The sequence below is a fragment of the Podarcis pityusensis genome, assembly GCF_964106645.2.
Source record: "Podarcis pityusensis genome assembly, chromosome: 11".
Taxonomy (NCBI): Eukaryota; Metazoa; Chordata; class Lepidosauria; order Squamata; family Lacertidae; genus Podarcis; species Podarcis pityusensis.
Window position 1 is genome coordinate 26,906,787 of NC_138036.1, and position 144,179 is coordinate 27,050,965.

At 42.4% G+C, this 144,179-nt stretch overlaps 1 protein-coding gene and 2 long non-coding RNA genes across 6 annotated transcripts; 2 read left to right on the plus strand and 1 right to left on the minus strand.

The window, feature by feature from the left end:
* The first annotated feature begins 37,237 nt into the window (after positions 1 to 37,237).
* PIK3R1 (phosphoinositide-3-kinase regulatory subunit 1) lies at positions 37,238 to 99,679 on the plus strand. Of its 4 annotated transcripts, XM_080973799.1 has the most exons (16): positions 37,238 to 37,417; positions 47,225 to 47,961; positions 74,956 to 75,048; positions 76,734 to 76,808; positions 78,703 to 78,834; positions 79,769 to 79,970; positions 80,320 to 80,399; positions 87,711 to 87,813; positions 88,364 to 88,462; positions 88,555 to 88,735; positions 89,988 to 90,113; positions 91,673 to 91,815; positions 91,929 to 92,105; positions 92,211 to 92,279; positions 93,926 to 94,096; positions 95,225 to 99,679. In XM_080973799.1, exons 2-16 carry the CDS (start codon positions 47,628 to 47,630, stop codon positions 95,412 to 95,414), a joined length of 2,175 nt encoding a protein of 724 aa, XP_080829925.1. In that variant the 5' UTR covers positions 37,238 to 37,417; positions 47,225 to 47,627; the 3' UTR covers positions 95,415 to 99,679. The 4 variants fall into 4 exon arrangements, with proteins under 4 accessions (XP_080829925.1, XP_080829926.1, XP_080829928.1 ...); XM_080973800.1 differs by lacking the exons at positions 37,238 to 37,417; positions 47,225 to 47,961 and adding an exon at positions 70,377 to 70,651; XM_080973802.1 differs by lacking the exons at positions 37,238 to 37,417; positions 47,225 to 47,961; positions 74,956 to 75,048; ... (2 more) ...; positions 79,769 to 79,970; positions 80,320 to 80,399 and adding an exon at positions 83,978 to 84,125.
* Positions 77,132 to 78,696, minus strand: LOC308458935. The gene is made up of 2 exons (XR_013977783.1): positions 78,016 to 78,696; positions 77,132 to 77,434 (listed from the first exon to the last, which is right to left on the minus strand). It is a non-coding gene; the product is annotated as an uncharacterized lncRNA (long non-coding RNA).
* A 6,452-nt stretch (positions 99,680 to 106,131) lies between the features above and the next one.
* LOC308458355 lies at positions 106,132 to 117,622 on the plus strand. Its single transcript, XR_013977265.1, has 3 exons — positions 106,132 to 106,271; positions 108,906 to 108,965; positions 117,100 to 117,622. It is a non-coding gene; the product is annotated as an uncharacterized lncRNA (long non-coding RNA).
* The last annotated feature ends 26,557 nt before the right edge of the window (positions 117,623 to 144,179 follow it).

Sequence of the window (144,179 nt, forward strand, 5' to 3'; positions counted from 1 at the left end):
CATTCTGGCCAGGGCTGATGGTAGTTGAAGTCCAGCAACATCTGAAGGGCCATAGGTATGCCATCCCTAATGTCAACCATCATCAGGTGTGTCCTCAGATGTGCATAAGATGTGAATGAACAATTATGGGTACAGGTGGCAGCAGTTTCATAACCATGGTGCAAGATGGAATGGAGAACAGGCTCCTGCATTTTTTCATTATGCTACAGAAGGCAAGCTGTAGCTGCTGAAATTTTCAGTTAAAGATGCATAAGACCTCTTTATCATAAGTCCTACCCTATCATGATGCTATAGCAATGGACACCATGTCTGCACACATTATATGAGCCAGTATGTGAGGACATTTGTCAAGCACTAACCAGAATTTTAAGCTTTTTACTTACAAGGAGGAAATGCTGAATTCTCTCAATGAAATGCTTAGCTTTGACTGATCCATGACACCGAAAGGTAGCCCATTAATCAGATGCTTGTCTGACTCTTCTTTCTTTCTTATTGCCATTTGTCCATCACCTCAGAGCCCAAGTTCCCTAGGCAACAACCTGTGCTTAACATCCTGCAGCAATTAGGTTTAGAACAAAAACAAAAACGTACATGGAATAATAGCAATGATATGAAAATATGCTGGAGAGGTAGAAACTTGAGACAGTGGCATTGCTGGACTTCCTTGTGGTGCTACTAGTTCTATATAAAAGAAGGACCTTTTTATTTTCTAAGTATAATTTTCTCAACTTGTGCTGGATAAAGCTAACCAACACTGCAAGAGATTAGCTGGCTGCTAATCCCATCTGCGCTCCAATTGCTCATGCCTTTGGAATGCACTGAAAACCTATGCTACATATAGGCTAACATCCTATTATTATTTTTTAAAAAGAAAGGTAATCCCTAGTCTGCCTCTAACAATAACCAAGGCTGCATTTCTGTAATAATTAATTCATTTCCCTGTCACTATGGGTCACTGTCTGGAAAAGGGGAGGCCAAAAATAGACAGTTGTTTCACCACATATCATATCTACTACATACAAGAAAGTGGAGGAGATACTGGGAAACTCTTACGAATTTATTTTATGAAGAGCTGTGGACCCAAGAGCCCTCTAGTCCAGTGTCCCATTTTTAATAGTGGCTAGTCAGGTATTTCCGAGGAGCCTATAGCAGGACAAGAAGACTGGAGCGCCCTTTTCCTCCTCTTCCTGAGACACACCTTGGAGGTTAATTAGGTCATCGTACAAAATACCTATTGACAGCCTTATCTTCCATAGTGGAAAGGCTCAGTGGTAGACCATCTGCTTTGCATACGGAAGGTTCCAAGTTCAACCCTTGGCATCTCTAGATAGGGGTGGCAGGGGCCCCCTGTTTTAAACTCTGGAGAGGCCACAATCCAGCCACACAAAAATATTTGAGGTGCAAAGCATGGCCAGTGAGCTGTGTGGCCTGGCAGAGTTTTGAGGGCCAGACAGGTCTCTACCCGGAAGGCCATATCCAGCCCCTGGACCCTGAGGTTCCCCATCCTTGCAGTATAGGGTAAAGCACCTATTACATTACAGTAAACCTGAAGGAGCGTCTCCACCCCCATCGTTCTGCCCGGACACTGAAGTCCAGTGCCAAGGGCCTTCTGGCGGTTCCCTCACTGCGAGAAGCCAAGTTACAGGGAACCAGGCAGAGGGCCTTCTTGGTAGGGGCACCCGTCCTATGGAACACCCTCCTACCAGATGTCAAAGGAAAAAACAACTACCAGACTTTTAGGAGACATCTGAAGGTAGCCCTGTTTAGGGAAGCTTTAAATATCTGAAGGACTATTGTATTTTAATATTTTGTTGGAAGCAGCCCAGAGTGGCTGGGGAAACCCAGCCAGATGGGCGGGGTATAAATTTATTATTATTATTATTATTATTATTATTATTATTATTATGGGTCCATCTAAGAGCACTGATATGGTAACCAGCTGCCTACAAGTAACAGCCCCATGTACCACACAGGAATAATCAAAAAGTCACAAATATCTGCAGCAACCTGTTGAGTTGTTTGTTTCTGTGACAAGGCTCATTTTTGTTTCTGTGTGGCATGTCAAATCCTGCGGGGTGCTGATTACAAACTGCTTAGTGTACTTTGATCTGCTAAATGAATTAATAACTCGGGCAACAGCCACAACATAGACATACAGCCATATGTACACTTGTATGTCATGTGTTTTGTTTTGATTGTGTTTTTTAAAAAAATTGGCACAAATCAAATATAACAAACAAAATGACAAACAAAAAAATACAGAAAGAAGCATTATGCTGCTTTTGAAGAGCATTAAGCTACATAATTGAAGCTATCGAGATAGCCAAATTGCATGTTGTATCATAGAGAGGGAGCCCTGTGTAACCAGATTAGTTTTGGATGTGCTAAAGTCCTATCAGAAATGGAGGCAGTGAGAGATTTTACTTTCTTGGGCTCCATGATCACTGCAGATGGTGACAGCAGTCGTGAAATTAAAAGACGCCTGCTTCTTTGGAGAAAAGCAATGACAAACCTAGACAGCATCTTAAAAAGTAGATACATCACCTTGCCGACAAAGGTCTGTATAGTTAAAGCTATGGTTTTCCCAGCAGTGATGTATGGAAGTGAGAGCTGGACAATAAAGAAGGCTGATTGCCGAAGAATTGATGCTTTTGAATTATGGGGCTGGAGGAGACTCTTGAGAGTCCCATGGACTGCAAGAAGATCAAACCTATCCATTCTTAAGGAAATCAGTCCTGAGCGCTCACTGGAAGGACAGATCCTGAAGCTGAGACTCCAATACTTTGGCCACCTCATGAGAAGAGAAGACTCCCTGGAAAAGACCCTGATGTTGGGAAAGATGGAGGGCACAAGGAGAAGGGGACGACAGAGGACGAGATGGTTGGACAGTGTTCTCGAAGCTACCAGCACGAGTTTGACCAAACTGCGGGAGGCAGTGGAAGACAGAAGTGCTTGGCGTGCTCTGGTCCATGGGGGTCACGAAGAGTCAGACACAACTAAACGACTAAACAACAACAACAACAAAAGTCCTATCAGACAGCATACAATTTTTCAGGTTCTTCCAAACCTATGGAAACACACAGTTAATAGGTTTTTAGTTTTTTCCCCAGCAATTGCTAGGGTCCTTTGTATCAAAGGGAGAGCTGCAAGTGCTGCAAAGTTTGGGAGCTACAGAAATCCTGTCTGCTGCTAACATCCAAGTTAAGAGATCCTTGGAACTGAAATTTTTCATTTGATCATCCCAGGAAAACTGTGAGGAGCTTGGAATGGGATATTTAAATGTTTTGGTCATCTCTTGACATACCGTGGAACATCAGGTGTTAAAGAATAATGCACTGGCTTGCTGTCATTTGATGGTGACTTTTGTGTGGGAGTCTTATCTCTCAGCAATGTTAAGAAAGGCTTTCCAATAGTGTTGACTCAAGGAGGAAGCCCGCGGATACGGTGCTGCACAGACAAAGGTTAATTGACAGAGCTTAGAGTCAGCTGAGACTTATTAGTCTCCAACAATCCCAGCCCAGAGCAGTAAAGCAGAACGAGAGACAGGTGCTGCAACAGGATCAGTGGCCAAGCTAATTCTCAGAGGATAAGTGGGTGGTGGACAGCAGACAGCTTTCCTTTTAATATGCTCTGCTTAATACTCCTTGCTCTGGTATGAGGAAGAGCAATAAATCGGAACGAGACCCGAAACAGAGCATGGTCTGACTAAAGGCAGTGGGTGCCACAATCTTGCTGATGCCCTTGCATGCACTCCAATCTTTGAGTTGCTCATCCAGGGTTCAGCTTCCTTGGAATGAAGGTCAATGGAGACTGTAATGCCTTTAGGATATATGGCTTTATTTTACACATATATACCGGTACAACCTGAGCAAAGGATGGAGGGGCTCACAGCATCAACACTCCAAAAGATTTTGCTTCCCCATTAGGTTTCAAGGGAAGCCTCAAGTCAAAGCTTGGAGTCCAGCCCAGAGCAAGTCATGCCTTTGTCTCTTCAGCTTCCAACATCAACTGAAACTCACACACAAAACCCTAGTGATTGTTCAACCTTACGGGGGTACCCCCATTTGTCTCCAAGGCAGCAAGGCAACTTCTTTCTAATGTAAATAGTGTACTAATCTGGCTGGCTAAGGTCATTGCCTCAACAAAGGAACTGGTTGGGCTGGTTTCTTCTTATAGGAAAGCCTCTACCTACACAGGTTTTGGGGGGAACCCATGGATGTCTTCCAGACTGACCCTTCAAACCTATGACAATACTAAACACCTCTGACTCTAGTCAGTGCCTGGGTGGTAGACCACCTGGGAACAGCACCCTGAGTTACGTGAGGAAAGATGGGGTATAAATAAAAAAACAAAGAAAAACCAACATACCAAGTACCACCCAACTTACTTGCCAAGCTAACAAGATGCTTTAAAGATGCATCGTTTATCCAAATGGGAAGGGCTTCTAAGAATAGGCTACCTGAATGGAAATAGACCAGGCAATCTGGTGTGCCAGATTCTCTGTTGAGATGTGGGGCAATCACTTGGGGCAATCACTAATGGCTCTCCATTGGCTTAAACTGGAGTTTTCTATCACTACTTTTGCAGACATTTACTCCTTCATCAAGGGGCAAGACTGATCCCTAATCAAACACTAGATTCCAAGTCAGCCCAGCTCCTTTTCCTACATGCCCCTAGCCCTTCCCATTGTTCCCCTTCGCATTGGCAAACTTGTGTGGCATAAAGATGAAACAGATGGCACAAGGGTATCTCTACAGTGGTGTCCTTTTTTTTAACTGGTATCATGTGGTGCACCACAGCTGCAAAGGGGTTTGGGAGCAATCTCCCACCCAGGAGGTGTAACTCAAAGACAGAATTGCTCTGTTGCCTGAGAAATCAACAGAAAGTATGGTTTAGATATATCTGTTACACTTCAGATTGGATTCTGCTGATTATAATTCAGAAAAGAGAAACAGAATAAGTCTAGTGGCTCTGCAGATAAATTTTCCTTGATTACAAGAAGGTTTGAAATTAACATCAAACTCTCTCTCCAGTGAATTGGCAGAATTGTATGGCTTTAATGATATTTAATAATATTTTAAATCTCCTTGTTATTGTTAAGCAACTTCACTCTTTGAATGGAAGAGCAAATTTGCTTGATAATAGTGGGAATATTTTTAGATGCTTCAAGATGCTTCCACCTAAACATTAGGAAGAACTTCCTGACAGTAAGAGCTGTTCGACAGTGGAACTTGCTGCCACGGAGTGTGGTGGAGTCTCCTTCTTTGGAGGTCTTTAAGCAGAGGCTTGACAACCATATGTCAGGAGTGCTCTGATGGTGTTTCCTGCTTGGCAGGGGGTTGGACTCGATGGCCCTTGTGGTCTCTTCCAACTCTATGATTCTATGATTCTAAGTAGGCAATAGCTAAGTTATTAAACAGTTAGCAGCTACAGTGCATTGGCCAGCCCAAGATTATATCATACAAATGGCTACAAGTCTTCCCAGGGTAATACAATTCGGACGCCTGATTTCTTGGATCATTACAAAACTTTGACCTTATGAGAAAAGGAAGGTGACTTTTCCTATTTATATAATTAATTACTACTGCAGCCTATTATAGCTCTAGGACAATTTGTGGGTGTATAGACATAAGCACAGTACTGTCACAATTCTTGACAAGGCCTTTGGAGGAGCTGGAGGCTTGGCTGCCAAACAGAATAAACAGTGCATCTTGTTAAAGTGACAGGACTGTCTCTTTCTAACATACAGAGATGGGGGGGGGGATCTATATTGGAATCCTGCATAAATCTCATTGACACAGAAGGGAGGAAACCAAGGAGCAGTGTAGGAGATTGCATCCGCAAATGTATTGCAGTGTCAGCAGCTGGTGGACCCTGGGCCCATACCCCTCCCCGCAACTGTCCTGTTTTAAGTGGGACATCCCAGAATTCTGTTTGCATCCCGGAATGTCCTGTTTTGGGGGTCTAGTGCACCAGATCACCAGACCAAAGACACTTACTCTGGCATGAGTCAGCAGGGTCACGCCAGAGCTGTGGCGCACCCTGCTGAGAGCACCCGGACACCTTCCATTCCAGCCCTCTGGCGCTTGTCAGCAAGTTCGCAGTGAAGGTCCAGGGCTCTGGCATGACCCAGTTGAAGAGCACCAGAGAGCCAGGCTGGAAGGCACGCCCCTCCTGATGTCCCAATTTTGGGGATGAAAATGCTGGAGGCTTTGCGGGCCTGGTAGGGCAACTTGGCCATCTAGCAGGTCACCTAAGTGGAGCCAGTGGATGGTTATAAGGTACCCAAGAGAGCAGTTAACGAAGGGACTCCATAAACATCCAAGTCTATGGGAAAAGACTACTCTCCTCTTTCAGCTTCTTCTAGGCCTCCTTCCTAGAATATGGAAAAAAGCGGTGGGATATCAATTGGACTAGGATCTGGGAGAAAGGATTTAACATCACTGTTTGGCCATGAAGCTCGCTGTGAGACCTTGGCCAGATTCTCAACCTAAGCCACCTCACAGGGGACAATATGGGGAAATGGAAAACCAAGTTTAACCCCTTGCAGAAAAGCATGGCTCTAGGTGCAAACAAAGAAGATATCCGGACTGTCTGCCCCTGATTCTGAAGTGGGGAAAGGAGGCTAGCTTTGGAATCTGGGACACCACCAGGATAAACTGGTCTATGCATATTGTGGGGATGCCGACAGCATATTATAATTTTCATGCAGGCAAATAGAATATCTGTAGGGACAGGCTTGCCTGGATGAGTTGTGTAGTCAGAGTTTCATCTGTACTCCTGTACTATGTATAGACTCTGTACGCCACATTCTCATCTGAACTATCCTATGCAGCTTCATCCTTTTTATAATAGCATTTTAAATTTACCAAAATATTGGACAGGGTTTTTCCCCCCACAACAAGCATGCAAAGTAGGCCACAGTGCAATGTTAGCAAAAGAAGAAGAAGAAGAGTACAGGGGAAATAGCCGACTGGCCAGTGAATGGGAGTTTCTCACAATTGGTTGCAGCTATTGAAACACGGGTGGCGCTGTGGGTTAAACCACAGAGCCTAGGACTTGCTGATCAGAAGGTCGGCGGTTCAAATCCCCGCAGTGGGGTGAGCTCCTGTTGCTCGGTCCCTGCTCCTGCCAACCTAGCAGTTTGAAAGCACATCAAAGTGCAAGTAGATAAATAGGTACCGCTCTGGCGGGAAAGTAAACGGCGTTTCTGTGCGCTGCTCTGGTTCGCAGGAAGCGGCTTAGTCATGCTGGCCACATGACCTGGAAGCTGTACTCCTGCTCCCTCGGCCAATAAAGCGAGATAAGCGCCGCAACCCCAGAGTCGGCCACGACTGGACCTAACGATCAGGGGTCCCTTTACCTTTATTCAAATAGAAGACATGGGAGTGTGTAGGGAACAGAAAGCAGTGCTCCAGTTGCCCTAAAAGATCAGCCTCCGCTCTGTAGCTGAAGATCTACTTTATGTTGCTGTGGCTGCTTAAAGGTGATGCTCCTAACTGCATCCATCTAATTAGTGTGGTTTCACTTGTCTAAGGGCCTAACTACATGTGACATTAATGAAATGATTAGCAACCATGTAATTACATCGTGTGTGTTTTTTCTATCTTTTCATTAAACACCAGGCGTATGTGGTAAGGATGGATAAATCAGTCAATGTTAGTTTCTCTTTTTTGCATTTTAAGTTCAGTTCACGTCATTTCTCCATCAGTTTGCATCTTTTAAAATAATAATAATTGCATTTTAGGGCACATTTTACCTAATATGCACATTTTTGTAAACCATGTTCCCTAATATACTATAGTTTGTATGTTGTATACATTTTATGCCTACTTCCTCAATATACACAACGTTGTTCACATTAATTTTGGTAGGAAAACTGCATCACAAAATTCAGCAAAGTGTGAATTCAAGGGATATCTGCATTTTGGTTCAGTCAGTCAGTCACCAACCCTCCCCCACATGGTCTTGCATCCAAACGGCTCCACAAATTCCAAACCTTTGTTTGTAATCCCAGACACATTGTACATCTTGCCTCCCAAATGGTTTCTGTGCCCATAAGTCTATTAAAACAGAAGGAAGTAACAAATGAGTATTGTTGTGTTTCCATGGTACAGCAAGACAGGACTGGTTGAGAGAAGGCAGCGCTAGAGCAACCCTTACAATTTTAGATTTTACTCTTCTCACTGTTTCCTACTACAGTTGCACAACCATCAAAATTCAGTATTTCCCAATGGACATACTCCATTATTTTTCTCTCACACACGAACTGCAAAATCCTGTAGTCACAATGTTCACAGTCGCTTACAGAATAAATGAGGGCTGATACATCTGACCTATTTTTGGACTCGATTTCAAGTCACATTGAACCCACATGAGCCCATTTATTAAATTTGTGCATCATTTTCTGAGTAGTTAATAATGAGATGAGGAACACTGGGAAGTCTGCTATAAGTCATGCACAAAATGTCCATACAACTCAACCTGATTTCAAAACAAGTTTTATGTATCATTAAGGTGTATCATCAAGAATTTGGAACCCTTCCTTATTGTGATTTTAAAGCCACATGCTGACTTCTGTTGCTCACTCCTGTGTTGTGAAAGATCACATGCAATAATGTACATGAGTAAACCCATTAATTACAGTGGTACCTTGGTTCTCAATCTGTTCTGGAAATCCATTCCAAAACCAAAGCGTTCTAAAACCAAGGCATGCTTTCCTATAGAAAGTAAAGCAAAATGAAAAACGAGACCATTGATCCATAAAATGAAAGTACAATGTACTGTACTATAAAATAAACAAGACAGTATTGTAGAAGATAAAAATTATAATTATTATTTTTTCTTACCTCCACTAATGATAATAACTGTTTGGATGGGGGGGGCTTTTATCCATTTCTGCAGTCAATCAATCAATCAATCAATCAATCAGTAGCTAAACTGGGTTTCACACAAAAACAAATTAACCAAAAAATCCTCAAAAACAAAAACGCAAAAATAAATAGCAAAAACAAAAGCACCAAATTTAATTTGTTCCAGAAGTCTGTTTGCCTTCTGAAATGTTCAAAAGCCAAGACACAGCTTCTGATTGGTGCAGGTGCCCTGGAAACAATAGCCAACAACCGCATTGGATGTGTGGCTTCCGAAAATCATTCAAAAACTGGAACACTTCCTTCCGGGTGTTCGGCGTTTGAGAACCAAGGCATTTGAGAACCAAAGTACCACGGTACAAGCACTCCAGTCCAATAGGGTATGAGTTATCTAGGCAGCTGGATGTTCATTCATTTTTGCGTGGAAACTCTAAAATAAGAACTGGTTCTCTTTACAGTGCTTTAAAGGTTGCTTTGCTGTGGTGTGGACATTAGGTACACTAGAAGCATTTACACTGCAGTGGTTGTAATGAGGATGCTGAGAATTTAGAGATTGCTACCCACTACCCACCAAAGAGAACTACAATTCCGAGGAGGGGGAATTGCAATTAAACCCACCTACACTACAAAAGATGGGACGCGGGTGGCGCTGTAGGTTAAACCACAGAGCCTAGGACTTGCCAATCAGGTTGGCAGTTCGAATCCCTGCAATGGGGTGAGCTCCTGTTCCTCTGTCCCAGCTCCTGCTAACCTAGCAGTACGAAAGCACGTCAAAGTGCAAGTAGATAAATAGGTACCGCTCTGGCGGGAAGGTAAACGGTGTTTCCGTGCGCTGCTCTGGTTCGCCAGAAGCAGCCTAGTCATGCTGGCCACATGACCCGGAAGCTGTACACCTGCTCCCTCGGCCAATAAAGCAAGATGACTGCCGCAACCCCAGAGTTGGTCACAACTGGACCTAACGGTCAGGGGTCCCTTTACCTTTACCTTACACTACAAAAGGACATGATGCCTTGCTTGTGTGTTTAAAAAAACAAAGTAAGAATCCATTTCACTTTGGATAGTAAAACATTGGATTCCAAAGCATTCGTTGACTGGGTGACTTGGTTCCAGCTCTTGCACTCATAAGGCAAGTTTCATATTGGAAGGGAGCGGAAGAGGGATTGTGTTCTGATATGTTTCAGTCATGCTCATATATCATGGTAAATGAGCAAGCTTGTAAATGTCTCCGCACAGTTTCTAATTTGCTTTGAGTCACTGCTCTGTTGCTCACTCCATAAAACAAAAAGAGAGTGCTTCTTGCGGCATAGCTAGATGCTCTCTTTTAACTGGCGCTGTCATCTACATCTGGGAGATGTGGGGACTTGTGTAAAAATAGGAAGCTCTTTAAAAAGTCCTGTACAAGTTGTATCGGCCACCAAAATATAACACTTAAAAAGGTAGCTATATTCCTGGCACCCAGAGATCGTGCTTACACAATGGACCCATCCAACTCTGCTGAATAAGAATTGACAGCTCATAAAAGACAGCTTTGGGTTGGTGGCCGATGAGTGTATTTCTCTTTAAAATGTATATCTGTTAACTGAAAAGGTCACAGTATGCTTGTTTTGTCCTAGAATGTAGTTCACTTAAGTCCACTTCACTTTGGAATTCAAATTGTAGATTATTTCCATTCTTCAGTAGTGTGCGCCCATTTCTCCGTGAGTTATAATAGGAGTTATTAATACTTTTAGAAAGTATTTATAGCATCTATTCAGACCTCACGGAGCCTGAATGGAACACCTGACAGTTTGTGATGTATTTATGTATATGTGCTCCACGGGAATAGACCTGATCTGGTGGCAGATGTGTACTGCAAGCAAAAGAGGACCTTACAGGGGACGGCAGGGGAAATGTGGTATCTTTTAATTCTTGCCTGCAACACTCTTCAGAACAGTAAAAGAAATACATTTTCACACATTTAGCTTTCTCTTTTTTCCTTCCTGGATCTCTCTACATCTCCCCATTACCATTTTCTTTCTTCAAAATTGCTTTTAGTGGCATTGCATGCTGCTGCCTACTAAGTTATCACAAAAGATTTTAAATTCCACTTTTCCTTGAACTTGATGGTCTTTTATTCCTGTACATAATTGAGAGCACTTATCTGCCTCCATACGCTCAAAGGAGCTGGGGGGGGGGCAGGAAGCAGTCTCTCTTCTAGCATGCCATGAAGTTATTGGCCAGCATTATAACCACTGTCTGAAAAGAAGAGACTATTCGTTTATATTATGCACCCTGATACTGTTAGCTGCTAAATGAATTTCAGATGAAAATGATTCCTTCTCAACCCTAGCCCATTTGGATGCATTTGTATTTCAAAGAATTTGGGTATGGCGGTGGATAACATTTCAGGCTGTTCCATTTGTGAACTTGATGCTCGGCTATATGTCAAACGCCTGCGCATGTCCCAAGGCCAGTGAGGTCTCAACGTTCCTAGAAGTTGCCTTTGTTGGGAGAGTGCCATGGAACAAGCCAATTTGTTCTCCGTCTTCTAAGAACAAGGAGGCTGGGGATCCTTAAAGTAAAAGCGTCCTAGTAATATATGTCAAATTAATATATCAGACAAATAAAGGTGCGGGGTGTGTGTGTTTGTGTGTTTGTGTGTGTGTGTGTGTGTGTGTGTGTGTGTGTAGATTCCTACACAGGGCTTTGGACAGACTGCATAGTATTACAGTGGTACCTCGGGTTAAGAACTTAATTCGTTCTGGAGGTCCGTTCTTAACCTGAAACTGTTCTTAACCTGAAGTACCATTTTAGCTAATGGGGCCTCCCACTGCCACCATGCCACTGCAGCACAATTTCTGTTCTCATCCTGAAGCAAAGTTCTTAACCCGAGGTACTATTTCTGGGTTAGCAGAGTCTGTAACCTGAAGCATCTGTAACCTGAGGTACCACTGTAGTTGGAGAACGGCCCAAGAAGCAATGGTAAAAAGGAAGGCGGGAAGGGAGGTGGAAAGGACTGCCACTGCTAACCAGTGGTGGCTGGTGCCTATGGGACTTGATTGGTCAGAAGGCAGGGGAGATGAACAGTAGGTGGAGCCAGAGCGTATGACAGGCAGAGTCCACTCATTGTAGTTTTGTTCCCTTCCTGCTCCTTCTTGAGTTCTACAAGGACAACACAGAGGAGGACGAGGAGGACAGCCAGTATCACCCCTTGATCTGACTGTAAGAAAGAAGGAAAGCTGGTGGGAACTGGCTGAGGAAGAACTGAAGTTGATGGGCAGAGACTGCCATGAGCACGTCTGCCCAAAGTAGAGAAGTCCAGCATGAGTTAGAAGGCAGCCAGCAACAGAGAGGCTTGCATTTCTCTCAGACAGCTGGAAGCAGTCGGCTGTCAACGCCCCACCCTCCTTCTTGACACTGAAAGGAAGGTAGATAAGCCATTAGCAGGGGGCAGGCTGGAGAGAAGCCAACTCTCTCAAGAAGCACAGGCAGCCACAGAAGGCAGGAGGGGAACATTTCCTCACCGGAAGAGGAGGCAGTTAGCCCCATGAACCCCAGGAGCAGACAAATGAGAAACATAGCTGTCAATGTTTCCCTTTTTTGAAGGGAAATTCCCTTATTCCGAATAGGATTCCCAGCAAGAAAAGGGAAACGTTGATGGGAAAGGAATTAGACAGAAAACAAAACCTGAAACATAGGTTCAGGATATTCTGCAGAAGCTGGAAACATTCTTCAGAAGGGTCAACTGAATCGTAAAACACGGACACTCAGCTAGAGCATCAGAGGTTAATTGTTTGTTTTGCAAGAAATTTTCAAGCTAATTACGACCTGCATGCTGTGTTATCAAGATGGCAGCCTGGGCTCCTGACAGTGACCCATTTACCCAAATGCACCAGCTCACAGCTGCTGACTGGTAAGCCTCCTCCAAGCCTTTCAAAGAATTTACCCCCCAAAGAATTTGTGAAATGCAACCCACTACCACCATTCACAGTTTGAAAACAGGGTGGCTCATTGGGAGGGGGGCATTTTCTCTCTGCCTTAATACAATGGATGTAGAACTCAAATAATAAAGACGTCAATATGAAAGAAGAGTTTGGTTTGGCATTTGCCCATCTCTTAACCTGAAAGCAAGTGGCTCATCACAGGGAAGGTTTACAGTCAAGACGAAGACACTTTGGCTAATGAGCTGCAAATCAAGCACCACAAGCATATTTCAATATATTCACCACATAACCCACTCCTTTAAATTGAATGTGAGTCTCACCACTGACTTCTGCAGGATGTGGACTGCATCCATAAAGCATAAATACTTCCACATGCTTTAGATCAATATTTTCCTTTTTTTTAATGAAATGACCCACAGGGAGACAAAAACATGCTTCTCCTTCTTCCTTCACTGTCTTTTTCCTATTTTGCAAATTGTCACTTGCTCCAGCCTATGTAAAATGGAGGTACCATCAAATAAATAGTACCCTTTAATGGCTAGTAACAATAAATCCAGTTATTCCTCTGTTTCTTTTAATCAGGAAGTAAGACGGAATGGGAATGGGGAAGTAAAACATGACTGGCAAGCAGCACACCTTTGTAAAAATTGTTCACAGACACAAAGAGAGCGCAAGTTGTGTGCAAATGCGTTTCAGGTGATTAAACTCCCTGAAGCCAATACAGTGGACTACAAATGATAAATGCTCAAATTGCTTTCTCTTTTTCCACCACTGACCCAGCACAGATGCTGAATTTGGTAATATTTATTTCTTTAAAAATGAGTTAATAAAAGTGAAGCAATTTGCTCCCATATTAGCACAACCTTATCTTACTATCTTTAATGAACAAAAAAGGAACCCAACAACAGAACATCGAAGATGACCACCGGGTGTTTTTAATAATGTTCTCAGTTGTTAAAGGTTGACAAAAGAGATACCTTCTACAATTTACAGCTGAATGGGGGAATTTTAAATAAACAGGCCCATGTTTAGGCAAAAGCATCTCCAGAGAAGATAGCAAGCTACTGTTTCCAAACATTACTGAAAGTAAGAAGCATTTTAGCTCACCCTATCGCGGGGATTCGAACCGCCGACCTTCTGATCAGCAAGTCCTAGGCTCTGTGCTACCTATCAGTAATTCTCTTGCAATGATCTTGCATGGGCAATATTTTTCTGTTTTGCCCTAACATTTGCTTATAATATCTCATCACCAGGGCTTTAGCAAGCTTGTCACTATACTCTATAATTCTTTGTTATAATCAGGTGATGCTCTTTGGTTGAAAAAATGAAGCATTCTACACATAAAATGTAAGCACTGCAGGCAGAAAACATTCAATCTGCAAGGTGCTGGGACACAAAGAGTGCTCATTACTGACCTGGCATTTTAAAAACGTAAATATAAACACTAAGCAGAGTCAATTAGGCAAAAGGGAATTTCTTCATCTGATGTTAGTCATCCCAGATGGAGTCTTCCAAGAACTGCTCTTCCTTGGATTAAATAAGGCTGAAACATTACTCCTTCTGTAACCTTATTTAACATAGCATCAACGAGATGACTCTGCGAAATTTCATTGGAGTTATGCTCCATTAACACATTTGTAGCTGCTCCTTCTCTGAAGGAGGTAAGCTCTGCAATATAGTCCAGTTCAGAGATTTGACAACAGAGGCCTATGGCCCAGCACGTGTGGCCCATGAGGCTATCTCAAAAATATTGGAAGGGATTTTCTTAATGCTGCGGACATTTCCAGAACAACAAGCAATGAAAGCCACAGTAAAGCTCACTTCCTTCTGCACTCTGGCCTATTCTGATTGGGCATGCCTAACCCTATGTAAGGACGCGGGTGGCGCTGTGGGTTAAACCACAGAGCCTAGGGCTCGCCGATCAGAAGGTCGGCGGTTCGAATCCCCACGACGGGGTGAGCTCCTGTTGCTCGGTCCCAGCTCCTGCCAACCTAGCAGTTCGAAAACACATCAAAGTGCAAGTAGATAAATAGGTACCACTCCGGCGGGAAGGTAAACGGTGTTTCCATGCGCTGCTCTGGTTCGCCAGAAGCGGCTTAGTCATGCTGGCCACATGACCCGGAAGCTGTACGCCGGCTCCCTCGGCCAATAAAGCGAGATGAGCGCCGCAACCCCAGAGTCGGCCACGACTGGACCTAATGGTCAGGGGTCCTTTACCCTTTACCTTTAACCCTATGTAGCAAGTCAACCTCTTTCCTTCCACCCCATTCATTCAGTATGTAAGCTATGTGAGACTGTGAGAAGGAGGTCTCAGGGCAGTTCACAGAAAAGATCACAATATATAAAATCAAAATAAGAACAATAAACCAGTAACACCCCCTCCCCCAAAAAGAGCAACATTTTAAAAGGGTATAGGATGTCAATTGGGTCAACCAAAGGCCTGGTTAAAATGGAATGTTTTTGCCTGGCTCCTGAAGCTATATAATGAAGGCGCCAAGCAAACTTCCCTGGGGAGAGCATTCCACAGATGGGGAACCACAGCAGAGAAGACCTGTTCTCGTGTTGCCACCCTCTGGACCTCTCGAGGAGGAGGCACATGAAGAAGGGCCTCAGAAGATGATCTCAGGGTGCGGGTAGGTTCATATGGGAAGAGGCGGTCCTATATTTAAGTGAAACACAAACCTAATGAGAATAATGATGTTTTTAGTTGACAAATCACTGGAAAAGTGGCTGATAAGAACACTGAACGTTCTGTAGAACATTCTCAGATACATTGCTATCTTCACATGCAGAATATGGATAGATGGATAGATGGATGTTCAATTCCTGCAAAATTTTCACCCTTTTAGATTTGTGTACTTTGCTCACAGCTCTCAACTTCCACTTTGAAATCTACAATAGTGAATTTATCTACTGGCTGACAGCTATCAGCAAGGGAGAGTAGATGAGGCGGAAGATATAAGATAACATTTTTTAATTTACAGCTCTTTCGCATCAGTACAGACATTGCCAAGGAAACCAATGTGCGATTCAGCAAATCGTACCCATGTGAGAATTTTAGTTGCCTCGGATTAATTTACACCACTTTTTTTAAAAAAAGAAGACATTGGATTAGTTAAAATAAATGTTTAAAACAATCTTACTAATCCCTTAGTGTGTTTTTTTTTAACCGAACCCAGCTCAGTTTCCATGGGATCAAGGTCAGAAAAGTCACAGAGAGCCAGCAGGATACTAGCAGCTGAGAATGAGAACTCTCACTTTTAGATTTTTATCTGAAAGCTATAAATGCAGGTTTACAGGGAGCAGCTGAGTCTTCCAAGGCTGGCAATTTATATGATCTTTTAAACAAGAATAAAATATGCATTTTAAAGCACCCCCCCCCCCATGATGGCCTAAGAATGCCTTTGTTTCAAAGCCCTAACATCCAGCTTTATTATATCTATGTTTAAGGAGGAATTTATCAAATTAGTTCAAATAGCAGTCTCCTTAACAAAAGCGCATTTATGTTGAGGTTTGAGCTTCTTGGGTGGCAGGAGACATGGATATGCACGGTTACAGCCATACATTTTGCAATGCATTATTTACTCACTCCAGCCCATCTATTATGTTCTATAGATATAACTCCGACAGTTAACGTTAAGCTTTGTGCTATAATTCTAGAGTATTCGCTTCAGGTCACAGTCTGGCTTTGCAACAGAAATGCTTTGTGGGATAAAATGCAGGGGCCTCATTGCACATCCTGCCTTGAATATTATGTGTGGAATTTTCTGAATTTTCGTATAGATTAAAAATGCCGGTTCCGCCATGCCTCACAAGGGAGAGGCATGTCTGTGTGGTCTTTTGAAACTGTTCGCCTTAGCGGGGATGGGTGAGCTCCCAGTTTAGGACAGGGGTGCGGAACATGCAGCCCTCTAGATGTTGCTGAACTCCAACTCCCGTTGTTCCTGGTCACTGGCTTCACTGGGGCTTGTGGGAATTGGGGTCCAACCACATCTGGAGAGCCACACATTCCTCGACCCTGGATTTAGGATTTCTTTCAGGCAGCATAATGTCTTTGGCAGCCTCTGCATCTTCCTATGCATCTGAAGCTTGGGCTCATCTCCCATGCGAGTTTCCTTTGGCTATCACACACACACAAAATTGCCAGCTGGATGCACAAATCAGCCACCATTCCAGTTGGCAGGCACTTCCCGTAACACTATACAATGCATTGTAGCCATTTGTGGCTGTATAAGAGCCTTCTTGAATATAAAGATAACTATCCTGGCATGGCAAGTATGCTTCAGGTCAAAAGGCTATTATTTCCAGAATCGCTCGTCTCGTGGAATGACTTCATCCATACATTGTGCATGAATATAAATAACTGTGCCGGCACGCCACATTTGCAATTGTTTTGCTACTGTAGGGTTTTGTTCTAGATCCCACAGCTCCTTGTGCAGTTGTGCCGTTATCTGTCACGTTGGGGATTTGGAAGTCTGGGTTGTTAGCATACTTCTCCTTGTTTGGGGAATAAGTCCTCCCAGAATACACATCAGAAAAGATGAATGGGAAATTGCAGGGGGAAATTGGAAAGCTAGTAAGAAAGAGAGTTATACATTTCCTTCTCCCTTGCTCTCTCTGAATACAGGATATAGATAAATATAGGATGACGGGTACCATCGCCGCCTGACCTTTGGCCTGATGGGAGATGGAATCCAACCTGAAGGAGCATCTCCACCCCATCGTTCAACTTGGACACTGAGGTCCAGCGCCGAGGGCCTTCTGGCGGTTCCCTCATTGAGAGAAGCGAAGTTACAGGGAACCAGGCAGAGGGCCTTCTCGGTAGTGGTGCCCACCCTGTGGAACGCCCTCCCATCAGATGTCAAAGAAATAAACAACTATATGACATTTAGAAGACATCTGAAGGCAGCCCTGTTTGGGGAAGTTTTTAATGACTGATGTTTTAATGTATTTGTAATCTTTTGTTGGAAGCCGCCCAGAGTGGCTGGGTAAACCCAGCTAGACTGGCAGGGTGGAAATAAATTATTATTATTATTATTATTATTATTATTATTATTATTATTAAAGCAGCAGGTTGGAAAGGCTGAAACAGAGGTTGTGGACGTGTCCATTTCAATAGAGGGTTTTGCTGCAAATTAGGGTACGTTTCATCCTAGTTTGTTAGATCCTTTCCAGACTAGCTGACATTTCCAACCAAAATGTAGCCTTCTGAGCCAAGGCATTTGTGAGAGGACTCACAAAATGGAAGGAGAATAGTGCTTTTTGGCAACAGGATGTTTGCTGGCATTTCTTCGAGCACAAGAATGCTGAGTTATTCCCGTTAAAACAATCACATCTCAAATTTGTTTAGAGGAGGCTTTCAATATGTTGGGTTTCATGGGATCTTTCCACTTTTTGAAATTGATTTTACAGTTAAGAATGTCAAGTTAAGGTCCCCCCACACCCCACCCCTGGAATTATGCATGCTATCTCTTCTGGGGAAAGAGAAATATCAGATTCCGTCAGCCTTGGCCAGTGTGTTCTCCTTGTTTGATCCAGCTCGCACAATAGCCCCAAACAACTGGGTTCTAAAATGAAATAAAATGTTTTTATTTACTTTCTCTGTGTGTCTTTCTCTGAGATTCCCCCCCCCCCCACAAACACACTTCAGTTTTTCGTTCCTGCTTTCATTTTACGCTTAGTGACTTTTTTTTCCAGCATTGATCCAGTTATGTCCTGGGCTGAGCCCTGATTTCATTCTCCTCAGCACTTAGAAGTGAAAAAGAACATCGTGTTCCTGCAAAGCAGCCCAGCAAACATGCTTCATGCCTGTGCCAAGTTCGCAGCTGACCAATTGGCCCATATTCTGAGAGGGTTCGTTTTCAAAACTCTCTTTCTTACAAATAAGCTGACAACACTGGAAGATGCTTTGATTTTGTCAAGAAAGAATAGAGAGTTGGGTCAGATTCCCCCTGAAGTCAAGAATGAAAGACAGACCCTTCTGAGCTAGGCAAACATTTTAATGTTCGCTTTATTGCCACGGCCACCTGTGTGAAATACTTTTGTCGAGAGACTTCCTCGGGAGATGACTAAAGCTTATTCCATATGGCGCTGGTCTCTGGCAACTCAGATTGGAAGAAACAGTGTGATTTATGTGCCCTGGATTTACCGTCCCAGAGCCCAAACTATTTATAAATATGAAGTCAGAAGTGTCTGTCTTGAGTAACCCAGTCAGATGTGGTGAAGGACCGATTCCTTTAACCTACCTGCATGGCCAATTTCACGTCCAGCAGCTTTTTGAATTTTATGACCCACAGTTGCAAAGTAGCCATAATAGCAGAGACGGGTAGTTCAATTCTACTTTGTACTTGTGAAAACTTTAGTTTGCACCAATTTTTATCCAAGTGATTTTGTTCGTGGAAGATGCCAATGGAAGAAAACAGGCAGTTGCCTCATAGGTGTGAAATGGCTCAAGAAGAGAGCAGCCAAGCAGTTAGATTCTAGATTCTACACTGTAACTTTATATTCTTATAATATCCTCATATTGTGGACCAAGTTTTTTGAATTTGGGCTAGCTCCATAATCTCTGTAAAATAAAACTAAGATACATTGGATTTTGTATGATTTCGCAATTAATGTGCTGCTGTAGAATCTTCTCTACCTATTCTGGGAGTAGACAACATGTTGCCTTCCAGATTCTGAGAGCCACAACTTCCATCTTTGCTGAATCTTAGAAAGATGAAATACACTAAATTAAAATATCCAACATGAAGTATAAGGAATGCTTTAATCTCTCTGTTTCTTAAGCAGTGAGATATTTAATGCAACCGGTGCTTACTCACAGTACTGTGAGGGGGGGCGGCTGCAATATTTAACACTTGCCATTTTCACGACAATAGGACAACAGCACTTACTTAGGGAAGTGTGCCACAGCACATGTGCAGAATGCCATTTTCTCCTATCTTAAACAAAATCTTTTATTTTCTGCACATCTAAGGACAGGGAAAGAGCTGTTGAAAAATTCCAAGCATTCATGTATTGGTTTAATGGGTTATTGTTGGGTGCCTTAAATGACCTACACTGAATATCTGAGTTTACTGAATAGATATGATGTCCAGATGAAATGATACATTAGAAAGGGGGCATTTCAGGGTTTGACTGACATCTTCTTCCCCAGGAGCTATGAAATGAAATTAAAGTGTTTTTCTAACTCAAGATTTTGAACGAACTATGTATGAAAAGTATTTATACAGTGCTTTTCATGCAACCCTCTCAAAGCAGTTTAGATGAAAATGAACATTATATAATAAAGCAGAAGGGGTGGGGAGCAAGCTTCAATGAGAAAAAATGTTTTAAAAAGCCAAGTGTTTTCTCCCCTCAGGGCAAGATGATTCTTGAGTAGCCCTGCGGTGGCTATTGAAGGCAGGAACCTATTGAAGGCTTTGCCGTGAGGCAAGAGAAAGAAGACAGAACAGCAGTTTGGTGACCTGCCTGCTATCTAGCTCCTGGTGCTCCTGTCCTCAACTGCCTCCTCAGGGCTACCCAGGAACCATTTTACACTGGAGGGGCAAGATAAGACTTAGATTTTTAAAAGTGATTCCCCCCTTTCTCCAGGGAACACACTGGCAAGGCAGCCCCATCAGGACTGAACTGTACATCTCCTTTTCTGCCATCGTCTCCTTTCCTTTCTCAGGAGGGGTGCAGTGAATAACCTGTCCTGGATAAAGGCTGGAATAGGGTGTTACAGAAGTTTTGAATCTGGTTTGACTTTTCATTTTCTGTACTTCTGTAATGAGAATGACATTTAATGAGAGATTTAGTGACGATTGTTTTTCTGGTTTGAAGTTCCATTGCTGTAGCCATCCTGACACAGGATTACCTATAAGAGAAAGAAGCAGAAAAGGAAGATCCGCCCTCTTTAACAGGCGATAACTTCAAAAAGACAAAGTTTAAGGTCAACACTTATTTGTAGATTATACAAACATAAAAAATATTTTAACCCCCCCCCCCCCCCCCGGTTAGATAGATATGAATAATGCACTCTTACATTCTCCTTGCAGGTGAAATGCCTATTAAAAACAAGCACACCATAGATGAATTGGCCAGACACATTTTAACAGGAAGTGACTTTTCACAGTGGCCAAACATTCATAATCTAACATAAATATATATATAAATAATGGTGACCTCAGATAGGGGTGGGACTCTTTAAATAAAGAATATGTTATACAAACTTATTACTCATCCATCGGCTTTGGTATAAAAGCTTCGGTTTTCGAACAAGCCTCAGAAATCAAACATGCCATGCAGCTTCCGTACTGAGCTTTCTGTATTGAGGCTTCCGTATTGAGTTTTCGGTTTTCGATCGTTTCGGAACTCGAACAGTCTTCTGGAACGGATTACGTTCGAAAACCGTGGTACCACTGTAACTAGAATAGATATAACACTTGTTCAAATGCAATACAGCATATAAGGGGAACCCAATTCATCCACGGGGCACCCAAATGATATTTGGTTGCACTCTACCCTGGCCGCATTTAGGGGAAAACTTTTAGATTAGTCCAGGCTTTTCTGATAATTTTGCTGATTATTTCGTTTCTGTATCTGTATTTGATGTGATGTTTTAAAGATATTTGATTGCTGTTTATAATTGTGATATTTTGCATTGCGTTGTTAGCTGCTCTGAACTCCCACTGTGAGGAATTGTGGAGCATATTTCCAGGGAAATAGATAGATAAATGTTTTGTGTTGTGTGTTGTTGTTGTTTAAAAATGTAAACGTGTGTTGGTTTTCAGTTTGATTTCTGCTTAAAGAAGAGATCTACGAAACGCTAAACGTGCTCACTCTCACCATCTAGCCCTCATCTAATAAAGGGTTTCACTTTACCTAGGTTGTCTTGCTCGTATTTAATATGGTAATTGATATTGGACACCTGCCTAGTCTCATCATAGCTTTCTCTTTCTCATGCACCTGTCTCGTTTGGCCAAAACATGACATGAGAACAGAAAGAGAATGCAGGACATAAAAGTTCAAACCTTTCTGTGAAGCTAACACAAGGATGACAAAATCTGTGAATGGGGGAGTTGGGGCTTTTTATTTCTGAGGAAGATGTGTTTTATGGATCTGAAGTTAGATCTTCTCACTTTTATTTTATATGAAAATTTACAGCCCACCTTTCTAGTGCCTATGGCACAGGACTCGTGACATTTAAAAACAACTCAATCAACTAGAAAGAGCAATGTTCAATAAAACAGAAAGGTGATAGCACAAACACAGCTTTAGGTTCTTGTTGCTGCAACAGTGCCTGGGCTTCCTACATAGTTTCATGCCTACTTTGGAAGGATGGGATAATAAACCTGACTGGTAGCAGCAAATGTTGACGAAGAAGACCCAAACTACCCGCGGAATGGGGGATCTTTTTATTTTTTGTGCATTTTAATGAGAAACAACGTAATTCTCACATCTGAACCCAATTTGAGAACCAAAATAGAAGCATCCTTCAAAATTCACACTTTCCCCAACCAAACATTGCACACAGAAATGCACGTATTAGGGAAAGTGTGCCCAAAAATGCATACATTATTTAAAATGACATACAGATATGCATTATATTATGGAAAAATGTTTGCAAAAATATGCGTATTAGTCAAAGCTGCATATTAAAATGTATATATTAGGAGTTAATGTGTCTGTGACTATATAATGAATACTTTTTTGGGGTGGGGGTGGGGGAAATGGTAGAAGAAATTCACATTAAAATGCTGGTAAATTTTCACGAGGACCAGATCTGGAAACGCTCAGGGGAAGAGTCTTAAGCCACAGCCAGTGTTTTAATGTATGCATCTGGTGACTGTTTCACTTTTGTGCTCTACGTATTATTTAACTGTGCTGGTTCTGAGTTTTTATGTGCTCTCTTAAGTTTAGCATGATTTTATCATAGTATTATTTTATTCTCCTTTGTGTGGTGCCTGGAGAAGTGATTTTATGGGGCATCTCATAAATACAAATCAATAAAATAAAATTATTTTAATCCAGTAAAATGCTGCCTCTTCCAGTTCCTCTGAAACAAGGCAGAAAGAAAGGGGAAACACTTTCAAGAGCCAGGAAAAACAGGAGAGAAGGAACTCTGATGGGATCAAAGGATAGGAGGCAGTCTATGAATGCTCAGTGACATACAGCTATAGCTGCTGCAATTTTTGAAGGTGATTTTGGTGAACTTAGGTACATCCAAACTACAACTCATAGCTTTATCTATACATCAGGGACATTTCCTAGAACGTATATATTGAGTAGAAGCCTCCTGATGCATATTTTGTTCTAGGAGGCTTAATTTGAGGATGCACTTCCAGAGTTAACAGTGAATACATTACTTTTTGTAAATACAGTGGTACCTCGGGTTACATACGCTTCAGGTTACATACGCTTCAGGTTACAGACTCCACTAACCCAGAAATAGTACCTCGGGTTAAGAACTTTGCTTCAGGATGAGAACAGAAATAAGGCAGTGGCAGCGCAGCGGCAGCAGGAGGCCCCATTAGCTAAAGTGGTGCTTCAGGTTAAGAACAGTTTCAGGTTAGAAAGGAAAAATATACGAAAACAACAAGAAGAGATGAGGAAAACAACAAAGAAGGAATGGATAGAATTGTGAACATTATTTGGACAGAATTGTGAACATCAAAGCAGCAGCAATAAGACGACTGGATCCCTCTCGGAGCTCGAAACATGGGTACCCCCAACAAAAATTTAAAATTTGGCTCTGTGATTTGGAATTAATGTGATTTCATTGGTTTGTTAATAAAAAATATTTTTTTAAAAATAGAACAGTTTCAGGTTAAGAACAGACCTCTGGAACGAATTAAGTACTTAACCCAAGGTACCACTGTAAGCTACCATAGCTGCTGGAGAGCCATGAAAATTTGTGTCCTGGGCTTTTCAGACTACTCATGTACTACCTGAAACCAAAGCCAGATGTCCCCCCCCCCCAGCTCTCCTACCCCACTAATTTGGCTTATTAGTGCAGGAAGCTTAGCGCCCTTCCAGTTATCAATTGCAGGTAGGAACAGAGGACACATGGAAATCTGTGAATTGAGATGAATATGCAGAGCTGAAACATCGCTTTTCTGAAATGGCCTATCTCTGTTATAGAAAGCCACTTCTTGGGAAGAAGACCCAACTCTGCAGTAGTAGCATCTCTCTTCCTCGGTTATTTTTATCGTAGGGCTCACAGGCTGAGGACTTGCTAAAAACTCATTTGTTGGCCACTTCAGAATGTCTGAGTCTTTCTGAGATAAAACATGCCTGTGGCCAATATGTTCTCATAAAAGATTAACATTCCGTTCTTTATCAATAATCACAAATTAGTCATTCCTTTTCACACTCTTGTACTTTGGAATCAGAACAACATAAATTATTAACTGTTCTCATACTCCATCATACAAATGCAAGTGTTTTCGATAATTGCTAAAATATGAACCTCACTTGGGCTCAAATATCTTCTGGTGCATTTGTGCCAAAAGTGAATTTCAGTCATCAAAAATGGCGAAGTTTCTCATGACAAACTAGGAATTGCAGTGTATAAACAGTTGAATGCTTCCTTACACATTACCAATAACTATTCGCAGATATTGAGAAAGTCATGAATTGATGAACAGCCTGGCAACCCAGCATGGCTGAGGAAAGCTGCAGCCATCAAGACAAACGTGTTATCTAAAATACCGTTAGCAATCGACATCTACAAATCAGTACATTGATTCTGGATAAATGGCAGAAATGCATAATTTGATTTGCTTAGCAAAATATACCACCAAATAGTTCAGCAATGACTGTGTATAACAAGAAAGGAAGGGTGAAGCATCCCAATATTAGAAGATATTATCAGGCTGTTAAATTAACCTCATCAAATGAAAGATTTAATGAGGAAGATCAAACAGGCCGAACTGGAAATGTTAACACTTAAATTAGTGGACCATATTTGGTTCCAGCAAAGATGAACATTAAGAAAGCTAAACCAGTTGTCAGCCTTGGCCAGGGCCAGGGCCAGGTTTGGGGGGGCCTTGAGTATGGTGTTGACCACCATCCCCACACTACCCACAACCAGGGAAGGGCCCAGCCTTGCTTATGGTGGCTGCAGCTGACACACCTGAGGCCTTGGCATTGATGTCTGCTGGGCATACTTCAGCAGTGGGCAGGTTGCATTGATTGCAAATAGGAGCTAAGAACTACCCAGACTATCAATTTATGAAAGCATCGTATTTAATAGATTTATGGGCTGGAGGCATTACATTTCAGGTGACTTAAAATGGCAGGCAGTCACTTAGGTGGGAGCTGAGTTTGACTCTCATTGAAAATTGGCAGCACCACCTACTGCTGAAAGGCATCCATGGACCGAGTGGGGCAGCTGGTGATTGGCAGCATGACTGGGTCAAGCTGGGAAAGGGTTTTATGAAGCTCCTGGGCTCTGAGTCAATGCCTGGCCAGGCCAATCGCTGCGGCTGGGCCTGGTAACCAAAGTTGACAAAGCCTTCTATGACATCAGAACAGTCAAGCCTATGGCAACCAGAGAAACTGTGATGCTGTTGCTTACACCCCACCCCACAGATCAGCCATTCGATGTTAAACAGTACTTACAGCATGTGAATATGCTAGTCTTCCTTGACCAAGCAAGTATTTCCAATGTTATTTTTCTAACTCTGTGAAATATTAGGCCTGTTCAGAAATAAACCCTCACCAACGTATCCCTTGGGCAACCACCACAACAGCATATCTGGTGACAATGTGAAAAAGGAGCCTGTGTACACATGGAGGACAACTTCACATGAGTTGGAACATCTGTACGTGCATAGGCTCCTTTTCACACAAACACTGAATGCAGGACACAGGGACAAATGTAGCCAGTGAGTGTGTCAGTGTTGGAGGGATATATCTTGTAGGTATGGCAAACATGGTCTGTTACCTCCTCAACACATTAGGACATTAATAGTGGATCTATCAAAATGATATTACACTATTTTGTAACACCACTCATTATGATAACATCTCATTTAGAGGAGGGAAGAGTTTGTGTCTAAGTGTGTATTTGTGTCTGTGTGTCTGTTTGTGTTGTTTGTTCACAGACCCTCTTGAAATGGTCATTTTCTGATGTGGTATAAACAACTGTGAACTTGACTTGGACGCTTATATAGAAAGCCAATGGGATAGCATTCTTCTGAACTAGAAGTTAATAACATTCTTTGCCAACTGAACAATTTTCAGCTTCATTCTTGGCAGAAGTCGCACCACAGACAAATGGATCAGACATTTTTGTAGAAGCTGTGGATGCTGAGTGCTTCTCTGAGAAGAAACACAATGGGAATTTTCACATGGGAATTGGGCCAGATGGCTTTCTCTGGACCTTCATTTTCAAATAATTCCACTTCTACCGCCTAAGTGGGTGAAGGAGATGGAAAAATAAAAACCATCAGTGTGAAAAAGAAAACATCTCACAGTATCCAGTGCTTGAGAGAAAGTTCATGTCGTAATTTTTCAGGAGGTGAACTGTAGGCATGTGTCCACATTTTGACTTCCAGCTCTGTGAACCTATATTCCATATTGCTGGAGCCTTATTTATTTAGCATTGTGTTACTTCGTTTTGCTTAGCAGCTCCTATGAGCAAAACCCACATTTGCTGTTGTGATGTAAATATGGGGGTAGGGACTCATCGTATGACCAGATCAACAGGTAGGAGGATGAACAAAACGCTCCCCATATGCAGCATGTTTTCCCTGGTGTGTTTACCTCCAATCCTCCATTCTTCTGCCTCTCACCACAAAAAACACCACCACTGGATTTACTGCTGGATTCACAGTCCAGCTGGCTGGTGGGCTGAAGGAGAGTAAGTGAAAAAGGAGGGGGAGGAGGAAGGATCAGAATAGAAGGATCTGTGGTCTCAAATGCATCCCCAACTCCCATAACTGACTTATTAGATAAACATGGAGATGGGGGAGTTGTGTTTGTGCCATGAGATCTAATTCAGTTCTAAGCCTGTGGACCATAAACTTGTTCATCATGTAAAGCATCAGGAGAGAACTTCTATGCCTGATTTCCTCAAACCTGGTCCAAAATTCCAACCACAATACCACACTGTATCTCAGATCATATATGTTTCCATATATGCCATATCTCTTGTCCGACACTTTTCTTCTCCCTTGTTGTATAAAGCAGTGCTTTCGAAGAGGTGGCTATTCTTTGTTCCTACAGATGTTGATTGACTCCAACTCCCATCAGTACCAGCCAAGCATGGCTGATGGTCAAGGGTTATGCAAGTTAGAACAGAAAGATGGAAGGTACCACAAGGGTCTAATCCAAGCCCCTGCATGCAGGAATCTTTTGCCCAACATGGTGCTCAGACCCACGACCCTGAGATTAAAAGTCTCATGCTCTGCCAGCTGAGAGTTGTAGCCCAACAACATCAGGTTCCCAATCCCTGCTTTAAAAAATGGAAATAAGCAACATGGGTTTAGCCTATAAGTCCTAGTTTGGTAGCAATGTTTTGCCATATGCTGAAGAATCACCTTTTTACCTGGCCTTAGACATGTGTGAGATGTATTTTTAGGACCCACTTCCTTCTTTTAATTGCAGGTTGTTCAGTCTGATTTTGATAGGGTATTTTTCTATTGTTATAAACCACCCTGGGACCTTATGGAGAAAGGTGAATAAGAAATTTAAATAATAATAATACAAAAATAATGAAGTGGGATAATTCTTTATTCCAGACTAGAGAACTTTTGCTGACAAGCATGCGGAGTTCAGTTTCTGTGTCAGTAACAAAGCATGGTATCAAAGGTAAAGGGCTGAATTTCTGCCTTATCTTTGAAGGTCCATACTTTCCCTTATTACTTTATTGCAGTTTTTTGTGGTTTGAAAGATAAAAAGTGACTAGTAGGGAGTTGTACCAGCTGCATGCAAGTTTTTTTTAAAATAAAAAACCCCGAATCAATTGGTTGCTCTGGGCATTACTGATATTATGCAAATGGCAACTGAATTGTGAGGACAGTTTTATCGTTAAAAGACAAATTATTTGTGGTTTCTTGTTGCTCTCATTGTATTGTTTTCATAAAAGATTTCTCCACCATGCTTCATTACACAGCATATTCAACAATTCCCCTGCACACTGCTTATATAATACTTGACATTTTCAAAGATTCTGTTTAGAATGGAAGAAAATGCCCAAATATACTAGGAAAATGCAGGTGAATCCTATGCATATTTTCTCTGAAGCAGGGACTGGGGAGCACTTTGATTCTGTTCACATTTGAAGGCAAACCTACATAACTTGTGCTTTCCGAAACAACATGGGTAACATAGCCAGCCTCCAAGATTCACACTTCTTCCAATTTTGCAGTGCAATTCTCTTCGCCAAAATGAAAGTCTCTGGCCCTTCTAGAAAGAAAGCTATGAAGCATAATGTGCCGTTTCTAATCAATTTCTGTTAAATGAGCTGGCCTGGCTGCTCCCACCTGTTTTAACCAATGAGTGAAGTCAGAGCTGTGATTGATAAGCGAGTTGTTTCGATTCCAGGCAATAGGAATCCCTGAGGTCCTAACAGGGTTGGATTTATAATGCTGCAGATGGAATACTTGCACCAGGACCCATGCCAGCAGAGACCCCAAACTCTTCAGCTTTCATTTGAAAAAGTAAGTCTCTGGGCCTTCTAGATACAAAGTTATGAAGCATTGTACGCAGGAAGCTTTCTAAGATGTAGTTTGCCAACCCAATGCAAGCAGAAGAATGAGTTTAATGCTTTTTCTGGCTCTGCAGCACCTGCTGAAGTTGGTTGGGTGACCTTCCAGCGGCAGCTCCCTCATCAGAAGTGTTGTATGGTGTTGTTTGAATTTTCCCTCATCTGTAGAGACACTCTGTTAATCCCACTGGTTCAGAATAAAAAGACTACACAGAGTATTGTGACTGTGTGGCATGGTATATTTCTTCCGTAGGTAGCCTCCAGGCATAGCTGTCAACTTACAGATTTGAAAATAAGGGACCAGCAGCCAAAATAAGGGACCTGCAGCCTCACCTGTTCCAGGCACTCCAATCTTCCTGTCCTCCTGCAGTCTGGTCAAACTCATGCTGGTAGCTTCGAAAACACTGTCCAACCAACTTTGTAACCAGAGGTTCAACTGAATAGAATCTGAATCACATGCACCACAAGGCCTATGCAGCCTCAACTTAAGATGGCTCCCTGGCCTTGCACTGCAAAGTTTGCAGCAGCACGTGCAACAAAATGGCGTCCAGTATTCAAAAAACTCCTAAGCTTGCATTAACTAGCCACACACAAGGTATTCAAGCTCCACCCCCCAGTCGTTCTTAGACTTCTTATTGGGTGAGCAACACAGCCAAGCAACACAGTTGGAGCCTCCCTCCTCCCTGGCCGGCAGGGAGGGAGAGAGAGGAGCTGCTTCCTTTGAAATTTAAGGGACATCATTTAAGGGACATCCATCAATAAGGGACAGCAGCGGGACATGGCGCTGGAATAAGGGACTGTCCCTTCAAATAAGGGACACTTGACAGCTATGCCTCCAGGTGAGAGGAGACCCGTAGAAGTGCTGTAATACCACACTGAATGAGTTAAAATATTCCCTTTTCAGTTTTCAAATTCTGTTAAACATTAGCATCAAATGGCTTGGGTTGTTGGTCTTTAGAGAGAGTGACATACAGTTTTATCGCTGATTGTCAAAAAGATTGTGTTGCTTGCCTTAAACTTTACAGATAAGGCAAGCTGTGCACCAAAATAAACCTTAAAAGATTTTTAAATAGAAAAACGATATCTAGAAAATGACGGATATACAAATGATACAGTAATCTTGTTAATCTGACATCTACTAAATCAATCGGTATTTATGAAATAGCTCCCATCCTTCTACTATTGCCACTGTATTAATGTCTGGCAGTTATCATGACAGTTATTGCCAGTTCTTCCTCATATTTCATTGCAATATATTTTCCCTCAAACATTTGCTGCCCACATACACGTGTTTCCTGTCTGCAGATTGTATCTGTGCCAAATGAGCACTCTGGTGATTTACATTCGAAGGCGATTTTTCCATTTTAAAATTAGTCGAAGCAAAAATAGAAAACATTTTGTCACTTTTTCATTTGTCAGGTGAGATGGTACCATCAGTACAGGTGTTTTGGTGGGATCTTTTTTGATGCTTAATCAATGCCACTAATACATTAGTGATGCCCAGGCATGGTCAATGCACTCGATTCTAATGCTACTCCCCAAACCAGCAGCCCAACAGATTGGGAAGACGGCAACAGAATTGATAACCAGACTGTAGCTTAATTTTCTTTTTGGGAAAGGAAAGCCAGTGAACAAAATGGCAGCCAGCCAGATGATTAGGGTGGTTGTCATCATTTTTTAAAAAGATGATGTTACAGGGCACAAATTTGCATAAAATTTGCAAGTTGCATTGCTTTGTATGTGTAGATGCACATTTATAAATATTTACCAAGATTTAAATAGAAACACAATGCATATTTACTATAGTGCAGAAGGCTGTGACCTGGTGAATTGTGTGCCCACTCAGTTTGCTGTCTTGGTGCAACTGTTGATAGGCCATTTGAAGGCCCCTATGCTAACCTTCATGTCATTCTTCTCTTGAAGATGAACTTGAACCAGTTGGACTTGAACCAGGAAACCCTTCAGAGAGAGGACACCTTCAAATAGAGAACTATCTTCTGTAACACAGGACACATGGCCACAGTGCAGATGTTGGCTAGCTCTGGGTCATTGAAAAGATTAGTGTCACGGTTTTTCCAAGGCATACATGCCATTCACAAATCCAAGCACTTGAGCTGTGATAAGTAGAACTACATAAGAGTCTTAGAAAATGCCCTGGAGGTCATTAACTGGCAGAGGTGGATTTAAGGTTCTGTTGCAGTGGGCGCTGAGCAGAATAAAAGGCAAGATGCATGGGAGCACGCGCCAAATTTTGACCTTGCACAGGGTGCCACTGAAATCTGAAGGACCAAAACCCACCCCTGTAACTGGAAGGGTTATGGAGCAGCAGTGTATGTAACAAACTGACCTGAAGAGGTGAAGCCTTCCTTCCTAATGTGGAATGCCTGGGGATAGACTTTAGCATGCATTCTAACTGATGGTAGCCCTTGTAGGTTATTACAACCCATGGAGTGGTAGGAAGACCGGATATCAACCTCAGATAATTCCCATGTTGTACATTCTTGTTTATCTGTAGTTGCTAGCAAAGGCGGACATCAACCTTTCCAATCAGTATGGATAATTTTCAGGACACTCACAAAAATAACTTTTAGCGGGCCGCCATCTGGACCTTCCCTTTGACCTTTAGCTATGGAATCAGGTCTGACTTTGGTCTGTAGCAGAACCTTTACTATATAGGTTTTAACTCTCTGGATACTATTGGAGGATGAGCCATATTTTACACATTCCCTAATCATGCGGCACAGAGCGAAATGGCAATTCATTATTGAAATGGCACGGGAAATTACCCTGAGAAAAAATAGAATAGTTGACCGTGTTCATGCACCATCTGTCACATGGCGCTGTGGTCTAAACCACTGAGCCTCTTGGGCTTGCTGATCGGAAGGTTGGCGGTTCAAATCCCTGCAACGGGGTGAACTCCCATTGCTCTGTCTCAGCTCCTGCCAACCTAGCAGTTCGAAAGCATGCCAGTGCAAGTAGATAAATAGGTACCATTTCAACGGGAAGGTAAACGGCATTTCCATGCGCTCTGGCACTCGCCACGGTCCTCCATGCGCTAGTAGTGGTTTAGTCATGCTGGCCACATGACCTGGAGAGCTGTCTGTGGACAAACACCGGCTCCCTTGACCTCAAAGAGAGATGAGCACTACAACCCCATAGTCGCCTTTGACTGGACTTTACTGTCCAGGGGTCCTTTACCTTACCTTTTACCTAGTGAAAACTAGCCCTATTAAATTGGTATCAGTACAGGGTGATTCTGTGACCAACTTTAGCCCTCTGATCTGCCCCATAATAGAAGAAATAAACACAGCATAAAGGGCACTGTGACTTCTAAAGGGAGTTCTGTTAGTATAAATTTTATGGCTCCTTTAATGGATTATCTGTAGATGCTTATAAAAGTGCTGCTTATGTCACAGATATTCTCTAAATGGTAGACAGTTGTCTCCATGACTGAGAAGCGCATAGTACAATAATTATCTATGGGATAATATGGTTCATGTTTTACTGTGACTTTGTTAGCGGTGAAAGCCTTACTCATATTTTAGAAACAGTAGGATCTGTGTTGTCATACTTTTACAAGGTTGAGAAATAAACACAGATGTCACAATTACAGATAATGTTGCACATTTTACTATGTGCTTGCAAATAAAGTTTCAGCTATCTAATTATCAGTGTGGAAAATACTAAGGAATGGTGAAGTTCGGAGACAGTGAGCTTCACTAAAATTTCTGAGTCCCAGGTCGACATCATGAACATTTCCTGAGAACCCTGCTTTGTTATTTTCTTCATTACAGATACCTTACTGCAGAGCTTTCCAAACTTTTCATGTTGGTTGCACACCTTTTAGACATGCATCATTTCACGACACAGTAATTCAGCTTTACTAGAAAGCCAGAGGTTAAACCAATCCCTTTCCAGCCCCAGGAGGAGCATGGGGAGCATTCGTGTGACACACCCACACACCAGATCTGACACACTAATGTGTCGCGGCACACAGGTGGAAAGCTCTGCCTTACTGACTATATTTTTACTGAAAAGGAAGGTCCACCATGACATCATTGTAACATGGCCAGTTACATCAACATATGTTACTTAATGGCATCCCCAAGGAAGCTGTAAATACTGGTCAATTTTTCTTAAAACCAGAAAATGAATGGCTATTCTTTTACTCTTTCCAAAATGTACTTGAATTCTAAAGGAAAAAAAGGTCCCAATTGAACAGCACGATCCTATTCATGTCTACTCAGAAGTATATCCCACTGAGTGCAGTGAGGACTGTGGTCTCCATCTCGCTATTAGTAATTAGAAATAGTATTTCTTCTGACACAATTAGAAGCTGATTCCTTCACATTTGTCCACACACCTCAAACTCTTCCACACGTCTTTATATTCTTGCTTGATTATTACAAACGTTTGTTCCCTGACCTTTATGACAGTGGTGTAGCTGTCTTCAGTCTCTACAAAATTCAGTGCTAAATCCATCTTCTTTGATGGCCCCCAAGATAGTTATTAGAACTCACTCTTTTGAACATTTCTATTGATTCCCAGTTTCCTTTCACAAAGGCATTAAAAATTCTCAGCCTTGGTTTTAGAACTTTAATCCTGTCTGCCTGAGTATTTCACTCAGCCCTCTGTTACAATAACTATATTCTGATAAGTTATCTGAATGCCCCAGTTTTATACTATGGCCTGAGCTAATATCTGGCTACCCTGAACACCTCCCATCTACTCCAACTTATTTTTAACTGTCCTTATCTTTGCAAGCCTAAACAGCTCATGGTGCAGTTGGATGCTCTTTGACAAGTCCAAGCATGTATCTCTCATTTTGAATCTGTTAGTGGGCTAGCTCTCTGACTGCACTGTCACACATTTTAGATTTTGCAGGACAGACCTTTTCAATGAGGTCTGCTGCACTGACAGCTTTCAGGAAGCAACTGCACAACCATGACACATCATTGTCCCATTGCATCATCACATAAGGGAAACCCAAGCACAGCTTACGTAGCTGACATATGAACATATCATAATAAAAAATGCCCTTTTATTCAGGAGATATCTAATTATTTCAAGACGTGATACGCATTTTGCAGATTTGTAGCACAGAAGAAGCATATCATCTATACATGTATTTATTTCATTTTGCATTGGGTTTTTGTTTGAACTCTCCTTATGCTATCCTTTAAACTAAGGATGGGGAGGTGTTTTGAGCCAGTTTGCCAACCACGGCAAGTGTAATTGAATCTACAGTTCTGACATAAGCAAGTTATCCAGTTCTTTCAAAGGGGACCTGATCCAAATGGAAAGTTATTTCTTTGAATTTTGTATATTCCTCCTGCAATTTCACCGACACTGCAACTTCTTTTCAGTACACATGGGGTGGAATCTACAACCCACTCAGTTGGTGTGTGTGTGTGTTGTTGTTTTGTTTTAAGAAAAACTTCCAGAAGAGGAGGAGATTCTGGTGCTTGGAATGGATGAGGAAAAAAGTGGAAAGGAGGCCTAGGAATGTTTCCTCTACAGCAACTTTTGGAGAAAGAGTTTCCACTCAGAGAAATGTTTTAATGGTGTTACCTCTTGTTTTGGAACATTGCATTACAAAGAACTCTGCTATTTACATAGTTTTCCGAGCCACAGGACATTCTGAAATCAGAATTTTCTGATTTGAGCTTGTGTGGTTTTATTTAGTCATCGAGCCATTGAAGTCCACAAAACATTTTTTTAAAAACCCTAGGACTGTCCTTATTTAATCATAGTAGGGCTCCAGTGTTTTTATCAGCTCAAGCTTTCTTAGGAACAGGGATGAAAGAGCAACCTGCAGCACTGGAATGTGTGCATTTACTTCTAAATAAACTTGGCTAAGGTAGAAACAAAACAAAACAAAAAAATCCAGTTGCATAATAACCTTATTGGAGCCGATAAAATGTTGCAAAAATGTGTACAAGCTTTGAATAATCATAAAAAGTATTCCAGAACTCTTCATCAGGTGAGATGTTGCACAAAGCGGGAGTTGCGGGGTGAAGGTGCTAAACAAGCTGTTTTACAATTAGGCTGATTTCTGAAGCCTTGGGGTCAGCATTTAGATCAGGGCTGTGGGACCTGAGGCCCTCCAGATGTCCAACTCCCATCATCCTGGTTAAAGTAACTTGTTTAAAGTACTGGAAGCAGAGTGTAGGAATAAATGTGGAGAGTTCTCCCAATAAAAGAAGTGAAGTCCCCCAAGGATTGACTGGAACATTTGCTTTTTAAATTGTTCATACAGGATTTGGAGTTATGGGTGAGCCGTGAGGTAATTGTGTTTGTTGATGATAACAGAGCTGCAAGAACAAAAACAGATTGTGGGAGGCTCCAAAAGGATATCTCCAAACTAGGGGAATGAGCATTAAAATGGCAAATGTGATTCAGTGGAAGCAAGCGTTGTGTCATGCATGTTGGGTTAATAATCCTAACCACATATATATACAACTCAAGGGCTCTGAACTGGAAGTGACTGGCCAAGGAGCAGCTTGATGAAGATATTGACCCAGCGTGCAGCCGCTGTGAAAAAGTCGAATTCCCTGTTAAGGATCATTAGGAAAGGGTTTAAAATAAAACAGCCAATATTATATTGTCACTGAACGAATCTGTGATGTGGCCATGCTTAGAATACGGTGTTCATTTCTGGTTGCCACAGCAAAACAATACTGTACAGCTGGAAAAGGCTCAGAAAAGGGGAAGCAAAATGGCCAAGAGGCTGGAGCAACTTCCCTATGAGGCAGAAGTGGTTTGCTGGGTGCAGTGGAACAGCTCTACTGGTTGCCTGGCAGATGGGTTGTTGCTGCTTACAGTGAGGTGAAGGCACGGCAGTGGGGAGGTCATTGCCAGCAGGAGTGCCAAATTGGTGTTTAGACAAATTCATGACAAATAAGGCTAGCAATGGCTGAAGTACTGCAGGCACAATGCCTCTAAATACTCATTGCTGGAGAAAGTGCTGTTGCTGCTCATGTCCTGTCAGCAGGCTTCCCATGGGCATGTGGTTGGCCAGGATAGGAATAGGGTTCTCTATAGCCTATATGCACCTTTGGTCTGATTCAGCCGGGTTCTTTTAATGTGCTAACCACTGACCAATTCATTTCAGCACCTGAGGCAAAGAACAAAATGGCATCCCCCAGGGAAGAAGAGGTGAGTGAAGATGTACATCAGGAATAAGAAGGGGAATATATATATACACGCGGGTGGCGCTGTGGGTTAAACCACAGAGCCTAGGACTTGCTGATCAGAAGGTCGGCGGTTCGAATCCCCACGACGGGGTGAGCTCCCGTTGCTCGGTCCCTGCTCCTGCCAACCTAGCAGTTCGAAAGCATGTCAAAGTGCAAGTAGATAAATAGGTACCGCTCCGGCGGGAAGGTAAACGGTATTTCCATGCGCTGCTCTGGTTTGCCAGAAGCGGCTTAGTCATGCTGGCCACAGGACCCGGAAGCTGTACGCCGGCTCCCTCGGCCAATAAAGCGAGGGTTGGTCATGACTGGACCTAATGGTCAGTGGTCCCTTTACCTTATATATATATATCCACAACGGGAACAAGAGGATGAGAATCAAATCAACCTTACCCAATGGTTGAAGTGAGAATCAAGGGCTATCATGTGGGGAAAGGGGCCTGCTCTGAATCACGCCAGTTGGGTGTAGAGCCCAAAAGACCCCAGAGGGCTGTCCTGGTGCCTCTTATCAGCTGAGATGCCACTGTACTGGCGACATTTGCGGGGGGGGGGGCTTCTGAGGAGGACGCAGATCCAACCTCCAAGGAGTACCCCACACCCTTTGTTGCTGCAGCAATGATGCAGTCCTTGGAAGCAGGAACCACTGGCCTCGCAGATCCTGCCGCCTGACCACTGCCTAATGGGTGGGCTGGCCCTGCCCCTGACCTTTGTCCATGCTGGTCAGGGGGTGCCAACTTGAATAAAATATTAGGGGGTGGGGCAGGTAAGCCCTGTCCTGCATAACCGATCACAAGATGTGGCACATGCACACCACTTGAATGCCAATGCCCATCAACTTTGTGGGGGACAGCCCCCTCAAATATTTTACTGGGTGGGCCAACGGGACCTCAGCCCCTACGAGTTGGCTCCTATGATGCTGGCTGAAGCTTATGGAAGTCACCTGGAGCCCCCTCACCCATTTACAGAGGCGTGCAAATGGCAGCTAGTTGTGAAAGGCGCAGGAGCCTACCAGAGAAAAAGCTGGCAGCCTTATCAAGGGGCTCGACAGACCGATGCGGGTGCAAAAAATCGTGTGATGTGGAGCCTAGAATCCGGTGTGGCCAGGCGCCCATTCTGCAGGAAAGGAACGTCTGAGCGAGAAAAAAGGCGCCTGGCTGGTCTTCGATCCCCTTGGCGCGCGCTGGGGATTTCCACACCCCCCTAACATTCCTCCCCCCTCCCTCCATATCGTTCACTGTCATCTCAGCGGGTCAATGGCCGGTTCTTTTCCTCCGGCCCGCCACCCGAACGGAGAGGGGCGGGCTGCAGCCAGAGGAACCTTTTCGGCCCGCGAGGAGGAACCGCCAAGCAGCCCGAGGGGAAGCGGACGGCCACTGCGGTGGCAGCTGTGGCGGAGGCTAGAGCGAGAGCAAAGCTGGAGAAGCTGCAGCCTGGCTGGGCGGGTAGGCGGCGCTTGGGTCCCCCAGGCCTGGCGCGGGTTGGCAGGGGTGAGGGAGCGGAGGCGGGGCGAGAGGCGAGCTGGGAGGGACGCCAGCCTGCGCTGGGCTCGGGCTGCCTGGCTGGCTGGGGCTGAGGCGAAGGAAGCAGCGCGGCGGCGAGCGAGGGCTGCTGTGGCAGCGGCGGCGAAGCAGCAGCAGCAGCAGCAGGCGCAGACGGAGGCTTGGCGCGCTCGGCTTCTCTCCCTTCGCTGCAGGGCGCGCGGCTGGGGCCCGGGCGGGTGCGTGACAGCCGAAGGTGAGAGCCTTTCCTCCCGCGTCGCCGTCCCCTCGCCGCCGCCCGCCTCCCTTCCCTGCCTCGCTGCTGCCGGCCTAGCGAGCGTGCGGAGGGGAGTCCGGCGGCGGCGGCGGGGCCGGGACGCCGCTTGGCCGCGCGCTGCAGACATCCTGTTCGGCGGCGCGAGGCCTCCTGCCGCCTGAAGGGGGGCTTCGCTGTCTCTCTCTCTTGCGCGCGGCTCCTGCTTCTTCCCCTCCTGGTGACAGGCAGGCAGGCAGGCAGGCAGGCAAGCAAAGCCTTGCATTGCATTCATTTCCCGTCTCCCCTGCCCGGCTGGCTTGGCTGGAGGAAGTTGAACTGGAGCGGAGCGGCGTCCTTGCAGCAGCGGGACCCGATCCCCGCGCCAGCTGGTATGCTTGCGAAGGAGAAAAAAATGCTTTCTCTGGGAAAGGGCGCTCAGGATTGCAGGAGGCAGCCCCGCTCCTCAGCCCCAGACCAGCCTAGGTGCCCTCCACTCTCAAGGTCTGGGAAGGGAGGAATTGCCGGGTTAAATATTTCGTATTCCCTGCCTCGCCTCCCCCTTTTTTGGGTGCTGGTGGCGGCCGACAGAGTTAAAGCTCCGCTGAACTGCATGCATCGCGGTTAGGCGAATTCTCAATCGGCTACAGGTCGTTTGAAAAACCCGGAAGGAATAAACCCTCTCGCTGACTTTATATTTCAAAATCTGAACACGTTTCCTTTTTCTTTCTTTTTCTGCCTCCCCCGGTGCTTTTTATGGACTTTGCACAGCGGCTGTGCTGCGTGAGGAAGTCCACACTGCTGGCTTATGTGGGGAAGCGAATCAAAAGAGTGCATGGCACTTCTTGGTCTAGACAGTGTGCAATGGCAAGAGTGGAGCACAAGGTGCTAGACTTGGTTGATGCTAAATAAAGCTGGCTAAATATTGACACTAAAATCTCATTCTCTGGATAAGTGAGCAATCCACGGAAGTTAATCTGGAAAATTGCTTCACACCATTTTCCTGATAGGAATTTTAATCATGTATCAGAATCATGTATTCATATTATAAGTACCGAATTTGCATAATGTTGTTCAACATAACTTTGCTCTTTTCTACATGTATTGTCTTTACTATTTTGAAAAACTTTAATTTCTCTTATAAATAAATAAGCAAACTCTTACTACCCTATCCGGAATACACAGGGAGACTTACTGGTTTTAATTAGATGCAATGTGAAGCAGAGATGCAATTTGTTGAATTCATAGCCCAGATATTATATGAAGCTTGTGTTGCCAAAGCTGCATTTCAGTGAAGTGTAATGAGCTGTTAAGCGAACTTCTTGTGCTATCGAGAGTGCTGCATTGTGTTTGCTTTGGGATTTACTGGTGGCATTTTAGAAAAATAGCTCTTATTAGTGTATTGTGTCTTTCCTGGAAATGGAAAGTGTCTGGTTCTGGAGGAACAAATGGCTGGTTGAAGGATTTGAGTTCAGGAAGCGGAGAGGAAAGTCTTGTGTTTTCTGCTGCCAAATCCTTGCCTCTAAGCATTGGATTAAAACGTGCCCACACTGAAAAAAGAGGGTATAAGATGCATAGAACCATTTGAATAGGCAGAGAAATTTATTGCTATTCAGATGACAAGTGCAAATGGAATTAAGCAAGGTGTTGCATTTTCACATGATGTGTGTTGCTGGGTTATATTTTTATTACCGTAATTCATCAACAGAAAAAATCCAGTGTGTGGTACCCATAATGTAAAAAATGAAGACACTGGGTTGTAGCCAACATAATCTCTACTCAGAGTAGACCCATTGAAATTAATAAACTTGACTAACTTATTTATTAATTTCAATAGGTCTACTGTGCGTAGAACTTAGTTGGATACAGACCAATTAATTGAATGTATAAGGGAGCAAAAAACAAAACAAAAAACCAACACCCTAGTAAAATCTCTGTGGTGCCGACAGGAGGAGCTATTATAACTTAAGGCTATGACACTCACAGGTGCAATCCTGTGCCTGTCTACTCGGTAGCAAGTTCTGTTGAGTTCATTGAAACTTACTTCTATTTCAGTAAGTACACAGTTGTAGTCTTAATGTGAAGCTTTTTGAGGAATGAATGCAAAGTCTAGAAATTTGTATAGTAGAACAGATCCTTTGCAAGTGTAAGGTACCAGTTTGTTAAATAATTTTGGCCAGAAGAGCTGGGAATGACTTCTACAGTCAGAGTACAGTGGTACCTCAGGTTACATATGCTTCAGGTTACATACGCTTCAGGTTACAGACTCCGCTAACCCAGAAATAGTGCTTCAGGTTAAGAACTTTGCTTCAGGATGAGAACAGAAATCGTGCTCTGGCGGCGTGGTGGCAGCAAGAGACCCCATTAGCTAAAGTGGTGCTTCAGGTTAAGAACAGTTTCAGGTTAAGAACAGACCTCCAGAACGAATTAAGTACTTAACCCGAGGTACCACTGTATACTGTTCTGAGGTAGAGGGACTGCTATAAAAAAAGAATCCCATTACTCCTCAGGATTAAAACCTGTAAGCTACAGAAGGATAAAATCTGGACCACATAAATTTAATGGGCATTCTGCTTCTTGATCAGGCAAATCCAATTCCACTTTATTTAAAAGATCATAATAATATTTGCATATAGTACTTGGATTGTCCTGCAATGCTGTAATTACTTATAAGGGAGTAAGCCCCATTGCACTTCATGGAATTTACTTCTGAATAGATGTGCAGAGAATTGCATTCTAACTTTTTTAAAAGCTCCTATAATTAGTACAGGACTTTACAATAATGGCTGGAGACAGTGTTTTAATTTTGTTTAAAATGTGATTGGCTTGTGGAACACATTAATAGCACAAAGAATAAATGTGACAAGTAAATAGTTCTTTTAAAAAGTTATTGCTTAATGTGTAAGGTCATAAAGATGTCTTAGGCAGAGCAAATAGCTCTTCAGCACAACTTCAGAAGCAGAAAACTCATACTAAAATGTCTTGGTCAAGGAAACAGTTGAGTCTATCCTGAAAGATTCTTTGCTGTTCTCAAACTGACTGCAAACCAGAGACTGATCTGTACCATATCACTTGCTGGTATAAATACTGCAGTATTTCTGTACAGTGGTACCTCGGGTTACATACGCTTCAGGTTACATACGCTTCAGGTTACAGACTCCACTAACCCAGAAATATTGCCTCGGGTTGAGAACTTTGCTTCAGGATGAGAACAGAAATCGTGTAGCTGCGGTGCAACGGCAGCAGGAGGCCCCATTAGCTAAAGTGGTGCTTCAGGTTAAGAACAGTTTCAGGTTAAGAACAGACCTCCTGAATGAATTAAGTACTTAACCCGAGGTACCACTGTATTATGGAAGTATTGGAGCACGGCAGCTGTGTTGGTAAGATCCATCAGTTTGCTGTCTTGGAGAGTAGGCTTAACAGCTAGAGGTTTGCTGGGCAAGACCATTGCTTGGCCCTGATTTCCAATACAGATTTGTACTGGCTGATAACAAAAAGGCAAAATGAAACTGCTGCATTTGGGGAATACAGTACATGGGTATAGAGAAGTTCAGCACTTAACAAAGCGACTTGGGACATTTGCTTCCCATGTGATGCATTGTCAACCCTGAGGTTCAAGGGGGTTGTTGCCGTATTGTATCTACAGTGCAACCCTCCCTTTTCAGATTTAACTGAAAGTTTGTTGGGGTGGGTGGAGGGGCTGTGCTATCTATCTCTACTGGTGGGGAGGGGGAAATAGGTCAAACTTGACATATTTTACAGTGTTTAGAGAAGAACTCTAATTGGCAGTGTGCCAAAATGGTTGTGTCAACGAGAACAAAGTGAGTAGGCCTTCTCACACACTTGTGCACTTGTGGAGCTGAAACTATTTCTTAGCGTGATAATAAATATTTCAAAGCATTTGAGATATTTGGAGAAATGTTAATTTTCTGGCACAGGTTGTGTATATATTTAGTTGAGTGTTGGCGATGTTCCAGACTCTCAAGTCAAGGTGTGTTTAAGTGGACTTGCTTGTTTGTTGCAAGAATTAGTGACGAAAACAATGTACACAGAAATCACTGTAGAACAATTTAATTAATACTTACGGTGCATTCCCCCTTGTTTCCAGTTCCAGATGTGTTCCTAGGCATAGGTGTGAAAGTTCTAGAGTTATTAGTAGACTTTCATAGCCAATGCTGAAGTGTTCAGTTCCTTAGTGGGGGCATGTTGAGGCACATAACCTTACCTGCCCGCCACTATACTCCAAGAGTCTAAATCCAATGGAAGATGTTTGGCTAGCTTCCACCAGTACATAAGAGCCCTGCAGGATCAGATCAAAGGCTTATCTAGTCCAGCATTCTAGGTGAGCCTGATGCTTGGGCAATAGCACAATCCCATAGGTGCAGTGGCAATGCTGTGCAAAATTCTGCATGCTGTATCTATAGAAAGTGGTTTTCTTTTCTATTAGAGGCTGTTTACTGAGTGTAATCAGTAAATATATTTACTGATATGCATATTTTTTCCTTACTAAGAGGTTTACCCCTGAGTTTTGTTGGTGGGCTTTGTTAGATGGATTTGCATTTGTCAAGCGACTTGGAGGCTCCACCTTCTCCGGAGGACCGAGGGAACCTGATGCAACATCCTGTTGTCGTGCATGCGATTTTGCACGACATCAGGATGCTGTGCAAGATCGGGGGGGGGGGGCACAGTGCCTCAGCCCCCAGGAGCTGGCACCCTTGTAGCATATCAATTCTTTCAATGCATCATTTCCCCTTCTTGCAGATACCAGAGAGTGGAGAAAATTAGCATATAGTGATACTGCATGTTCATTCGTGGGTTCCTAAGTACAGCAGAAAGGCTGGAGTACTGTGGGAGAAGAGCTTATGTAGAGACGCTACATGGTGCCTTTGGATGGTTGATAACTTGTGGCATCTTCAGAATCAAAGGGGCAGCTTTGCAGTGAGGAGTGTAACAGAATGACAGAAGAGGTGGGGGGGAGATAGGCACTTGTAACAGAGCTTACTGGCTCTCAAATGTAATTCTTGTTTAATCAAAGCAGTCAGTATTCCCAACTAACGTAACCAAAGTAGGAGTTTGGGAAGGGACTGTACTTGCAGGAGGTCTGTTTCTCCTCTTTTCTTTCCAATAGTTTCACCTTTTAAGTACATTGATAGATGGCGACTTGTGCAGAGCTGTTTCTTGACGTTGTGTATATGCACAGGAATACTCTTTTACACTTGGCTTACAGTCACACAGCCAAATGACAACATGCATGAAAATAATTCTGTTGACGGATGATGTTTGGTTGTCCTTATTGATTAGTCTTCACCAACATTTCCTCAGTGCATTGAAGATGTAAGGGATCAAAAGGCACTTCCCCCCTTATATTATGAAGCGTGGCTCATGGAAGAGTAAACATGGTGTAAAATCCCATGTTTTTAAGATAATGAGAACCAAAGGACCTGTTATCATTACTTCCAATATATTTGCCAGTCATCAGTAGACAGAGATATGGCACTTTGTGCTCCATTTTTCTTCATTCATACATAACTGCACATTGCAGGTCTAGATATAGAAAAAGATGATAACTTTTAGTAAACATTTACATCCGTTAGTAACCATCGCTTATATTGAGAAATATTTCCCCATATTTTATCGTCTGATGCTACTGAATCTGTGTCATTGCTATTACTTGTGAAGCCATCTGTGCTACAAGTTTCTTCACATAATTCCTCTTCTTCCTGTGAACTCACTAATACAGTCATCAGGTATCTGTCATCATTAATCATTCAACCAGTGTTATTAATGGTTAACAGTCGTACCATCACTATTTTGGATCTCAGTATCTTGAGCTTCAATATTTTGTTTGTGTGAGATTCTATTTTGTTTCTAATTTTTCCACATTTCTATGGTGGCCTTATTTTCACAGAAGAGTAAGCCATGGTCAATAACAAACCATGGCATACCACAAATCATGCTCATCACACTCCTTCCTTTACTGAGCTGGGTGGGAGCAAAGCAGAGTGCTGTCTGAATGTTACATGTGAACCAGCACTCATGCTTTCCTTGTCTTCAGACGAGCCATGAGCAGAAGCCAAGGTTTGTTCTGGGCTTCTGTTTGTGGCTTGTTTGGAGAGAATCAAATGGAAGCCCTGGTTCACATTTATTTTCTCTGTGCTAAGCAAAGGGAGCAACAGAGTAGATGCAATATGAGCAGTCATGGTAAACCATAGTTTACCATGATGTGTGAACCCAGGCCAGGTCCTAAGAACAAATTCAGGAGACATATTAGAAAAGCTCTTTGGTTTCCAACACCCAGAAACTTGAGGACCATGTAGGACAGGGGCAGGGGACCTTTTCTGGCTGGTGGACCAGATCCAAACCTCCACCATCCTCTGCAGGTCACCGTGACCAGGTGTGGGAGGTAATCACTTGTCCCATTGTGACATCAGGCGAAAACTTCAAAGGTGCTTGCTAAAAGCATGCTACAGATGAAGAATGTCTATTTGCAGCTGTTGTTTGAATCCAAATATCCAATTTTATTTTCATTTATTTATTATATTTATATATTGCCTTTATCTTCCGAGGATATCAAGGTGGTGTACAGTGGATGCTCGGGTTGCGAATGTGATCCATGTGGGAAGAACGTTTGCAACCCGCATTGTTCGCAACCCGCAGCGCCGTGTCTGTGCACGGGTCACGATTCGGCACTTCTGTGCATGCACAAAGCGCAATATAGCGCTTTTGCATATGCGCAAGCGCCGAAACCCGGAAGTAACCTGTTCTGGTACTTTTGGGTTTGGCACAGTGCGCAACCCGAAATCGCGCAACCCGAAGTGTCTGTAACCCGAGGTATGGCTGTACATGGTTCTCCTCCCCAATTCATCCTCGCAACAACCCATGGGTTAGGCTAAGAGATGGTGACTGGCCCAAGATCACCCAGTGAGCTTCATGGCTGAGTGGGAATTTGAACCACACTTAGCTCAAATGGACGAAGCAGGGCTCAGTTTCAGTTCCCATCAGCTGATGGGCACTGAAAATGAGCCCCCCCTTAGTGCAGCTGATCCCAGTGTGGCTCAGATGCATGAAGGCACAGTATGTCACAGCACAGAACATGTATACTGCCTTTGGTGCAGAAGACAAAACTGTCTCCTTAACTCATAATTTTCATGCTTTTTGATGCATGAATGACTTTGTAAGAACCTTAACTCTACTGAAGGAGTTTTGATCCTAGAATTATTAGGTCAGGTGTAAATGGTTTCTGTGACTTTGAAAATGTAGGATTGGGTACCACGTCTATTCTACTATGAGCCATAGTTCATGAAATACAGATTTTCAAAAATTGTGTTATGTGATCCTACTGCAACTGGGATAGAGCGGGGTTTTTCCCCAGAGAATTTCTTTGGCAGAATTAATCCATCAGTTGGAATTTTCACATAACCGTTATTCATTATACTTTGCAGCAAATGGCAGAGTGGCAGTATAAAAAAAATATTATCCTGTAAATAGTCTCACCTGCTAGAATTACATAGCCCCCTGAAGACATTTTATTCTTTGCTTTAAAAGGTTTTCACTGTTTAAGTGAATGCTTTCACTTGTTGGTACAGCAATGCAGCAATTAGATTATGATTTGAATTTAGCTTTTTCTATAGCTGTAGAATGAATAACAGGTGAAATAATAAAAACTTTATAAGGCACCTACTGTTCTGGATTTCTGTAAGCTAGTGTTTAGTGTGTATATTTATAGTATTTTACAGCAGTGTATTGCTTTTTTAACTTCGTAATCACACCAACATGATTTAAATGTTCAAGCCTCGTCTTTTGCTCCAGGTCTAATTTAAGTATTTACCACTTCCCCCAGCCTGACAAAATACTTCTCCTTAGGTGGTCTAGCTTCAGTACAGTTACATAAAGCTGTGGGAAATCACATCAAAATATGAAAGGAGTAAGTTAAAGTCTTCATAGAAAAAGTGTAACCTTGCTGTTAAATGTATAGTTTCTGAGGAAATAAAAAATGGAGGCACGTGATTTCATGCATAAAATCAATTTGTGTTCGAGCAATGCTTCTTCTCAAAAGAACCACCCCAAAGCAAGAAGGCATGCTTGGGAGGATGCCATGGGTTAAACCCACCCTAGTTTAATTCACTCTTTCTCATGCTTGCCCTCAGCATTGGAGAAGGTAGACGAGTAGGGAGAAGAGCACTGATCCCCTAAGAGTATAGCAGATTTTAAAGATAAGAGCCCTAGAGCACTTTTCCTGCCTTCTCCTGACTTAGAACTTAAGCTCCTCTGTCCATACTCAGTCGCTAGATTCTTCCATGATGGATATTTGTTGAAGGATGGTTTGCGCCACAAACTAGGCCTAAAATGAAAGACCTGTGCTCCTTCACGCTCTTCCCCTTATCATCACTTTTAACTGTTTGCCCCTGTTTCTATCTTTTTAAGCATGTATGATACAAAGGTAAAGGGACCCCTGACCATTAGGTCCACTTGTGACCAACTCTGGGGTTGTGGTGCTCATCTCGCTTTATTGGCCGAGGGAGCCGGCATACAGCTTCCGAGTCATGTGGCCAGCATGACTAAGCCGCTTCTGGCGAACCAGAGCAGCGCACGGAAACGCTGTTTACCTTCCCGCTGGAGCGGTACCTATTTATCTACTTGCACTTTGACGCGCTTTCGAACTGCTAGGTTGGCAGGAGCAGGGACCGAGCAACGGGAGCTCACCCCGTTGCGGGGATTCGAACCGCCGACCTTCTGATCAGCAAGTCCTAGGCTCTGTGGTTTAACCCACAGCGCCACCCGCATCCATGTATGATATAATCACCTTTTAATTGCTAGTCATTATCCCATACCTGTTTTAAGTCTTATGTGTTCAGTTTATCCGTATGTTTTATCTTATACTGGTCTGTGACCGAAATAAAGTTTGATACTGATATTTAAGCTCCTCTGTAAAAAATATGTGTATGAAATAGGGATTCAGTAATTTGCGAGGGGTGGGGTGGAAGTGCACCAAACAGAGAGCAGGGGTGACTTGGCCATTAAGGATGAGCACTTATTAGGGGGACTTCCCATAGAATCATAGAGTTGGAAGGGACCCCGAGGATCATCTAGTCCAACCCCCTGCAATGCAGGAATATGCAGCTGTCCCATATGGGAATCGAACCTGCAACCTTGGCATTATCAACACCATTCTCCAACCAACTGAACTATCCATTCTAGCAACCCCTGGACTGGAATGCGGAAGCATTGTTCACCTGGTTTCCCAATGCAGAGGTCGCTGCTGGTAACTGAGAGAGGCAAGATGGTGGGGAGGGTGGCATGGTGTGGGGGCTGTCAGCCTGATGCCCCCACCTCTCTGCCCACATCATACTTATTTCCACAACAGCGTGCCCCTCTCAGTTACTGGCAGAGACCTCCTCAGTGAGAAGCCAGGCAAGCAATGTTGCTCCACCTTGCTCTGTCCTGCCAGACTGGACTTGATTTCCAATGTAGAGGCAGTACTACAAGAAGTAGCGCACTGGAAACTAGTTTTCAGTACGTGCACTGAAGCTGTTAGTGCTCACCTACTATCTATATTACGAAAAGAGGGGTGTTCGTGTAGGAGCTTCCCCTTGGAGCCAAATAGATTCTTTTCTGGGTTGGCGTACCTCCTTGGAGTTCTAGTTTGAAGTCCGTTTTGTCAGGTCTTCCATTTTAATTTTTGTTCTGTGCCAGCACACTTGTTTCTGAAACATTTCCCACTAGAACCTGAGCTTACCGTAGTTAGAGCCTTCAATGAGAATGGGAGTAATTACGTTAATTTCATGTTTGAATTTTTTTCTTCCTCCGTAGGTGAAGTATGTGTGCAGAACTCCACCGCAAAAAGTTTAAGAAAAGTGAACATTTTCCAGCAAGTACATCAGAAGGAGGTGCAGCAAGGAGTAATTTTCAGCCCACCTTGAAAAATTGTGCCCATAAGTGCCAAGCTGACCTGAAAAGGAACTAGCTGGGAGTCTATACATAGATAAAAGTCCACTCTTCTGAAATTTCACTGATTAAATGTAAAAGACGCACATACGGCCTCAGCTGTACAGCCACAGATTCTGGTGCTTCTTATGTGTTTGTGTTACAGTCCTTCTAACTGACACGTTACTTCCCCTGTTTATAACTTCTTTCGCTGTATATACAATAAAACCGAGTAGCACTGTGTTGCTGTTATTCGCTAAAATAATTGAATGTTAAGACCTTTGCCAAAATGAGTGCAGAAGGATACCAGTACAGAGCTTTATACGATTACAAAAAAGAACGAGAGGAAGACATTGACTTGCACCTGGGAGATATTTTAACTGTGAATAAAGGTACTTTAGTGGCCCTTGGATTCAATGACGGGGAAGAAGAGAAACCTGAGGAAATCGGTTGGCTGAATGGTTATAACGAAACTACTGGAGAAAGGGGGGACTTCCCAGGAACTTACGTAGAATATATCGGAAGAAAAAAGATTTGTCCCCCAACTCCAAAGCCTCGTCCTGTTCGACCTCTTCCTGTGGCACCAAGTCCAGCAAGAGTAGGAACAGACAATGATCAACCAGGTTAGTAACGACTCTCCCCCACCCCTAATCATTGTGGTTCAATGTCCAAACCTTTATTCTATGGAATATTAAGTGAATACTGCAAACGGTAAGTCATTGAAATTGGTCAGAACACTGGTAGCTTTATTTTATTATTATTCGTATTTTTCTAAACCGTGTTCACTTTGTAACAACTGCATTTTCCTATTTGGGCTAGAAAAGAGTTCGTGCTTTCCTTGCATTTTGATTGCCCTTGTGCAGCATGACCATAAAATAGCAAAAACCATAATGGTTTTGGGAAGTACTTCAGCATACTTGCCTTCAGACTGTGTTCCAGAGAACCCTGTGGTACTTCAGTAAGAATGTTGGTAACGGCAAACGAGTTTTCTTTAAAGATACATTTTCCATTACTACCGAATTTCCTCTGTAAAATTTTACCCTTTTGAGTCTCAGGGCATGTTGTCAAGTCAGCTAGGGTGAGATCTGGCTAGTACTCTTCAGTGCTGTGCTCTTGAAAATCTACAGAATCCTCTGCAAAAAGTAGGGGTTCTCTTCAAGACAAGTGTCCTAAATGTAACCCCCCCCCCAAAAAAAACTGTTGCTCTAACACATAGGACAGGGAAATTCTAAGGTAATAAACATTTCAGTTTAGAGCAGCTGTCACCAACATGGTGCCCTCCAGATACTGAACTATAGTTCCCATCACCCAAGATTATTGGCTGCACTGCCTGAGGCTGATGAGAGTCTGGCAATATGTATGATCTGCATACATGAATTATAACTTTTTCAATAACACCTGGGTAGTAGTAACCACACATATCACTGAAACTATTACTCGCGGGTATAAATGGAAATGAAATATCACTGCTACTGTTAGGTTGTAGTCATGTGCCAGTTCTGCTAATATAGCTTAATATTTAAGAAAACGTACACTAACTTTATTCAGATAAATACATGGTTTTTAAATGTAATAGGGGCCAGCCCTGCCATCATGCAGAATGAGGCAACTGTCTCAGGTGGCAGATGCTGCTGCAGCGGCCCATGGCTGCTTCTCCAGATTCCTCCAGTCCTTCCACTGCCCCCTCCCAAATGTGGCCTGCTGCCTCAGATGCAGTGAACAATGCCATCTTACCACTAGTGTTAATGTAAGCTTCAACTGCTGGCCCAGCTGGTTTTTGCTTGAGGGAAACACCATTTTGTCCTTTGCTTCAGACAGCAAAATGCCTTGGTCTGGGCCTAAATGTATTTTTGCTGTCCTCTGAGGCATACTGGTATTGAAAGCCAGGCCAATCAACTTTTTTTGTAAGAAATATATACATGTAAGAGAAGGAGGTTGGGAAGGAGATGGTTTTCACAAATTCTTTCACCTCCCCAAAGTCTATGCCCCCCATATTTGCTCCAGAGAGTTGGGAGGACCCTCTGGAACAGCATGGGTGATGGTTTGGTGCTTTCAGGGGGCATGGGAATCCCTGGAAATTGCCTCGCTCTCATTTTCTCCTGATGGAAGGTTCCAATGGATCAGAGAGTCTTCCATCATTAGAGAGATGCCACTTGGATGCAACACTTAGTCTTGGTGACTTCTAGTTCTTCGTGTTCTCTCTTCAAGCTCTCGTGTGTGTGTGACAACAGAAGTAACTTACTAGGAAATCATTTTTGTTACTTTAAATGAATTCACGTAACGGGAATCTTTATCGTTTTGTTTGTTGAGTAACAGCGTTTGTCATCTTCACCTTTCATGGACCCCTGAATCCCGCCTGCCCACCAAAATCCCAAAGTAGTACAGAATGGTAAAATGTTAAAGCTTGATTCAGAAAAGTAGTTGCTGATGGGAAGGTGGCAAAGTGGAGTGGAATTGAATTGCAAGAGGTGGCTCTGGCTACATGTATCTGTGTATATCCATCTCCTTTGACGTTGCCTGGGGAGCAGGATGTGCATAAATGAATTTCCCTCTGAGGTTCTGTTGTGCCCCCAAAGTAGAAGAGAAAGTGGAAACATGTAACATGGTATTATCTGCTGTCTTTCTTACACATGGCAAATGTAAGCATCTTGCATGTTTAATAGAGCTGCTTTAGAACAACAGAGGGAATAATTCACAACTGTGTCAGTGTTCCACAAAGTAGTGACAATATGGCGGCCTACAGCTTTATGTTGAAAACATAATCTCCCCTTACATATTACATATTAAGAAATGCCTTTGGATCCTATGGTGTAGGGGAAAATATTTGGTGCTTAAATACCAGCACTGGTGCCTTCCCTCTTCTGGAGTCAGTGTAAATTATTAAAAGTGGAAATTCTGTTCCCAGGATAATGAAATGGTTAATCTTTTATATAGTCCAGATGAATGTGGGCAGCAAACCAACAGGAACCTTCCCAGGATAATAAACCATTGTTCTGCACATTAGAGTGCATTTTGACTATAAGGAGACTTGATGTAAAGCTTGCTTGACTGTATTTGGTCAAGTTCATATTTTCCAGGCTTAATTTTTTCATACTGCTCCATCAGTAGGAGAGGGAGCACATGAGGAGTGATGTTTCTTACTGTACTACTTGGAGTCAAATTGAAAATGAAAACATAGTTGTATGGTTTACAGATTAGGCCTCTGTTGTGGTTTCTCACTGATATATTCACCATGGTACCTTCCCCCCAAACTATTTTTAACATGTGTTCCCATAAACAAAACAAGCTTTATTTGGGGTTTCTGCTTTTGTTTATCAGACTTAGTAACTTGATACTTGGAACACTTCTCTTTCCTTAATCAGACAAGTGTTTTGTCTTTGTGAGCATACATATCTTGAAATCAACAGATGTGATTGAAATTTGTGCACTGTGTTTGAGGAAGGCTGAGCTTTAATTAGCTAACAGAAATGTTTTCTTTTTCAAATTTAATTTTCTATACGAACCTAGGATTTAAAATATATACGTAATGCTAACAAAAGCAATTTAATGTATAACATAACATAGACAACATAACATAGAAACTCTTAAGGGGTTATGGAAGACAAATAATACCGGTAATTGTTTTCAACAGTTTTGTCTCAGCCTTTTGCAGTTAAAGTAACAGTTTTGTAGCACCCTAATGACTTAACAAATTAGTAACTGGCTTACCCATTCCAGGATCTTTGTTATCTTCAGCACTGTTTTGCTTTGTGAATGGTTCTACATACGGGTACATTTAAGCTTTTAACATAAGTATCAGTCTGCACTTTGCCCTTCATGTTCCTTTGCTTACAATCCTTTCCCTTTGCATGTATATAGCAATTTAGGATAACATTTCACCCATCTGATGAAGTGGACCTTGCTTACCAAAAGCATGTGACATAAGAAATACATTAATCTTTCAGATGCCACAAAACACTTTTTTTATATAATAACAGTGGTTAGCCTTACTGCAGAAAAATTTAATTCCTCTTTCTAACCCCCCCCCCCCCGTTATTAAAATAAAAATTAGTTATTGGCAATTCCAGTGATTATCTGAGGGTAGGACCTCTGTGTACTCATGTAAGTATATCTTGACAGTAAGGGCCAATTTAACATTATCTTAATGATGGGTGCTACTGCTTCCCCATGTTTAGAACTCTTTCTGTTATTGTCATATCTAGAAAGAGGAATTATGTGATATGGGGAAACCATGTGGTTATGTCAAACACCAGTATCATTTCTTCCAGGGATGCTGGTCTTGGAAGAAACCACATTACTCGCCCACATGGTGTGGTTTCTCTTTTCAGATTGGAGCCATAAGGAATTTAGCCAACAGGAACCGGCTGTCACACTGCTCTGGTAACCAAATAGCCATAACTTATGGGTGAAATTCAGGAACATTCCCTTGAAATTTTGTAGACAGTGCTGTTTATACTTGGTCATTACTGGGGGGGGGGAGAATTGGGGTGATTGGAGAAGTATGGATGGTCTTCAACTAAGTTTTGCTCAGAGGAGGCCCTTTGAAATTAATGGACCTAACTTAATCCTGTTGGTTTCAATGCATCCATTCTGAGCAAATTTTTGTTGAATACCTCCCAAAGTATGTTTCCCTTTCCAGTGTGCCCCCCCACCCCCCGGTTTATTCTACTCCACTAACATTTGTGTGAGTATCAGTGCTGGTATAATCATATGGTTGCAAGATGGAGGGCACTTCTATTACTCCTCTTGCCAAAATAATAATAATCTGTATAACCTTTAAGACGTTTATTGGTTATTCTTTGTGTTTACACACACACACACACACACACACACACACACACACAAAATCACTTTTGGGTATGGTGGTTGCCCTACCAATTAATATTAGAAATATATTTTCAAAGGTAAAAAGTTTCCAAAATAACCTTGCGGGGTGGGGGGAGAGACATAGCGGTGAAGTTGAGGACATATCTTTGTGAGTTTCACCTCTCCATTTGACAACATTCGACAAAGCTGAACAGCATGGTCTTTATGTATATTCTGTCTTTTGTTGGGAATTGCACAGAGAGGGAAATGCAATTATGAGCACCCTGCAGAATAATTCAGATAATCCCTAGGGACATCTTCCTCAAGGGAGAGAAGCAACTTGTACAAATAAACAATATCAGGAGTCTTTACTGATAGTAAAATATTGAAAATTGACAGTTCAACGCTGTGAAACAGCATCCTATTCTACAGCCTATTTGTGTTTCTTTTAAGAGGCATTGCAATCTACTGGTCTGATTCCCCAGCAAAGCAAGTGGGGTTGGTTGTTTACTCCTGAAATAAAGCTTCTGAAAAGATAAGTGACAATATCTCATCTTGGAAAAATCTCTACTGCTGTTTTCCAGACCCAGAAATAAGATGTTTCAAAAGTTTATTGCATTATTTACAAAGATGTGAAATAATATATAAAGTCTCTTCAATATTTGTACAGATACTTCTGTGGGAGGCAGTTTTCTAAAGCCAGGATAGTGGGGAATTCTTGGTTTCCCCAAACGTGTTGGTATATCCATGAAATATATTCCAAAGCCAGGTGCTTTTAAAACCTGTGACATTTACAAGTAACATCCTGCCCTAACTCACATTTCAATATGTATCTTGATCCCTGTACTCTAAAATAGCAATCAAACAAAGTAGCTGAGAAGTTGGTATCCCATCATGGACTTGTACATCATGGACTTGCGCATGTGCAGGAAATCCAAGAATGGGATATATCTACATGTTTGCTCACAGAGATAATAGTTCTCTTCAGGTGTTCTAAATACCTGTGTAGGAGGCACAAAGATGTACATGTTGGCTCCACCCCTTCACCCCGCGCCTTCCCACGTTGAGCAGGAAGATCTGAAGTGGGATAATAAGCCCATTCAACACTATAAATGCAGGAATGTCAGGATGGAGGGACGTGGGGCTGACTTCCTGAACCCTGCAGCCTCTGTATAGTTAGACACTGTTAATCCCTAAAGAGGGCTAATGTATGCATGCTAACAATTCTGAACTCCGCAATGAAGAGGGGTGTGTGAATGCATGTGTGTATGTGTACATACACACAAATATATATGGCTGTTTTATTCCTAAGGAGAAGAAGAAAAGGGGAAGGAATTATTACAATGTTGTTGTTGTTGTTGTTGTTGTTGTTGTTGTTGTTGTTGTTGTTATACCCTGCCCATCTGATTGGGTTGCCCCAGCCACTCTGGGTGGCTTCTAGCACACACAAAAAGACAGTAAAACTTCACACATTAATAGGCTTCCCTATACAGGGTTGCCTTCAGATGACTTCTAAAGGTTCTATAGTTACTCATCTCCTTGACATCTGATGGGAGGGCTGTTCCACAGGGTGGGTGGGTCCTTCTAGCTAGGGATGATGAGAGTTTTAGTCCAAAAACAGATAAGAGACCCAAGTTTGGGGAACTCTGATATAGATGGACATGGTAATACACTTTCTGAACAACCTTTACATTAATACCGTTGAAAAATGCATTGACATTTTAATATGCCTCCTGAAATGTCTACCTGTTTAAGAAGTTTCTGTTCACTAGTTGTTGTTTTTAAGGGCTAAATGGCTGATTTATCAAAGGACTTCTAGGTAGCTTTTAATCTTAAGTAATATACACACAAAAGGGATGGGATTATCAGTTTGCTTGGCATATTTTTGGTGTTACATTTGAACAACTGATTTATTTATTTATTTATTTATTTTTAAAAGGCTAAAGCACTCCCCCCTCAATGCCACAGAGCTTCTCTTACTGCTGTTTGACTCCATCTGCTGGTAAATACTCATAATCCCAAAAATATTTCACACAAGTAATTGATTGATTGAAAGTAACAAAATGGAATCCAGTCTTCGTGTGTGTGTCCCCAAGACAGACATCTTATTTAAATATAATCTAATCTAATGTGCATTGCTGACACAGTCTATAGGTTTAGCAGTCTTTCACTTGGGGTTTACTTATATAAAGGAAGACTTGTTTTTTTTTGCAAAACGTGGTCATTTGCAGCTGCTAATTTCTTGCCAAGAAATGATTAATTCTGTACCACCACGCCCCCTTAAATCTTTTCTTAATGCCATTTACAGATACACAGTTTCTTGTGAAAGAACGCAGATGTCTGCAGCGCAGCTGGCCATAAAACTTTCTGCATGTGTATCTTGCTTAAAATCTTGTGTCCATGATGAATTACCATGAAATCAGTCTGAAGGCTGAAATCTGAGGAATTACCTTATTTTAATAGCCTGGAATGAAAAGGGCATTTGTGTTGCACTTTAAGTATTTAGCAGTGGTTATGGCTTATGCATTCTGTGGCATTATACTGACAGTACTGAAGGAGTGGTTGGGTTTGCTTTATTAAATCCAGCCAGCTTTTAATTTTTATTTCAAAACAGAAAGATTCAAATGCCATGTCCTAATTCTTTAAATTCTCATCCTGTCCTGTAGCAAAGATAGTGCACTATATAACAATGCATAAAATCAAATAAAACACAACATATTTTAATTTTATTTTTTTTAAAAAACTTATGTTGACTAAACCCTGACCCCAGAAGCCAGCCCAGACAAAGGTCTTACAGTGCTTCTAAAAAATATGCTTAGTTTTTTTGGCTTGCGTCCAAGGGGAGGGGAATTCCGCAGCTGTGACAGAGACCAAGAGCTCTTCTGTCTGTGCCTTTTTGTTGTCTGAACGGATCCAGTGAATGGAGTTTCCAGCAAACTTTCTGATGCCCTGAATAGATTGGAGTTGGTTAGCATGTTTGTTTGACTTGCATTTATTTAGCAAACAAAACTTTAAAAGCAAAGTGCAACATTGGGATTTAATACGCTGCATACATATCACAGGTTTTTTCCCCTAAGAAGTATTTGAATTGAACTGTGTGGTTGATTGCTGAAAAGTCAGTAAACCACACCTGCACTGCAGTATATGTCTACTCAGAAATAAGTCCCATTGACCTTACACTCAGCAGCACATGTTAATAGAACGACAGCCTTAGTGTTGACTAAATGCTTCGTTCAAAGCTTTACTGGGAAATTATTCTTTTCTGAATGCTTGTAAATATTTTAACACACAGCTCAAGAAACTGGCTAAGGAAAGGAATGAAGGGACCAAAAACTTGTTAGGCCAATTTTAGCATGCTTAGAAATCAGTGTGTTTAGCTTTGTTGTACAGTGGTACCTTGGTTCTCGAACGGCTTAGTTGTCAAACAAATCGGCTCCCGAATGCCGCAAACCTGGAAGTAAGTGTTCCGGTTTGCAAACGTTTTTTGGAAGCTGAATGTTCGACACGGCTTCCGCTTGAGTTCAGGAAGCTCCTGCAGCCAATCAGAAGCTACACCTTGGTTTTTGAACGGTTTCAGGAGTCGAACAGATTCCTGGAACAGATTAACTTTGAGAACCAAGGTACCACCATATATGCATATAGGAATGACTCACTTGAAAGTTCAGGAGCTGTGTAATTTGACTAGTATTGCATAGTATAGTATCCTTTCATTGTGTTACTAATCAATTTTCTGGCATACGCATTTTAGAAATGGAAAAATTTCCACGGAAAAATATAGTAGTGGAAAAATTTCCACCCCATCGCTGAATGTATTACATACAAATATTAGGAGGCTAGTCATGGCTGATCTTAGAATGAAATGGAATGAGGAATAGAGGAGGAGCCAAGCTTAGATAAGCCTAAGGGGTTTAGAAATTTGTAGTAAAATTTAGCTGTGTTTTACACAGGGATGTGACTTTGGTGTGGCTCACTTGAAGTTATAATGTGGCTTAAGGAGCCAAGGTAGACATTACAGTGGTACCTCGGGTTACATACGCTTCAGGTTACATATGCTTCAAGTTACAGACTCCGCTAACCCAGAAATAGTGCTTCAGGTTAAGAACTTTGCTTCAGGATGAGAACAGAAATTGTACTCTGGCGGCGCGGCAGCAGCAGGAGGCCCCATTAGCTAAAGTGGTGCTTCAGGTTAAGAACAGTTTCAGGTTAAGAACGGACCTCCGGAACGAATTAAGTACTTAACCCAAGGTACCACTGTATATGGGAATGTGAGCTTTCCTTCACAATGCAAAGGCAGGAAATCCTTCATCATCCCAATACAGGGGGCAGCATTTACAGAGAAGAATAAGCAGGTGGATGGGAACTGACCCCTTCAACTTGCTGATCTTCTGCTGATAGTCCCTCCGCTGCACTCGCTATTATCTGTGGGGCTGTAACTGCATTTCTCAGGATAAAACCCAGAGTGGGCCCTAAGACAGTTCTTGAATCTGAGTCTCCCAGCTGCAAACCCCACAATGCTGCTTTCTCAAAGTGCAAGTCACTGGAGGCAAAAGTAATCACTGCCGCAGTGAGTACAGAAGCTCACACAGCTGCTTGCCTGCTAAACTGAACATCATAGGACATCTCATGATGAATGGTGAGCAGGTGAACGACACAGTTTGCAATTGCTTTCTGTTACAAGCAGAGATTTAGTCATAATTGCCCTGCACTGTAAATGCAGCAAAACCCAACTCATTATCTTGCATCTGTGGCTCATGTAATTCGTAGTCAAAACTGGTCTCTCTTTTTTACTTGCATGCCTTGCTGTAACGGTTAGTAGTGAGAACAGTACTGAGGGGTCTAGCAGTCTGATTAAACTTGCTGGAGCAAGGGGAAGACTCTTCGCTGACCAGCAGCAAGAGACATAGAATTGGACTCCCCAAGTGAATGAATGACTGCTCTTCCTTTGTGTAAGAAAGCAGGGTGCTGATTACTACAGCTCAGAGCTATCCCCATACATGTGCTTTTGTCTTTTGTTGAAAGAGAAACTGATACTCAGAGAAGCGGGGCTTGCATCCTGGTCTCAACTGTGAGCGAGCAATGACAACATGTGAATTCCAGACAGGGCCAGGAATGGATTAAGAGCTTCCTGTCAGTGTTGCGTATCAGGCTGTAAATCTTCAGTTTTAAACAGTCACTTGAATACTTAATCTTAGCAGTCCTTGCAACAACAAAAATCCAACAAGGCAGGCCAATATTATTCTTCCACATACTACAGATGAGAAGAGATGCTTAGACTTGAGAAACTGTATTGAAGGCCACTTACCAAGTTTGTGGCTGAGCTAATATTTAAACTGGGGTCTGCTCATGCTTTTAACCCAACACTGAAGCAGACGGCAAAGAGATATTTCTAGACATTATGGCTGTGCAGCTTCATATCAACTTCAGCCTAAGCACATTCAAAGTGGTGCATCGTGAGACAAAAGTTCCTGATTGCACATAGATGCTGATGGTGTCCAAGTTGGTTGAAATTGTTCATGAGATCCTTGGTTCATAGCAAAAAGCTCACTGACAGCATCTGCTGATTGTGAAGAAAACCGATTGTGTGTGTGTGAGAGAGAAAAGAATGAAGGGATGGATGTGGACCATCACCTATGAAGGAAGGCTTGAGAAGTTCCAGCTGCTGAGTTTAGGGGGCAAAAGAAGAAGAAGATAACTCATCATTATGAAAAGTGTGGCGAGAATTATGAGAGAGAGAAAATACTCTCTCTCCAAACACTAGAACAGAAGAGTGATACAGTGGAATTGATCAGTCACAAATTCAGGACAAATAAAAGTAAGCTAAACTTCCCTCAATAATTATGGAATTTATTGCCACAGAATGCCACAGCAAACATGACTACATGTCTTTTTTTAAAGGGGGGGGGCCTAATCTTTGCTTTATAAATTATGATTACTTCTACTCTTGAGAGAGAGAAGCTTCAGAAATGGTTGCTGTTTGATTTTAAGCTTTTGAACATGGACTATAGAACAGATTTAGAGTTCTTGCCAATTCAAATCCAGTCGGCTGTTCCAAATCCGGAATAATTTAGCTGATAATTAGCCTGCATAAGCATTTTTATGAAAAGCATTATTGAGGGCTTTTCCTAGCATAATCCAGTTCTGAGACTTGACCTCTCTGTGGGCTTCAGAGTCTTGCTTGTTAGTGGGAGAAAGTGTTGAGGAATGCATATTCAGTCATACAATGGTACATAACAAGAGCTACTTGTTTTTAAATCAGATATCTAGATTTTAAAGGACCTCAGTTCATCCAGGAAGGGGCCTCCTCAAGTGCACTGATGCTGCAAAGTGATGGTAAAAAAAGAAAGGAAAAAACAAGCTTTTAAAAAAACCACCCTTAACTGCCACCAGTTCTGTATTTTTGCAGTTTCCTCTCTGGGATATATTTTTGTGCTGATGCTAACAAAAATCTTTACTATTAATTATTTGTGGTCCAGAAATGAATTCTAATGGGGCATAATAATTTTGGGGCCTCTACCCAGTGAGATGGTAATAGCTACAACACATGCCATGGGCTTTTTAAGACCCCTTGTTGTTAATAAACTGACAGTTGTCCTCACTAATTTCTCAAAAGCACTTTCCAGTGAATGCACCCTTGATTTTAAATGGTTACAGACTGGTTTGACCACTCCAGACAGCTTTCAGCAAATAAGGCTGTTTGCTGGTCAGAATTGTGTCTGCACTGCGGGCTACTTTGAGAGAGAAGGCATGATCTTGTGCCTAACAATCAGGTGGAGGTCACTTCAGGGGATGTCTCAGTCAGCACTATGTAAGTGTGCAATTGCTAGGAACCCACAGTGTGTATTGCTGGCATCACTGGAGAATCCTAGGTGGTTGACAACTATATGCTTGCATAGTGCTGACTGAGACACTCAGGGTCCCATCATCACTTCTCAGCGGTTACTGGCACGCTCTCCTTACTGCCTCCACCCTGACTGCCTCTTGGCAGCTCCCAGATTTGTAAATAGCCACTTTTCTATTTGCCTCTGGTGATGAAGAATTGCCTCCAGGCGTCTGGGCAGGGAAGATTTTGCAATTTAGGAGAGATGGCATTCCCCCCCCCTCTTTTTATGGAGTGGGAGACAAGTTCATAACTTTTGTGAGCTTGGCCATAATGAAGGTTCCTTCATAAGCTGTTTGTTAAAGTTAAATGCCCACCATTTGAATGACTGAAGTAAAAAAAAAAAGACCCAAATTGATAGTGTAAATATCTATGATGTTTGAGCATTCTTGCCAACATACGTTGCTGCAACTCTCCCCACAAGCACCAGAGGGGGAAGGCAGTTATAGGCTGGTCTAGGGTTTTCTCCAGATGTTTCCTCCAAAACTCACAACTAGAGTTTTTTTTTATATATTTAGGTAAGAGAAGGAACCAATTAACTTTTTTTTTTAGTTTGTGTTATTTGCCTGATGTTCAGCATTTCTCATTGACTGTTTGTATCAGGACAGAATAAAAGCACATGTTGCCCCTTTTAATCTGCAAGGTTGAATTATCTTTTTTGTAAATAGCTACCACTAAAATGCTTTAAAAACAACATTTTAATATTTTTTTTGCTAAGGTTGTGTTTAACTTTCTTTTTGTTCTCAAATATTCCATATTTGTTCAGAGTAAGACAGGAAAGAGCAAGCTGTCATCTTCCTCCTACCAAGGTCGTCAGCCAAATCCCTCATTAACGTGAGTGAAAATAGGATCAGACCAACGAAGATTATCCGGGATTGCCTGTTTAACCTGGGAATCTTGTCTGAGAAAGTACTGTGGGGTTGCACTATAGCCATAAGAACAGCCTTCAGGATCAGGCCAATGGCCCATTCAGTCCAACACCTGTTCTCACAGTGGCCAACCAGATAGCTGTAGGAAACCAGGGAGTAGAATATCGGCACAAGAAACACCCCCCTCCACCTCCACCTTCCTGATTTCTAGCAACTAGTATTTGGAAGTATTGCTGCCTCCAACAGTGGACAAAGAGCATAGCCATCATGGCTAGTAGCCATTGAAAGCGCTCTTCTCCATGAATTTGCTTAAAGCCATCCAACTTGGCAGTCATCACTGCTTCCTGGGAGAACACATTCCCGAGTTTGACTATGTGGTGCACGAAGAAATACTTTGTTTTATCTAAAACAAAAGTTTATCCCAAACCTTTGGGAGATTCCATCTAAGAACACTGTTAGAATGCAGTAGGTGTTAGAATTCCTGCTCCATGATTGCAGTCATGGGATTTTTGTCTATCACATGACGGTGTACGTTTTGACTCCACAGAGTGGGAAGTGATGGAGACAGGATGTTTGTGTTACTGTGTTCCGTGAAGTGGGACTATTGTCCTTTTTTTTTTTTTTTGCTGTCTGATGCTAGAGAGAAAGGGAGCCATGTTGCAGTGCTCCGTGTGTGTTTGTATGTAAATAAAGTAGATTAGCCAAAATGCTGAGTTGCTGAGGTCTGTTATGCAAGCTGTGAAGACTCTGTGGATCCCTAAGTGTGCCGGTGTCTGTTGGCATTGGTCTCTGTGATGTTCGGGCTGAAGAAAGCTTTTAAAGCTCCCGAATGAACGACCAGGAGGGAGAGAACATGCCAGTCGGGCATGTGTCTCTACCAGGGTCCTACTCGAATGTAGGATGAGCTCCTGACCGTAGGATCACAACTTGTACACATTTAACTCGCGCGAAAGCAGCTTTATGCGCTTGGCAGCTTCCAGAGCATGAGTAGAGAAATGTCACGTGAAATCACCTCTGAATGATTGAAGACTTGGACAGACACCGAAGGCACCAGCACCTAAGAAAGCACAAGCCAAATATTTCTTGGGAGGGAGTTCTATAATTTGGGTGCTATCATGGAAGAGGTCCCTCTCTCCAGAAGCTACTTGCTTAGACAAGAGCACCAAGAAATTGGTGAGCAGGTTTCTATGGGTGAAAGCAGCCCTTTAAATACTAGGACATGTAGGACTTTAAAGGCCCAGACCAGTAAATAAATGCATATATAAAGACAGTAAATGTGCATTTGCAGATGCCTATACAGTATTATACTGGTACATGTAGCAAGGAGCTGGAATGGATTATATCCCCTCTTAACCTGTGAAGAACTTGAGGGACTGTTTTATATTTTTCTCACTGCACATTTACTGTGGAAGAACTCTTCTAAAGTTGGAACAGCTTGTTTCTTCAGTATGGGAAATTTCTTCCACAGAAACAGCAAATTAAGGTTTTATTTATTTATTTCACTATTTTGGTTTCTAAGGGAAGAAGAGACAAAGCAACAAATCAGTTCTTAACAGTAAGAAACCGCCCAAGACATTTTGCTGCCTGAGGTGAAGCACAAAGTAATGCCTCACCTCCATCCCACATTCTGAACCCAAGTGGACTGGCAATTGAATCTCATTTTAGCACTGGTGAAGGGTAACATCTTCCACTGCACCAGAGTTAGGGGCCCCAGAACAGACCGTGTGGCAACAGAGGGGAACAACAGCTGGGGAGCTCATGGAGGAACAGTTGCCTCCCTCTGTCTACTCTACCATCCCCTACTGACGTCATCTGTTGCCTTTTTTGATAGAAGTCTTATTTCTCTTTGGATTCCTGTCTATGTACAGGTTCTGTACAAGGTTCTCTACTTTGACTTTTCTATCTCTTTCTCTCTCTGCTAAATCATGAAACTTAAAAAAAGTGAAGAGGGGAAGGAACGAAGAGGAGAAGGAAGAGTGGTAAATGAGAGATTGATGGAACATATGTGTGCTTTTTGAGTACCTAAGGGTTGTGAATGTACATTTATATAACAGCTAATATTGAGGAAACCATTTGTGTCGGGGTGAGTAAACCTCTGACAGATTACATGCAAGCACTTGCGCATGTGTTTCATTATTTGATTGCCTTAGGAGACTGCTGTTTAAGTTGGCAGATCAACTTATTAAAAGCAAAGCTTGTCTGCTGGCAAGATTACAGCATACTGGGGGTGGGGGAGGGCAGAGAGCCCAAATGTTGAGGTAGGGTGTGTTTATAGTGTAAGGAAACTATAATGTTACTGGAGGAAAGTAGGATTAAATGTGGTTCCAATTTATTGTACTGGGCTCAAGATTATATTCCTTCACGATTTGGGCATATGTGATATGTGTGTGTGTGTGTGTGTGTGTGTGTGTGTGTGTGGCTTTTTTAAAAAAACAAAACAAAACACGTTTAAGTCAAATATGTTGAGAAGATCTGGAATACCTTTCTCTTCAAACTTTTAGAAAGCACAGGCATTTTGTTCTCGATGTTTCTTAAGTATTTGAGCAGCTTTGAAAATAAAGAATGCTGATAGTAACAGAATAGCTAGATTTGCTGGTCTCACTATCCAGTTATCATGCAGTGCAAAGCTGCTGCTGGTGTTGTTGCTGTTAAATTTGTATACTACCCTATACCCATAGATCTCAGGGAGGTTCTCAGAATAATCAGGGCAATTCACAACATTATGGGTCCCCCTTCCTGCCTTTTGGTTTCAAGCTATGCTTTTATCATGTGTTTGGATGCTGCTATGATAGGTTTGAATATATGTGCATACAGGGTAACTGGAAAACAAAATACGATAAACCAGATAGCCTACATAATATTTGTCCTAATTCAGATGCCACCTATATGGGACCAAAGATGATATGTGTTTAAGCATATGCTTAGTTTGGCCGTGACAGCACATTTGACCCAGTTCCGTGCTGCAGTCCCATTGTGGTCACTCCGTAGCAGGGAAACTGATGACTAAAATGCACAAGTGAGTTTTCTGTTGCTTTATGGCAGCAGGGGGCAATCTGTGCACATTGCCTAATTTGAAAAGCTCTCTGAAAGTGACCAGTTAAGGCACAATCTAACTGCCCTTTAATGGTAGCCCATTGAGTGGGGGGAAAGAGGATCCTGTCTCTATCCATTGTTGGCATCTGCCCTACAGCAAGTGACTCCCAGCACTAGCTCAGAGACCACCACCATTATCAGAGCACATTCAGTGTGTTCAGGTTATTTTGTGTGGGTCTCTGATGACAGCACTGCTTGCACAAGACGAACTGTAAACCCTTTCCTACAGATAATTAAGATAGCTATTTACACAGTATGCCTGTTATGCTAGAGAGATAGAAAGCAGTACCAGGGCATCCAGTATAAGGGAAGTGACTGGCTGAAATCCTAGATGCCCTTACCTGAGAGTAAGTCCCATGAACTCAGTGGATCTTACTTATGCGTAGACATGGAGAGGCCTGCAATGTTAAGTATCTTTAAAAAAGCATGCGGGTAACGGGGGGGGGGGGAATGTGGTGGACAAGAAAATAAGATCCACTCCCCGAGGGTTACTTCTCTTTCTGCAGCAATGCAATATGAGGCGCAATAGATTAATTGCCACATCAGCGCAATTTTAAGCAGCTTTAATTGGTGCATATGTTTGTACATTGCTGTAAGATTCAAGGGAAAGGCTAATTAGGGTACAACTTGTTCTAACTGCCTGTGTGGATTCAGTGTAATAAAAAATCGTGTGCAAAGTACATGCTCAGGTGCTGTGGGCAGTGTGGCCTTCAGTTATTTTAGGAATAAGTGCACTGGCCTATTAGAAGAAAAGGTTACTAGACCTAGTTTAGACACAGCACTCTCTCTCTCTCTCTCTCTCTCTCTCTCACACACACACACACACACACCCCATTTCCTGTTTACCAGAATTCAAATACGTAGATCTTAAGTTCTCCGTACAAGTAGGGCTGCTTTATGTAATGAAAAAGTCCTCATTGAGCATTCTGCCCTAAACATCTCCTGTCTGTATTGCATGGGCTTCCTTGTGGGTCTGGCATAGTGCCATATTGTATGATGCTGTGTAAACAGAACATGCAAGGGACTGTTTGCTGATACTAGAAATCTTGGGATTGTTAAATACTGGCAGCTTTAGTTTTTGTGTTAGAAAAGAGATGAGCTTTCCTACTGGCAGAATTTTGAAATTCCAGATAGTTAGGTGTTCACAGACGGGCAAGGGGTGGTTTTCTTGATATAACTGCAAGCAAGAAACCTGCATTAAATCAATTATATGAATTAGTCCCTGTCCCCTGTTGGTAACCTAAGCCCCTCCAAATGGTGGTGAGCTACAGCTGCCCTCAGTCCTAGCCAGCTGTGGCTAGTGCTCAGAAATGATAGCAGTTGTAGTTCAGCAACATATTGAGGACCACTGTTTCTCCACCCTGCTTATGTGATTTCAATCATTTCGATGTAAACAAAGCTGTCCTTTTAAAAAATGAAACCAGACTGAAAATAGCTCACTATAAAATGATTGCCAAAACTTGTCATAGGTATCTTAACAGATGACAAATGAATTTGCAGAGCAGTGTGAAATGTCACGGTGTTAACTCCTGTTACGAGTGACAGCTTGTTGTCAGAGTGCCAATATGAAATAAAACCAGACATTGTCACAAATACATACAGCATATGCTTATGTGCATGGTTGGTGACCTACCCAATTTTCTGTGTGGAATAAATTCTTCATTATGTCATTAAATTAGGCACACACACAACATTTCATCTTCTAAATATGAGGTGCTAATTTGGAAGAAAGGTATTTGCTTCATCTCCCTTGTATGAGAAATAAAATAGGGAGCTAAATGGCTTAATAGTACAAACAAAATGGATACACAGTAGGAACCCAAGAACAAATGCGTACATTGACAATAAATGTTTACAGTCAAGTTTCCTCAATGTTTTCTGATAATCTGAAGCTACCATTATGAATCTTGCCTCTTTTTGCTTGAATGGGTGATAAGACTTCAACTCTTCATATAGAAGCCCACTTTGGACAATATAAGTGGTAATGAGCCAATCTGTTAAAGAATACTATATAAAATAAATCGATTAAAATCCATTTCTGTTCCCCTACTCACATGATTAGTCAAAACCTGTTTAATTTCTGGACAAAAAAAGGTAAAGGTAAAGGTACCCCTGCCCGTACGGGCCAGTCTTGCCAGACTCTAGGGTTGTGCGCTCATCTCACTCTATAGGCCGGGAGCCAGCGCTGTCCGCAGACACTTCCAGGTCACGTGGCCAGCATGACAAGCTGCATCTGGCGAGCCAGCGCAGCACACGGAACGCCATTTACCTTCCCACTGGTAAGCGGTCCCTATTTATCTACTTGCACCCGGGGGTGCTTTCGAACTGCTAGGTTGGCAGGCGCTGGGACCGAACGACGGGAGCGCACCCCGCCGCGGGGATTCGAACCGCCGACCATGCGATCGGCAAGTCCTAGGCGCTGAGGTTTTACCCACAGCGCCGCCCGCGTCCCGTTTACAATGTAGTAAAAGGTAAAGGTAAAATACAAAATAATGTAACACTTCAGGGATAAATGCAATGCTCTCATGGAACTGCACAGATTAGAAAAAAAGGCATGGATTACTTTTTAATAAAAAAAAGTTAAAGCATCAGTTTTAGCCTATAATTAAGGAATAACTAGAGACTTAAAAGAGATCTCTGCAGCATAATGCTGCTTATAGCATAATGGCCTGCTGTTGTGCAGGAGACTGATCTAAGGTTTTTGTGGAAAATACTGACACCCTGAGGTGAAGAGTAACTTCAAAGCAATCGCATAGTTATAAGATCACTTAACTCTTACATTACATTACATTACATTGTTTCCAGTAGATTTTGCTGCTCTGCATTTCCTCCCCTTAATGGTATCCCTTCTAAGCATTTTGAGAACTTTGGCCCTGTAACTGGTGCTGACCATCTCTAATGAACTTAGGAACATACAGTAGAAAGATGCCTTATACCGAGTCAAACCCATTTGCTCATCTAGCTCAGGGCTTCAGCCAGGAGTCCTTCCAGCCATACAATGAGATACCTGGAGTTAAACATGGGAACTTCTGCAGGCAAAGTGTTGTGGGGGTGGGTGGGTTATTGTTAATGTTGTTGTTAATTGCTCTCTAGGCACTGAAAATTCTTTCTTCTTTTGGCAAAGATTTACCAACATTACATGGTACTTGTTCCATTTTTAACACAATGCAATACAGTGGTACCTCTAGTTAAGAACTTAATTCGTTCCGGAGGTCTGTTCTTAACCTGAAACTATTCTTAACCTGAGGTACCACTTTAACTAATAGGGCCTCCCGCTGCCACAGCGCCACCACCACATGATTTCTGTTCTCATCCTGGGGCAAAGTTCTTAACCCGAGGTACTAATTCTGGGTTAGCGGAGTCTGTAACCTGAAGCGTCTGTAACCCAAGGTACCACTGTACAGGTCACGGCAAGGTTGGCCTTTGCAGGGTTCAGGCAAAATATCTTTTGCATGTCTCACTTGGGTACCAAACTGGCAAGATACTACATATTTTACTAGCCAAAAGTAACCCCAGTCAATCTCTTAGGCTACACCTCAGGGAAGATAACACTTTTGGAGAGAACATGTAGGACTGTAGTTCTAAATGCCAGTTATAAATGAAATAAGTAAATGAATTATGCTACAGTGACCACTTACACATCACCCCAAAAAAGAGGACAAAAGACAAGAGTATCTGCTTTGCTTGCAGAAAATTGCAGGCCATCTCCAGGTAGGACAAGAATGTCCTCAAACTGAAACCCTGCAAAGCCACTGCCAGTCAGTGTACAATGCTATATGGAGCCACAGACCCCTGTGGTCCTTCCTATAAGCATTGGTGCCAATTTTAAAATTAGGACTATAATTTAAATAGAAAGCCAATGCTTCTCGACATTGGGAGGGGGGAGAGGGAACCCTGTGTCCAGGTGGCTGCTCAGACTACTGTCCATGCAATAATTTCCATGCCCCTGTTTTAGGGTTATTTGTCTTGAAACCGGACTAGGTCAAAGCAGAGGACTCCTTCAAAAAGAAGACTGCCCTTTGTAAAGCAGGACTAACAGACAGTCTACATTAGGTACTGCTAGGGCCATCAGGCTAAAAGAGCGTGAGAGAGATAAAGCAGTTAGGGGATATTGTCCATATCCTGCTTTGTTTTTAGTGTAATTAGAAAATGCATTTCTATAGCTGCTGTTCAACAAGGAAAAATAATGCCAGTGTGTATTATTATTATTATTATTATTATTACTTCTGCAGCATACTATTGCTTTACACGGTGTTTTTCTACAGTAGCACAAGCAAAAAGAAGATAGTTCCCAGCTCTAAGGGTCTTGCAAGCTAAACTGTTACTCCAGTGCCACTAAAGTTTTGTCGCCACCTTGAACTAACAGTTCTACACTGAACATGGCATTTCTAAACAGAAGGCAGGTTGAAAAAGGTGTTGTGGCTTTTATAAAATAGTGTGTGCTTCAAAAGCAGCCCGTAGAGGGGAGTAGAATATAACAGGACGATTTAACTACAGGCATTTTTTTTTAAAGAGTTCCAGTTGGAGCCAACTAAAAACATCTGCTGTCTTATTTATAGTTCCCAGTTCCAAGAAGTATATTCTGTGGCAGATGAAAAAGTGGATGACAGCTCATAATTCATAAAGTTACCAAAGCCTAATCTGATAGAACATAATGTACAAACTCCTCCCTCCCACACAGACAATATCGCTTCCTTTTAACACGAGATAGCATGGCTTTGCTACATATTAAATTGAGCGCTGACATACAATTTACAGCCCTTGTTATAATAATTAAACTTTAATAAAGAAGCACCATTAGGCCTATTATTGCAAAATGTTGGCTCAGAGCCAGCAATTTGGGGAGATGTATCTTGTTAGTGTGATTCTAAGCCAGTTTTGTTTTGTTGCTAAATCTAGTTAACTTCCCCCTCAGAATCTATTTTTGTTTCGTATTATAGGAACCCCTTGCGTTGTTGTGCTGAGGATTGCTTTTCTTTTTTCTTTAACAAGGGAGAGGGGAGAGGAAGACATTTTCTAGCATATCATTTTTTATTTTGTTAAAAATACTGGTAAATGAGAGCTTTCTGGGTAGTGGGCTGGGATTGAATTAGCCTGTTCTAAGAGTGTATGTCCAACTTAGTTTATAATCAAGTTTTTGGATGAAGGCTTTGGTAAGTTGTTGGTAAGCAGTATTTCCCCATGCAAGCTTTTCCCTAAAGTTTCAAAGCAGCATTTTCTTTTAGAGGGTATGGAGGTGCTCACAGATGGCGTATACACCTTATTAAAGCAGCTTAAAATGATATAATGTGCGAAATATAAATGCATCATTTTTACAAATATAAATATTTACATTATGTTGCTCAGAAAGCAATTCTTTGGAACAGGTGCCATCCAAATGAACAGTTGTTGCACCACTGCGCACACCCAACCCTCCTATCCCACTAGACCAGAGCTTTCCAAACTTTTCATGCTGCTGACACACTTTTTAGACATGCATCATTTTGCAACACAGTAATTCAGTTTTACTAGAAACCGGAGATTAAACTAACCCACTTCCAGCCGCAGGAGCAGTGCGGGGGGTGGGGGTGGGCGGCATTCGCGCGACACACCTACACACTACAGCCAACACACTAATGCAGGCTTCCTCAACCTTTGCCCCTCCAGATGTTTTGAGACTACAATTCCCATCATCCCTGACCACTGGTCCTGCTAGCTAGGGATCATGGGAGTTGTAGGCCAAAAACATCTGGAGGGCCGAGGTTGAGGAAGCCTGCACTAATGTGTCATGACATACTGTTTGGAAAGCTCTGCACTAGGCCTTGGAAAAATCAAAATATGGGGGAGAGTTCTTGAACATTTGGGGGACAGGGCAGAAGTGGTCTGGAATCCAGGTGGGGGTGACTGTATTACTTACTAATTGTTTTTTGAGGTCTTCTGTGGTCACCCCATGGCGGGGCAACCATCTTGTTTTCATACACTGTGCTGCTAACAACACAACATCACACTACACTAGTGCACCCCACAGTAGCAGTTGGGCTGCCGTTGTTCTGTCGCTAAACTGTGGCTTCGTTTTAAAGTTAAAAAAGATAAGAGAATACCAACACCAATCCTTGTGAAAAGGAAGGAAGAGAAATTCATTGGTCCATGTTTTAATTTTCCACCCCAGGAGTGAAATGTGGATTAAAATGCAGCGGTCATTCAGATTACACAGTTCTCAGAATTTCGTGGTGCTATTTCTGCTCAAAATATTTGCACAAAATGCATACTTCACAGAATTAAAAATGCAATAGTATGTATTTAAGGGGAAATGCAGTGAAAAGCATATGAAACATACATTTTAGCAGAAAGTGTGTATAATTTGAGTGCATTTTTTAAAAACTAAAAATAAAGCATGGCAAGGATTTAATCTGTGATTGAGTACATTTGAAACTCACACTGAGCATAAATAAAGGGATCCAGCCACCTACATACATAGCTCAGTTGGTGAAGCATGAAAGTCTTAATCCCGGGGTCCTGAGTTCGAGCCCTACATTGGACAGAAGATTCCTGCATTGCAGGGGTTTGGAAAATATGGCCATTGTGGTCCTTTCCAACTCTACAACTCTGTGATTCTATGATCTCCGCCTCATAAAATACCAACAGAGCAATTCAGACTGTGACCAGGCAACAGCAGGCCACGCTGGGTGACAGCCACCATTGTATCCACAGCCCCATCCATTATGCTGGTGTTGGAAGTTGAAGGAGGCAGGCAGAAATGTGCTGTGAGCTATGCCAGCTTGCAACTGCTGTAGCCATTAGGCCTTCATTGGACCCGGGGCTGAGAAAATCTAGGAGAAAAGAAAAGGTAAAATTAATCAGGTTTTGATTTTAACTGTAATGTTAGTCCATAGTCTCCTGGATACCTTCTAGTAAATGAGGTGTGTCCCCTTTCCCCCCCCCCCCCAGCTTTTTCAATAGTGTATCTTATTACATTTTAAAGGGCAGGTTAGGTTATAATTTTGGTTCTATCCACTTTCATGCTTCCTCTAGCAGTAATGAAAGGTTTGGCTCAGAGGCTTGCCGAGCCAATCTTCCAGCTTTAACTTTCCATAGGTCTTTGCCAGGTAATAACTCTGAAAATCTCTTTTTACTGAGAACTCCTGCAAAAAGTGCAGCTGTGTGCTGGTTTCGTCTTGCAGCTCATAGCTATGTTGGCAGTGCTCGGTTGCAAGGTATGTGTCGTCCGCTCACACACGTTGCTGTTGCTAAATGCTGTTCAGGCATGTCTCTATTAACAAGAGGGGGAGAGCTTTTGGATTGGAGGGAATCTCAGCTTCTGTTTCATCTGATTGGTTATGGCCGGTGGCAAGGTAAAAATAGAAGGAGTGGAAAATCCAGCATTTCTCGCATGTCATCAGAAGCCTCCTTTTAACCTGGGATAAATGCCTAATGACCAGGGAAGAAGGCTCTTTTAAGACAATCCCCCGGCAAGTTTTAAACACCGGGGGCAGCGGGCTTCAAAATAAAACCCAAAGGGCGCACTTGGTCTTAACGTGAACGTTAAAATGATTACTTTAAGTGAAAAATTGATACTGGATTGTAGCAAAGGGATCTGCAAAGTTGCCCAGATTCTTAAGAGTGGACTTGGCTCTCCAAACCTTTGTGCTGTGAAGCACACATCAAAGCAGAAGATAGTTTTGAAGTCAGGTACAGATTGCAGGCTGCTTGTCAAGTTTCGTTATTTCTCTGTGTCCATTGAAAAATTATGTGTTGAGAGGGGTGGGGTGGGGGTGGTGGGGACTTGTTTCTTGCCATAATCCTTTTGATACATGTTCAGTCCTCTGCTCTGTTACCACTAATCCATATTCAGAGCTTGTTTTGGCAATGGTAGCTGGAATACTTGCTTCCATTCCGTTTTGTTGCTGTAGCATGTCAGCTTTCTTTAAAAAAAAAAAAAATTAAAGTACCACGAACAAACCTGGCTTCCTTCTGTGTAAATCTTGTAAAATGGTACTTAGTTCTAAGAATGTTGTAAAGTGTTTAGTTTGGCAGACAACTGTTTCCTGAGGTCTTTTTTTAAAAAAACAAAAAACAAAAAAAAACACACCCTAAATGACTGTAATTTTCGGTTTTGTGCCAAAGGTGGAAAGTTTACTGTCGAAAGTACCAATTGCAGTATAATGGTATGGGAATTTTATACATGAGCATCGCAGAACAGAGGAGCTCACTGCTAGAAGAGCAACAAAACCCACTACTATTAAGAGAGTGTCGTTGTGTCAGGATTGTTGGTGATATGCTTTGCTCACTCATCACTTCATCACATTACAATGTTAAGGGGTTCCCCTCCCCATCAGTTTATTTAGAATTTAACTAATTTCGTTAAAATTATGATTGGCAGTTTGTTTGAATCAGTGAGGTGGTATTTGGCTTCAAAGAATCAGGGCTGTCACCCAATTAAATAAATCTTTTTTAACTTTATGATATTGGTTGACTTACCTATGATTAATCAGTTAAATTTGCATATGTAAAAACAGTTGGGAAGTAGTCATATACCATACTAGATTCTTTTTCCTGTTCCACCTTTTTCATATTATCTTAGGAGAGTCACACTCTCTTTTCTGAGAGAGCACAGAGAATACCTGTTCTAGTGGCCATTTCCAGCTTACATATGTTTTAAACGCTGCTCAATTAATGGCAGTGTTAGAAACTGAGATATGAGAGCTAGGAGCTAAATGGCGCCTTAAACCTAGGTCTAGGTGTGCTTTTTTATAACAGGAATACAAAGCTGAAAATGAATGAATTGCAGCTAAAATATTACATTCATTTTTCACACGGTCTCAGAAACTGCTCGCGCACATGGAATTCCCTGTCGCAAAATGTGCCTAGAACAATGGGAGTTTCGAACACTGATTAATGGGTGGTAGTGGTAGATTTTCAGGCAGTTTTAACTGATTTGTCTACATGGGGGTAAGCCCCATTGGGAATGTGCATAGGATAGGGCATGTTGCAGCCCTCAAAATTATATTTTATGTAGCAAACCCAGTTGATTGCAAGAGCATTTCTAGCTCCGCAGCAACCTATTTTTCTGACTGCAAAAGATAAGACAAGAGAAGAGAAGCCTCTCTTCTAAAACATCAAAATACTTGATGCAGCATTCCTAATTTACTTCTGATCTAGGATGGGAGAACTAGGCTCAAAGGAATTGTGGTGGGCGGGTGGAAAATGCAATTTGCTTTCCTTACAGAAACCACTAGAGGGAGTAAGAGAGAGAAGGCAGTGAGCTGAATTTTTCATTCTGCCGCATGCCTCCCTCAGAACTGCTTTGTGCACAGCTATTTTCGATGCAGATATTTTTGTGCAGAAAAACGACATATACATGGCCATGCATGCATGCATTTGAAAAAGGCACAGTTATTGAACACTCATGTAGGTATAAAAGTACAAGTACTTTTAAAAATACAGCAAGGTGCTTTATGCATGGATATCTTTCACAACGATCAGTTTCCCCAAAATTGGCAGAGCTTCTTCTAAACTTTTATAACATGATTGCTTGTTGACAAATGCGAGATGGACTAGTGCTGGCTCCACCATGCTAGGATGGGAGTGAATGTTCTTTTCACAGAGTTCGTTCTTCTGCCGGACACATTTCACAAAGAGCACTTCAAGGAAATCTTCTTCAGATTCTTGTACTGTGGATTTCCTAGTAATTGTGGCATATTCAAAGAACTACTGTTAAGAGGAAGTTTCTGATCCTTTAAAAAATGCTGTATTTTTATAGTTCTTGTAGAAATCACGGGGGGGGGGGGGGCAAAAAGAAAGAAGGTGCGTAGCTCCCCCGGCTGGTCAAGTCCAGAGCTTTCTGTTCCATTGCATTTTGTTATAAGAAGGTTGTATAGATTTTGCACATTCGGCTGTGTTCTGTTTTGAAGTGCCCAAGAGTTCTACAGTAGTGCAGAGCACATGTTGACACAGGGAAACAAGCGCATGCTTTGTATGGAACACTAGGGTGTGTGTGTGTGTGCGGACATATGTGATCATGCATCTGTGCAGCCTGTGGAGGACAGGGGAAGAAAAGAGTAGGAGGAGGCTCATCAAATACAGTGGTACCTCAGGTTAAGTACTTAATTCGTTCTGGAGGTCCGTTCTTAACTTGAAACTGTTCTTAACCTGAATCACCACTTTAGCTAATGGGGCCTCCCGCTGCTGCCGCGAGCACGATTTCTGTTCTCATCCTGAAGCAAAGTTCTTAACCCGAGGTACTATTTCTGGGTTAGCGGAGTCTGTAACCTGAAGCATCTGTAACCTGAAGCGTATGAAACCCGAGGTACCACTGCATGCAACTTTAAAGGAAGGGCGAAACAAGTGCTATGATGTGGACTCGATGACAGCACAGGCTTCCCTGTGCCTGTCGCCAGTCAAGTGCACCTCCATTCTGAACCCTTTTCCCTGGGGAGGCTGCACCTGTCTTTTCAGGGAGATTACAGGTTGTGAGGGAAGCAAGCATACTGCCCTTAAAGAGCCTTTTCAGCGACAGAAAAAGTGGGTGGTGGGGTCAAGCGAGTTGGAGTATTGGTTGTGCTGTATATGCAGTGCAAGGAAAAGCAGGTGCAAGTGTCTTTTAAGGACAGAAAGGCCTCAGGAACTTGATGAGGAGCAATGAACACAGGCGCCTCTGCATCTCCCATCTGGACTTCCCAGTGCAAAAGGACCCAGAATGGAAGACGGGTGCAATTCTGCACAGGGTGCAATCCTGTCCCATTTGGCCACCTGAGGTGAAACGAGAATTACCACACCTGCCATGTCCCAGTTCTCGCCAAACTCTGCAGGAGCCTGAGCGCTCCTCCAACTGCTGCCACTCGCTTTGTTTCTCCGCCTGGGGTGGGGAAGACGAGCGGCAAACCTGCGCACCAGAATGCCCCCCCCCTCAGCGGCAGAAGTGGTGTGGCTCTGATACTGCCTCATTGATAAATGGTCGCATTCCAGTGGTGCCCTGTGGTACAGAGCTCTGTGTCGCCATGCCCAGCAGGCTTCCTTCATCAATTATTCTGAAAATTGAAGCAAACAAGGCCAGGGGAGGCATGTTGAGGCTTCTCAAAAGGTTGCCCCAATGAAGAGCTCCAGTTGCTATTTTGGTGTGTCCATGAACACAAAATTGGATGCCTGTTTCAAACTACTATGCACTTTCCATGAACCACTGTACAGCAACTTTCCCATTTATTACATCCCCAGCATATTAGGGTGCATGTTTTCATTGCTTATGGCAGCCAGTGCAAAACTCTGGACCATCTTTCACCCAGTAGGGTCCATCACTGCTCTTATACTCTGTCTTAGCTAGCCATGGAAATATGCCATGCTGGCAAGGATAGCATTCAATATAAGGTTGCTTCTTCTTCTTCTTTTTTTGCAAGAAGTTGATAGTGGCACAGTGACCCCCTAAGCACTCCTGTGACATGGTTGCTATTCCCATCCACTAAAACACTTGTGCATGGCTATCACACATGGGCTAGACACAGATCTGGATAAGGTTCATGACCTTTCTTTTATTTATGTTTCTCAGAAATGAGTGTGCATTGATGCAACATGACTTGAGCCCTTTGCAGTGAAAGAGTTATAGAAATATAAGGGTGCATATTATTTATTCACTATTGCATGAGAAAATTCATGTTGTAGTGATAAGTGGTTCAAAATAGCAAAGGGTGTAGCATGTGTTTCTGAAGTTTCATTCCAGGCCAGCAGAATTTCTACTGAAACTATGCTGAATATGTCCTGAATTATTTGGGACTCAAACTTCTTCTTCTTTTTAACTAAGTGATTATGTATGGTTCTAATACGCAAAGGCTGACGAGAAAACTGTTTGCCTAGACTTTGCCAGCTGATAAAGGGAATTTGTTTAGTGTTTAAAATTTAACCAGCTGCATTTCATCTCATGCTTTTCATGAACTCTTAACTGTACCTCAGCTGCTTCATTTTTAAAAATATATATATATATTTTTTTCTCCTTTCCTTTACAGCTTTTACACTTCCAGATCTTTCAGAGCAGTTTTCACCACCTGAAAAGGCGGCTCCTCTTCTTATCAAGTTAGTGGAAGCCATTGAAAGAAAAGGTATGCATATGGTGGCATGGGGCTAGAATATAACTTTGTTGTGTGCCTGGTCATTTGGAGCTTCACATTTTTGAATTGCAAATGGCAGGCCTAAATGTCAGGAGGCATATCAGGTCATGCGTAGTCTTGCACAATACTCATGTGCTTGCTTCCAGTGATGTTGGAATTATACCCAAGGTCCATAATAATAATAATAATAATAATAATACAGTCACGTGCTGCTTGAATTGTGGCTACTTGGTTTATTAAAGTAGTAATGAAGCTTGAACAGCTTGCCACCTCATAACTGGCTGTTGAGCTATATTGAAATGAATATGTATTACCTAAAGACAAATTTGGAAAAGCCCTAGAAATGTGAAATGTTTTCAAACAGGTAGCAAAAACTCTGTCCTTGAAGTGAGTAGTTGATCCACAGGTAGGGACTGCTTGGGAGCATTAAACCAGCTTTTCCCCAACCTGGTGCCCTCCAGGTGTTTTGGGCTACATTTCCCATATAACCCAACCAATGAACGGTCAGGGATAATGGGATTTGTAGTCCCAACAACATCTGGAGAGCATTAGGTTCGGAAAGGCTGCCTTACGGGGGCCCTGCTTCCCTCGGGTGTGAGAAGCCAAGGCACAGTGTTTGGGTTTACTTTGAATGGCGGGGAGTCCTGGAGAGTAATAATGTCTTTTGTATTCCCTGTTTGTAAACAAATATACCAACATCACACTTTGGAGGAAAAAAACTCATAAGGCAAAAAGCACGATTGCTAAGGCTGTGTCAGTTTCTTAGAAAAAAGAACAGCCGTCAGAGTGCTTCAGTGTTAGTAAACTTCAGTAGAAACTCTCACTTCTCTGTCTGTGTGTGTCAAAATTCAAACTTGCTACAAACCTTTCTTTGCCCTTCCCATTTGCTGAAGAATGTTGCCAGAGGAGAGAAATTTCCTCCCATCATGAAACATGAATTTTCCTTCTATATTTTGACTAGCATTTCTGTTACTGTACAGTTCCCATCCCAGCATGGATTTATTGTGTATGTGTGTTCCTTTCTCCATCTGACTTCTTCAACTGGTCAGCCTCACCTCCGCAGTGTTATTCCATAGGTTTAGAAGTTAAAACAGGATTGACTATTGGTGCAGGTTAAAAGGCAGATGGTTTGAAGGTTGTTTGTTTGCAATCTCTTAAGTGTAGTTCTTGCACTCATGACTGGTTTACTTTAAATGCAGCCATTGTTAAATGTCACCAACTTCAAACACTTCTTAATGAAAGGAAGGAGCACCTGTACTGAGAACGGCTGTTTCAAAATATACAGGCAATGAGTTTGGGAGGGTTTCTTAAAGGATCATGCCAAACTCTTATGCTATTGAAGCATCTTCCACCAACTAACTATTAAAGTTTTGTTTTGTTTTAAAGTCAGAACTGATCATACATCTTTCATTTCATGTTTAGTTTGGCCCTGATGCAAATTTCAAAGTCAAGAATTTGGATAAGGTATATTTTTGTAGTGTGGCTCAGCTAGTTGTTTGCAGACATGTCCTGCATGGGGTGCAATTAGATGTGAGAGACTAAGAATGTAATTACAGGAGCATGTGCAAACTCCTGCTATGCAGTGGCATTTGGGTGAAATACGATGTACAAAAAGCCACAGGATTTGTTTGAGGGTGCTTGTTTGTTTTAAAAACCCAATCTGCTCTGTTTTTAAGGTTTGGAATGTTCAACGCTGTACAGGTCACATGGATCAAGCAGTACTGGTGAATTGAGACAAATTACTGAGTGTGGTAGGTACAAATATTAATAGATTTCAGGGTAATTCACATGGGACAAATTAATTTAACATGTAAAACTTACACATGGCAGAGCAGTGTATTCCACTGGTATTCAGTTACAGTCTTAGCTTTCACTGACCCCGTGTCCCATTGACTTCGTAAATTCCTGGGATTAGGCCTACTTGGAAATATCTTGGTCGGTAATAGCTTTTAAGAAATATGATTGGCTGAGGATGCTGCTATAACCTAGGTTAGGTAAGGTAAGATTTATGCATGGCTTCCCCACTAAAAGAAGTCTCAGAGCAGTTTACGAAGAAAGTGAGAAATACAATGAAAAAATCATATAAACATTATTAAAAGAAATATAAGAACACAATATCATAGTGTTGGAAATTCTGAAATGCCCAGGAAAACACAAGGAATAGAACAATGGCAAGGTTGGTGCCAGTGGGCCTCCCTGGGGAGAGAATTCCCTAGGGACCGATCCAGTATATCCATCATTATAACTGCTTGAGCAAAACATGAGAAATAGAGCCTTGTGTAATCAGAATATTGATGAAAACATGCTGTAAAACTCCAGATACAACCAGTCTACAGTTGTTCAAATCTTCTGGGTCTGAGGAGGATTTCTCTTGGACCTGAAAACATATTTTTAAACTTTGCATCCATTTAATAATTTTGTTCTGCATGCACAGATCACACACACACACACACACACAGAGAGAGAGAGAGAGAGAGAGAGAGAGACAGACATACACACACATGCATATATGTGTATATGCATTTGAATATATATCTGAAATTTTAGAACTGTAAAGTAACTTTCAGCGCCAGCCAATAAAACATTTTCTTGTTTTCACTCTGGCCTTATCATTGGTTATAATGCTTTACTGTGCTACTGTTTACACAAAATATTAGTATGTAAAACATAGCTCAGTTAAAAATACCTTGAACTCTTAGAAGGCCTAAAACAATCTACTCATATTGCCCCATTAGTGAGAGGTATAGCAAAGCAACGAAGTCTCCTGGTGGACTTTGGACAGATCTCCTTGACTGGAGTATACTTTTGTATGTTATTTGTATGGTGTGGCAATGTATTTTCCTTATCATTCATGATTCCTTGAATGGTCTTACAAGTGACTAATGCAAAGACATTCAATATGTTTGTAAAGGTTCTTGTTTATTATATATTGCTTTTTTAAAAAAAATGATTCCTCACCAGTGTGCAGATTCGCCATGCTCTCTCTTAGCGGCCTGTTGCCATTACTTTCTGTAGACAAACTTGGCATTAGAGGGGGGCATGGGATGTGATTGCCAAACTTCTTACATTAGGAAGCGGAGCTTTTACAGTACGTTGTCTTTCTGCAATGTCTCTTACATGTGTTCTACATAAAATCGAACTTTTTAGATAGTTTTAAAGCTCCTTTTTAGATAGTTTTAAAAGATATGGAGCCCTAGGGGGAGGGGAGTAAGAACCGCACATCCAGGCAACAGAACATCCAGGCAACAGAACACCCAACTGCCATCACTAAGCAGCTCAGCCAATGCACAGTAGCTCCCTATCTGCCCTTGGATAGTATAATAAGACCTATAGCCCTGTAGGAAATTGGGGATATGCTACCCCAGAGCAATGACTTGCATGAAACCGGGTAGAAGCAGCCTCAATGATGTTGTGTCGCATGTTATTTTAAGTAAGCTGCCTTGGGCAGCCTTCTGGATCAAAATAAATAAATAAAAGCATATTTTGGGTGCCTTGTTTGCTACAAATGGTTCATTATAAACCAAATTGAGATGCAAGCATTGCTTTCTGTTTTGCATGATCAAGAAAACGGTAGGGGTGGGGGCAGGCAGACTGAACATGCTCCAGAGGCAAAGCATGACTGGGACCTGTCTCTCCCTCTCTCAGATTTTTCTGCAGTGGATTTTGATGCCCTCGATCTGCAGGTTTTATCAGATGCTTTGAAGAGGTACTTTGTGGACTTGCCAAATCCTGTCATTCCAGCATCTGTTTACAATGAAATGATTTCCATAGCACAAGGTATGAACGTAAGCTCTTTTTTTGCAAATGCAGAATTCATTAACAGTGGTCATTTTTGTTTCCTCCGAGGGTAGGTTACGGGAGGCTTAATATACCAAAAATCGGACCTTTAGACAAGACTTGCATACATTTTTTGAGCCCTGCAGAAACACACACACATTCCTTTTGGATCTGCTTTGTACACATAGCAAAGATCTGCCGCCCAGTCCTGTTTCCCTGGCACACGTATCTAGTTGAAAACATTTGTATGTTTGCATGTTATGCACTCACCTTTCATTTTCATGTTAACAAAATCTCATGGAATTTTCTTAAAAACCTAATGTACGAAGCGGTTCTTAGTGTTAAGAACTCATTGTGACTTGGCAAGTACAATATTTGTACAAACCCTGGTTAACAAATCAAGGATTTGTCTGTATGCAGAAAGAGCTAATTGTTAACCTTTTATCAGTACTTGCGAGGTAAATGTATTAGAGTAGACAAGATTCTGAAGTCCATTCGCAATTCTGGGATACAGTGCAATAAATATGCATAGATAAGGCCCATCTCTTTTAGTACTGAATTCAGGCAGTAGGACTCAACCTGTTCAGTGGCAGCCTTGATAGTTATTTGCAAATTCTAGGGACAGGATATTGCTGCTAGTGTAACCTTCAAAGTTACAACAGCACCTCCGATGCTTATCAGCTACATCTCAGAATTACCCAATCATGTATGATACTAAACAGAAGACAGACTTCTACCAGCACACCCTGAACATTTTGTGGCTTTTTACCAAATGATACTCCTGTTTCACTATGACTTTTGTATAGTTGATGCTTTTTTCTTTCCATGCTTACTAAAGTTCTCATCGTTCAAGAGAAGAAAGAATTCATGTCTTCCTGTAAAACTTGTTGTTGAATTACACGAACCTCATTAGAAAACGTTCATTTCTTTGCAGAAGTGCAAAACTCAGAGGAATATGCTCAAGTGCTGAAGAGGCTCATCAGATCTCCTAATATACCTCAACAGTATTGGCTCACACTCCAGTATCTACTCAAACATTTCTCCAGACTTTGTCAGAACTCTACCAAAAACCTTTTAAATGCAAGATCCCTAGCTGAAATTTTCAGCTTTCTGCTCTTCAGGACCCAGGCAGCAAGGTAAGGTGTATGCATTTATTTAACTTACTTATTTATAAGATTTCTTACCTCCCCACCAACCGTAAGGTACTAGGGTGAGTTAATAATGAGATAGTATTTAATAAAGTTTCACTCAAAGTATATATATTGAAATTAATGGCCCTAACTTAGTCAGGTTCATTAATTCCAGTGGCTCTACACTAAGTAAACCTTAGTTGAATACCAGCCATTTAATCGTGCAGTTAGAAAACCAATTACAGTTGCAAAAGCAAGTGAAATCATTTGTATGTGTGTCAAATATTATTCAGAATATTCAACTTGTTCAGCGCATGCTACCTTGTTTTAATATAAGACCAATATTTTTTTACAGCTCTGACAGTCCTGAACATCACATAAAAATCCTGGAAGTGTTAATTACAAGTGAATGGAATGAAAGACAACCTGCACCAGGTAAGGAAATCTGGATTTTGGAAGCATTTTGAAGTATATTTTGGAGAAGGCTGTACTTGTGGCATTTTCTTACCCTCTGCCTTTATTATTATGTTGAATTGGGAAGTCTGAGGCAAAATGGTTTTGCCTTCTCTGATGGTTAACTTCAGGTAGCAATGGGCACAGCTGAAAACCAAGTAGGCTACTCTGGCAAGCCACACTGTCCATAAGGCAGCTATGGGGGATCTAGGGCAGTGCACGGGAGCCCTTCTGGTATGCAATTGTACCTTCCTGCTTGCCTTGTTTTCTGATTAAGCACTGAGGGAAACTCCTGTGTAGAAATATCCAAAGATAAGATACACAGTCGTAGTATGAGCTGGGTTCAAATCTCACCTCTGCCACAAACTCCCTAGATAGATTTACACAATCTACTGTGCTGTCCCCACCCCTGTCTGTAAGCTAAGGATGGTAATCTGTCAACCAATTTTTCCTTGCTTAAAGCCATATGTCATCACAACGCAGAAGAGTATGGCTTACCATGGCTCCATGAATGTGCTGACTCCCAGTGAGGAGCTTCTACCCATTTTGCTCCTACCTGTGCCTTTTTGCCTCCTGCAAGAAAGGTTTGGCTTAGGGTTTTGTCCAAGCTCAGGGTCAAGGTTAACGTCACTCTCCTGAAACCATGACCTGTAACCATAGGGCAGACCTTGGCACTGCACTGACATAATGTTGGAAAGAACCTTTCGCTGGGGGATTTTGTATACTGTGGACATTGCAAGGTGTTTTTTGGTGACTGATGACCAATAAGCAAACTTTTGGCACATACTTTTCTTTAAAGCAGATTTAAGGTGTTGTCTGAAAAAACTGAGCGCAGTAGAGGCTGTCTCAGGAACGGAATGTGAAGTCAAACAGATGTGATTTGGGTGTATGAGCAGAATTTTAAAAAGCAATAGTCGGTTGAAAACGGATACCCAGAAACAAATGGGATGTATTGGTACTGGGTATGAAAACTGTGAACTGTAAGGGAGACACAGAGACCTAAATAGAGACTGTTATTTGTGGCGCAGCATCCCTTTTGCTTGTATTTATTTTTGATTCAGATTTGTCATGACCAATGGCTAGCACAGTAAAGTTATTTGGATTGGATTGGATTGGATTGGGTATGAAAACTGTTGCCTGCTTTAGAGAGCTGTTGTAGGGAATTGTGAAAAAAATGCATGTGAAATCTGACGGCAGCTTTGGTCATTGAATTGACTTGGTTGGTTGACCCTTTTTAAAAAACTGGATTATGAAAACTGCAGGCACTCAGTTCTATCTTGGAATAGACACCAAGTGTCAAAGGATTCTTCCAAGATGGCACCTATTGAATCGTATCCATGCTTACTCCCCCTGCTCAAACCTTGTTGTTGTTGTTGCTTTGTGAGGAGAGGGGAGCATCATGGCTTCAGGGGAAGAAAAGGAAGGAAGAGCCTCATTTCAGGAAAGGAAATTCACCTGCACTGTGCTGTATTTCACCCTATGTTTTTATTAAGGAATATTTTAAGTACATTATCAATTGACATCACTGTAAGCTGTGCATTTATAGATTTCAGTATAATCCTTTATCACAACTCACCTGTGCTTAGGGAAAATTACTGAGTCTAAGTGATTTGGCTTTAAAAACATAATTTTAACTCTATGCCCCCGCTCTTGGCATCCCTTACTGTCACTTTAAGCCAGTCTACATTCTGATGTTTGTCCAGCAGAGGGCTCCCCTTCTAAGCTAATAATAAGCAAGGCTCACATAATTTTAAACGAATAAAATACCTTGCTGAATTGTGAGTCCCATACTTTGTCAGTGCTTCTTATTTTGTATGTTGTTTTTTTTTTGGGGGGGGGATACAGACACCAGTGATTTCCTTAGTGTAAACTAAGTAACACAGACAAATATTGCGGTTGGATGTTGGGTTTGTATTCAGCCTCTGCTTTTAGATGCTTTGTGAATCCACTCTTTCAAGCACCATCAAACAAGTAACCAAATTGTGCAAGATGTGGTAAAATTCTGGTTTTTATGGAAGAGAAGAAATCAAATTGCAGGCACAATGCACAATCCTGCCCCTCTCTTCTGCTTTTTGCATGCAGCCTTGCACACGCATGAACACATTAGCTCGACACACTGAGTTCTGTGTTTTTGGTGCCATCTATAGGGGAAGAACTAAATCAAGCCCAAATTAAATATCAGATACTCCTATAAGTTTATAGAAATGCATGGGGGGGGCAGTGAATACCATTCCTGTATTCTAAGTCAGAGTAGATGGGAATGGACTTTTCTATAATCGTTGAAACAATATCATAAAATGGAGTCAACAGGTTTCTGTAATTAATAGCAGTTTCTGTAATTAAACGTGAACAGTTTAAGCAGATTGCCGTTATAGTACTCAAATTACATTAAAGTGGAAAACATAAATGTGTGTCTCTCCCCCCCCCCCCCAATTAATTTTCTGTTCCCCATTAAATGAACCAGAAGCTTATTTCCTTTGTGGTTGTATAACATTTTTATTTTTGTAGTCAAAGGCAAGGAGATGTGAAGCTCATAAGGAAGTAAAATCTCCCAAAATATGTTTCTGCCCAAATTCAGGACTTTTAATGCAGTTTGATCCCAGACCAACAAAGATTGAGAATACCAGTTGGTACCCAAGATGCCCAAAGTTGCCAAAGTATACGTATAAGTTATTATGGTCAATTGACTAATAAATCCTGATTTGATTGATTGATATAAGCAGGCACTGCAAGCAAACAGAGGGGCTGAGTTTCAAGTTTAAACTCATGTAACTTGAAAGCTCTGCGACTGTCGATGTACCCAGGTTGAAGGTAGCGGGCATTCAGGGAGGGACTGGGGACTTCAAGTTGATATTAATTTGACTCAGCAGTGTGGGGCTTCATTTTATGGGTCTTCAAACACCACCTGTCGTTGTGGTCCGGTGAAAGTGTGTGGAAGGTGATGCAGTGAATGCTAACAAGCTTCTTCTGCGCTTGTGGGCTCTCAGAGACGCAGAACTTTACAAGGAAGGCTTTCGTTCTGTTTCTCTCCCCCCTGCCCCCCCCCCCCCGAGCTCAGCCACTTCCTGTGTTTTGCTGCTCATAATGCTTTTCTTGACAGTCATGTACTTCACTTCTGCATGCAGCAGCCAGCTACAGAGACTATTTTAAGGCCACTTACAATGGTCTTCTCATTTACTTGGCTAAAATGAGACTGGGTTAGTCTTGCATTGGCCACTTGTTAGCCGATGACAACTCTGACTTTGACTCTGCCTACCCTCCCCCCCCCACCCGCCTGAAATCTCTTGCTCAGCAAATATTTGAACCTGCCCAAGTTAATCATGAAACCGAGATCTTTATCTCAGAGAGACGTGCAAGCTACAGAGGACTTTTTTTTTAACTACTAAAATCAGTGATGAAATAGAGGTGAGCAGATAGTCTGAGAAAGCCACAAGAAGTCAATTCTTTCTAAAGCATAAGAGGACTTGGAGGTTTTTTTATTTATTATTATTATTTTGCACGTTGCTGCTTTTTCTTCTGGAATTAAGGAGCTAGAAGACACTTTTGGAGACACTTGATTCTTGTTGCCTTCGGTTCCAAGGATAGTTTATTTTCTTGATATATATTGGTACATGTAAATTCTGTGGAGCTGGGCAGAGGCCATCTGCAATCTGGCATTTTCAGGTTGTTAAATGCAAGGGTGACCAAGTGCCATGCACAGTATACAAAGTAAGTGACTCACTCTCATTCTCTCTCTCTCTCTCTCTCTGTATATATATACAATCTTTAAATGAAATGCATGTGATCGTATATATTATGTGTGTGTATGCGTATATATAAATGCATGCATATATGCATTGTATATGCATACTTTTACTATATATGATCATTAGACTAATCAGCAAGCTTTGATAGTTAAAATGTGATTTGAGTGAAACTTGACACCTGTTCAGTTATCTGCTGGAACAGTGGAAAATCACCTGTCTGTCAGTGTCTTGCCTGTTCTGGTTTTCCACATCGTGTCACAGCAAGCTAGACTAGTTTGGGTCAAGCAGTAACCTGATCATATAAGTGTGGCTGTTACAGAGTTTAGCCAGTAGTAAAACTTTTGGTGAGGGAGTGTACTTACTCTTCCCAGTTTTGCTGTTAAAAGCGATTTGAGGGGGGGAAACAAATAAAAAATGACAGCGACTGCCTCGTTGGGCTACGGGAGCTAGCTATGTGTGCTCTTTCGTCTTTCAGAACCTAATTTAAGAAATGTACCTTGGCAACAGAGCTGTTTGGATAGCAGGTGGGCTAAACCCTCAAGTTCAATGTTTGGACTTGTGTCTGGGACTGTCTGAAGTGTCCTGTTACATGAGGCAAATGGAAGGAATCTCTGGAGCATGTCCACCTAAAGGGTTGTAGAGGAGGGGGAGGCTACTGTGGGATGGGTTTAAGCATGGCTGTTGCAGGGCAACGAGTGTGTGCATGTTTTTGCTGCTGTTGGTGCTGCAACCATGTCCTTACATGCTAGTACTTGTCTTGAAGGATAAAAATGGTCAAGAGTTCATTTGTATGTGCAGTGCTTAGAAGATGTGAGTTGGCTTTCATTCGTGGTGTTCTGCAATGCACATCACCTAGAGTTCCGGTATAATAATTGGTAAGGCAACAGTAGTACTAATGAGTTAAATATTTTCCACGTCTGGCTTTCTGTGATGATAAATGTGTAAAATATTGGAATCTCTGCTTGGTGACATCTTTAAGGATTTTTTTTCTTCTGATGCTGAGTAAGAAATCACCTTTTAAAGAAGTAATAGGTCGCTTTAGCTGTGAGAGAGCCTGGAGGAAGAGACCTGAGAAAATATCCAGTCTAAAGCAGAGAAGGCTGACCAAGAATTTTTGCTCTTCAGGAATTGCCAAAATCGCAAATGCCCTGATGACAGCAGGTCAAAAGAAGCAGTATGAACTGCTTCTGAAATATTCTGAAATATTCTGTTGTATCTGTTGTATTTTGCTAAGCATTTAATGATGGGGGGCTTGATTTAATTAACAGGAAGTTGTTTGGTTTTACTCAAAACAGCAAAGATAGATTTTGAGTTTCTACATTTTGTGAAGAATTAGACAATTGCATTTGCCAGCTTTCCTGAAAAAGGGCATTTCTTGAAGGTGACATGTTATTAGTACAGGACCTTGTGTTTTAAAGAAGCAGTTGGTACCCAGACTTGTGCAAAATGGGCACTTGATAATATATCTGGAGCCTCCGAACTTTCCTCTTGTCAGGCTTTTATTTAAAACACACACCCATAGTAGAGTCAAAATGTGCATGGAAGGATTGCAGTCAGTCGTAAACCCTGCTAGAGAACAGAAAGCTGGGACAGAGATGTGATCTCTCTGTGCACCAAGAAATCTACTGTATTGAAGGAAAACGCTTCCTGCTGCTGCTATCAGCCTTTTGTCAACCTGCCAGCAGTGGAATGTACCAAGCAGCAGACAGGAAAGATTAAAGGGGGGTGGGGGTGGAATCAGTGTAAACTGAGAACATGTTCAGTCGTCTTTATAAATACAATCAGGTACCGATCACAATTCTATGAAGTGTCTATTCTTTCTGAAATGACAATTGTTATAAGATTAACAAGGAATAAGAGTTGGGGGGGGGGAATGAAACAGGAGTGGTCCAGTGACATTATTTTTGACATGATTGGCTGGGGATTATGATGTAATAGGTTACAGTGCAGCCCCTTATAGGTTTTAAAATGAATTCCAAGACACCATTACAAAGAGATCCCGACTGTTTCCTTCTAAGTGAGCTTACTCGCTGAAACTCGTACAAATGTACAACACTGTCTGGAACATGGAAGAACTGGACATAGACTATCCTAGGACAGATATAAATTGTGGCACGGATTTGATGTTTTACATAGAAATGGACCCGCCAGGTAACATTGCAGCATTATTGTCGGAGGCTGGCATATTCTGGATGCCACAAAAGCTGCTCTCAGAGCAGAACTGGGATTTGGGGGTTAACTTGCTGCTGTTAAGTTGCTGAATTAAATTATCTTTAGTGCATGGGGGGAAAAGAAGACAGCAAGGGTTATTGTTCGGAATTCTCTTTGGCTTGCTTAATGAAACTGTAATTGTCATGTGATTTCTGTTTTTAGTTTTTTCCTCTCACCTGTAGGTCTGTTTGTTATACTGTACAGTAAAAATAGCCCTGCTTTGTGTGTCTTGATGTCAGGCAGAAAATGCTGTAAAAAGCTGCTTTTTTCTCAAAACAATGACGGTGTTTTAAATTATTGGGCACTGTTATTAAATGTTAGGTGCCACCATTTCTACTTTCATTTAGCACAGGATAGGAAGATCAATGGGCTGCATCAAACCTTTGAAAATACAGCATTCATTTTGATGTGCATCTTTATCACATGCATTGTTGTAGATAAATGAGATTGGAGTTTCCGTTAAAGTAAATAACTTGATTTAATTTTTATTTAGTCCCGATTCCCCACCCCTACCCCCATTTTTAGCTAGTAAGCCAGAAATCCTGCAGTATCTTCTCTGGCACCCACTGGTGTCTGCATGCAGGTTTGACATTGAGAAACAGGACTGTGGGTTTTTGAAAAATCAGTATTGCCGTTTGGAGCAGTTTTATCCTATAGAATGCTAAGATTAGAACCAGGGATATTGGGGTCACAGATGGACTCCTTAAAGTGTATTTTGGCAAGATCAGAGGATCAGAGAAACCCAATTCTTTCCCTATAGCAGTGCTGTGTAATTTTCCAGTTGTTATTAGCCACAGCGGTGTTGAATCTAGAAAGCAACATAATTCCTCTTGGATGATTAAATCAGTATGTGTCTGTAAGCGTAGCATAATTTTAATACATCAAATGATAGAAAGATGTGAATACCAGGGATGGGAAATGAGGTGCAAAACTTCAGTTTATATCTTTCCAAGTCCAAATTGCAATTTGTGCTACGATGGGAGTGGGGGGAGGAGCTCTCCTTGGCTGAGAGCACAGGACTTTTAGGTAACCAAGGCTGCAATCATATGCACACTTATCTAGAGGAAACCATGTTGAATGCAGTGGGGCTTACATTTAAGCAGATGCATAGGATTGTGTTGAAATTATAAATGCTTACTAAAGGAATTAAGCTTGTTTCCTAGCAGGAGAGGGAGAAGTTTCAAAAGCAGTGCTGATTAAAAACAAATAAATGAAATCAAAGCTGAAATAATTTTCTTCTTCTCAATGGATTTAAGTTGGTTGTCATTTTAGAACGTAACCTACCTGTACACAGCAGGCAGTATAAATATATATGTATTATTGTTTTCATTTGCAGCACTGCCTCCCAAACCTCCAAAGCCTAATACTGTAGCAAATAACGGTATGAACAACAACATGTCTCTGCAAGATGCTGAATGGTACTGGGGAGATATCTCAAGGTAAGGACACCTTTTATCTTGCTAATTATATATGCACATTTTTAGCACGTTCTCTATTTGATAGGAAATGTTTAAAACATTGAAGCACAGGTTTCGGTTGCAGTGCTTTTAAAGAGTTAAAAAGTATATATTTGCAAACCAGAAGTACAAAACATGCCAGAGCTATATTCTGTTAAACATTTCTCTGTTGGTTACTTACAACAGGAAACAACTGTTTTGCAAACGTATCAAGAGCACCAACGTTTGTTTTTACATCTAAAACTCTTTGAAATTCATACCAAAGAATAAGAATACAATTGCTTGCAGTTCACATTTTCGTACATACAGGAGAGTACATACAAGTAGTCTATTACTGAGTTCTCTTGCTATAAACTTATTGGAACAAGTGGGAAGTCATTCTTGGAATAACAGAACTTGGCAGGTTTTCATATGAAAACTTAATCATACTTTGACTGTGCTGAATAAAAAAGAAAAAGGGAGAAAATACGTTAGTAGTGAAAGGCTAGTATTTTTAGAAGCTAAACCAGATGTTGCTTTGGTCCCATCACAGGGAAGAAGTGAATGAGAAGCTTCGTGATACAGCTGATGGCACCTTCTTGGTACGAGATGCCTCCACCAAAATGCATGGGGACTATACGCTTACACTAAGGTAAATATCGTTGCATCATCATATTATTTACTGAAGTGCATTTTACATGGCTGGATTTAAGAAACATTTTCCCCATTAAATTTTATTTACAGGAAGGGAGGAAATAATAAATTAATCAAAATATTTCACCGAGATGGGAAATACGGCTTTTCGGATCCATTAACATTCAATTCCGTTGTTGAGCTAATAAACCACTACCGGAACGAGTCTTTAGCCCAGTATAATCCAAAGCTGGATGTTAAATTGCTTTACCCGGTATCCAAGTATCAACAGGTAAAAAAAAAAAAAAGATTTTCATCTCCTCTTTTGCTTAAGTACAAAAATATTGTAAGATTGTCTTCTAACAAAATGAACGTATGTGTATCTGTGAAGGATAGGAATTGGGGTGGGGATGGGGGCATGGTTACTGTTTAACGTAACATTTAAGTGCTCACTGACCCTAACCCATGTTAACCTCATCAGATTCAAGAGTAGGTTTTTGCCTACAGGGAAAAGCTCATGCCCACTCAATCTGTTAGTCTAAGTTGCCATGGGGTGTTTTGCTAGTACAGACTAACACAGCTCCTCTTCTGGAATGTGCACTGTTATCTAAAGAACTGTCTCATTTATAAGTGGATCTGCAAGTCTTGGGTGTGCATCTGGATGCAGTGGTAGGCTGGAAATGACCAAGACTGAGACTGGATCCTGGAAAGATAGAGACCCTGTAGGTGGGCATTCCCGGGTCTGGGAAAATGGCCATTGGCCTGTTCTGAATGGGGTCACATACCCTTTGAAGGAGCGGGTTCATGGTCTGGGGCTACACATTGATACAACCTTGTCATTAGATGCTCAGATGGTATCAGTGGCTACACGTGGCCTCTACCAGCTGTGAATGTTACTGGGCAGGTACAATCTGGCCACAGCAGTCCATGTACTAGTAACCTCAATGAGTGCTGCAATGCACTAGATGTGGGTTGCTCTTGAGTTTGGTCCAGAAGTTCTAATAATGGTGCAGAATACTGCTGTTGCTACAGTGTTGGCATCTGCTGTTGTTTTTGTATATATTTTTACTTATTTTTTGTTTTCTGTGCACAGCTTATGGTATTTTTGTAATGTGAGTAGTTTATAAATCTATTAAAACAAAAAGTTGCTGATCTGAATAGTGGTGCACATTTCAGGAGCTCCGTAAGTGGCATAAGCAAAAGAAACACCTTGGACTAATAGGCTAATCACGACACGAGCTTTTTCTTGTAAGCAAGAAGAACGAGCCGTTGCATTTAATAAACACATAAGCTCATTCCACAATAAAATGTATGGGGTATACATCTGTTTTCGGTGGCAGCATTGTAAGCAATGCATTCTGTCATGTGCAGAATCCATGGACATTCATTCAGTCAAAAATTATTGGCTGATTACTGGTGATGAGGGGGGCTGCTGCATTATACATGCCTGTCTCTAGACCCAACCCATTGCATTGTGCGAAACATTAATATGTAAGAAGCCTGGTCTTCATTGGACATGTATCTCCATGTGCTTGTCTTTCCAGGATCAAGTGGTTAAAGAGGATAGCATTGAAGCAGTTGGGAAGAAATTGCATGAATATAATATCCAATTCCAAGAGAAGAACAGAGAGTATGACAGACTCTATGAGGACTACACAAGAACATCTCAGGTGAGTAGTGTGGAATGTCTACCATGAACTCAGTCTATAAAGCACTCTGCCACAGTGGGGCCTCTTCATTTCAGTAGGAATTATAACAGGAGCTACGATGACCTTTGAGTGCATGTTTTGAAAGGACAAAAAGTGTACGGTTTGAATAGGGGAGCAGCTTGCCGCTGTTTCACTCCTCATTTGCTGGGCCAGTGTCCTGCTTGTCTGGTCACATCCAGGGGCACTAGCACAGTAGTAATTAATAAATTTTACAGTAAAGATTATATGCTGTTTGAGTAAGACAGCTGGGCCTAGCAGGAAAGTTGACATTATCTATACAGACTAGATTTTACTAGTGTGAGTAAACCGCTCTGTTGATACTTCTTAAAGATTTGGATATGCCTTTCTAAAAAATATTATTTCTGGGTTATAGTAACACTATAGTTTTGTGTTTTATGTCTGCACACACAACTCACTTGTAATTTTACTATACCTGGTTTCGGACTAATGCTTATATTCGTGGTAATAATGACTTCCCCAGCAAGAAATATGTTTTAAATAATGATACTCTATTTCTTATCAGAATAACATAGTTGCACAGGTATATGAACACTGTACTGTTAGTACTCTTGAAGGACTTCAAATTAGCCACTGGAGTCAGGAACAGTATCTAGACTGGACTTAATGCTTTATGGTACTGTCACTAGTAAACCATTGGTTTTAGCGTTTATTATAGCCAAAATAAAACTGGGAAAGCTAACCAATTGCTCAGACGAACTCAATATTAGAGTAAAGTGTTCCTACAATTGAAAATAGTGATGATGCTGAAGTATATATTGGGCTGGATCCAGCCTGGAAGTTGAACTAAGTTCCTATTGAAATCAGCAGACCTACAGTTAGGAACAAAACACGACTTAGTACACATCCAGCCCATAGTATATAGATATATAAACGTCTTTATTACCTTTGCTGTAAACCTACAAGAATGCAGTAAACAAATGATGGGATTGATAGAACTACTTTAGATGTGCCCTGCAGAAGTTTTGACCTTTTCTCTTTGAACACCTGGTTTTGAATGTCCCTGCAGTTTAGTTTGCCATGTGGTGGTGGTAGTGGGTTGAGGGGCAGGGCTGCTGTTCAAAAAACACACACCAGCCTATAGCATCCTTGGGCACATAGAACTAGTTGCTTGGCTCCTTGGAGCTCAGCCAAGGCAGGGTGGTAGCTCATTGGTGGAGCACATACATCCTTTGCCTGCAGCAGGTCCTAGGTTCACTGGCTAGCATCCTCAGGTAAGGCTGGAAAAGACTCCTCTATGAAACTGTGGAGATCCACTGCCAGTTAGAGCAGACAGTACACAGCTTGCTGGACCACTGGTCTGATTTCAATACACGGCAACTTCCTGCGTTCTCCAAGTTGCTTTTTCAGGCATCAGAAAGAAAGACATGCAGGCAGCCACCCTTGCTACTTTACTGGCATTAAAAAAAAAATACCCTATCACAAATGTGCTTCAGGTATAGAGCATCCAGCCCCTTTCTGAGTTTTGCAGAAACTGAATTTGCAGCTTTTCTCCCCTCTAGGAAATTCAAATGAAAAGAACTGCTATTGAAGCATTTAATGAAACCATAAAAATATTTGAAGAGCAGTGCCAAACACAGGAAAGATACAGCAAAGAATATATTGAAAAGTTCAAACGGGAAGGAAATGAGAAAGAAATACAAAGGTTGGTAGCAGTGTCTAAGATTTTTATATTTAAAGTGCTCTAAAGAAACTGCAAGCCTGAGCAGTGCGTTAAGAATCTACCTAGACTCTAACATGCCTAATTTTCCCCTCCAGAATAATGCACAACTATGAAAAGCTGAAATCTCGAATCAGTGAAATTGTGGACAGTCGGCATAGACTGGAAGAGGATTTGAAGAAGCAAGCTGCTGAATACAGGGAGATAGACAAACGCATGAACAGCATTAAACCAGACCTTATACAGCTCAGAAAGACCAGAGATCAGTACTTGATGTAAGTGCCTATGAGTTGCCAGATTTTTAAGTGTACTACTTCAATTTGAGTCCATTTTTAATGCGTATTACCATGACTAACTATGCCTTCAAATTTACTTTTCAGGTGGCTGACTCAGAAGGGAGTTCGGCAAAAGAAACTGAATGAATGGCTTGGCAATGAAAATACAGAAGAGTAAGCATCCATAGTCTTTTTGAGCACTTGTATTACGTCAGTTAAATTATGACTCTATACATTTTCATTGATGGAATATGAATCTTGTAGTGTAGGGACTGTGATACTTGGTCTCTTCAAAAAGGCTAGTTTGGGCATCAGTTTTACTTTTGGGGCTAGTGGAGAGCTAAGAGTTGAATCCTTAGCAATTTCATATTTTGTAAAAGAGGCTAAGGTGTCTGATTCTCCCACAGCCTTGATACCACAAGGTGGTTATCCTTTTGTCCATCTTAATCCTAGGAAAGTAGAGGAGATGGTCAACCTTTCATCTAGTTTTCTATCTACACAGAGGTCTGTGGCACCTCCTGTTCTTTTCAATAAAGAGAAGCTCTCAGTTTACTATTACAATAGCAACCACATTATATTACTATTACTATTGAACCCACAATAGTGATTTTGCAGTAGCTGCTAAAGCCTTAGAGCAAGTAAATGTGAAGGCAACAGGGTTTCAACAAACTTTGGGTGCTAGCTCTGTTGGAAAGGTATTTGCTATGCTGCTGCTGAGCATTCCAGAATGTGTTTTCAGTAAACCAGCAAAACAAGGCAGATTCTAAATTCATAGAGGAATGCTTTTAAATAACACCAAGGTGAGATTGGGGGAGAAGCAGTGGGGGTTTTTTAACTCCCTGTTAGCAGGAACAGTCTGCATTAATCTAGGGCTTGCTCCACTTTATTTATAAGACACATTTGTGATTATGGATCGCAATCTGTGTTTTGGGTGAATGCATAGTCTTGTTTGAAAACCAGAGCCATCTTAGCGGACCCAAAGCCAGCTCATGTTGAACTGTTTTGTGCTGACAGCAGGGCAGCACCATTAGTGATGGCAGTACTTGAGAACTTCTCAGTCATGTTGGCTTAGGTCCAGGCTCCATTCTCACTGGTGGCGGAAGGGAGATGGCTTACCTGTTCACTCCACATTCTGTCACGCAGCCTCCTTGGCATTACTCACATTGATCTAGACAGTTGGAAGGAGACTTTCTGCCCATAGAAGGCAGTCTGGATCCAACCTGTTAAAAATAATAATAACTGGGTTGTTATCATAATGTGAAGCTGACAAGAATCCTCTTCATCTTATTTTGTTGCCACATGGCAAAAGTTGTAGGCAGCAATTTGTACATCCTGTAGACTCAGGAAAACAATTCTGTAGTTTGTGTCTTACAATATTTGGAAGACAGTCATGATGATTAGGAAATTGATTTCTTCTCAACAAAGCCTGAATCTTGCCCTCATGTACAGTCGCACCTCTTGTTACATCAGCCTCCGATTGCGTTTTTTCAGGATATGAACGCAGCAAACCCAGAAGTGTATACTTCCGGGTTTCACCGCATGCGCATAAGCACTCTGTGCATCTCGCCCATGTGTAGAAGCGCTTTATCGCGCTGCAGACATGTGCAGAAGCAGCGCTCTAGTTGCAGACTGTTCGGGGTGTGAACAGCAGCCCAGAACAGATCAAGTCCGTAACTAGAGGTACCACTGTATTTGAGAATGCTGATGGGGCCAACGTTTGAAGTCCTCAATTAAATAATTTGGGTGGAAGTGTAATAAATATATTAAAAGTTAATTTCATCTGGTTCTTAACTATTACATGTTGCTTCTCCTCCCAATAGGCAATATTCTATGGTGGAAGATGATGAGGATTTGCCTCATCATGATGAGCGAACATGGAATGTAGGAAATATCAACAGAGGCCAAGCAGAAAATTTGCTGCGTGGGAAAAGGGATGGCACATTCCTTATTCGGGAAAGTAGCAAGCCGGGTTGCTCTGCGTGCTCCGTTGTGTATGTATCCAAATGTTTTACCCTATTTCTAAAGCAGTGGGACATGTAACATCCTCAGTTCCATTAAAAATTATCCATCTTGCAACACTGGGCAGAATTCAGCATCACACTCTTATAATTGTTCTGTCAGCATAAGCAATGACTTCTTGCCAGATGGAACAAACTCTCCTATCCCTGTGTGCTTTTCTGGGGGATCTCCCAACCTCTCCAGAGCCAATTGGGCAGGAGGAAGGAGAGAAGGGGAACCCTCGCTGTTCTAGCGGGACTCGCATTTGAATCTGACTAATAATGTTTGAGGTAACTGGGATAGCTCAGTTGGTAGAGCATGAGACTCTTACGTTCAAGGTTGTGGGTTCGAGCCCCTTGTTGGGCAAACAATTCCTGAACGTCATGATCCCTCCCAATTCTATGAGGATATTGTCCTGAATCTTAACATTTTAATATTATCAGTTACCAACATTTGTGGGTCTTTTGTACTCACCTATGTGCTCTCCTCCCTGCTTAATCTCTCTTAGTTATATGCTCATCTGCTCTGCTGGTGGAGAAGACCCCAACAGCCAATGTAATCTGCTTGGCCGTGCTCCCCTCACAATCCCATACTTGTTTGCTTGAGTAGCCATGTTTTTTAAATGCTTACTCTGCCAACCCAATATGTTCTGCACTTTTAGGCCTAGCTTCACTTCTGAGTGAAGGCCGGTTGTTGACATAAAGATGTGCAATTAGTGACTTGAACACGAATTAAAGTAAAAATGTTCAAACTTTATTCAGTGATACAAAATGTTTTTGAATAATAGTGTCATCCTATACATGTTTACTTTGAGGTAAGCTCCATTGAATTCAGTGGGACTTCCAGGGGTGTATGTATAGGATTGCAGCCAAAGTTCAAGAAATATTCTGAGAGATGTTGAAATTATTTCAGAGAAAAAGGGAACTTTAGGTTATCTGTATGTGGAGCTACAAAATAAAAAAATATTATTAGTTAAAGGCGAGTGGAGCAGTGGGAGTAATTTTAGGTTATATAGTAATAATGGAACAAAGGATTTTTTTTTTTTTCTCATTTTAAGGATAGCTTAAAATAAGAAGGATGTATCTTTGGCAACCTAAAAAAATCTTTCTCTCTTCTTTTAGTGTGGATGGTGAAGTGAAGCATTGTGTTATCAACGAAACGCCTACTGGGTTTGGATTTGCAGAGCCATATAACTTGTACAACTCGCTGAAAGAACTGGTGCTACATTATCAACACACATCGCTAGTGCAACACAATGACTCTCTCAATGTCACACTAGCCTATCCAGTATATGCACAGCAGAGGCGATGAAGATGTTAATAATACTCTGGGGTTTGTCTCTTTCTATTAAAACACCCACAAAGATCATTCAACAGTCTTGATGCCTCTGGGTAGAGAATGCTCTTGAGTTGGAGCTAAAGTGTCAAAGCCATCTGTCTTCAGATGGGACTGAAGCTTTCTTCGCAACCGCAGTGGGAGAGAATGCAGTTTTAAGAGCTGCGAACACACATTTCTAATCTAAAGTGCTTTCTTTTTTAGAGGGGAAAAAAAAAACTAAGCAGAAGGCAAAACACATCAAAAGAGAAGTGCTATACCTGTCTCCCTGCAGGGACATAGAGGCCTTTAACCATGGTGCTTGCTGACCACCTCGTCGAAGCTTTAAGAGCTCAAATGTGGGAACTCTGAAGACTCCAAAGTGCAGCAGGGGCTGTGTAAAGTGGCGTCAGAATTCCTCCGTTGCGACTTGGGTGATGTGGTTGCGCACAGAGGATGCGGATTGCCAGTTTTGTGGATTGCTGGTTTTCTGGCGAATGATATGTAGCAGAGCGGCACTTTCACGTTTTAAGGGACACTTTAGAAGACACTTTAAAACAGACGTGGGTAACATAAGTGCCAGGAAGTGTTTTTGTTTAGACATTTAAATTCCTGTTTTAAGAAGATATTTAAGACTGAATAAAACTGGACTTTTATGGCATACAGTATATATAATATGTACATAGTTGCGGATGACTAAATATCTTAGATGGATACTGTCAATACCAAACTCATTCTGTTCACTATTTGTTTCACCGAAAGCTAAATCCTTACACTGCTATGCAATACTTCATTTTCTATAGGCTGTATTTGTTCAAGTGTAACTAGAGGATAAGCTTTTTTCTTTTCTTTTCTTTTTCTTTTTGTCATCTCAAAATGTTCCCTTAATACATATTTTGGTGTTATTTTTCAGTTCGTTCATTATTTCCTCGGCCATTTTTTAAAAAGCAATGTGCAGGATGTCAGTAAAAGGTGGTTTCAGAATTAAAACTATGAACTATTTTAACAGGGTCCCCCCCCCCCGCCTCACTTTGTATAGAGAATTGGGCTTCTAGCTCAAAGTTAAAATTCAAGATTTTCCTTCTTGACTAAATATTTTGTTGGGCAGTGCCTGATAAGCTTCAAAGCTGCTTTATTCAATAAAAGAATATATGAACATTGCAAAGTATCACTGAGTCCAACAATATTGTTTGAAAAATACCTTCAGATTATGGAATCCCAATATATTTTATTGGGAGAGTTTTAGATTTCTGTGCTGGTTCTGTTTGTATTTGAATGAAGACAAATGTCCATCTTGTTTTGAATGCTGCAGAAAAACAGTCAGAAAACATTGGCTACTAGGGTAGTTAAATCAAGTTTAATCCAGTTGATTGACATGTGAAATTTTGACCAACAGTTCTAGACACTTCATCAAGATATTTTCCATATTGTATGGAAAAATTGTTTTTGGTGGGTGGTTTTTCAACCATGTGTGCATTTGGCTTCCATATTTCATATTTTTGTGAATAACAGAGTATAATTAGGATAATTTTAGGAAGCCCCGGTTCTGTGACACATATTTCCCACAATTAATCTTTTATTACTTTCATATCTCTATGGAGTAAAACAAAAAAAAACAAATATAGTCATCTGAAAAGGCAAACAAATCAGGTACCAATGGATTAAAAGTAATGAAAGAAACATAAAACCTCATTGTTCTAGTATCTAACCAAATTCTGCATTTCTTGAGCAAAACTATAAAAATCATAGTTGCGTTTTCTGTTTTACAGATTAGTGTTAAGGAACTCCGGAAGTCTTTTTTTATTTTGTTTTAGTGAATAAGCGAAAAGAAAATAGATATTGTGGAACTTTTTATGGTTTTGACCCATTAGGTAATCAGTGCTTCTTAAAACAAGGCACTACGGACTCCTTGCAGATATATCTTTCTTGTTTGGTAACACTATGAATAAATTAGCTTTGTTCCCTCAGTCCTTTCTTTTTTCTAGTATCTTTATATTTGATGCTGTGAGGAGTTTGTTTATCACTCGTTGGCTTTGCTATTCTGAGGAATGCAGTGTGTTTCAGAAAACTTCAGGGTTCGGTTCAAACCCCTTTGAAAGCCAGCTGGGGCTTTGCCAACCTTGAAGAAGGCTTTGGCGGGAGTTTGGGCTGACCCTGCAAGCTTAAATCCGCTTTCACTGGAGTAGTCTCATGAGAGTCAATGGAATTACTCCCAAGTTTACTCAGGTGGAAGTGGGCTGAGAGTCACATTTCATCTCAAGGAGCACTGATCAACAAGAACTATACCAATTTTAATCAGTTCCTTTATTCTTCTCCACTCAACAGTAGCGGGGAGGAAACACATGCATTTTGCTCCAGTGATAGTTCTTGGAGGGCAAATTACAACTGGTCACTGAATAGCAAGTAGTTTGCTATTGTAATATGACCCGAATGCACTTTGACAGAGATAGTTGTGCATCTGTAGGTTGGCTGCACCTGACGTATTGTCAAACGGAGAGGTAGCGCTGCGAGTTCTGACCACCTGTTTAGAGGGAAGAGAAGGCTAAGCGTAGGTCCATTGGGGCAAAGAAAGGTGATGCCTGGATTCAGTCCTCACACCACCCAAACTAGCCACCCCAATGATCGGCACTGCTCAGTTTGACAGTATTTGCTGTGCCAATTTTGTTTTGGGAAACCACATGTGCAGTTTTTGGAGCTGGATACAGTGTCTCAGCCTTGGAAACTGCATAGCAATAGCCTTTTTAGTTTGTGGTCCCCAAGCTAGCAGTGGATGCACATGCAAAACTCTGCCTCTGTGCGTTGCCTCTCCCTCTCTGGTTTAGCATGCAGAGACAGAACCAAACTTCCGAGCTACCAAGATAATTAAACTGGGTTTCTAGAATATGAACTGTCCTGTCTATATCCCGGTGCACCTAAAATGAATACAGCTACTACAGACAAAACAAGTTATGGATTCCTTAACTTGAGGCTTAGATTTGTTGTCTCTGATGTTACGTGTGTGTGTGTGTGTGTGTGTGTGTGTGTGTGTGTAAGGACCACATTCTCACTGCGTTTTTCAGCATGAAATGAAACTTTACTCCCAAGTTTCCCATGTATTCAAACAACCTGGAAGGAGCAGGCTGGATGGTGTTCTGAGGTGTATTTTAATGTTCGGATTTTATCGTTTTGTGTGTCGTTGGCTGCCCTGGAGATTCTTTGTGCCATTTGGCAGAAGATGCATTGCAAATAAAATAGAGAAATGCTGTTAACTGGAAGTTTGTATAAAGGGGGAGTGCTTTCTTCTTGTTTTTTATTACAAGGAGGAAAACTTGAGTCCAGATCACTATTTCCTATTATAAAAGGGAAATGGAAGAAGTCTGCTGTATTCAATCATGGTACTTAACTGAGCATATTTCACCGTCTCTAACTTTTATTGAAAAAGGAACACACAACCTTCTCCACCCCTCCTGCCCTTCAGACTAGGGAAGAGTGAATGATCTGGATGCACCTGATTTCAAATTCCAGCAACTTGGTTCAAAGACAGAGGGAGCTTGGAAAAGGTCATGTTTCTAGAATTTGTTTTAATGTGTCAAGCCAAATCTTATGTTTCAGTGTCAGCTGTTATGTAGAAAAAGTGGCTTTGTCATGTAATTAACAATGAGCTTTGATGCTTTGGGGAAAGGGGGGTCATTCTGATGTTTTTCATTGAGAAGAACATTGGTTAGTTTTAACACAGTGCTTTTGCTATGCATGGTATTTGTTTGGGAAAGTGATTCCTAAGGTGGCTTTTGTTCAGGATCACTTTCAGAATGGGCAGTTCCAAGCAAAATGCCTCCCATGGGACATGGTTAAAAATGCAATATTCCATTTTTTAAAAAAAACATACACACAAAGAAACCCCACAGATCTTGTAAGATCTGCTTTTAAAATGAGCCAGATACAAAATTAGGAAAAGTTACATTACCATTTGTCCCTATGAGACTGCATTAGCTGCCCAACATGCTGCTATTTTTATTCTTGGTTTTTTTCCCTCCTTAGGAAAAAAAAAATAAGCTCTGTTCTGTTAAATGTCTTTAAAACATTAAAAATTTTGTTGTTTTTAATTTTTGTAAGGGAGGAAGAAGCTAAATGGATCACTTTGTACATTGCCTTTAAAAGGTAAATGCACCTCCTTAAAAGATGCTGGCTTTCTGAAATTGATGGAGCTGTGTCCTGTTTTTAAGTTGCTTTAAAAAAAATTGTACTAGATCTTCAGCCAGAATAAAGATTGTTTTGCAACTGCGCTTTATGTGTTGAATCCTCAATGAGGTCATTGTCGCATTGCTGACTCTCTTGTGTGCTTGGTTTCTGATGATCAGCTGGTAGTCTAAAGGATGGTAGCATATGATTTCTCCCCAAAGGACCCCAAGTATAAAGGGAAAAATAAATATTTCAACTTGGTACCCCAGTAGATTAGTAGTTCCTAGTGCATGAGATGGACATACATTCCTTTTTATTTGGATGGTAAGAGTATAATATGAGCTTCCGTGTGGTACAGGTAACTTGCAACCTGCTCACATGTAACTTGTGTGCACTCAGCTTTATGCGCTTGGCAGAGAGAGAGAGAGTGCAGGGGAGAGTTCTGGGGGAAATGGTTTAGCAATCCCACCAGCAACTGAACCCAACATATTTTTACTATACATATTTTTGACTTTTCGCGCAGTCCCCAGAACATAACCCCCGCATACGTTGAGTCGTCTGTATTATAATAAAACTTCATTCACACAAATGGCTTTTAGGATAAAACAGATTATTAGTGTCCCCTCTAGACTTTATGTAGCAACCAGGTCTTGTGCTTCTCTTTTGAAACATGAAGGACTTCCAAAAGTAGATTGTAATATAATAATAATATAATCATAATTTACCCCTCCTATCTGGCTGTGTTTCCCCAGCCACTCTGGACGGCTTGCAACGGAATATTAAAAACATGGTAAAACGTGTGTTTTTTTTAAATGATATTTATTAAAAGTTTAAAAATTACAGAAAAAAGAAAAAAGACAACAATAAAAAAGAAAAAAAACATGGAAAAGCAATACAACAATACAGCAAAAAGAAACAAAGAAGGAAAAAAAAACTAAAACACACATCCAATATTCCATATATTTACCTTTCCTTTACTTGTTTCATCGACCTCCTCACACCTCCCTTTTTTTGTATTCTAGTTCAATTCACTATTTCAGCAAATTCTTCCCATCTTTCTCAATTTTTTTTTCTATAATTTATCTTAACGGTCTAACCTTAAATTTTTTCATTTTAACCCATTATCAATCAGCTTTTACTTAATTCTTTGTTGCATTTCTACCAAAACCATATAGCTTCATTCCAGCATCCTTCTAACACTCATTAATTTTACAATGTTTCTGTAAGTATACTTTGAATTTTTTCCAATCTTCTTCCACCGACTCTTCTCCCTGGTCTCGGATTCTGCCAGTCATTTCCGCCAGTTCCATGTAGTCCATAAAAACATGGTAAAACATTAAACATTAAAGACTTCCCTAAGCATGGCTGCCTTCAGATGTCTTCTAAAAGTCAGATGGTTGTTTATTTCCTTGACATCTGGTGGGAGGGCGTTCCACAGGGCAGGCGCCACCTCCAAGAAGGCGCTTTGCCTGGTTCCCTGTAACCTCACTTCTCACAGTGAGGGAACCTCCAGAATAATAATATAATAATAATAATTTATTATTTATACCCAGCCCATCTGGCTGGGTTTCCCCAGCAACTCTGGGCAGCTTCCAACAAAAGATTAAAATACAACAGTCTATTAAACATTAAAAGCTTCCCTAAACAGGGCTGCCTTCAATGTCTTCTAAAAGTCTGGTAGTTGTTTTTGTCTTTGACATCTGGTTGGAGGGCCTTCCACAGGGCCGGTGCCACTACCAAGAAGGCCCTCTGCCTGGTTCTCTGTAACTTGGCTTCTCGCAGCGAGGGAACTGCCAGAAGGCTCTCGGCACTGGACCTCAGTGTTCAGGCAGAACAATGGGAGTGGAGCAAATCTGCTTGAGACACTTTCACACAAGCAGGTCTGTGGGCAATTAGTGTTCCAAATCAGCCTGCTGTTTTTTGAAGAGGAATCCGTGTTATACATAAGTGCTGCTGCTCCACATGGAAATTTGCAAGCTCAGACTTCCTATATGGATATTGAGAAGTGTGGGGGGAAACAGGTGCGAAGGTCCTTGGTGTATCCATGTGTTGGTGCTGCCTGTTACATCTGAAGCATCAAAAATTGTAAAAAGTTATTGGAGGTGGTTTCAGTCCACTGATAATCCTTGTCTAGAGGGCCACAGGAACAAAGTTCTTCAGATACGAGTTGCTGAAGAAACTCTTTCTAGCTAACTGTACACACCCGATTACATTATATTATCCAAGGAAATGATGATGCACATTACAGCAGTGCATAAGCCGGGAGGTTCACTAATATTTTGGAGCCAGTGGGCACATCTGGAATTTTGAGGAAAGTGCGATGGGCACCAGTCACAAAATGGCTGTTGTGGAGGTGTGATATAACACAGCTTAGCTCCTGCATCTTAAAAGAAACAGGAACACGGCACCCCTTCAGTGGGGTGGGGGTGGGGGGACAGATCTACTTCCACAACCTCTGCTCACTCACAGAGAGAAGTTCTTTGTACTTCTGTAAGCTAGGCATCTAATCCTGGCATCCAATGAAGTGCGGGTATGTTCAAGGGGACATGTTCAATGGAGGAGAGGCTAAGCTGGAGCAAAAAGGAACTGAGCAGGAAGAGTTAACATGCCCATGTGCACTGGGGATTTTTGAGGAGATATTTATTGCGTCCTTCACTGGTTGCCATTGGCAGTTCTGGCAGGCAAACTAGTGCCCATGATCTCTGGGTTGGTGACCCCTGCACAGATGTTTCACTAAAAGAATATACTCTATTACAGGCATGTCCAAAGTCCGTTTGGGGGGTCTAATCCGGCCCCTGTGGCAGTTTATTTCTTGAGGTAAAATCCTTCAACAACTTCAATCCTAAAAAAAGGTTAACAACTTTGGTTGGCGCTTTGGTTAGCCCTCACAGCCCTTCATCAAATCCGGCCCACTTTGAAAAAAGTTTGTACACCACTGCTCTGTTACCTTCTGAAAGGACAGGAGCTGTCTGTCACCCACAGGAGGAATATCTGGGAATATGGAGTTCTTTTGGTTGTAATGGGCACAGACCAGCATCCTATTTGTCTCTCAGTTTCCATCCTTTTCTCCATCTGAAGTTGGAGAAGGAATATACATGCACATGAAAATCTCTTGTTTGCAGAGTATGAGCTGCTGTTTCCATCATTATCTCTAGGTTTCTGTTCTCTTTAAGACTTAAAATTGTCAATTCTGCGGCTTCTCATTCTACCCTTTCTCCAGTTAAACCAATGTAATGCCATTATCAGCGTTATTGCTTAACGTTTAAGTAACAGAACAGATAATGGCATTATGCTGGTTTAAAAGGGAAAGGGGGGAATTGAGAGACTATAGTATTTAGCATTTTATTTGATAATTTATTTCCATCCTACCTTTCTGCCCAGAACTAATCTGTCTGCTTAGATTACTTTGTTAATTAGTCGTCCCTTCACTCCAGGGAAACCTAAGCTTCTTGTGTTTCCACAGCTTTTCGTTTGTTGTCATGTGACTCAGTGCCATGCATTCACCATGCACAGGATTATTTACAGAGCTAATCTCCCTCCCTCTGGGTTTCAGAGTGGCCTTCGGTTCTCTACACATCCAATGGAATTGCCTTCTAAAAAGACAGGGAACCCCCCTGCCTATTTGGATCATATTATATGTTATAGTGGGGAACTGTGGCCATCCAGATGTCGTTGAACTTCAATTTCTGTCAGCCCCAGCCAGCATGGACAAGGGATTGTCTATTTTCCAAGTTCTCTAGAAAACAGCTTAATTTGCCAGGCCTGATTCCAAAGTGAGCTGGTGAAGTTCACGTATAACTAATGTGACCTCACATTGTGCACAACTGACCCATGCGCCTCCCTTTAAACCTGCTCAATGGAAAGAGTGCATGCTTTGCATCCATAAAGTACTTGGTGCAACTAGGAACTCTAGTTGGGTATCAGGGCTACTGAAGACCTTGGAGATCCATCACAGTGGAATTAGACAAAATGGAGCTAAAATAACCATTGGATGAAATGACTCCTGCTGCATTAGCCTCCTTTGTTCATAGCAGATAAATTGCAGCAAGTTGTCTAACTGGTGATAGCTCAGTCAGTAGGGCATGAGACTCTTAATCTCAGGGTTGTGGGTTTGAGCCCCATGTTCGGTAAAAAGATTCCAGCATTGCTAGATGACCCTTGAAGTCCCTTCCAACTTGACAATTCTATTATTCTATGATCATACAAATGCTAAAATAAAAGAAGGAGGAATAAGGACCCAATAATGGGAAATTAGGATGATGGATGGACTTCCAACTAGACCAATTGTTAAAAATGTGTGCCTCTTTAATTAGGTGTTGGATGCCCACTCACAGTGGGTGGTCTTTAAACTGGCAAAACTGCACCTCCTTGTTTGGCAGTCGATAGCAGATGGTGCAAAACATGCCATCTGGACACACCCTCATTCATGTTTTCTTGTTCAGCAGCTGAGTCTGAGATAATGATTTACTTAAAGACCACCCGGCATGAGTTGGTAGCTGAGCATCGATTTGAACCCAGGTTTCAGGCTTGCTTTGTATCTACTGATCTAAATCAAACCATTGCTCCCCTAAAGATTCGAAATGTACGCAGTGTATTCTGTATACGAGCAGCTTAGACTTATAGCTGTAGACAAATCTGCAAAGGGCATTAGGAAGGCTATGGAGACACAACTGGGACAAAGCTATTAAGAATGAAAACAGCTGTTGATACCCTGGGAAAGGATAATGCACGCAGGAAAAATTTGAACTTTCCAAAGCTCTTGGAAGTCTAATAACATTTGAATCCTAGGATTACTTGAACCATCCAGGGAAGATCCTCAGAACGTGTTAATTGTTTGTCATTGTGATGTGCTAGGCAACCTACCATGAAAACCCAAATGGTTCCTAAGAACCTCAAGGACTAAGATATTTCAGAGACATGAATGGAATGGCTGGGGTTTCATTTTTTTTTAAAAGAAGCTGTAATCATATTATACTGGACGTGATCCTTAAGGACTTGAACTGAGACAATTCTGGTGGGAATGTCTTTATTATTGTTTGTACTGTGATAGCAGCTACAACAGTTTTGGACATATCCGCCCCGCCTCCCCAGTAACTCTCCTTCTCTACACACACACACACACACAGAGAGAGAGAGAGAGAGAGAGACAGAGACAGAGACTTACCCAGATATAATCACACCCAAAGAGCACAGAAATGGGCAGAAGCTGCGCCACATGCTTGGTGTCTGAGTGTGCATTAAACTGCCAATGCAGTCCTCTTGCTGGAATGTGCAATGCATTTGCAGCTACATGCACACAGATCTGGTAACAATACTGAGGTCATCAAGGAGGGGAAATGTACAAGTTGCTTTGTTATCACCTTCAGCCACACAGACATTCATTTCAAATAAACAATGCTAAAGCATTAAAACGGGCACACACACACAAAGGTTATTTAACACAGTGTTATATATTCTGAGTCAACAATCCAGCTGAATACATTTGGGTCTGGACAGATAAGAACAATTCAAATTACCTATCAAAGTGGTGAATATTAGTTCATTTGCTGCTGTGTTTTTCAGATACGCAATCTTCTTCAATAGCATAGATGTCCTGTACTTCCCAAACTCTCCAAATCTGAGTACAGGTGGAACTAGTTGTAAACTGTACCATATACAATTCTAGTCTCCTCACCTCAAAAATTTGAGTATTGTAGAGTTGGGAAAACATTCAGAGAGGGGCAGCCAAAATGATCAAGGGGGTGGAGCAACTTCCCTGTGAAGAAAGGTTGCAGAATTGGGGCCTTTTTAGTTTAGAGAAAAGGTGAAGATTTTTGCTGATTCCCTTTGCTTGCCTAGATGGAGGGGTGTATGCAGGGCTTTTTTTTCAGCTAGAACTTTCCGGAACTCATTTCTGCACCTGTCAGGTGGGTGCAATTGCCATTATAAAAGAACAAGGGAAGCATTCATGGTAAGTTCCGGCACCTCTTTTTCTAGAAAAAATAGCACTGGGTGTATGAGTGTATGTAGAAACAAACCTAGTATGCAAAAGGTTTTGTTTTTTTAATTTGCATTTTATGCTCCTCCCACTTTTGCCTCTGACCCCGCCCACCACTGGGACGCTGTGGCCCCCAGAAGGTTGATCAGAACAGAAGGTTCAAGAAGGTTCCGCAGCCTTGCTCTGGCCTATAATCCCTTCCCCCTTACAAACCGAGGTCAACCTGACTGACGTACAGGAAGGAACTCTCTCTTCAGCCTGCCAAAGCTAACATTCACACACAGAAGCGTGACGTTGATTTAACCGTACTTTGCCCTTGTCTGGGTGGCGAAACACTTGGTTGTCATACGACATCCTTCAATTTACACAGAGCAACCTTTTAGATCCTAACCTGGCATGGAGATTATACCGTTCAGCTCTTGAGTTGACAAAGAATCCCTTCTGCTATTGGTTAGACCAAGTGGGCAGGTGCTCAGCCTCTCAGGAAATGTCTGTGGTATGGACTTGATAAATGGCTTTCTCTTGCATGCTCAAAGATTGCCATATTTTGGTATGAATGATCGCCCACTTTACGTATCAGGAGGTTCTGAATACACATGGCAACAGGTGGGTCTGCATGGACTTAGCTCCAGCCCTGGGAAATGCACAATATATTGTCAACATGGATAGACAAGGACATGTTGTTCTTGCGCACTGCCAGTGACCTTTCTGCGGCAAAGGTAATGCACACAAGCTTAATTTCTCGCAGTTCTCGGCTTTTACAGAAAGATTCTAAGAGGCTCAGTTTTGAACAAGATTAAACATGTTCACAGCTGAAATCTAAATGGGTTCTGCATCGATGTTGAAATGGTGTGCTTAAACGCTGATCCCTAATGCAGCCTACGCGAGACCCACAGCAAATGTTCTCCCCAGCTGCTGCTCTTCCCATTAGCAGAACGGGGGAGAAGAATTAAGGAATCACCCTCGCAAAAGAATCTGTAGCCAAGGCTTCAGTAGCTGTCAGTTTGTAGGCGGAAGACTATAATAGATTGGAGAGCGACAGGAATTCTGAACTCAGGTCAGCTCCTCCAAACGCAACCATAATTTTGGGCACTCTTTATGTGTGCTGCCTTGGTTATATTGAGAGCCTCGCTTGCAATTCATTTTCAGGAAATTCTCAGCAGCCATGAGAGCTAGAATCTTGGGGGGGAAATTAATTGAGTTGAGTGCCACATTGTTTTATTGGCAGTGCTGCAATTTGGCTGAAGCTGAAGTGAAGAGCATTGCTTCTTTGAGAGGTGAAGGTCAGCTTCCCAGTGGCAGATTGTTGACACAATGGCAGATTGTATTCAGTGGCGGAGCTTCATGCTCCAGCACTGTGGGTGGAGAGCAGGCGGGGCTGGCTCGTGTCCTGGGGGTGGGGCGCCCAGCATGGGTGGGGTGGGGCAGCCCCGATGGCACCCTGGGGATCGTGCTGCTGGGGGCAGTGTGCTCCCCACGCACTCCTCTTCCTCCGCCAGTGATTGTATTCAACATTGCCTTAAGTTCAGATTTAAAATGGCGGGTGCTAATGCATGTGTGTGGATTGCAGTGCCATTGATACTCTTGTTTGCTTGTTTTCTACACAAGATAGCAAAGATGGCAAAGGTGTACAACTAGCATTTGACAACAAGTAAAAACACCTCATTATATCAAAGCTGCATAGGGGAATTTCTAGCTTATTTCAGATATAGACCATGGTGCTAAACATACTCCGGAGGAGGGGCTGTGTGTCTGCAGAATTAATAAAACCTACACACACAATTAATTTCTACATGAAAACCACCCTCAAAACACACACACATATATATATATATATATATACACACACACACACACACACTCTCTCTCTCTCTCTCTCTCTCTCTCTCTCTTGGCGTAAGAAGCCATTTAATCTGAACAATAATTTCTGTCCATTAGAAGCAATCCAATATTGTGTACCTGTTTTCATACGTCCATTCCGTCATGTCCTGCAATGATCTGTGTAATTTAAAAAAAAATACTAATCTGCATGGAAATTTGCATTTAAATGTATATTTTTGAATATGTTTTCTTTCAAAACATGGATTTTTAAAGGCAATTGGATATTTTTGTGGGTGAGCAGGAGACTCCACCCCCTACACATTATGGATGATTGGGGCAAATTTGCATTTGGAAAGACGGGTCTGTCTGTGGCCATTATATCTTGTCTGGCCCTCAAGTAATGCAGGGTTAAGCGAAAGGTCAGGAGTCTGTGATAGATGCCTTTAAAACTACTTCAATTTCCTAAAACCCAAGGTAATGGTGGGGTGGAGTTAACAAATCAAAGGTCATGGCACAAGTGAAAGAGTAAAGTGCATAGCTGCAAATTGTCCAAACATCCAAGTGTCTACACTGGTATGTACTTAGTGTCATCTCCCCTTCCCCAAAATAAGTGTTTCCTGTTTGGAGTGTGAACCAATTCCCCAGAGGATGAATTAACACTTATCTATTAGGCCAGATAAGATAAAGCCCACGTCTTTCCACCCCTGAAACCATCTGGGAGTCACCTAATCCTCAGAGCCCTTTTGTATACATCAGATTGGTGGCATGTTTAGCAGATGCTGATGGAGTCACAACTCTACACCCATGTCCCAGCTTCCACGTCCCATGGTACTTACTGTCAGCAAATTTTGGTAGGTCACTAAAAGGTAAAGGTAAAGGGACCCCTGACCATTAGGTCCAGTCGTGATCGACTCTGGAGTTGCAGTGCTCATCTCGCTTTATTGGCCGAGGGAGTCGGCGTACAGCTTCCGGGTCATGTGGCCAGTATGACTAAGCTGCTTCTGGCGAACCAGAGCAGCGCACGGAAACGCCATTTACCTTCCGGCCAGAGCAGTACCTATTTATCTACTCACACTTTGACATGCTTTCGAACTGCTAGGTGGGCAGGAGCAGGGACCGAGCAACGGGAGCTCACCCCATCGCAGGGATTCGAACCGCCAACCTTCTGATCGGCAAGTCCTAGGCTCTGTGGTTTAACCAACAGCGCCACCCGCGTCCCTACATATTGATTATTGCAAGGTCAATTGACAATCACACAATTCACTGTTATGCCTAAGGGCCATTCCTTACTGACTCCAGAGCTGAGATGGAGGGGGCCGTGGAATGGTTCATTTCACATTTCAATGTGAACCTACCTAATTCACACTTCCCAAAATAATATCTGGACTAAAATGAAACTATGATTCAAAATCCACATTTCTCCGAACGTTGCACTGCAGCTTTCTAGTTAAATAATGTCAATATATTAGCGGAAGGCATACATATGCATGCATAAATGCATCATGTTGAATCATGTCTTGTTGCTCCCCTAGATCCTCCTTTGGACTGCCCTCCCTGGAGATGCCAGAGATTGAACCTGAAACCTTCTGAATGTAGGTACCCCTAAGCTTCAGCCCTTCCCATGGAAGCATGCTGCAATGTGCTTGACTTCAATTGGCTTCACTGCATTTTTATTCTGAACTGGATCAGGGCCAATATACAGCGAGTTGTTTTGTGCATGCCATCTGTCTATACATGATGTCCTCCATATGCTACAACAGTGGCTTGAGGTTAGGAGCTGGCATGCTACCAGTGCTTCAGAAAAGAAGCCCTGACTCTCCTTGCATCCACACAAAACACAGCTTCGGTGCACCAGTCTGCTCATCAAATGTTTTCCAGCTTTGGGATGCTTCAGAAATCTCTGGTGCCCAAGGCTATACTGTAGTGCCTTTAATTTGATATATCTGTTTCCCAACTAGTTGACCCAGAACACATTTCCTAGGCATGCTTCCCTGGTAGCAAGCCCCACTGAACACAGCAGGACTTGCTGTCAAGTAAACATACATGAACTTGCATTCCATGACTGTGTTGAGTAGAGTATAGTCCTGTTGATGCATTTCCCGCTCGTGCGCACTCCTCCCACAATTGTGAATTCCACACCTAATAATAATAATAATAATAATAATAATAATAATAATTTATTATTTATACCCCGCCCATCTGGCTGGGCGGCTTCCAACAAAACACTAAAATACAATAACCTATTAAACATTAAAAGCTTCCCTAAACAGGACTGCCTTTAGATATCTTCTAAAAGTTTGGTAGTTATTTTTCTCTTTGGCATCTGATGGGAGGGCGTTCCACAGGGCGGGTGCCACTACCGAGAAGGCCCTCTGCCTGGTTCCCTGTAACTTGGCTTCTCGCAGCGAGGGAACTGCCAGAAGGCCCTCGGCGCTGGACCTCAGTGTCCAGGCAGAACGATGGAGGTGAAGACGGTCCTTCAGGTATACTGGACCGAGGCCGTTTAGGGCTTTAAAGGTCAGCACCAACACTTTGAATTGTGCTTGGAAACGTACTGGGAGCCAGTGTAGGTCTTTCAAGACCGGTGTTTCAAGACAGGTAAGATGCTCATCACTGTATCACTTTCAACAGATCAGAACCAGGCTGGGCTCCTTTTTTTGCTGTTCAGCCTTGCAGGGCACACGCTTAGCATGTAGAAGGCTCCAGATTCAATCCTGACATCTCCAGGTAGGGTGGAGAAATCCTCATGTGTGAACCTGGGAGAGTTTCTGCCAGTCAGTGCAGATCAGACACAGAGAGCCTATGGCCCTCCAGATATCATTGAACTGAACTCCCATCATCCCAGACCATTGTTGGTGAGAGTTGGAGCCCAACAACATATGTGGTAGGAGGGAGGGCACAGGTTCTCCATCCTTTCTGTAGACCAGTGTTTCCCGAACTTGGGTCTCCAGATGTTTTTCAGACTACAATTCCCATCATCCCTGACCACTGGCATTGCTAGCTAGGGATGTTGGGAGTTGTAGTCCAAAAGCAGCTGGATACCCAAGTTCGGGAAACACGGCTGTAGACACTGCTGAGCTAGATAGAACTATTGAGCTGAGTCTGTATAAGGCACTTGCCTACAAACAGGGCAGTGAAGTCCTCTGCTACTGTGCTGAGCTGCATATCCAGTTCAAGCTCTGGGCCTGCCTTTCCCCCCTAACTAAAAGAATTTTTAAGAGGTACTAATTCCTTCCCCCATAACCTTAACTATACAAGAAGGAAGCACACATCATTTACAGACAGGTTTGTCACCTTCTTTCCTGGACATCTCTAGTTTTTACCGTAACTGGTGTGTTTTTTTACTGGGGGTTTTTTAACTTAAACAGTAAAAAACTGACATTAAAGGCTGCATTTACAGCTTATCTCATCACCCACTGCTGCACTGGTCCCTATTAACAACTTTATTATTCAATGACGAGTCACTATTTAGTACTGAATGCAAATTAGTTAACTCAGAACAGCGGGCAAAGTATATAAAAATTATGGGATGTTCCCCAAGGCTATAGTTCCTGGTCTCGCCTTGAAAAGGTACCCTTGCTTCTGCTAAAGATAAAAGACAAAGCAGTTAAGCAGAATATAGTCGCTGGGGAGCAGAGAAGTGCTGCACATTCCTAGAAAAGGGTTCTCACCAACACGCCAGCTCCAAGCGTCATGAAGCCATGGCTCACCTTTCTGGTATGCCTCTTTCCTAGGGTTGGCTGAGTGAGCAGCCTTCCTTACTATTCCTTACTTCCGTACTATTACCTGGCAGATGTACTTCTGTATTTTTACCAGACTGGGCAGAAGATCAGATGGGGCACCATTTGAATTTTCGGCCACCAACATCACAGTTATTTGGGCTGTCTCTGATGCTTCCTCTTTTAGCTGAAGGACACCCTACTGGCTCTTTTAATATGATAAAGTATGATACTGAAATCTTTGTTTGATATACAGTGGTACCTCTGGTTAAGTACTTAATTCGTTCCGGAGGTCCGTTCTTAACCTGAAACTGTTCTTAACCTGAAGCACCACTTTAGCTAATGGGGCCTCCTGCTGCCACCGCGTTGCCGGAGCATGATTTCTGTTCTCATCCTGAAGCAAAGTTCTTAACCTGAAGCACTATTTCTCAGTTAGTGGAGTGTAACCTGAAGTGTATGTAACCCGAGGTACCACTGTATTATTAGGACTTGTTTTAAACATTCCTACCTCCTTCACTAGGAAAACAGAAACTTGTTCTTGGATTCATTGTCCTCAAACGAGAAATACTATAATCCTACCATATATATACATCTTCATTCAGGTTCCCTCTAAAGCAGGGGTGGCCAACCTGTGGCCATCTAGATGTGGCTGGGCTCCAGCTGCCATTGTCCCTGGCCATTGGCCATGCTGGCTGTAGCTGACGGAAGTTGGGAGCCCAACATCTGGATGACCCCAGGCTTTAAAAAAGTGCTTTAATTGCCTAGGAAAAGAGGGGAAGTTACTATTTACTCTGCTTCAGCTAATGTGGAGTGTAGCAGCGCAATAGTTAAGCTGGTGACATTAAAAATGAAAACAAAACAAAAACCATAATCCTGATCAAGTTTGAATTATGTAAGGTGCTATTCTGCCTCTCAGCATACACTCCAGGGGGTGGAGAAACATTTGGATTTGTGTAGGACAGCCAACAAACTTGGAATGGCCCTGATTTTAGTCCAGATATTCAAAGCCAGAATTTATACGGTTTCCCCCTAGTGCTTAAAAGGTGTTGCACGTAATAAGGCAAGGCACTATTTCAGTAACGCCTTGCTCGAAAGAGATTTTAAAAAATCGCTATGACAATCATTTCCCATCTCCCAAAGAGGGTGAGAGCTGCAATTTATGCTCCCAAAGACTACCTTTTTCTTAAAGCTCTTAAGGAACATTTTCGGTAATAATGGCTGATTTAGATAGATTCCCAAGGTGTTGGATCATTGCTGATGACATTAATGGTTTAAGGCTCCCTGAATGTTGATTGATTGCCGTAATCTGCTGAAACTATTTCAGGACATAGATTTATTATTATTAAGCCTATAAAATGGTGTCAGGGTCAAAGCAAGCTGATGATTTGTTTTGTGATGCAGACATTATACAGGAGCAGATGAAATCTTTTAATAAATGTGAAATGCAGGCGAGAACAATGTTTCATCTTCTTTCGTTGGAAAAATCTGTGGCCGGCTAATACAGATTACAGCAGCACAGGGAGAGTGCATTTCAACTAAGGCTACTCATGGAAAATAACCTTCAAGCACCAAACAAGCTCTGAGCTTTGTTTAACAGTAGCACTTCACTTAGACTATAGACACCTCTTGGGGGGTCTTGCTCCATGGGCAAGTCTATAGCATGGAAGCACAAGATGGAACAAACTTGCTAGAGCTAAACAGAGTTGTGGCTGAATGGAAGAACTATAGGAATTCCATGCATGCTACCTCCAGGTCTATTGCAATAAGTTGGTTATAAGGTGAGGTTCATTACCTCGGTTGCATGCAGTGCCTTTTACCAGGTTAAACACCTCATCTGCTGCAGCCAATGTAGGCTGATCCTTTAGGGCCACTGGATCACAGCCTTGCTGTGAAAACTTGCCAAACTTTTTTTTTTTTACTCCAGCCCTCAAAAAATATCAAAGCCACACTCTTTCTCGTATTCTACACACACTTTATACATCTGTCTGAACTCGGAGCAGCTCTGCAAACATTCTTGTTAATGTACAGTTCTCTGACCAACCAGCCAATCCTAAACCAAAAACACATCTCTGGCAAAGAGATCCCTCCCGTGTATCTCTAAGCAGGTAAACCATGTGGCTGTTCAAACTGCCTGAAAGTCAGACCTACATGAAAAGCTCGCCTGATTTGTTGCTATGAGGGCTAACCAGCAGCATTCGTACTGGCATATTAGGGCTACATCAAAGGGCTGTCCAAATATGCTCAGAGCTCACCTCAAAGCCCATTATTTGTAGCTCGTTGGGAGAAGGGTGTGGCCGCTAATTAAGAGAGAACAGCAATGGACTGAATGCACGAGCATCTTTCTAGAGAATCTAGACCATCTTTTTAAAAACAAAAACAAAAAAGAACCTAAATCATTTACTGTTATTTTTCAGAATGAGGGAGGATTGGGAGGGTGGCTTCTGTAGATGCTGCAACCTTCCCTACTTAAGTTGTTGGAACTGGGTTTCTAGGGGCCAAGTATAAACTTCCTTTCACTTCCAGGCTTTTTAGCTGTGTGCAGTTGCATACCCCCCCAATACTTTGAAGCCCAAATGCAGGATCCCATTTTCCCAGATGCCATCTTCCCATTTTTTAATCGTGAGAGCATGGCAGCCATTTTGGTTGCCACAATCTAGTGTGATTTTGCACTGTGGTCGTCCCCCCCCCAGCACTTTTTGGGCCACGGCACCCAAAAACACATGTTTGGGGGCATCATGCAAGATCACAACCCTTTAAAAAGTGCGTTTTCAGGGGGGATTGCACCACAAAATTGCACAAGAGCACGGTGACCAAAATGGCCACTGTCTTCTCATAATAAAAATCTGGTTTTTCTGTGACATTTGTGGGGTATGCATTTGCATGTTCAATGTGTTAACCATTGGTCCTATTGGTCACTTTCTAGCCTTCTGTCTTTAGTTTTGTTTTAGTTTTTGAATGTTTTAATCACTTTATTATTATTATTATTATTATTATTATTAATGCAAAGTATTCTAGATTGCCAGATGGCGGGTAATGTAAAAAAATCTTTGAAATAAGTCAATAACCAAACAAACTAATCTAATTTGCTTAATATTAAAACCCAAAGTGCTTTGACCAAATCTGAATTTAAAAAATCATTTGTTTCACCTCCCAGTATCTCTCACATTTTCTTTTTAAAGGCAAAAAAGCCCCATCTCCCCACCCCAAAATAATGTTAAAACAAGGATAGGGGTTACAGGCCAATGTGACAGAGAAAGAGATCATTGTTCCCTAGGGTGGGGGGAAGAAAAACTTGAAAGGCCAGAACTGAAACTTGCACAGGCAAAAAAACCAAAAAACCCTACATAAGCAAAAAGATTGCAGCTGGTGCCTAAAGATGATGGGGAAGATCTGTTTAAAGGTTGGTCACATTTCCAAGCAAATGCAGAACTTCAGAGAACCAAAGGCCTTCATACTCAAAGTGACAGACAGTCTTTTCTTGGTGCAGTGAATACAGTACAGTCTGAAGGAAAGTTACAGGAAACATAGGATACCAGGTCAGCCAGATAATACCACTAATCCAGTATTGTTTCTTTCTGGTCCTGAATCTCTGAGATAGCAAGCAGGGGTCTTTCAAATCTCCTGCTACTGGAAATATTTTTAGACCAGCTTTCCCCAACCTGGTGTCCTCTAGATCAGCTTCTCTCAAACTTTGGTTCCCCAGATGTTCTTGAACTACAACTCCCATCATCCCTGACCATTGGCGAAGCTGGCTAGGAATGATGGGAGTGGTAGTCCCACAGCATGCAGAGACCCAAGGTTGAGAAAGGCTAATCAAAATATTTTGGAGTACAACTCCCAGTGCACCCAGACGCTGTAGTCCAAAACATCTGGAGGGCACCAGGTTGGCAAAGGTTCTTTAGACAGATACCATAGATTGTCCTTGTGTCAATAGGGGTGTGTGGGTGTGAATCTGAACTTAGTCTATGGTTTATTACTGTAGATCATGGCATAAGTAAGAAGACTGGCATTACTAAACATGGTGACCCTCCATTATGAACTTTCTTGAACCCTGGTACCAGTCTAATCTCAAAGCATGCCCTGGAAGGCATTCATAAAATATCTTGAGTTCCTCACACCTCGTAAAAGTCAGCACATGTAAATCAAGTTGCCAGTAAACTCTGTTTAACACCTGAATGGATGACATCAAGATAATGGTGAGATAATTTTAAAACAGGAGGCGGGCAAAGGATGGCCAGGTTTGCTCACTGGGAACATATTCTTTCAACCTTTTGTTAAGCAAAACACATGGTAGTAGGCAGGAAACCCTGGGATAAAATGAGATGGGGGACACTTGGCTTGCCAGTAGTACATGTGAAAAGGATCTAGGAGTCTTAGTAGATCACAAGTTGAACATGAGTCAACAGTGTGAAGAAGCAGCAAAAAAGGAGATCAGAAACTGGAAGAAAATGTGAACACGGAGTAGGAAGAGAATAAGCAGGGTCTAAAATGGCAGGACACGCAATTTGCCTGGGATACAAATTAGCCTAGGCAAGCAGGCAGCCTGATTTTATGAGAAAGTGAAATTCCAAAAAGAACATATTAGTGTGCTATTTTGCTAAATTGCAAACAAATAAATAACATTAGATTTGTACAACAATTGAACATGTAGCAAGAACGCTCCTTGCTACAGCAAATCAACTATAATTATTTCCTAAGAAAATAAAGGGCTGATTAGAAAAGAGAAAACAGGAGGGTATTAAATGGTGGTTACTCAGCAAAAGCATCACTCCTTGCCAATTAATGACACAGAGCCAAGTAAATAACAGAAAGCATGTTCAAGTTGCATTGAAAACTGTGGGACTAGATATAAGTTATAAGCTCTGGTCACGATCTGGCAGGATGTTCTCCTATGCAAGTCCAGTTAAAATGAACGGAAGCAGCTCTCTGCATTTGAATGGAGCAAGCACAGGAGCTTCAAATGTGACTAATTTCAATGGAATTTAAGCATGGATATATTTTCTTCCAGTTGCACCCACAGAATTAGATTTATTTATTTCAGTATATATTCAAAGGCCGCTTCAAGACATACTATGGTGGAATCTACACGCATTTTAAAAAAAACAACCTTTTGAAAAATACATTGAATTTTGCATAGCTCACTGTTGCTGTCTAGTGCCACATTTGTATACTGCACTTTACAACACATTTAAAATGTTTTATTTGCAGCTGTATAGCTGGGTCCTATGAGGTTTATTATAACACATGGCAAAAAGTTAGATTAGCTGAGTGATGGGCAAATTTACCCAGACTCTGTTCAGATTGGTAGCAGTGGAGAATACTGAGGGTGGGGGGATTGAGAGAGACAGAGCTTTAAATTCACTATTTCAGTAGACATTTTGGATTTTGGATTCCTCATGGGCACAAAAAAGTAGGAGGTTCACACCACTGCAGGAGATGGATTTCTCACAGACACCCCATGAAAAGTATGAGGGATACTCCAGAGATGCTCTGGTGCTCCCAGTGCAGGCATTTCCACCAGGAGAGTGAGGAGAAGAGCACACTTTAGTGGGGCCAAGGGACCCAAGAGCCCAGTCCAGGCTACAACCCCACTGCAAGGAGGGGAGGAAAATGAGGCTCAATCAATAGGAGATCTTTGAAGATATTTATGGAAGGTTATTCCCCTGTATCTACATATGTTCAGTCCCTGGCATCTCTGTAGGACTGGGAAAGAAGCCTTTCTGGAACCCCAAAGAGTCAGTGCCAATCCATGTCAACAATGTGGTGTTAGATGTGTCTGTGGTCCGACTCAGTATAAGGCAACTTCCTGGGTTCCTTTGATGCTCATACCAGCAAAAGAATGCTCTCATAACACCATTAAGTTCAGAATCTAACTGCACCACAGTGTCACCTAAGAGCCCTGTGATGGGAAGTGGAAACTTACTCCCATAGATCCTGCTGGCCTTGCATACCAAACCTGTCTTAAACCATGCCCATTTTTTAAACATCCTTCTTCTCCTCCCCCCAGGTTTGACTGTGGTTCTTCAAGGCAGCCAGCATCAGTATGGAAAAAACTCGATAGGTAGCTATCATCGCTTTGACAAATGGATGAAAACTAGTCTCTGAATCTCTTCTCGTTCTTCCTCCACGCTGCATTCCCTGAGAATTCTTTGTGGTGAATGGATTGGCAGTGCTTAGGCCAACGAGGAAATCCCCCCCCCCCCTTTTTCACAGCATCTGTAAACAATTAACAGGAATGCTAGCAAAAGCTCCGCTCAAAAGGGTGCTGTTCTTACAAAGCTATCGTGGAATTATGTCTTTGTGCAGTGTAATCTCTATGAAGTGCCCTTGGGCAGGAAGCCATAGCAAGCAAGCTGGCGGGTTCATGATATCTTCTTATCTAACAGGTTTGCCTAAGTAACATGTACCTGCAAGGTCTCTAGGATTTTAGGGTGGGGGGGGGGGTTGGGGTTTTTTTTAAACTTACTGAACTCAATGGATATTGTACCAGCTCTCCTGCTTTCAGAATACTTGATGTTTACTTTCATCTATTTCCTCCCTCTTTTGATTTCATTTTAAACACAGGGAAGACGTGGAGCTCAGAGTTGCAGCATCTGCTTAGCATACAGGAAGTCCCAAGTTCATTCCCTGGCCAGAGGCGGAGCAACCTGCTCTGGTACCCGGAGCGGCGCTCGTCCCAGGGGGCCTGATGCGCTGCCTGCGGGGGCATGGCGCGTGCCCCGGGAGGTGCCGCCAATTGGGGTTGGCATTTTGTCACACACTCCGCTTTGGAATGGCACCTGGGGGAAACCGCCCCCCGCCCCCGCCTCGGAACTCCCCTGTCCCCGGCATCTCCAAGCAGAGCAGGAAATGCCCCATGTCTGAAATCCTGGACAGCCACTACCAGTCATTGTACACACTGCTGAACTAGTGGTATAACTCTGTAGAAAGCATCTTCCTATGGTCCTGTTTCATCTTAATCATTTCAAAGTATAATTCAGTCTCTTGATTTCCTTCCCAGTGAATATTTTTCTCAGAAATTGCCCCGTCTAGGAACTTCAGGTATCCTCCCCACAATGTCAGCGTCTGATGTGACTTTTGCATGGGCACATTGAGTCTATAGATTTAGCATCTTCCATCCAAGTTGCATTGATGAGGCAGGTATGGAAACACCTAAAATATAGAGTTGGATATGCAGGACAGTTTCTTCAGGCATTATAAAACAAGGGATAACCAATGTGGTGTCCTCCAGATTGTAAGGGATGATGAGAGTTATAGCTGAGCAACACCTGAAGAACTACAGGTTTTCCACCCCCTGTCCTGGACCTAGCTGATGTATCCTGACCACTGATTCCAGGGGTGCCAATTTGAATAAAATATTGGGGGAGCCCAGGTAAGCCCCACCCCACATAACTGATCACATGACACAGCACACGCACACCATTTGAATGCCTATCAACTATGGGGCCCCCAGCCCCCTCACATATTTTATTGGGGGGCCGAAGGGACCTCAGCCCCTAGAAGTTGGCTCCTATGACTGATACATAGATTCTTTCTCCTCTCTGGAGCATGAGAAACTTGTTCTTTACTGCTCAGAAGAATGAACATTGGAGACCTTCTTCCTTCTCTGCCAGTTATTGGACTAGAAGGCCCTCTTCTCTCTGCATTCTTTCCAGTGCAGTGACACTATGAAGTACTAATGTTCTATGAATTCAGGAATGTGGTGGTGCTAAAGTCAGTCTATTCCTGTTCCATTACCTACTGAATTCTAGTCTTAATTTGAAAAATTCCACCCAAGTCGAAAAAATATGTTCCACGTACAATTACAGCTAAGCACATTGGGAAGCATTTCCAAAGCTTATATTTTCAAGAGTTCCTTCTCGATCTTACTTGTCCTCTTTCAGTTCCCATTTCCATGGAAACAAGGTAGAAAAGGCTGTCATTGAGCACTGTACAAGCAACAGTCAGGATTGACAACGGGAGATCTTGCAGATACATTTTAGCTGCTGGAGGTCAGCAGAAAATAGTGGTAGGAAACCAAGTCACAATCTATATGAAGCAACGTGCATTGTGTCCTGAATGGCACATGAAGTGAAGCAAGGCTGATGAGATCATGAGGTAAATGAATATTCTTCCCACATACACAGTCACATAAATCCCTCTGGCTGCAGTTCAGCACTTGGGGACCAATGGGGTTGTGCATACCTACCTACCTGTGTGCTGGATTGCAGCCAATCCTTTTTTTCCCACCAGGCCATTAAATCACAGTTGTTTCTTCCAGAGCCTTACACAATAAAACACAGTTTGCATCTTTATTTCCCTCTTCATTCTTTATATGTGCAGCAAAGCAGCAGTCTGCACATCTATCACCCAAACTATAAGCTTGACGATACAATATCCATGAGGTGCTCTTTGTCACTTGATGGTTGGCAAGATTGGTGCCAGTCTGAGGGAACCCTCAGCAAAGTGTCCCCAGTGGACCCTTCCTGTAAGAAGTGGGTTGATCTGGTGATGGGAACAGCAGGAGTCCACAATGACACTCGGTCAGGGGCACTGTGGGAAATTTAAAGGGTGGCTCACAGACCAAGACATCAGGGCAGGTGTCAGGGCCAGCTGGTCCTACTAAGGGTGTCGAGAGCTGGTGCCAAGCCTGACACCTGGATGCAGCATTCACCAAGTGAGCAATTGCATCACACATGTCGAGCTCGAAACTCATCACCCAGAAAGGTTCTGTGACTTCCATGAGTACGGGAAGGTGAATTTATTCCCTTCCAGTGCCACACAAAAAATGCCTGTTACAGAGACGAAAGATACATGATGGATAACACTGACATGAAATAACAACGTGAGCCAAGGGGGTGTTCAGTAATTACATTCAGTGTCCAAAAGGAGAAAACACGATCTCATTGACTCCAATCAGTCTCTCCTTGTTCGACATTCCGACTAGAGCACTTTCCTAAATAAGATCTAAAGCCTCATTTATTCTACTCTCCTTCTACACACACACACACCCTTCACCTTTGCTTTTGAATCAGACTCTATTAGCAAAGGTGGCCACTTTCCTTATTGCAAGAAGGGCTTTGCAGCACCCAATGCGGCATTAAACGAAACAAAAGAAAAAAATATGCAAGAAAGAAAAGGGCAACAACCGGACAGCTCCACCAGTTTGCGGGTGGTGCTGATAATGCCAGGGTTGCAGGTTTGATCCCTGTATGGGGCAGCTGCATTGCAGGGGGCTGGACTAGATGATCCTCAGGGTGCCTTCCAACTCTACAATTCTATGAACCCCAAATGGTACCAAAGTGTGATATCAGGAATTGGCATCAGGCCTCCTCAATGTTTGGGAGAAGTTGGCACCTCAACATCCAATACCTTTCCATATAGCAGTTTATTGTTGACTCCCCATTACTATGCATGCAAATTTTGCTATCCCATAATATTTCCCCATTAAATCCAGATTTACATCTCTCTCTCTCTCTCTCTCTCTCTCTCTCTCTCTCGTGTGTGTGTGTTACTTGTGGGATTTTCAGGAACAATTGGGAAAATAACCTGGGTTTGAATCCATAATAAACAGCCATGGTGGGGGAAAGCACCCCAGATGTATTCAGTATTTTCTTCAGTAGGTAACGATAGGTAAAGATTAAAAGAGATGTCAAGGTAGCAGGGAGAACACTGGTAGTGATGTCAAACGTCATAAAAGGTAATGCAAAAAAGTACAGTCCCTGATCACTCAAACAAAGTTTAACAAAAAAATAAGCACAGCTACCATTCATAACAGCAGCTATTGGTGGCAGGGCTACTGTTGAAAATGGCCACTCTGCTTGTTTTGCATACATTTAAACTTTCATGATCAGAAGCCATACTTTTTTTTGCATTTTGTTTTAAAGACATTTGGCCCGCAGTTCATGTTTCCTCCACCACCACCCATAGTCAGCTGCCAACTGAGAAAATAATTTCATGTGTTCACTGAAGTAGACTCTGGTCCAGAAAAAGCTGTCCCGGGGTATATGATCTGAAGGCACATGAGGCTACTATCTTCCTGAAACTAAGCAGGACTGGGGCTGGTCATCAGTGCCTGGATGGGTGCCGACATGGAACCATGAGAATGTTGCTTCCAGCATGGAAGAAAAATCAGACTGTGGCCTGCAAGATGCTAAATGACTCTTATTTTTGCCCACTGGGAAAAGTGATTTGGTTCCAACTGCACAGCCTTTCAGAACCTTAATACTGTGAACATCTCTTTAGATCTTTTTTTAATGCTAGGGGATACTAAGCTTTACCCTTTTACACTTTTGCATGTCTTTTCCTCCATGATTGTATATGTGTCATTTTTCAGGAAGGAGTTTTTCCCTTCAATGCTATATAATGCTTTTTTTAAAAAAACTGAGAAACTCAGAAGTAAAACCATCTGCTCCTGAGATATACACCTGTGTGCGAGAAACACACAGTCGGTTCCTAGCCTGCACGTTGACTTGGATCTCAAGAGGTGAGATTCTTATCCTGGATTTGGCTGACACTCTCAGCTCCCTTCCCAAAGCCACTAAACAGCTGACTTGGCGGAACATTTCTTGAGGAAATGGGAAGGGTATATGAAGGAAGCCAACTTCTTCTTGGGTTCCTTACAGCCCTAAAGACAGCCTGGCTTTACTGAATTTTGAAGACTTTTCAGCAAACCTGCGCCAAGTTTCGAATGACTCAGGGTGAGGCTTCAAAGAGGCTGAGCTGAGTTATGATTCCACCTTAAACCAATCTGAGACTTGGCAGCGGGGACGGAATTTGCCATAAGATTTGGGTTTACTTGAAACTGAAACTCACACAGGGATGCAAGGACGTGTAACTTGAAACGGAAAATTCATTTCTAAGAGTTCTTGTGGAGTTCCTAGGGGCTGTAGGAGGTAGGGTCTGGCCATCTTCCTCCCTTTCTCCTTTCCCATGTGGGTGGCGTCGTGATGCTTACTGCAGCTCTGAAAGATTATTCATTGCTAAGAAGCCAGAGATACAAAACAGGGAGAAATATGTAATGCAGCCAAAAGGCTTCTCTTTGTTTTTCATGGAGAATTTCACAGGGCCTTTGATGGGGAAGAGGGAAAAGGGTTACAGTTTATGGTCTAAATGTGTTTAGCCTTGGCCAAATGCAATGCGCTTTGGGTGCAGTCTACCAGAAGGAAGTTCTCCTGCACAAGCAATGTTCGAACGAATGAAAGCTTTGCTAGAGCACTGCCAGATTCCCACGCAGTTCTCGCTTGTCTCAACTGAGTCTTACCTTCCTAGCAAAATTGTGACCCTTATGATCGCGAGCGTCCAGAGCAAGCAAGAGTATTACAGGCAACAGAGCAGTAAGAATACCAAATAGATCCAATCAACCTTCCCGCTGACTTTAAAAATGCACAGGAATACCTGTCAATATGAAAAGCAGCAGTAAAGCATGGTTAGCCCTACTTGGGCACAGAGCAGAGTATAGAGTCAGGGTTTTATGCAACTGGTAAGGCTGTCATCAGCCAAACAGGAAGGGAAGCCATTTTCAGCTTCCCCCTCTACACCAGAGAGTTTGAGGGCCATATGGAGCTGATTTGGGGAGGTGGCACTGGGCTTACAAATGGTTGAAAACTGCAGCTGGAAGGCTTACAGTGAGTTGAGAGACACCACTGGACACAACCCTCAGCCTCCAATCGATGGACAGGGAAGGAGAGGTCGTGCTACTGGAGGGTGGAGCTGCGCTTGAGGTTTGAGCACTGGAGCAACACCTTTTTTAAAAGGCTTGAGGCAGACAGTAATCTTGTGGGAAAGTAAAAAGTCATTTGAAGAGGGGATCACTGCTCCCAAGGTGAGTACAGTTTCACATCTGATAAGCACAGGCCGGCCCAAGAAATGCCTGAGGTGAAAGAGAAGATGCCTTCTCCCCTTCCCCTCCCCCCTCATTCCATGTACAGAGGTTGACTCTTGCATCAACAATGGCAATGGGGCAATGACCTCCATTGCACCTGAGGGCAGCAGGCTAGCTTAGAGGGTGCAGAGGAGGCCATGCGCCCTACACAGCTCTGTCACCCAACACTTTGCTGCCACTCCCTCCCATGTATCTGCTGCCCGAGGCAGTCACCTCACTCTGTCTGTCTGATGGTAGGGCCAGTCCTTCAAGTTTTGCAGGATTCATTTTTCCCTCTTGCTTCAAAAAAAATTCCAAAATCTGTTTGACCAGAGATGACCGTTATGATTGGATGATTTGCAGTAGATTCGTATCTTTTTCTGACTGCCAGCTGTTTAACAATGGCAACAATTGTTTTTGTTTTCCATATCACCCTGTGAGAATCCTTAATCTTTAAGAATGTAAGATGAGTCCTATTGGATAAGGAGGAGAAGGGGCAGGTCTGTCTGGTCCAGCATTCTGTTCTCACAGCGCTTAACCAGGTGCCTCCAAAAAGCCCAAAAGCAGGGTATGAGCACAATCTGTAGTAACTTCGATATAAATGTGTGCCCGTACATGCAGATCTTCCGAGCATATGGTTCATGGAGTTAGGGATGGGAAACACTGTCAATTTCAGCTTCTCTTAGTTTCCCATTTGGCTAGTCTTAGGTTCATTTCTCCACATAAGTTTGTGATTTATTTATTTTTAAGTTCTTGTGAAAATTATTCAGCATTTTAATATGGACATCTCCTAATATGCACATTTTTGCAAGCAAATTTCCATAATAAAATGCATTTTTGTATGTTGCTTCATGCTACTTCCAAACACATTTCCCCCTAATATACACATTTTGGGTAGGAGGACAGCCTTGCACAAATCAGAGAAGTGTGAGGTTCAAAGCATAGCTGCATTTCAGGTCATATTTGGGGAGCTTCCCATTAAAACCTGAACCAAAATCAAATCCTCGTCTATCTCTGCATAGGTGCACCCATTGTTTTCCTTGGCGGATCATGGCTTCCAGTTAAAAGTAGTTTGTAAGGGGAGATATGGTTGATGCACGCTTCCTTTGTGTTCTCCTTGGATAGATGAAATAAGGAAATAAGACTATGAGAAAAGTGGACACAGTAGATGCAAACAAACTTATTCTCAAGACAGCTACTTTCAGGAACGAGAAGAAAAAGATCCCCAGGACGCTACTTTTGCTGGAGAACTACTCAAGCATCTTGCAGACTTTGAAAGGAGAAGCTGTGAGACCCCCAACAAACTTCTATTTATTTTCATGATAAGGTAGTGATGACTGTCTGTGGAAGTCATATATCATTTCCCCGGAGAAACTCCCAAGCGTTAAAGCATATTTTCTTTTTATTCTACTCTATAATAGTAAAAACCAATTACACCCACTCCTCCTGGCTGTCTTCTTGGATTATATTTAGAGTACTAATCTGACTAGTACAGCTGTCGCCCAATTAGAGAAATCTTAGTTGAATAATCATATGTTTAATTGATTATAACCGCTTAAATTTGCATTTGACTGCAATAGTGGGTTTTGCGGGGGGATGAGCTTCTTCTGGCCTTAAATGATACATGCATTTGTAGGAGGAGGTGCCCATCTTAAAGGAGACATCCCATGTGAGTGTGAAAAGAGGTGCAACATGTCACATTGCATCAGTAACATCTGTGACTGGAAAATGTAAATGTTCTCCCTTACCCCCCCCCCAAAAAAAATCCAACGTGAGTGGCTGTGCCATTCCTTTAACAGGCAAGCGGGAGAGTACATCTACATTTGTACACCATGTCAAAGGTTTAAAGATTAAGCTGAAATGATAGGAAGCCCAAATCAGAGCCCTGCTTTGCAGCCAAGCTTCCACCAGGGGAAAGATTCCCAGCCTATGAATGGCCTGTAGTCCAGGGGTCGGCAAATTTTTTTAGCCGCTGGCCAGTCCATTGTCCCTCAGACCTTGTGGAGGGCCAGATAAGTGGCACTGGGGGGGGGGGAGCTGGAAGAAGAGGCGAGGGGGACAAGTAGTCCTCCTCCTCACCCCCCAGCCACTGTGCTTACCTTCCCAGGGCCTGCTGCTGCTTCTCATGGGTAGGCAGAGCGAGCTCATCCGCTCCGCTCTCTGGCCTACAGGAGCACCAGGGCGGTGGCAGCGGCGGAGGGAAGATGAGCAGCGCAAAAGGGCTGGCTCCAGAGAGGGGCTGCTTAAAATGGCGCTCAGCCAGCTCAGCCCAGCCCCCTTCCTCCTCTAGGCAGGGCGGGCAGAAGCCAGGAGGAGGGAGGGAGGAGGCGGCGCCGCAGTGTGTGTGAGGGGGGAGATGGAATGGTGCAGGGGGGGAAATGGCGCAGCCTGAATGAACAGAATCCCCACACCAATCCACAGACAGTCCACAGGCCGGATCATGAAGGCAATTGGGCCCGATCCAGCCCTCAGCCCTTAGTTTGCAGACCCCTGCTGTAGTCAGTGGCTAGCATGAACTGGCAACCATTGAGAGACTTTTGCAAATGGCACCTTGGAATGGGCCTGAGAGACATATAGGCAATCATCCGCTCTGCAGCGTCTGCTATCACATTAAAGTAAAAGGTCCTCACTCAAGGCTGGGTCCAAGTCTGAGAAGACCACCCACAAACTGCATGGCGCGCTGCTGATAAAGCCAGTGGCCCAACCCTCTGTTTTGTTAGCAATTCATTAAAAAAGTTGCATTATTGTAGAAAGCCAGTGTAGTATAAAGGTAATAATAATAATAATAATAATAATAATAATAATAATAATAATTTATTATTTATACCCCGCCCATCTGGGCGGCTTCCAACAAAATATTAAAATACAGTAATGCATCAAACATTAAAAGTTTCCCTAAACAGGGCTGTCTTCAGATGTCTTCTAAAAGTCTGGTAGTTGTTGTTCTCTTTGACATCTGGTGGGAGGGCGTTCCACAGGGAGGGTGCCACTGCAGAGAAGGCCCTGGTTCCCTGTAATTTGGCTTCTCACAGTGAGGGAACCACCAGAAGGCCCTTGGTGCTGGACCTCAGTGTCCAGGTTGGAGTGTTGGACTAGGATCTGGGAGATCAAGGTTCAAATCCCTACTCTTCCTTGAAGCTCACTGAGTGACCTTGGTCCAGTTACTTTCTCTCAGTTTTAACTACTTCATGAGGTTGTTGTGAGGATATGAGGAAGAGGAGTTCTGTTTGTTTGATAGCTAGATATATACAGAATAGGAAAGATAGTCATGGATTTAACCTTTCAACACTGGCATACTTTTAGGGGTGGGTGCTCTGTGATTGCCTGAACTTTTTTTCTGCTGGCAAAAGATTCAGAGAATTATGTGTCCTGCATATTTAACTTTATCTTGGAAAAAAATCACAGTTACTCATTCATTTTTAGCTCTGCAACCTCAGGGGAACTGCTTCCAAATTCTTCAAATGCATTGCCAATTTCCCTCCAGTAACTAGAATGTCACCTGGCAGCCTTTGCAGCAACTGATCCATGATAGGGATGCTGGCTATGCCATATGGCAAAAGGTTTTTATTGCCGGCTTCCCCAACTGCGCCGGCCGAGGCTTGATGGGAATTGTAATCCAAAACAGCTGGATGGCACCAGGTTGAGGGAGTTTGATGGTGTCAATAGTCAGATCCAAGAACAAGAGACCTCAATAGCTACTTGTTGGTAGGACCGATAAGAACTATTGACTCGCAGCCAGCTTGGAAAACCTTGGGGGGTTGCAAGAGGATATTGATCTAGAGTCAGTACTGAGTTTCCTGAAAGTTTATAATGTTCACAATTTGGGGTTGTGCCATCTTGTGCACACACAGTGGGAGGTGCCCATTCACAACAAGACACTGCAGAACTCATGACTTCTGTCTGGAAAACTGTTAGCTGTGTGTCTGACCCTCAAAGCACCAAGCATGGGGTCAACCTTATCAACGCTAGAAATAGCTCTTCGTTGAAGAGCCAAAGAAACCTTCCTCTTAATGGCTACTAGCCATGATGGCTGTGCTCTGTCTCCATGGCCAGAGGTAGAAATGTATACATGGTATCTTTTGATACCATCAACCATGGTTTTCTTCTGGGGTTCTGCAGGGTTCGCTCCTATCCCATATGGTGTTAAACATCTACATGAAATGGCTGAGTGGGGTTATCCAGAGGTTTGGAGTATGTTGATGATACAGTGGTACCTCAGGTTAAGAACTTAATTTGTTCTGGAGGTCAGTTCTTAACTTGAAACTGTTCTTAACCTGAAGTACCACTTTAGCTAATGAGGCCTCCCACTGCCGCTGCATGATTTGTGTTCTCTTCCTGGAGCAAAGTTCTTAACCCGAGGTACTATTTCTGGGTTAGCAGAGTCTGTAATCTGAAGCGTCTGTAACCTGAGGTACCACTGTGCTCAGTCCCTCTTCTCCTTTACATCTGCAAGTGAGGCAGTGGACGTGCTGGACTCGATAATGGACGGATTGAGAGCCAACAAACCAAAACTTAAACAAGGTAAACCTGAGGCACTGTTAGTGGGTGGTTCCCTAGACTGGAATGGTTGGGAAGTTGCCTACTCTTGATGGGGTAACGCTTCCTCTGTAGGAGTGGGTACGTAGCTTGGGGGTACTCCTGGATCCTTTGCTGTCACTTGAGGCTCAGGTGGCCTCCGTGGCGCAGAGTGCCTTCCATCAGCTTCAGCTCCTGGCCTAGCTGCAATCTTATCTGGACTGGGATAGCCTAACTTCTGTTGTCTATCCTCTGGTTACCAGAGGTAATCTAACCTCTGGTTAGATTACTGCAATGTGTTACATGTAGGGCTGCCTCTGAAGACTGTTTGGAAACTTCAGCTAGTGCAGAATTCAGCAGCCAGGTTGCTCATTGGGGCAAGATGGTTTGAGCATATTACACTGATCCTGGTCTGACTGCACTGGCTACCAGTTAGTTTCTGGGCCCAATTCAAAGTGCTGGTTTTGACCTATAAAGCCTTAAATGGCTCAGGACCGCAATACCTCAAGGACCGCCTCTTTCTGTATGAACCTATCCAGACCCTGAAATTATCTTCTGAGGCCCTTCTTCATGTGCCTCCTCCATGAGAGGTCCAGAGGGTGGCAACAGGAGAACGGACCTTTTCTGCAGTGGCTCCCCGTTTGTGAAATGCTCTCCCTAGGGAGGCTCACCTGGTGCCTTCATTGTACACTTTTAGGCACCAGGCAAAAACGTTCCTCTTTAACCAGGTCCTACCCCTGATCTATTCAGAATAGACTATTCTCAACATTTGGATGGTTATTGCTACACAGAACATTAACCCATCACCACCACTTTCATTAAGAGGCTTTCAAATGTCTTAACAAGCATTCACCTGTCTGCTGCATTACTTTCTCCTGAATTTGTTCTGTTCTCTCGGCTCAAGTCTACTTTGCTTCCACTGTTTCCCTGGAGCAAAGTGATGCTGGTTTCAAAGCCATACTTCGTTCCTCAGGCTCCTCAATAAGGAGTTGACTCACTCTCTTTGTAAAGGACAGTCATTCTTGATGGGCCGAAACCTTGGCCTTGATGTGAAACTGTTAAGTAACTCTTCCGAAACCAAAGCTTTGAAATGTGCCCTGCCAAGCCAGCTAGCAAAGAGTTCTGAGAAACCTAAAAAGGCAAGGTTATGTGAGCTGGACTTTCCCCCTGCAAAATGAAGACACATTAACCCTAAGGTCCAGAGTACAGAGGGGCTGTATGAATGGAAAGGCCTGATGATGGAGTCAGTAGTTCAGTTAATGTTTAGCGAACGTATTTGGTGACAAAACATTGCTAAACAATACTGATAGCATTAGGATTCCTCCTAAGCCATACCCAGTGTTCCACGAGCATCCCGCCCCCCCTTCTTTATTCTAGGCACCTATCATTAGCCCTCTCTGGACGTTCATTGTGCCTACACTTTTCAGTGCCACTCCAGGAAGGCCGGCTGGTTGCTACCATCTTGCCACATTTCCTGGGGTAGCTTCAGAGCCAGCCAACCAACCATGCCCTCCTTGGGCTGCCCATTCCTTTGGCCCCCTCACTTCCTGTTTTTCTTTTCCAGCTGACAGTCACCATTCCATGGCCACTGAGCATGCTAAATCCACATCAGGCTGCTATTATTATTTTTAGGGGGTGCCCCTTTATTTTATTTTATTTAAAAATGTACTTCGATGAACCCCAAGGCCTCCATATGCATGCTAGTAAAGGTAAAGGGACCCCTGACCATTAGGTCCAGTCATGACCGACTCTGGGGCTGCGGCACTCATCTTGCTTTATTGGCATGACTAAGCCACTTCTGGCGAACCAGAGCAGCGCACGGAAACACCGTTTACCTTCCCGCCAGAGTGGTACCTATTTATCTACTTGCACTTCGTGCTTTCGAACTGCTAGGTGGGCAGGAGCAGGGACCGAGCAACAGGAGCTCACCCCATCGCGGGGATTCGAACTGCCAACCTTCTGATCAGCAAGTCCTAGGCGCAAGTCCTAGGCTCTGTGGTTTAACTCACAGCGCCACCCATGCTAGTAGCCCCCTCTTATTTTCAGTGGTCCTTGTTTTACTCCATTCCGGCCAGCATACACACCACCTGAGTTCAGCATTAGTAGGACTGATGATAGCTTCAGTCAAACTGACAGCCATCTCTGTGGTGAAACCAGCAAAATCTCAAGATGAGTCGGGGAAAGCCCTTGGCATCCCTAATTACTTTCAGCTCCACACAGTACCTCACTTTGAAGGTTCAGTGTTGCTTTCTCTTTCCTGTTCGGGATCACACATATAGCCAAACTATCAAACAGATGGAGCCACTTATTCTTCCCAGAAAATCTACAGCTAGGCTGCTCACAGCAAGAATTCCCATCTCCTTACTAGTGCCTCTAATGTGTAGTTATATCTACGCCATACATTTAAAGCACATTTAAAGTGTATGGCTTTCCCCCAGGGAATCCTGGGAACTGAAATTTACCCCCTCACAGAGCGGCAGTGCCCAACACCCTGAATGAACTACATTTCCCAGGATTCTTTGCAGGAAGCCATGTGCTTTAAATGTATGCTATGGATGTGGCCTTATTTTAAGAACATGAAAGCAGAGAAGGAGCTCTTTTGGGTCAGGCCAAACATCTGTCTTGTCCAACATCCAGTTCCCACAGTTGCCAAGCAGTTGCCTATGGAAACTCCACAAGCGCAATAGGTCTCTTCACCAGAAACAAAAGGATCTGCTCATTTCAGTTCTCCCCATTTTTCATTTTTCCAGTTAAAATTCAGTACTCCACATTTTTGCAGCAATTTGCACTGTCATTTTCTATTTTTTAAAAATATCCTCCTGAAAATTCATCAGGATATTAGTGCAAATCTCTCCTACTAAACATATTTTTGTCTGCTGCTTTTGAATGACGCACACCTTTTTTTGCAAGCAATTTTCTCTACTGCAGCACATTTTCGTATATTATTTTCATGCTCAGTTGGTTAGAGCATGGTGCTGATAATGCCAAGGTTGCAGGCTCAATCCCCATATGGGACAGCTGCATATTTCTGCATTGCAGTGGGCTGGACAAGATGGTCCTCAATGTCCCTCCCAACTCTACAATTCTATAAATATATTTATTTTTGTGCATGTGCTTCCCTGATGTATGCATTCTCTTAAACACTGGTTGGGGAGCTGCATCACAAAATCCAGATAAGTAGGAATTTCGAGGGATGGTTATGTTTCAGTGCTCATATTGTTTCAGAAAGTGTGAACTTGATGGATTCACCTGTCAATGCAAACTGAATCAACTTTCTCTCCCATCCCTACTCTCCACTCATAATATCCAGAGGTCGTGTCTCTGATTCAGGCAGTATTCCCAGCAGTGCTGGGATGGCACAAATGAATTTATAGAAACGATAGGAATTTCTGCAAAAAAGGTAAAATGCCATTGGGTGCTCAACACATTGGTAATGACTGTGATATTTTCTTTCCCAGTATTTGTTAAACCACAAATATATTCTGCTGTACTCATGTACCACGTCTGCACTGATGCTACATAACGTTCCGCCCCATAACCTTTTCCCCTCTTCCTTATTTTCTTTCTTTCTCGCTTCGGCAGCACATATACTAAAATTGTAACGATACAGAGAAGATTAGCATGGCCCCAGCACAAGGATGACACACAAATACAGTGGTGCCTCGGGTTACATACGCTTCAGGTTACATACGCTTCAGGTTACAGACTCCGCTAACCCAGAAATAGTGCTTCAGGTTAAGAACTTTGCTTCGGGATGAGAACAGAAATTGTGTTCCGGCGGCGCAGCGGCAGCAGGAGGCCCCATTAGCTAAAGTGGTGCTTCAGGTTAAGGACAGTTTCAGGTTAAGTACAGACCTCTGGAACAAATTAAGTACTTAACCTGAGGTACCACTGTATTTTCTTTCTGTATTTCTTTTTCTTATAATTTTAAAACTTCAATAAATATATATTTTAAAAATGCAACTGGAACATGCTTTGCTCAGCTGAGTGAAGAAGACAGCAAACATTTATTCAAATCCAATCAGCCGGACTTCAAGGCAAAATGTTGTGTGTGCATAACTTCAGAAGGGTATCAGACTTAGATATGAAGACTTATTGGGGGGAGGAAGAGTTCATGAACTTTTCAGGGGAGTTATTTACTTCTCCAGCTTTGTTCCATGGGATGTTGATAATACCTCACATATTTACCATGGGTGCTAAAGAAGCAGTGAGCGGGGAAATTAACTGAATACATTTCTAAGCATTTCTCTATATCTTTCTGAAAATAATAATAATAATAATAATCCCTGTTTTGCAAATGGTGTGGGATATTTAAATCAAATGAATTCAGATTCAGGGGAGCACACAAGATAGATGTACACACAGCATGCACAACTATTCCGTGAGGCAGAGAAGCAAAACACCAGGCGACATTCCCATAACTCTTGCCTGCATAAATGGCATTGCCTTAATTTCAGGGCAAGTCTATAACAGTCTTGTCCTTCACCCTGACATCTTTATACCTAACATCTGTTGCTGATACAGCATTACAAGTTCTCTTGTTTACACTATGTTGTTGAATAAATATAATGGCAAGAATTTGCAGAATTGACAGATCCAGCTCTCTTGAGCACTCCTCACTGGGTGCTTTCAAGTGAAAATAAGTGTGTGGCTTATGTAGGAAGAGTGAACAGTGCTCTCCCCTGTGTATGTCTTCTCAATGAAAAACCCCACTGAGTTCAACAAGTCTTACTCTCAGGCAAGTGAAAATAGGATTGTGGACTAAAGTACTAAGAGCTAGGCTCTAAATAGCAGGACTTAAAAGAGCTATATGGGATCAGAATTGTGGGTTTTGAACTGAAAGGGCATTTTCACTCCACTGGGTGCATAAAATGTTTTGACTAATGCCTCCGTGTGTGTGTGTGTGTGTGTGTGTGTGTGTGTGTGTGGTTTTTTAAAACACACACCTTTATTATATATTGTGTAGGTTGGTAATTGTGTTATTCATCATTTAATGTCATTCTAAAATACTAGAGGGGGGAAACCTATAGCTGCCCTTCAGGCTACAGAAAGATAAGTGAAGGAAAGTCAAAATACAAGAGGAAAATATGACTACAACATGGGCACAATGGACTTTTCCTCTCAGTCTCCCACCACACTGATTGCTCTCTTTCACATAGGGCACTTGGAGGGTATGCAAGTGGGAGACTGGAAGTGGAGTGGTGGGGGAGATTGGGGGATAAAGTGGAGTCAGGTGGGAGAGAGAAGCAGGGTTGCTAACTTCATGGTTCCATGATGGCCACATGTAAACCTGTTCTCAGAATAGCTTTGCTTGCCAGGAGTAATAAACCTTAGGTTTCTTTATTCTTTCAACCAGCAGTCATACCAGACAATATATTTTATGCACTCCATTTTACGATCTCTTGCCAACACTGACAAGATTTGGAAGTTTGGTTCAGCATCTCTTATCCTTTAGTTACATAGGAAGCTGCCTTATACCAGATTAGACTATTTGCTCATCTGGCACAGAATTGTGCCCATCCATGTGATAAAAGGTAAAAGTAAAGGGACCCCTGACCATTAGGTCCAGTCGCGAACGACTCTGGGGTTGCGGCGCTCATCTCGCTTTATTGGCCAAGGGAGCCAGCGTACAGCTTCCAGGTCATGTGGCCAGTATGACTAAGCCGCTTCTGGCAAACCAGAGCAGCGCACGGAAACGCCGTTTACCTTCCCGCCAGAGCAGTACCTATTTATCTACTTGCATTTTGACGTGCTTTCGAACTGCTAGGTTGGCAGGAGCAGGGACCAAGCAACGGGAGCTCACCCCGTCACAGGGATTCGAACCGCCAGCCTTCTGATCGGCAAGTCCTAGGCTCTGTGGTTTAACCCACAGCACCACCCGCGTCCCCACATATGTTATCAGACTCATATTCTTTTCAACCCTAGCTGGCAGGGCCAAGAGTAAAAGATGCTGGCGGCAGCAGCAATCTAACAACATCTGGAGAACCTCACATCTTTCTCATTACTTGCAACCTGGTCCTTCTAATATGCATTAATTTCAATTTTAATCACGGTCCTTTACTGCTTTGGTGTTTACTACCCTGGGCTCCTTCAGGAAGAAGGATGGACAGACATTTAATAAATAAATAAATGAAATGAAACACCGCAGGTGCAGAAATTGAGCCTGTGTATGCAGAGCATGTGCTCTGGTCCTGATCTCCTGCTCTTAGGAATGTTCTCGGAGCCTGTTCTCCATTAGCATGAGAGGGATGGGTGAGCAGAAGCCCTTTAAATGGCTATTCTGCATCAAATGCATTTTTTAGTGCCAGGTCTGTGAATCAGTAGAGATGAAAGTTTGATGATGTTTGCATTTCGTTATCTTCTGAATGAATGAAACGCTTCCATTGTACAATAAAAAAATGACTTTTCCTTCCCTCTAGCACAAATTATATCCAAAGTTAAGCCCTTGCTCCGGGCATAGAGACATGATCCTCTTCAAGGCCTCCACTGTGCTATTTCTTTTTTTCCTCCTTCCTCAAGGACTTTTCCATAAATTCGTAGTTATTGCAGACTCAGTACCTTATGGCACTTTGACAATTTCTTAAAAGGGCTATTCTGTATGTAGCCCTGATAACGTATATACCAGTTATGTGCTGTCATATACTATATATATATATGAAGGGTAAAGAATCAGTAAAATTATTGATAGGTTTCCCATTTCAAAATCATCAGAGTTTCATAAGGAAGATAGAAATCTCTTGGCTTTGAAATACAGCTTTTTAAAAAAGTTTTTCACAGCAATGACAAGACATTTGACTTTCCAGAGAAAGTATTTTTCCTGCCGTATTTCATCATTGCTCCTCAGTTACTACCCAGCTGGAATTGGTGGTTTTTTTTTTAGCATTGACATTTTTGTCACTGGGAAAATTTGGCCTTGTCCCACATTAGTTGTGTGTCACGATAGTGCTCTTTGGAATGCGGTTGCGCAGCTGTCCTTGAGCTCACTTAACACACCAAGGAAATCAGGAGAGTTGAAGATATGTGACTGAAGGAAGAGTGTTGAGCAAAAATTCTCAGCCCGTCACCAAATCTGGCCCTGCAGCCTTCTCTGTTTGGCCCTCAGAACTCTCCTCAGGCCATGCCCTTCACTGACACCACTTGGTACCCCTAATGCTTTTGTCTCATTGGAATGTGTCCTTGAACTCAGATAATACCTCAAGGACCACCTCTTTCCACATGAACCTACTCGGACCCTGAGATCATTTTCTGAGGCCCTCCTTCGTGTGCCTCCTCCTCAAGAGGTCCGGAGGGTGGCAACACGAGAATGGGCCTTCTCTGCAGTGGCTCCCCGTCTGTGGAATGCTCTCCCCAGGGAAATTTGCCTGGCGCCTTCATTATACTCCTTTAGGCGCCAGGGGAAAACGTTCCTTTGTAACCAGGACTTTGATTGATCTGATTTACATCCCATGCCCTTTTAAAATGTGTTGGGGGGGGGGCATTAGGTTGTTGCTTTTATTTTTATTAGTTATTTTGTGGTTTTACATCTTGATTTTATTCTGAGAACTTCCCTGAGACCCCTGGGTGTAGGGAGGTATATAAATTCAATACATACATACATACCGTATTTTTTGTTCTATAAGACTCACTTTTTCCCTCCTAAAAGGTAAGGGGAAATGTGTGTGCGTCTTATGGAGTGAATGCAGGCTGCACAGCTATCCCAGAAGCCAGAACAGCAAGAGGGATTGCTGCTTTCACTGCGCAGTGATCCCTCTTGCTGTTCTGGCTTCTGAGATTCAGAATATTTTTTTTCTTGTTTTCCTCCTCCAAAAACTTGGTGCGTCTTATAGAGCAAAAAATACGGTACATACAACAACACCTCTTGCATGTTCTCATGGAGGATAGAGAGAGGTGTTTGTGTGCATCTGTAGAAACTAGTCTACTGTACAAAGTCAAAACCTACCTTCATTTACAAAGTTAAAATTTACATCCATTTCTCTAGCCGCTTTGCCTCCCTCACACACTGCCCAAAACTGGCATGCATCCCCTGGAAATTCTGAGAACCTGGGGGCGGGGGGGGGGGGAAGAGAATCAGTGAAGTTTTGAAATCAGTGGTTAAAATCTGTGTTTTAAAAGATTCTTGATTCAATATGGCATCCAATTGCATCCAAGCATAAACAAAAACCTACCCTTGATCATGTAAAATTTGGTTAGGATACCTTAAGAGTGTCCAGGAACAGCAATAGCTGGTGAACGAGACTCCAGTGACAGAGCAGAATATCTATATAATGGTATTCTGAAGATATTACTCTCCTGGCTCTTCTCACAAGCCACTTGGTAACATCACGATGGAAAGCATATTTGGAAACATCCCCTTGGTTTAGTTTTGAATTGAACTTCCATGGTTCATAGTCTGCGAGGTTTCTAGCGCACCCGATTAAGAAAGGGGAAGCCAATATAGTGAGCTAAAGATTATTGATTGTTGACATTATTGGCTCACACAGCCCTGGACTCAACACAGTTTGGATGCAGTTCTACTGTATTTATTTTATATTTTCTTCTTAAAATAGTGTTTGGTGGGTTTTGTTTTGCTTTTTTGTCAACAGGTGCTGGTCCTGCCAGAATAACTGATCTTTCTCAACTGGCCTGAGATCTTCTCTCCCCAAATATGACCATTTCAAGCTTAAATAAAATGATTGCATTGTCGGCCCTGTGGAAACCCAGTGTTGGAAGACAGTACCTTTGATTACTGATACATGAAAATTACAGTAATCAGTCTACAGCTTTGAGATATGGATCACTGCCCTCTTGTTCTGGTAAGGAAAGTGACAATTACAATAAAACACATCACGGATCAAGCCTTTACCCCCAGGAGCCTTTCAGAATACCTATCGGTACAGAGGAGACAGCCTTATCAGCTGACTCACAGGCTAAGACCGGCTATTGAATGTGATCCAGTTCAGGAATGCTCATAAATGAACAAGGTCAGCAGAGCAGCATCTGCAGTTAGGCAGGACCAGTCAAACTTGGCAAGTAATGCAATCAGCAAAGCAGCAATCAAGTGTTTCAACAATGTGGCACCCATTGCATCAGGCAGCAGAGAGGTGGAGAAAACCACATGTTTCTGAGGTCGTGGAAAAACCCTACAAGAATGAAGTCACCTGCGCTTGGGGAATAAAACCTTTAATTAAGTGACTACAAATTAGTGTGTCCTGTCCAATGGAACAGCTCTGGCCTTAAGCTATTCAGCCCTTTAACCTTTCTGATTCCCTGTATGGACTCCTTTTCCACCATCCCAGTTGTTATTTCCCCATGCAGCCTCTAACTGTCCTTTTCTCTGTGGACCATTTTTCTGAAATAAAATTTGCTGCGATCAGTGTCATGTTGAGTCGTCAGCTGACAGCCCTGGGGCTCAGTCCAGCCCTCGGGGACTACGGTAACCTTCCACATGAGATTAGGCAGCTTTCTGTGTCCCTGGTGGTAGAGGAGAAAATTGGTTCAGTTCTGAATGTTGACCTATTTCGCACTTCCCAAATTTGTGAACCAAAAACCAGCTATCTTTCAAAATATGTATTTTGTGATGCAGATCTCTAACCAAAACATACATATGCAAAACCACATCTATTAAAGGAAAGTGTGTGTGAAAATGGTGGTGAATTTTCACGAGTTTTATTTAAATCACAGGCTGGTGCAGAAATGTGGCAAATGGAAATGGAAAAATGAGAAAGCAGAATTGGTGGGTGCATCAATTCCTATGGGTGACTGGGGTGACACACAGCGTAAATTAATAATGCAGAGTTTTAAAGAATAAAAGCTTTACTGAATTAAAATAAACTTCTTCATAAACAACATGGTTCCAAACAGTTTGACTGAGATTACATACTGACTCTGCTCACAGCTGAGGCAGACAGACTCTGACTGAAATGTTACAGAGAGGACAAAGTGAAACTGGCTTCTAAGTCACATGTCAGAGTGACTCAACAGTTAACAGTTAGGCCTGAATAACTTTAGTAGGCCCAAATGATTGTGCAGTCCCAGCACTCCCTAGCACTTGCTTTGCTGCTTCTGCTCTCATGTGTCTTTGTCACATGACATGGGGTTGTCTACCTGCCGTGTGTGTTGTGAAGTGACTTCCCTATGGGGAAAGGTTTGTGGCATTTGGGACTTAGTTAGTTTAGAGCAAAGGCATAAATTTACGCATGGCATGAGGAAAGTGGATAGAGAAAAGTTTTTCTCCTGCTCTCATGACGCTGGAATTCATGGACACTGTTATGGTTTCTAAGGGGTTGCTCGTGCGCAAGCAGGCAACTATTTCCCTGGCTGGGTGCAAACACCTGGCTGGGTTGCCAAAGTAACCTTTATCTGTCCGGACGCCACTCGCCCGTGGCTGACTCAGTCGCTGGCAGAATCCGTGAGTGGGCGTTTCTTGAACTTCTTCCAGCAAAGAAGCTCTTTGACGCCTAGTCTCCTCCTACTCTCTCTGCGCGAAAGCCTTCTGCGCAAGGAGGGCGTGGGCAACGGAGGACCCCTACTCTCCCCGCTGGTCCCAGGCAAGGAGTCATGGGACCGCCTCGCCGCTTCCCCCATCTGCCCCCCTTCTCCACTGGTGCTACGCTGATTCTCTTCCCCAGAAAATGGGCTGCTTCTCCCGATCCCTGGACGCTCTCTGGAATCCCTCTGGCTTTTGCTCTCTCCCTCCGGCACTGATGGCAGTTCCCTGACAGACACCCAACGAAGCTGAATGCTGAAGACACACTAAAGAAAATACTTCTTCGCGCAAAAGATAGTCAGACTATGGAACTCATTTCTACAGGAGGCAGAGAAGGCCACCAGCTATGATAGCTTTAAAAGATGCTTAGACAAATTCATGGAGGGTCATGATGGCTCCACAATCAGAGGCAGTAATTCTTCTGAATGCCAGTTGCCTAGAGCCACAAGTTGGGAGAGTCCTCTTGGACTCAAATCCCGCTTGCAGGTTTCCCACAGGCCTCTGGGTGGCCACTGTGAGAAAAGGATGCTGGATTAGATGGGCCACTAGCCTGATCCAGTAGTTTCTTTTTCTGTTCTTAGGAGATGACAATAAAATCCCAAAATCTACAAAGCACCAGGTTATACACCCTTTTTGCACTTGCTTTCTCTTTCTCCAACCGCTGGCCTTGCCAGGTATTTCTGAAATCATGTGGGCAACCTTAGTAAGTTATCCTGCAAATATTATTTGGGACGTTTTCATCTGAGAAGGAAATGTTAGCACAGAGAACCAAGAGGTATGCTGTACCAACCAGTTGAATATGAAGCCATCGTTTTATTGTCTGCCATAGGTGGCCTTTTTCATTATACTGCCTTAACATTTTGAGCGGTGAGCCACAGAAGGGCTTTTCCCTGCTGAAAGGTTAAACCCATCGAGATCCATCTGCAACGTCGAAGAGACACTTTAATTTAGATAATGTTTGAAAAACAGCGGCAAAGCGGGGGATAACTAAGGGTTTGATATAGGCAGAGTTGCTTTTAGTGTTTGCAAACACAAAGCAGTAAAAGGTCACTCTGTTTCTAATTGAATTGCTGCGCATTGTGCTAATCTACCTAATGCCTTGTTTGTAGGTATTGTATCATATTAAAGTGTATTGTGTCATGAGGGCTAACATTCAAATTATGGCCCTTATTGCATTTGTGCATTTTGTAATTAAATGAGAGGAGTATGAGAAAATTGTAATGGCTTTGTATTCAGATTCATTCTCTATTTATAGCTGAATACTTCATCACGGATAGACCTTTACTTGAGCACTGGGTAACCTGTGCAACCATCTCTTTAAAATGAAAACTCAGGGAATAATATGTTTATATTCTTTTTCCACCAGAAGAAGTCGAGAGCATCTTGTCTGAGAGGAAGCAAGACATTTATTTTATTTTTTAACAGCCATGTTTAAATGTATTGAAACGAGTAAATTGCTGTAATGGATACTCTGGAGGAAATAGCTGCAGTTGCATCCAAAGAAGGAGTGGATTTCTGCCTCAACCGGCTAGGGATGGGGGAGGAATTTAATAGTTTGCATTTAAAGGTGATTCACAGTTTCCAAAAAACACATGTGAATGGAAACACAGGCATTGTTTCAAATTCACAGTTTTTCAGATTTTGCAGTGCAGTTCCCCAGCTAAGTAATATGCACAAAAATGCATAGAGTGTGTATAAAATGCATACATCAGTGGAAATAACATGCAAAAATTCATCATATTAGGGAAATTTGCTATGTAAAAATATCTGCATTAGTGGAAAATGCATGCTGATGATTTAAAAAAAAAATGCAGACTGTTGCAGAAATATGATGAACCAAAACTGAAACTGGAAAAACAAGCAACTGAGGAAAAGCAAAAGTGACAGATTCGCCCGTCCCTAGCTGGAAGGATGCACAGTTCGGCGTTGGCATTCATTTGTCTCTGGAGACAGTGGAGGAGTGCAGCTTTGGTGGTGATGTCAAACCATTGGAGAGTTACAGCGTCTGCAGTGGCTGCAAAGACTGATACGGGAGATAGATGTTTTGTTGCAAGTGAGGCAGATGAAGGCATCCAGTTGTGCTGCTGTAGATTCACCATGGCCTTTCTTCTCTCTCCGTTCCTCCTCCCAACAGTCATATGCCCATTCCCACTCCAAATGATGTAAAAGGTAAAGGTAAAGGGACCCCTGACCATTAGGTCCAGTCGTGACCGACTCTGGGGTTGCGGCGCTCATCTCACTTTATTGGCCGAGGGAGCCAGCATTTGTCCGCAGACAGCTTCCGGGTCATGTGGCCAGCATGACTAAGCTGCTTCTGGCGAACCAGAGCAGCACACAGAAACGCCGTTTACCTTCCCACCGGAGTGGTACCTATTTATCTACTTGCACTTTGACGTGCTTTCGAACTGCTAGGTTGGCAGGAGCAGGGACTGAGCAACGGGAGCTCACCCCGTTGCAGGGATTCGAACCGCCAACCTTCTGATCAGCAAGTCCTAGGCTCTGTGGTTTAACCCACAGCGCCACCCGCGTCCCTAATGACGTCCCAAATGATATAGAATGAGCTTAAAAATATCCAAATTCAATTTATCACCTATAATTTGCCTCAACCACTTTCAACCAATAAACTTGGATTTGAGAACAGGTTGTATTTGGCGAAACCCAATCAAAATGCAGAATCACAACAGGATCTGGAGAGGAGGTTTCTACTGCTGTTCTTATCTATCTCTGATCTCATAATTCCTTTCCCAACCTAATCATTCACTCTTTGGGAACCCTTTGATGGCTTTACACAGAGGATTTCAAGAGAGCCCAGTGAGATAGGCTCACTGGCGGGTCTGTAATTTCCTGATAGAAGTTAGAAATTCTCTTCAGTTCTTTTGAGTTAGGGGCAGTTTTCTTTCTCTTTCTTTTTTTAAAAAAGTGCCACATTGCAACCCTTATCTGAAGTACTTAGCGCTGACAGAAAAGCATTGCATTGGATTCATCATGAAGTCACCTGAGTTTTAAAATGGTATTCCTTTGATTTCCACTCAGCCATCTGATTGTCAAAAGTGGAGAAGTGAATCAAGGCTCTCCAAAGTAATTTAACCTCCCCACATAGTTTATAACGAAATTGACCTTGTTTTGAAAAATGCTTTCGTGTGGCAAATTTTAGATTTAAGTGGGTTTTCCTTGGCAGACGTGTAGCACTTTGGGTGAAGATAGAAAATGATACAATCTTTTCTTTCAGTTGATACCTCTACAATTGCCTGGCCTGCTTTTCACCACCGGAAAAATCTATTTGGACAAGAATGCTGTATATTTTAAACTCAAAAAAACATTGCTTTCAATAAACACCCTAAATAGCAAGTGAATGACTCAGTAAAAGATAAGCAAACATTAGTAAATATGGTTAAAAGGAGATGGTATATTACAATATACGTACAGATCCCAATTCGGAAACCACTCACAGCTGCATGGAGAAATCTCTCTCCCCTCCATGTCATACTGAGCCTTGGGGTTCTATCAAACCAGCGTCTCCCGGATGAGTGGGGCCACTACAGTTCAGGATAGGAGGGGGCGGGGAAACTGCTGCTCACTTTCCTCCTGCTCTCCGTAGTCGGGTCAAACATGACCAGGCAACAGAGGTGCACCTTGCCATGGTTGAGGAGGGCTGCTCTCTGCCACCAGGTCAGAAGAGCTGCCACCGCCGGGCGCGAGGTGTGCCGCCCACTCGCCTGCCATTTTGTCACCCCCCTCAGTCATGACACCCGGGGTGAGCCGCACCCACCGCACCCCCCTTCCTCTGTGTCAAACACAAGAGTAGACATGGCTAACTTAGGTTCATTCAAAGTGTTAGTGTTGACCTTTAAAGCCCTAAACAGCCTTTGTCCAGTATACCTGAAAGAGCGTCTCCACCCCCATCGTTCTGCCCGGACACTGAGGTCCAGTGCCGAGGGCCTTCTGGTGGTTCCCTCACCGTGAGACACCAAGTTACAGGGAACCAGGCAGAGAGCCTTCTTGGTAGTGGCACCCGCCCTGTGGAACGCCCTCCCACCAGATGTCAAAGAGAAAAACAACTACTAGACTTTTAGAAGACATCTGCAGGCAGCCCTGTTTAGGGAAGCTTTTAATGTTTAATAGATTATTGTATTTTAATAGTCTGTTGGAAACTGCCAAGAGTGGATGGGGAAACCCAGCCAGCTGGGCGGGGTATAAGTAATAAATTATTATTATTATTATTATTATTATTATTATTATTATTATTATTTCCTCTGAGTTGGGCTACCGTTGGTGACAACCCTTTGGCTCCCATGTGAGTAAATCAATGTATTCTAGAATTACACTTATCCAATAAAATAAACAAATAAGTGAAGACTCCGAATGGTGAGCCATCTAAACTTGATCTAGTGTTGGGGGGGATATGGTTAATGCATATCAAAGAGTATGTTTGTGCCTGTGACATGTGTCAAAGGGCCCAGAGCCCTAGGGAGTCATTGCCAGCCATATGGTGTGCTTGTAGCACATCTTGTGATTAATTATGTGGGGCGGGGCTTACCTCTTTCCCCCCCCCCCATGTTTTATTCAAGGGGGCACCCCTCCATCTCACTTCTCAGCTCAGATCTTCTTGAACTGGATTGCAGTATCGTTGCAGGGCGTAGGGATGTCCATTGCTATTGGTGTCATGAGAACAGGGCAAAATGCCCCAACTCTGGCTCAATGCCTCTGCCCAATCCAGGGCCCATCCCACCCCCACCATTGCATCCATGCAGCCACCAGCCCCATCGCCACAGCTGTAACCTCACCTGCAGCTGCACCCCTGCTACCACCACAACACAGAGGCAGGGGCACAGCAGGCACAGCTGCAAGGGCAAGGACACTGTGTTGGCAGTGCAGGAAGCCCAGGAGATGCTGGCAGTGGTGCAATGGTGGGGGCAGAGAGGGGGACCTGTTCCGCCACCTGAGGCAAATGGCTTCGCCCCACCCCTGTATGAGAATAGTTGTCTAGAGCTGGATTGATGCTATGGAATGCATTGAGAGCAATGCAGACTAAACAAACCTTTCAGTCAGAAGAAAATGATTTTTAGGAGCAGGATGCAGACTGAAGAATTGGAGAACAAAAAGCAAACAGGAGGATTACGAATGTTGAAGGACTCGACATGTTAATTATTTGCAAATATATCATCTAGAACATAAATGGCAGAGTAAATGGAGTCTTTCTATGATTTGTGCCCACATCCAAATAGAATCCTTTCTCTGTGTGTAAAAACAAATATATCAAAGCATAATAGAATTCTTTAGGCTTGCTCCGTTTATGAGAATATAAAACTAGATCCACAATCACACCAGTTTCCAACAGTGCTAATAATCAAAGAGCTAGATAGAGTTAAAACATTGAGGATGGAAGCAGACCAAGATCGGGTATAATCGTAACAATCCAGGAGGAAAGGATATTGGATGGATTATAGAATGGTGATTCAATCATGCCAAAGCCTGCTTAGAAAGTGGGAGCAATTGTGGTTTAAAATACATGGGATTATTCAACATAGGCTAACAAACAATTGCATGGCAGGAGGCATTACATGATAAGTCAAAGTCTTAGCATTAAGTTTATGTTATGGAGGCCTTGAAGAAGGATTGCACAAACAATGGATTGGCTGTATGTTATTTACTTACTTACTTACTTACTTGCTTACTTACTTACTGCTTACATGTCAAAATGTTTTCTAAGCATGCTCTAATACTAGAACCCAGGGTCATCCAATGAGGCACACAGGACATAGTTAAACTGTCATATGCAACCACAATGAAGTAGTGACAGTCAGCAATCTGAATGGCTTCAAAGGGGGGTTGGACAAATTTACGGAGGGTAAGGCTATCAGTGGCTACTAGTCACAATAGCAGCATGCCTCTAAATACCAGTTGCTGGGAAATGATATATAATGAATCAAAAAGGATGTTCAAAATAATCTTTGTGAAAAAAACAGAATCTTTTCTTTTGGGAATTATAGGGACAGAACTGCCTAAATTGTATAGAAATTTATTTATGTATGCTACTACAGCAGCAAGAATTCTACTCGCCCAAAAATGGAAAGAAGGAGAAGTCCCAGCAAAGCAAGAATGGATACAAAAACTTATGGAATATGCAGAAATGGCGAAACTTACCGGAAGAATAAGAAATCAAGATACCAAACTTTTTATAAAAGAATAGAAATGGTTTATTGAATATTTACAGATAAATTGCAAACAGATAAAAACATTGTCAGATTATTGTAACAACCTGCGT

Coding starts and splice junctions, on each gene's coding strand:
- PIK3R1 (XM_080973799.1), top strand. CDS start 47,628: ATGAGTGCAGAAGGATACCAGTACAGAGCTTTATACGATTACAAAAAA. Junction 47,962..74,955: donor AACAGACAATGATCAACCAG/GTTAGTAACGAC, acceptor TTTCCTTTACAG/CTTTTACACTTCCAGATCTT. Junction 87,814..88,363: donor TACTGGGGAGATATCTCAAG/GTAAGGACACCT, acceptor GTCCCATCACAG/GGAAGAAGTGAATGAGAAGC.